Source organism: Dryobates pubescens, chromosome 15 (assembly GCF_014839835.1).
Source record: "Dryobates pubescens isolate bDryPub1 chromosome 15, bDryPub1.pri, whole genome shotgun sequence".
In the NCBI taxonomy this organism is placed as follows: domain Eukaryota; kingdom Metazoa; phylum Chordata; class Aves; order Piciformes; family Picidae; genus Dryobates; species Dryobates pubescens.
The window spans coordinates 15,662,129-15,806,307 of record NC_071626.1 but is presented as its reverse complement, the minus strand read 5'-3'; the positions used below and the strand labels follow the sequence as shown (position 1 = coordinate 15,806,307).

The window sequence follows — 144,179 nt, the reverse complement described above, 5'->3', positions numbered from 1 at the left end:
ACTATAATATGGAGACAAGGACAACTGGGAACACCCATAGCTGGGATTTCCTCTGATGCCCTTATAGTGTGTATTCATGACCTCAGTCTCTGTACAATGACACCTTTAATAACCTCCAAGTAAAAGCAACCTATCACCAGTTTTATCCCACTTATATATATAAAAAAGTATCTCTGTTACAGCTATCTATCTGACTGCATTTTCCTGTACTGACAAACACCTTAGCCTCTGCTGTTGAGTGGGGTAATTAGCATAGTTGGGTTAATTGTGTATTAAATACATTTACACAGTCAGTAGGTTAATTTTTTGTTGTAATATTCTAATATAATCATTTTAATATCAGTTTCTGTTTCAAGGTACCAATACATAATGGATTCAGAGTGGAAAAGAGTGCCTAATCACTTACAGCTTTGAGCCTACAATTTCCATGAATTGTAGGGAAGAAATTTGATATTGTTACAATTGATGTTAGTAACTGAAGTTAACGCCTGTCCTAAATAATTGCCTCATTAACCTTCTCCAGGTTCATAGGGTGGGCAGAGATCTGACTACAACTGACAGAAAATATCTGGTAAGCTGAGGAAAAATGGAAAATCATTTTCAGGCTTGGCCTGAAAAATCTTCTAGCTTCTCAGACATACCAGAACAGGGATGTGTCATCAATAAAGGAGTTTCAAGAAGATTTCATTGCTATTGATTTCCTTATGTCTTAATGTAGGGCTGAAGTGGCCCATTTTGGTGAGTATCAGGAGAAAAAAAAAAAAGGCAACAAATGAAATGTGATAAAGGATGCATTTTAGCTAAGAGCAAAGGGACTTTCAAACAGAATCCAGCTATTTAAAATCATCTATTCATCCTTATGACACATTGTCTTTATATCAGTTACAATTTTTCTCTCTTTTGCTCACTCTTTTCTGCTCTTCCTACCATGGGGAGAATTCCTACAAATCTTTGCAGTTCCCAGAGAAGATAAAACCTGGTATCAACCACACGCTACCATCTCCAAAGGACTTGAGCAAAAGGCATTTCTGGCAAGATGATGTACTGAAGATTTTCTGACCACTGTCCAGGTCTATCTGGAACTCAATTAATCTATAAACCATTAAGAAAATGAAATCTAAAGATGTTTCCCTGATTCTCTGGAGTATCAATACATTAATGCAGTCTGCTTAGGCTCTAAGCCATTAAAATAACAGAGGTGGAAGTGTCCACACACTCATCATTGCTTCTGAACCTGCAGTCAAGCTGCTTATTGCTTCCAGTGCTGAAAGCCCTAAGCTCCAACATGAATCCCTGCTAGTCCCTCCAGGCAGATGTTGCTTCATAGTACATAAATGCTGATGTCTTTGGATAGGCTGCCCTAAGCCTACTGATTCCAAGTCTAGCTCAAGAATTTGTGTCTTTTAGTCATTACATGCTTCTTTGGTTTGATTTTATGATTTCCTGAGGCTGCCACAATATTTCATAAGCTCCCCCCAAGACTTGGGCTCTGGTTTGTGAGCTGTCAGATGACTGGTCAAGCAGTATAGGAAACATAATTTTGGATTCTGTATTGGTAACAGGTAGCTGAAAGGTAGGCACCCTACCAGTAACTATACAGAAATTGAGAAGAATTTACACTTAGGAAAGCAAAAGATCAATAATCAAGGACTCATCAATAATAATGAAAAGAGATTCATGTTATACAGTACAGTTATCCTCCATCTGTGCTTCCTGTCGCTGTCTCCCCAGGGTACTTTTGATAAAGGCTGTTGCTTGGCTCTACCCCAATGGTTGTTTTCTTCTCACTGGCCATTTTAAATTCAGTCAGATACCTGAAACACTGGCTGTGGAAAATATAAACAATCCTCTAGAAAAATAATAGCAATAATTATTAGACCCACCTAGTAAATGTAACAAGGTTGGTAGTTGTCATTTTCTATTTTGAAATTTATGATATTACCTTGAATAGAAACTATTTAGGTACATCAGAACCAAAAACATTGATAACAAGACACATGAAGTTACAGCACATTCACAGCGAGGCTGTTTTTCACTGTTTCCATAGACCAGTAAGGTCTTCTCATTGGGTCACTATAGCTCTATTATATCTAGGGATAGCAGAATCGTCACCTTCCTTCAAAAATAGCCCAGTTCAAATTCTGTGCTCATACCAGCTTAATTACTAAGTGCACACCGAAGGCAATGAGAATATTCCACAGTGAATGAGGAGTGGAAGAGGATTACATTCAAGCAGGTCCTCAGAAGCCTTCAAATAACATTTTCCAGATAACACTAACTTAAAAAAATATAATATTCCCATCCTTGTTTTCAAAACCACAACCACTCAAGATACTTGAATGGTTTTGTGGTTTGGGGTTCATTTTTTTTTTTTACATTTCTTTTCTGCAAATTAATGCAACCCATTGTTACATCTTATTAGTAACCTTTAAAGTGTGTTACAACCATTTTGAGCTTTTATGTATTTATTTATCTTCACTTGAAATGTGAATTAGATCTTTGGTCAGTTCTTTCATCTTTCATGGTACTTTAATTTAGTGTTAATTTTAAAATTCCTTTGGATTAGCAAATGGAGTAGAAATCAACAGCTGAGTTCCCCTTTTAGAGTAGCTGATCTTCCTTCTGGAGCAGAGAGCGTCCAAAGACAGTTTTATAATTCTTTATTACAAAAAAGACTTGCTTTCATTCTATAAACTGAATTTGTCACTGACAGAAACGGTGGCCAACAGCTCTGAATAGTAGATGTACTGTTATCTATAATGTCCCATGAAACACTCTTGGCAGCTGTTCTGTAAGCTTCTAATCTATGTCTAAGAGTATGTGCATCCAGGTGGGAAGGTCAGACCACATTCTGGAGCGCATGGGGAATTCTGCTTCTCTAAAGGTAATGTTTCCATGCATGACTTTATCAGAACACACTTTCTGTAGCTATTTCAGGTGTTCTCCTCACTCTGCCTATCTGGATTTTCAAGTGATTAGCACTCTGAAAAGCAGGTATTGTTAGATCGTGGGGTGACTCTAAGAATAGACACAACAAACCACACTGAAGGCAATAGAAAGACCCCATTGATTTCAGTGGTATTTGACTTAGATCAAGTTGAAACACAAAATCCCTTGAGGGTTTGAAGCAGGTTGATTTTGTTCATTTTCTCCTTAATCTCCCTGTGACTGAAAAAAAAATAAATGCTTAAGGAATAAGCTGGCTTCTGTTGGCAGGTTATACTCACAGAAGCAAAACATGATACGATGCCAAAATACTATAGTGATGTTTTATTTGAAGTGGACACCTGCACACTAGGAGCTGGCTTGCAATCAATAAGTCATTCCTCAATTCAGTTCAATTTAAAAAGATTTAATTGGCATGATAAGCTATGCAAGTGTAGCCAAAAGATTCAGACACACGTTAAGGGGATGAGCCTAATCTACTCATATAGGAGCTATGCACTTTGAAAAGGTTGGTCTCTGACACGCGTTTAGCTACTAGAGTCCATCACAAACATTGTATGAAATTAATATGTTTTTCTCTCTGCAGACTACATAGAGCTTTTTGCTTGATTTGTGTATCTGTCTGTCTTTCTGTCAGCCTATGTATGTATGTATGTATCTGTCTGTCTGTCTGTCTGTCTGTCTGTCTCCCTCCTTCCCTCCCTCTCTCCTGCCTTCCCTCACTTTTTCCCTTCTTCTGTGGACATGAGCATGAAGTTTATTTCTAACTACTACAGTAAAAAGAATTCTTGCAGACCCTTGTGTTTTGGATGTCACAGCAGAACTCACATTTTCATTTTCCCACTGTCACTTTGTTTACAAGGTCAGTAATAGCTGGTTTTGTCCTGTGGGTTTTCCTAACTATTTTGAGAGGTCATAGCCCAACAACATACATTCAGAAGACAGTATATGAAACAAGTGCCTCTGTTTCTTGTTAACTCATTTGATTATATTTGAGATAGTTAATCCTTTCCTAAGGATATGACTATCTAAATTTTAAGAAGTTCCTCACAAAATATTTTTTTCTGAAGAGAATGCTGATTGTGGTGGTAGGGCAGAATCATTTTTCACACGGTGAAAATGCTGAAACACTTTCTGACATTCACCATTCACATATGGCATAATACAGGTGAAATGTCTCTTCATTCTTCTCTTGGTACCAACTGTAATCTTGGAAAAAGATTGAGAAAAAAGAGGAAAGAGCATACCAGGAAAGAGAGGTTACATCTAAGTGTGCCTAATATTTTCCCTAGGTAACTAATCCTTTTCCCTTTTCCCACATTTACTGTCCTATGACTTCAGTAAAGTCTCTCTGAACACATAGTAGGTCAAGTACTTTGGCTGTAGTGCCTGCAAACAGAAGAACTCTTATCTCCAAACTATAACCTTTCCATACTTTTTGTATATATGATCTCTGAAAAGTCTCTCCCAGACATCTTAATTGACCTGAGAAAGAGCATATATTGTGTAAGAAAGAATTTCCTGGAAATAGAAAGAGTCAAGTGCAGAAACTGCATTGAAACTAAATGCTAGAAATGTTGCTGTAGAATTTACTATTAGACATTAAAATCAATCATAATGATCTCTGAGAGATACACTCACAGCAGGAAAATCGCTGTGACTTCCTCATATGAAGTGGCAGAAGTTTAACTAAGCTGTTAGCTTTTGAAACTGGGCCTTTGGCATGATGGAGTGGATGTGAGGGGTGAGGGCAGATGATAGGAAGGAGAACTCTCACAGTGTTTCCAGAAGTACAAGCACAAAGTATATATTACTTCTTATTCAGCTGAATATGTTCCATAGCTTCATTTTGTGAAATTGTAAAAGCAAGGTTTTGATTATTATATCTTGTAAGGAAGGCTACTGAAAGAAGTGTTCCTTGTCTTCAATATTTGCATTTGTATAACAGCTACACCAAATATTTGTTCCTGCATTCTACTTTTAAGATAATTTCTCTTTGAAACATCTCCTCTTCTCCATTTAAATAATTTTTTCTGTCTGTTGAGGTAGTGCCACAACTGCTGTGAAATGCTTCAGTCATGGACTAGTGCCACACACTACTATGCTCTCTCTCTGAAAAAGAGACAAGGGAATTCCTACCCCTATACAGTTAAGCTGTCTATATTTTTGGCCCTCAAAACAGCTTCTGCTTAAAAAGCACATTTGATAGATTGAGGAGAGGGAAATTGCCCTTCAATCTGCTCTTCAATCTCAGGTTATCTGAGTCTGGTTGATACCATCCAGAACTGAGTAGGAAATTATTGTTCAGCCATGAACATTTTAAAACTCTTTCTAGCTCTTTCCTGGAACAAAACTAAGAATATGAAGATTAATTGGGTCATCTTCTTCTTATCTTTTTTTTTTTTTTTCCTTCTTTCTTTTAGAGGAAAAGAAAACAAACTAAACAGACCAAGAGAAAGGCATCCCACAAGAGCCCTATCTCACAACAGTGAAAAGACTTGAGGTCACATCTCTGCAACTTTTTTGGTGAACGCACTGCACATCCTCCCCTCAAGGATTAAAGATGTCAGGGTCTCTCCCACAGTTCAGTATGCTCCAGACAGGACCCTTGTCTCTTCACCTTAGCAGCCACAGCACTCTCCTAATACAGGGAACACTGGGAGATGCTGTGCTCCGCAGCTTGCTGAACAAAAGCATGGATCTGAACTTGGACTGCAAAATATTTATGAGGAAAGTTCTTCCAGAACAGAAAATTCCCTGCCTAAGAAAATGCTGTTTCTATAAAAAAGGTTTGTTTTTGGTTTTTTTTGCCAGCATAGTAAAAAATACATAAATAAATAGGAAAGATTCATTAAAAAGAGCCAGTTAACCTTACCCATTATTTTCATTGCAGAACTCACACTCCCTGCTATATTCCTTAGGCTTTCTATATCAAAAGATATATTACACACGGATTCAGATCTCTCAGCCTTCTAAGCAACAGATAATCTGTCTAACCACACTGGAAAGCAGAAGTCTAAGTAACGTTAGACTCAATGTGACTGGCTGAAATTAATGCAAGTGTATAAATGCTCCATCAAACAAAGCAAAATGCTCAACTACAGTAAGGTATAATGATGATAATTTGGACACATTTGAGAAGGAGACATAATAGACTTTGAGAGTTGCCTCTTAAACTGCTAGATGTGGAAGCTCACTGCTTTATTAACATTCTGATAACAACTCCTACATATGTCTTGGTAAATACTGCAGAGGGAGAGCAGCTACAAGATCCTATTGTATGAGGCTAAAGTGAATGCTAATGAGGCTCCTGAAGCAGCCCTCCTAATTCCAACTGTGGATATTAAAAACAAGAAACCTGCCCTATAAATGGGGAAGAGGAAAAAAAAGAAGAAGAAAAATAAAGAAAAATCAGACAAAGGACTAATTTAACAACTTTTTATTACAAAATGTGAAAATACTGTCTCCCAAGGGGTTTAGTTCTGTCTAGTGCAGTTTCCCAAATACTGGTTCTGTTGGAAGAATCAATGTATGTGGGTGGGGAAAAAAAATTTAGAAAGGCAGTTATCACTAACTCTGTTGATAAACAAATGTTGGAAATTTCCTCCTTGCTGCAAGCACTAGCTTGTTTTCTGCACAAAATAGCTAAGATTTATATGTCAGTTATCCAAGCTTAGAGCACCATGTACTGATCTCACATCATTATTCTACAGACACAGGTATAATTTTCTGACTCTTTCTTTGAAAAAACAATTCATGCCCCTCACCATATCAGGTGAATTGCTTAATCTTGCCATTTCAAAGACCTCTCAGCTCTGATGGCACTCCTCATTTCCCATCACCAGCAGAGAGCACAGGACTGAGGAAGGACAATGAGCTCAACCAGCTTTCCAGACTGAACTGCTGATGTTTCCCTTGTTGTCTGTGCACTTCTTCAATAAGACAAGGGATAGAAAGATCCACAGCTACCACTCATGTGAGGCTGCTGTGAAAACATGAATTAATAAAGAGCAAAAAGTCACTCAGTGGAGGTATGAACACATGAGTCCATGACTGGCACAGATACTGAAATGGTTAAACCCAAAAAGCTTGTTCATGTCTTCTAATGAGTATCTTCTCCCACTTCCTTTTGTGGCTGTTCTGCCTGTGAATCATTAAAAAAATCCATCATTAGAGTGTTTTACTTATTTCCATTGATTTGACTTGCAGTATCCTTAGAAGCCTGTGAATTAATGGATCCTTTGCTCTGATTCAAAGACCCAGTTAAACATTTTAAGTCATTTGACTATTTTTATTTGACCATTAGAGCCACCCACTATATTGCCAGATCTATGCCAACAAAACTCTGTTTAAAATATGCAGTGAGTTTTAACCTACTCTTATAAGTAAGTTTTTAGCTAAAAGATTTTTGTCCTTTGAGTTAGGTGAGATGTCTGACATTCCTACCCTGGAATTCTGAGATCACATTCTCCTTCATTTGTAAACATTACTGTAGGCAAAAAATAATAATGAATGATAATGAAAGAAGGCACCTGACACAATGATCACTCTCATTTTGAGGGCAGGAAGCCATTGCTGCCCTGGAATATGGAACACTTAGGAGGAATATCAAGAGGACTATGCAGCATCACAAACACTGTCACAGACAGAAGACGGTCTTTGGAAAGGAGGAAAGTGAGATATCATACACGCTTGTGGGGTTGCTGACCTCTCCTCATCACTGGCACAGCAATATTTAGTTATACTATCAGCAGAGCTGAGATCAGACCTCTAGTCCCACTACAAAGAAGATTACTATTCAGAATTACAGCCCTGCTATTCTGTGAAGGGTTCTTCAGTACAAGATTTCAAGGCTGGCCTTCCCTTAATAAATCCCCTTTCTTCTTCTCTGATCAGCATTAGCAAGCTCTTTGTGAAGCAAGGATAAACAATATCTCTACAATGATTCTGTACAAGCCTTCTGTGACCATTTAGCCTCTCAAGGCATGCCAGACACTGAACTTCATTGAGGATTTCCCAACACTGGTGATTGTTATTGCTATTGCCTTCGGCCTAGACCAGTAATGATTCATTTTGTACCATTAAATTCCAAACTACCCCTAGGACACACTCTTCAAAACCTGCCCCAGTATTAGATCCCAGTATGGCCATATTCCACTCACCTCCAGCACAGTAACACTGTATAATCTTATGATGAGACACAACAGTTTCAGGACTAAAGAGCCTTCTGAGGACACAACTGCTGAGCATGGACTGGACGAGCCAAAGGGAAGCAAAATGAGTGCGCAGGTGCATTCATCACCCTGTTTGTCTTTCTCAAGATCTCTATCTAAACACAAGTGTTCATGCACTCAAGCAGACTAATTTTGCACTGGCCATAGATCATGGTCTAATGAAAGATTATATTTGTTCTGTGAGTGTTACTAACTTAGAGGATGCTTCATTTTGCACTCACCTTCAAAACCACTGGTAATCAACCTGTCCCAGGTGGCTCTGTGCCAGGGCCAGCAGGTTTTTGGATTTATTTCCCACAACCACCACTTTTCCCAGATTTATCACACCTCACTGTGATTACCTCTTCAGTTTTACTGGTTTGAAACATGAGTTTGATACATAAGCAAGCAAGGACACTTACTCTCCAGTGGCAAAGCTGAACAGTACACAAACAACTGGGAATACCTCATCAGTTTTATTTTCAATGCACAAAGTTTGTGATAAGATTTTCCTTCAAATCTCTGAATTTCAGTATTGAGGGGTTTTCCCTGATGACTATTCTATTCCATCTAGTAGCCATCACTGTATGCCTGTGTTGTGTCCTTCACTTAGGATTTGCCTCAGCAAAAACAGTTAGTGACATTTAGATTCTGTAATGAAAAAAGGAAGAAAATAAAATAAAATCATGGTTTTGTTCTCTCCAGCTGCAGTGCATGAACCAGTTTCAATAGTTCTGTGACATGGATTTTTTTCAGTCAGAGTAATCCAGATCTGGGACAAAAATCTTGAATAATGAACAATCAAGGGAGCAGATGCTTAGAAGCCACAAGATCTCTGTATTAAGTTTTCAGATAAAAATTTTGTCCCACACAGTCCCCTGTGCTTTGGCAGATAGACTCAGAAACAGCTGCAAAGCTCCCCTACAGTTGTTATAGAATCATAGAATTGCTAGGGTTAGAAGGGACCTCAAGGATCATTAGAAGGGTTAGAAGGGACCTCAAAGGACCTCAAGAACCCCTCACACTAGATCAGGTTCCTCAGAGCCACATCCAGTCTGGCCTGAAAAACCTCCAGGGAGGGGGCTTCCACCACCTCCCTGGGCAACCTATTCCAGTGCCTCATCAACCTCATGGTGAAGAACTTCTTCTTAACATCCAATCTGAATCTACCCATTTATATATTTTTTTTTTCATTCTCCCTAGTCCTATCACTACCTGACACCTTAAAAAGTCCCTCACCAGCTTTCTTATAGGCCCCTTTAAGATACTGGAAGGCCACAATAAGGTCTCCTCAGAGCCTTCTCTTCTCCAGTCCTTCTCTTCTCTTGTCCATTATCTCACAAATGAACAACAGCAAAAACCTGAATGACTCTAGAATATTAAGGCTACTGTTGATCCCACTGACACAAGGCTGTTGCGGGTTTTCTTTTTATCTCTTGTCTGCCTGAGTTCACCTGTTGTCTTTGGCTGCAGGCTTCAAAAGTGCTTGGAGCAGAGAAGTGGTGGTTTTGCCCTGTGTTTAGACAACATCCCATTAAAAAATCATGCTGGGTCATAGCCTTGTATCAAATAATAACAGTAATGATGAAGGGTTCTGCAAAGCTTTTTGCAGAATAAAAGGGATTCTTTTACTGAGTTTGTTTTCTCCTCCACTGGACTATATTCCTATTACAGTAGATAGCAAACTTCTTGGGAGAGATCCTGACAGACTGAATACTTCTGCTTCTCTGCCTGGAAGTGATGGGAAATAAGATGTTCCACACAACTCCTACAGGACATTTCTATTCTTGAGGGACGTGATTCATTGCAATGCTATCCAGGAAAAAGCAGCTAAAGGACTATAAACATTGAGAAACTCTTGGGCCTCACAGTACTGGGGCAACACATCACTTCAGTTGACTTGCCTCAAATAACATGCTCTTTTGCCTGGCACACACCACAAAAACAAACAAACAAACATGATAGGTGGTCACTGAACTAGCTGTGACCACAGCTATGTGCAAATGTGGTGTTCATAGAAGCAACGCTGTGGAGGCAGCACATTTCCCACTACTTTGCATTAAATGGTATTCACCACAAGAAGCAGTGGGGATTCCAGGCCAGTAATCCACGTCTGATAAGAAGTAAAACCAGAGGAAACATCACAGCATGAGATCTGATTAATGCTTCCTTCAACCTGCCAACTTCAACTACCTCCTATTCTCTTTGAGCTGTAGAATTCCCTGCCTCTCTCCTGCAATGATGAGTTGGACAGGTTAAAAAGGTATTCTGTGTGAGCAGTACTTCAACCAAACCAGGTGAAGAAGGAAAAAAAGGACACAAAGTATACCATATAGGTCAGAGGTGTTACAGAAAGGGAAACATGGCAGAATAAGCTTCATGTTCACTGAGCACCAGAAAATACAAATACAAAACATGGTGCAGTGACCCTTGGAGTGTTAGTTTCACCATTTGCTTACAGGGAAATCCTTGCACATCTTTCCTTTGTACACTTTACCTCCAGCATCCCAAATAATTTTATTGTCATTCTAGACACCTCTTCTGCTTTTACTTCCTTCCCTCTTTCCTCAACTGGTGATTTCTTAAGTATGTGCCTTCTCCATAACTATAAATAGTCACAGAGAGGAGGGCTGTAATGGCCATTGCCCTGTCAGATGGAATAACGATTACAGCTGATAGATAAGGTAATGAGTCCACCCAGTAGCTTCCATTGTCTTAGTTATTTGCCACTTGGATCCTAACAGCCACCAGACCACCTGCTTTCTGTCACTGCAGCTCAGCTGTTGCTCACCAATTTGAGATGTTTGTGCCAGTAATTAAATTGTGCCAGCAAAGCACTATTAAATTTAGTTATTGCAGAAAGGAGCTAAAACAATTGATCAAATCTGAGTGGATAATCAATGTGTTTTTTTAAATATAATGAAAATGAGAATTAGGTCAGCAGGAGGAAGAGAAGACATCAATTAAAAAATATATCTATACTGGAGTCCCAAAAGCCATTACCATTGATTTCAATCCAGAACACAGGGCCTGGATGGTAAAAAGCATGGAAGGATAATTAAAGGGACATTTTGTTGCCATTGTTGTGGCAAGATACAATAACAGAGCTGCAAGAAGTGGAAGTAAATAGGATGTAATCACTCCAGAGAGCTATAAAGCCTTATGGGAAGATATTGCTGCTACTGCTTTTGTTTAGTCTCTTTTTCTATCTTCATTTGCATTTTTAAGGTTGAGTATTTTGTTTTCATGGACCTGAATATAGGACTGAGCTGGAATTCCTTGAGCTACTCTTTTCAAAGGCTTGTCATTGCCCTGAAATGTTGTGAGAACTCCTGTTGCTGAAGATGATTCAGTCAGGCAGGTTCCTCACAGGTGGGTCCTGTTCAGGTAGGGGTGGTAACACAGACTGGCTTGGATTAGCTGTAGTTTGGTGTTTGCAATATTCTCACTATAAATAGCATAACTATTCCATTCTGAGTCAGCCCACCACAGATGACATAGATTTGCTTCCATATTCTTGCAAGTAAGCTTTATCCCCTGCTCTCACATATATATCTGGTCAGACAAAAATAAATAAATAAATAAATTAGTTACAGAGTTGATAGTTAAAAGAACTTCATTGCATATTAGGGTCTGCTAGCAACAATCCTTCTGCCTGTGCCTGTGAAGGATTTTCAAAATTGGCAGCTGTAGTTTGTTGGTTTGTTGTTGGTGTTTTTTCACTATGCTATGTGAATATGAGTCAGGTTACATGATAAGAAATGAACTAAAATTCAGTCCACAAAAATGGATAGCAATTATTTCTTCCCCCCCTATACTCTTGGATACATGATTATAGCTCTGCTTTTCCATATTTGTTAAGCCTTTTCTGACCTGATTCAACCTACTGATCCTGCAAAAATATCTTCAGGCTCAAGGATTTTGCTTATTTGTTAGTTTGCAAGGGTGTTTTGTTGTTGTTGGGTATTTCTTCACCTAATGAGTTGAGGAAGTTCACAGAGGGGTTCAACAAGTTCCAAGCTCCCATGAAGTAAGCAATGGGGAGAAAGGCAGTACAATGCAGGGGCTGAAGCACAGCCTTCTCTTTTTGGCAGCAGCATACCATTAGTTTGGCCCAGAGATACTGGACAACATCTCTCTGACTATCAGTGATATCTGCATTCCTGAAAACCTTTTTGCAGACAAACCAGTTCCTTGCATAAACATACATAAAGAGCCTGCCTGAAAGGTGGCAAATACCTACCACTTATGCTAGAACTAGTTATTGGAAGACTGTCATATCTTGATCAGTGACAATGTCGATCTGGTGGCCAAACAGCTTCTGGGAATCACTTTACCTTCTTCCATTTATTTTTCCCATTGATTACCAGAATCTAAGCCCAACAGTATTTGAGAAACTTCAAAAGTCATAACCTTTGCCAGATTGCTACCTGTAGGTATGGGAATTTGAGCTAGGTGCTATCTTTGTGTCAAGCTATTTCATGTAAGCAGTGCAGTTTAAAAAGATACATATCTTATAATTAAGGTAATTAAAACACAGTGCAGTGTTTTGAGGAAAACGTTCCCTGACATCTGATATTTGGACCTGTATATCACACAAAGCATTTCTGTGCACATGAATGGATCTTTCATCTCATGCCTACTGCATCAAGTTGGCTTTAAAAAAATCAGAGCGCTTACTGAAGCTATTGCAAAGACATTCTTTCTTCTGTTAGATAAAAATCAAATGTGGTATCACTGCTGTCTTCATTACATTACAAATCATTCAGTAACTGTTGCACACTTTGGGAAGTAAAACTAATTGTCAATAAAATGGACAATTTCAGCATGAGTAGAGGAGGGAGGAAAATAGCAAGATAGAACTTCAAAAGAATGCTACATTTTGGCTGTTACTTTGGAAATTAATTTTACCAGAGTATGACTGCACCTTTTGGTAAAATCACTCAACAAATAGATGTCCCAGGAAATATTGGTTTACTAGAATAGAATAGAATAGAATAGAATAGAATAGAATAGAATAGAATAGAATAGAATAGAATAGAATAGAATAGAATTAACCAGGCTGGAAAAGACCTTTGAGATCATCGAGTCCACAGTTCCGAAACACCTCCAGTGATGGTGACTCCACCACCTCCCTGGGCAGCACATTCCACTGACCAATCATTCTTTCTCTGAAGAACTTCTTCCTAATATCCAGCCTAAACCTCCCCTGGTGCAGCTTGAGACTGTGTCCTCTTGTTCTGGTGCTGGCTGCCTGGGAGAAGAGACCAGCCCCCACCTGGGTACACCCTTCTTTCAGGTAGTTGTAGACAGCAACAAGATCTCTTCTGAGCCTCCTCTTCTCCAGGCTAAGCAATTCCAGCTCCCTCAGCCTCTCCTCATAGGGCTTGTGCTCCAAACCCCTCACCTTTCTCTGGACAAGTTCCAGCAACTCAACATCTTTCCTGAAGAGAGGGGCCCAGAACTGGACACAGTACTCAAGGTGTGGCCTAACCAGTGCTGAGTACAGGGGCACAATGACTTCCCTGCTCCTGCTGGCCACACTGTTCCTGACACAGGCCAGGGTGCCATTGGCCTTCTTGGCCACCTGGGCACACTGCTGGCTCATGTTCAGCCTACTATCAACTGGTACCCCCAGGTCCCTTTCTGCCTGGCCACTCTCCAGCCACTCTGACCCCAGCCTGTAGCACTTCATGGGGTTGTTGTGACCAATGTGTAAAACCCAGAACTTAGATGTGTTAAATCTCAAATTACACCTGAGGTCTCATTAAAGCTGAACTCTCTGGCAAAACAAAGAAGCATTTTGTCCAGATTATGTGTCCCTAATGCTATGGGGGGAGTTCTGCAAATTGGTGAAATTTGACTTCTTTTGTTCACTTGCATCCGCTTACAGCAGATTTTGGCATGATTCCTTGTCTTACTTTTACATCAGTCTGAGAAGAGGAACAGATGAGAGATCTGTGAAACCTCTGGAGAAAAACAAATATGTTGGTTGATTGGTTTTGTTTCATTTTGCTGCCTGAAAATTTAGGAGGTTCAAGCTAGTATTTTATTACCAATTTCCTAAGATTTAGTAGAGTCTTTATCTTTTGATCAAAATCAGAGGCTTAATTTAAAGCCTGTTGACTTCATAGTAACAATGTTTATAGACTTAGTGAGCACCAGACTGGCTCACAGACCAGCTGTTGAAGAAGCCATTCCATTTCTGTAAGTATTTGCTTAGGCAAATCAATTCACTTTTACACCCTTTTCAAGTGTCCTCTTGTACAGAAATGACCTCACGATGAATTCAAGAGTAAGACTGGAATGAAGGAAGAGATACACTACTTCTGGAAGACTAAAATTCCATGAGCCCTCAGACTCAATAGTACAGCATATTGATAACCCATCAGGGCAGAAGCAAGTCAAATGAAATGTGCAACAGCCAGTGTTAGAAGTAAAAAATAAATAAATAGCTTCAAGGGTTATGAGTAATGAAGTAAGGGTTTGTGGGCTGTAAAATGAACTTGCACAACTTCTGACGTCCCTGCTTTTACATGGGCAGAATCAAACATTGAATGGATCAACCCGAGGATACCAGTTGTGTCTGTGAGTACAAGTTCAGTATGCACAGCTAGATTTGTATGTTCAACATATGTTGCCCTCAAAAGTACAAAAGCTAAAAAGAGAGTAATTTCTGAAATGCAAAATGTCATAGAATCATAGAATCATAAGGGCTGGAAAAGACCTTTAGGATCATCAAGTCCAACCATCATCCAACACCACCATGGCCACTAAACCATGTACCGAAGTGCCATTTCTACACATTTTTTTAACACCTCCAGGGATGATGAATTCACCATCTCCCTGAGCAGCCTGACCACTCTTTCAGTAAAGAAGTTTGTTTAGAATAGAATAGAATAGAATAGCATAGACCAGGTTGGAAGAGACCTTCAAGATCATTGCGTCCAACCCATCATCCAACACCATCTAATCAACTAAACCATGGCACCAAGTACCCCATCAAGTCTCCTCCTAAACACCTCCAATGATGGTGACTCCACCACCTCCCTGGGCAGCCCATTCCAACAGGCAATCAACCTCTCTATGAAGAATCGCTTCCTAATATCCAGTCTAAACCTCCCCTGGTGCAGCTTGAGACTATGTCCTCTTGTTCTGGTGCTGGTTGCCTGGGAGAAGAGACCAGCCCCAGCCTGTCTACAACCTCCCTTCAGGTAGTGGAGTGTCCTTAAAGATGTGAGGGGAATTTAGTATTGTTTGGATCTATAGCTATGCAAACTGCACCTGGACTTAATAAATCAGTTATATATGAAGACAGACAATTTATTTCTTTTCTTGTAGAGTTCTAAGTTTCTGATTTAACTATAGAGCCTCCCTCAGACTTTCCTGCTTCTTGCCAACATGAAAAACGCTGTCCACTGTCTGTACCTGTCATGCCAAAACAACCAGTTCATGTCCCTCTGTTGTTGAAAACCCCAAGTCTTTCATTTGTCTCAAGCCCTGGCTGCAAAATGCCTGCCTTGATAATGCACCTCCAGACCTTGTGTTTGTCTAACATGTCTCTTCCCTCCACTCATTTAAAACCAGCTTCCTCTCTATCCTTCCACAAAAATCTCTTGCCACAAAAATCTCTTGCCAACAGGAATAACTTTCCAGTATCTCTTTGCCTCATCAACTCTCCATCATCAACTCTCTATCTCTTTCATATCTCATCTGCAAACATATCTTCATTCCCCTGCCTGACCCTATTAATTTCTTTTACTCTCTTCTCTCTGATATTGGCCTTTATCTCTACTTAATATGTTCTGCAGGCAGCATCCGTCTGCCACTGTTTGCAATTTATATAACATAATATTCATGGTCTTGTATTATTTAAATTTGTAAAGCATTTTGGGATAGAGTTCACCTGAAAGGAGCTTTGAAAAATAAAGTTGCATTACATTATTAATAGACTGTTAAACTGAGTTTATTCTGTAGCCTTTTCTTTTTCTTTTCCTTTTCCTTTTCTTTTTCTTTTTTTTTCTTTCCCTTTTCCTTTTCCTTTTCTTTTCCTTTTCATTTTCTTTTTCATTTTTCTTTTTCCTTTTTCTTTTTCATTTTTCTTTTTCTTTTTCATTTTTTTCTTTTTCTTTTCCTTTTTCTTTTTTCTTTTTCTTTTTCTTTTTCTTTTTCTTTTTCTTTTTCTTTTTCTTTTTCTTTTTCTTTTTCTTTTTCTTTTTCTTTTTCTTTTTCTTTTTCTTTTTCTTTTTCTTTTTCTTTTTCTTTTTCTTTTTCTTTTTCTTTTTCTTTCTCTTTTTCTTTTTCTTTCTCTTTTTCTTTCTCCTTTTCTTTCTCTTTTTCTTTCTCTTTCTGTTTTTCTTTTTCTTTCTCTTTTTCTGAAGTACTGAAGTGCTCAACTATTTTGACCTAGACTTCACTGGCAACATCTTTTCCCACCCTCTTGAGTTGATAGACTGCAAGACAGGGACTAGGGGAGAGAATCCCTTCCACTGTAAGAGATTAGGGTTTTGACCATCTAAGGAACTTTAAAATGTGTAAGACTGTGGGACATGAAACAGATACCTCAACATCATTTTCTGTGAATTGGAAAAATATATATTTGATGAATGCTCTGTTCAGAAGTTGAGGAATTGTTCAAATGGACTGATCCAGAAGTTAATAGTCAATGGCTCAATATCCAGATGGAAATCAGCCGCAAGTGCTGTCCCTCAGGGGTCTGTATTGAGACCATTGATGTTTAACATCTTCATGAATGACAATGGAATTTACTGCACCTTCAACAAGTTGGCAAATGGCACCAAGCTGAGTGGTACAACTGACACACATGAAGGATTGGATGCCATCAAGAAGGGCCTGGAAAATCTTGAGAAGTGCGCTCTTGTGAATCTCATGGGGTTTGACAAGGCCATATGCAAGGTCCTACACATGGGTCAGTGTTTGACAAGGCCATATGCAAGGTCCTACACATGGGTCAGTGTTACAGATGACTTCAGGTAAAAGTTTCTGGTCACAATTTTATTGGCAATAAAAGACCATAAAAAGGCAATAAAAGGCAATCAGAGCAATAAAAACAAGCAAAGCAGCCGGCTGGGCTTGTGAGGGTACCAAACTTCACCCCCACAGCACTTTTACAATAGCTTTCTTTATCTTATATAGCTCCATAATCTTCATAAACAAACTTATGCTAAATAGAAGGCAGGGATATGATAATGAGTTCTCAGAATAGGTGGGCAAATCCCTGCTCATGCTCACTCTGTGTGGTAAGGGTCTTCCCGAGGCTCAGTTGTCCAGGCTCCTTATCTAAAGAAAACAAATTCTCAGTTCTGAATAGAACTGAGTGTTTATCTTAATACAGCTTCTCCTCAGCCTTGGTGTCTCCAATTAGCCAAACACACAGTCTCTGTTCAAGTCTGTAAAATACCCAGCTTTCCCTTTGTCCTCAAAACAGGCTCTTGCAAGCTTCTGACCCTTAATCTTAGTGCACTCTGAATTTATACTTTTAACACAAATCACTAGTATATTCATCACAGTCAGGATATCAGTACAGGTTAGAGGAGGAAGAGGTTGAAAGCATCCCTGAAGGGAAGGCCTTGGGGCTAATGGTTGATGACAACCAGGCATGAACTGGCCAGAAGACCAACCATATCCTGAGCTATAACAAATGAAGTGTAACCAGCAGGTCAAGGGAGGTGATTCTTCCCATCTACTCCACTCTAGTGAGGCTCCAGTTGGAATACTGTGTCCAGTTCTGAAGTCCGTAAATACATGGACCTATTAGAGTGGACCACAAAAACGATCAGAGGGATGGAACATCTCTCCTATGAGGAAAGGCTGAGAGATTTAGGGTTGTTCAGCCTGGAGAAGGGAAGGCTCCAAGGAGAGCTTTTGAAGGTCTTTCAGTACTTGAAGAGAGCTTATAAGAAAGATGGGGACAATCATTTTTAGCAGGGCCTGTTGCAACAGAACAAGGGGTGATGTTTTTAAACTAAAAGAGGGTAGATTTAGTCTAGAAATAAAGAAGAAATGTTTACACTCTGGGTTTTGAAACATTGGAACACATTGCCCAGAGAGGTGGTAGATGTCTCATCCCTGGAAATATTCAAGGTCAGGCTGTACAGTGGTCAGTGCTCTAACCAACCTATTTGAAGACTTCCCTGCTGACTGAAGAGTTGGACTAGATGACCTTTAAAGGTCCCTTCCAACTCAAACTATTCTATGATTCACAGATTCTGTGATTCTTTACTTCAAGAAAACTTGGTTCTTACTGCCCTGTTTCTCTTCTACCTTTGGACTGCTAGAGCCCACCGTGTGCCCCAGAAATGTGTTTTATTTGAGTCCAGAGTATCTGTCTTCTATTATCTTAATATTGATATTAAATAATTGTATGTGATTGGTAGAATCTGAAAGCAGTTGTGTTCAGGTCACTCAAAGAAAGGATGAAATTTTGAAATGGAAGTCACCAGAAGAAGGGTTTATGACCTTGGAAATTGAAATACAAATATATAGTCATACTCCTGGGCACAGAGAAAGAAGAAAGCAGCATCAGACTCTGACAGTAGGATTTGTTAACTTGCAGTTATACCAGCATCACAGAACTAGTATGAATGTGCTAGTGGACAAACATGCACTAAGGAAAGATGAGGCATATGATTGTTCTCCTGCTTCCCGAAGGTTATATTTGGGGAACATGATGGGGGTGCCAGTATTTCCAGAGCACAATGGTCACCTGGTGCATTTCATACCCAGAGTACTGACAAAACTTTGTACAATATGCCCACAGCTGTTCCAGGCCTTTAATAAGTTGGCAAAAGATCTTACAGAAAGGGATAAAGTGCCAGGTGGGAATGAAACTTGGGAATGAATTTTGTCCTTCTGGTCAACTGAACAACCCAGCAGGATAATTACAAAGCAACTGCAAAGGCAGTCAGGCAGAATAATTTAAAAGTATATCTTAAATTTATTCTTTTCCATTTCCTTCCCAATGCTTTCTTCACAAATTGCATAAATATGAATATAAGTCATTAATTAGGGTAGAAGATCTTCAAAGTCATTCATCAAATTCTCACTTTAAGACTCCATTTTCATTTTGCCTTTTTGTTTCTCTCATATGTGTTCTGTCTCTTTTTATTTATTTTTTTTTTACTTTCTTTTCTTTCCATTTTGCTTGCAATTGCCTGCATGAAACTTATTTATATGTTTAATTTACTTTATGATTACAGGTAAATTCTCATACTCTCTGGTAATTATTGCTAAAGCAGGATGTGATTGGCATTAGTAACGATGGCTATTCTCAACAGACATCTACAGTTCTCTCCCTTCCCCAAGAAATGGCACACAGCTTTCCTCAAAGCTTCACAACAAGAAGGGAGTAAGGTCAGTGGCCTCATTAGTCTGAAGCCCATGTTATTGTAGGCTCTATGGAAGGTCCTAAGCTAGGTCAAGTCATTCTAACTTTGGGTTACTGTGAATTACAATATCTGAAGCTCTGCTCCCTTATTTTTATGTACTGCCTTTCCTGCACTGTTAACATTGTAGGATATTTTATGGACACTGATGTTCTGCAGGTAAATGAGATGTTTTAAGATGCTCAGGGAAACTAAAGGATGGACCATTTATAGAAAGGAGACTGTAGGAGCAAAGGCTAAAAAAACCAAAAAAACAAATAGCAGTCAAAGAGAATATCTGAGCAAAACAAGCTCTGAGATTTATTGTCTTATTGTAAAGAAGGTTAAGACTTATGCCACTATGAAAATTCTGTCCTCAGCCAAGAAGTGGAGAAAACAGCATAATAAGCTGTTTGTGGTAGCTGCTAGAGAGCAACATGAAAGGGGGCAGCAGGCAGGAAGACTGGTATTAAGGAGTTCAGTATTTGTCAGTCAAATGCAAACACAGCCAAATGAGAGACATCCCAGTCTCGTGGCCTGTACCAGATCCAGATCTGTTTGAGCTGCCTTGTTTGCTGCAGGAGGCTGGTCTCACTCCAGTTAGTGCTGGACTGCTGCTACAGGAGGGGCTCAACTGAATTTCAATCTAAGAGGACTTCCTTTAGTAAAATCAGGTGAATTTTCTTTCGCAGTTAAGTAATACATTTAATGAAGGGCAAATGAGAGAGTCATTACCCATTGGATTGGGCTGCCCAGGGAGGTGGTGGAGTCACCACCCCTGGAGGTGTTCAAGAGGGGACTGGATGTGGCACTTGGTACCATGGTTTAGTCCTGAGGTCTGTGGTGACAGGTTGAACTCGATGATCTTTGAGGTCTCTTGCAACCTTGGTGATTCTGTGATCTGGTATTTTTATTCAGTGGGGAAAAAAAAGAGTCGGTCTTTGTTTATACCTCCAGACAAGGCACATCCTAATCAGCAATACTTCTACTGAACTCACTTTTGAGGACAAAGATGATTTTTTAAAAATTATTATTTATTTAACAATCATATAACAGAAGTTGTGATGCAATAAATAAGAAATAGGGATACACGATAGCTTGTTAGAGGTGAACTGCTGTGAGGGCAAATTATTAGATGACATTTAACCTATGCTCACATTTTTGTTTGCCCTTAGAACATCACATAATTAAATGTGAATTTATTCTGAAAAGCCACATAGCTCTGTGGTTACTGCAAAGGAGTACAAAGCAAAGCATACCACATCTATTCCTGGCTCTGCCACTTATCTGTTCTATGACCTTTGCAAATCATTTAACCTCTTCACACCTCTGAATTCCATTTGTGATATCAGAAGAATAATGTGAGTTTCACTGCCTTTGTCCAGTCCAGTGCATGAAGACCACTAGCTGCTTTATGGTTAATAAGAGGAAAACAGATTTAAGTTTGTGAACTACATAATCAGCTGACATTAGCTGATCCACTTCTCCTGACTTAAATGGACCCTGACTAATTCATACTGTCTGAGGATTTGCCTTGTTTTGTCCTCTCATTTAATTTTGTAGCCTGAATATTTCGCTAGTTCTATTTTCCCATTAAGATCTCATTCTGTTAAAGGATAATAAATTATTATGAAGTCATACACATCAATGACTTGCTTATTTTCATTGCTAATGGATACCTCACATTTCAGCACTATGTTTCTGAAATATTTTACTTTAAATAGTTATTGTCATGTCAGAATTTAACAGTGGCCTTCAAAATGTTTCAATAAGCACCATGCATGTATTTCATATGTGAATCAGGGCATGAACCTTAGTCCAAATTTCTTATTAAAAATATGATAATATCTCACAGGTAACTATTTTTTTTTAGTAAATATTTTGTATTAAACTTCATATTAAGTATATTGGTAAATACAATGGAGATTTGGGGTTGATCTCACAGGAAAATAATAAAATAGAATAAACCAGGTTGGAAGAGACTTTTGAGATCATCGAGTACAACCTATCATTCAACACTATATAATCAACTAAACCATGGCACCAAGTGCCTCATCAAGTCTCCTCCTAAACACCCCCAGTGATGGTGGCTCCACCACCTCCCTGGGCAGTCCATTCCAATGGCCAATCACTCTTTCTATGAAGAACTTTGTTGCCCTTCTCTGGACACGTTCCAGCAACTCAACATCCTTCCTGAACAGAGGGGCCCAGAACTGGACACAGTACTCAAGGTGTGGACTAACCAGTGCTGAGTACAAGGGCAGAATGATCTGCCTGCTCCTGCTGGCCGCACTGTTCCTGATACAGGCCAGGATGCCATTGGCCTTCTTGGCCACCTGGGTATTTTAAAGTACCCTCTATCTCAACCATGGGAAAAAATAAAACCACAAAACAAACAACAAGGTAATTTGAAAATGAGCAAGAGCTATGTAAAAAAAACTCCAACATATTAACTCTAGTAATATATGGTTTTGACAATGTCTTCTGCCTTGGCATGGATAGCAATCTGACTCTATATAAATCAATGACACTTTTGCAATTCACATTAACAGAGCAAAAGTTTGACCCTCTGACCACAAAGTTGCAAAAGGTTGTTACGAGCTTGTCATATTATTGATGTACAGTAAATTTTCTGCTTGCCTACAAAATAAAAATAAAAGATGGAGGGAGCAGGATGGAGGAAAAAACCAAACCAAACCAAACCAACATTATTATTTTAATATTATTTAATTTTATTTAGTGTATCAAGTCCTATTTTTTTTTCTTGTCCTTGTTTCTCTGAATAGAACACCCTCTCTCCCTTAAGTTTAATTTCTGGGTATGTTTTGAATATGGGCAGGAGTTCTTTCTCTTGCAAATTAGTTTCTACACTGCAGATCCTGTTTCTGTCTCCATATAGAAAGAAATTACATCATGGTGTAGCAGTTTGGGCTGGGTGTCCCCTGCTGTGGCCACGTAAGACACACCTCCAGTGTCCCAAGGGTCCAGCCCAGTGGGTGGACACAGGAAGCTGTGTATTTCATCCCATAATGTCCTGCTCCCTATAAAACCATCATCAAGGTTCTACACTTCCTCTTTCTTCCCTCACCGCTCCTATGGAGATGGTCCCTATCTGGAAATGGAGGGGGACTCATCTCAAGGCCTCTTGGGGCCTGGCCAGGCCAGGCCTGGAGGAGAAGGGGGAAGGGCAATCTCGGATCTGGCCAGCTGAGATTACCCTAACAGTGGGGGTGGGGGTGAAGAAAGAGCCCTGGGGGTTTTGGGCGTACTCTCAGGTGGGGAAGTAGGGGAGTGTTGGGATGCTTCTGGGTGTGTTTTGGGATCTCCTTTTGTCACTGTGTTTGTGGTTCTTTGTAAAATATTCACTGCTTTTCTATTTAAACTTTCCACCACTTCTGCAATCCATTTGTCTGAGCCTCATTTTTTCTGCCCTGGTGGCAAGGAGGGATCGGCCCTTCAACCCACCACACATGGCAAGTGCTAGAAAGAGGAGTCTTCAGTTCTCTGGTGAAAACACACAGAAGTACTCCTACTTCACATATTTTGAAGAATGTTCTAATCTTTCAGCAGCTGATTATTTTCTTCCTTTTTTTCCTTCTCTTTTTTAATATATTAAGTGTTTGAATATCTGTTTTTCTTTCCTTATGGTTTGTGGTCACTTCAAATATACATGTGTTTGAAGGAATTGAAATTCTATCAGGGTGAAAAGTGGAAGAATTATCCAAAGAGTAAAAACAAAGGTCTTGTTTTGCAAACCTGCATGTTAGTTTTTATTTTCATGAACTTTTATAAGATGTTTGGGGGTTGCAAAGATCTCATTGTAAATTGAAACAACAGTGGATACAATTAAGAAGAATCTAAAATGAAACAAAGTGCATCTTAGGAATTTGTTTGAACTTACAGAAAATATCATGTATGGCAAGTATCCAGCTCTTAATAGTCTCCTCTTCTTAGACCAAAGGCCATGATTCTCTTTTCACTTACATCAGCACAAACTGAGAATAATTAACTGAAAATGTATGGAGCTGCTTTAGTGCAAAAGCAGTGTAACTGGTAGAAAAATCAAGCTCCACAGATCTATGTTTGTTTCTTGATAACAAAATTGCTTGATATTATTTTAATTTCTGATTCTGTTTTCAAGGCTAGAAGAAAATGACCCAATGTGTTTCCTCATACACACAGCTACAATCTTCTTAAACTGACCTTCACTTTGGTAGAGGCTTCAGAAGCTTTACTCTCATTCAGAAGAGAATACTCAGCAAGGCCCTGGAACCACTCAGCATCTGCCTCAAACAAATTAATCCCTTGGAAGATAAGTAGCCAACATCTTAGAAGGAATTAAAACTTCCTTAAGTGTTTGTATAAGTTTATTCAACAGGGAGCTGTTCAGAGGCCACTGACACTTTGTGTTTTGTTCAGGTGTTGATGCATTTTCTGGAATTCACAGCAAGTGCTGTAAATTTATAGAAGGATTTGCTCTGGCTTGTGCTTGTCACAGCTGTGTGGGTTCATATCATGAGGAATTAGGCAGGCACTGGAGGCCTGGATATTATCTTTAGTCCTTTTAACCAACAGCCTCTTATCAAAGTCTTTCCTATTGTTTCCTCAGGAAGTGGCATGAATATTTCTAATAGCACATCTAATTTTGTAATGCAGAGATTAGTTAAGATCCTCTAGCTCCTTGAAATTAGAGCATATTCTTCCTACAGAAAAAAATCACAAAACTTTTCCTTGACCATGGCTGCAATTTCTGAGTTGTACAAACCTCCCAAATGCCTTTGGTCCATGTGTACAAAGGCAAAGTTTGCTGGGCTGAGATGAAATGTGAACTGATGGTTGTTGATAGTATTTTGGGAAGTAGTGTCAAAGAAGGGCTTTGCAGAACAGATTTTAGATGTATCCTACATGGACCTGTCAATTTCCTCATACCTGCTCCATGACCTAGTGCTTCTCTGGGAGTCTGGGCAGTAACATTCTTCCCTGGGAGAGTTTTACCCACTCCCCACTGCCAGTGGCCATTTGTCATCAAGGATATGTTACTGGGAGCTGAACTCCTCCATTAGGAATTTATGTCTGGTTGAAGTATTTTTTTTTTATGAGGGCTGACTTTTGGACCTAATAAATCACTGTTTATACTTCAGCATTTTAAAAACACAGAGGGAGAAGGCAATAGGTTGAGAAGTTCCATTTAATGCTGGTTCAGCTTTACCATGGGGAGAGAAATAAAAGTAAAGATGGTACCTCAGAGAAAAAATACTTTCCTCTTCAGTAACCCAATGTTCAGACTTTTCACTCATGATAGAAGGTTATATCCTTTGGGTTTTAGCACAAGGAAGAACAAGACTAGTACTTATTAGATACAATAAAACACTATTTTAGTTTGGATGCTCTCAAATGAGTGATCTACAGCTTATTAGGGTTTTTTACTTCATTTTTCTTTTTTTGGCTTGGGTGGGGTTTTTTTGCTTCTTTTATTTCTGGACCATCCATGAGAGATAAATAATAGATAGTCTAAAACAGTCTAATTCCACAGCTGTTACAGTAAGTGGGATCTTTCTACTAGATAAACATAGACTTCCTTAAGGTTTTCTGAACTAATAAGATAGTAGTGATGACCTTGCTAGTAGATGAGGAAGCATTGCTGTTAACAGATTTTAATCTCTCTCCTTCACTCACTTGAGCTGTTACAATATCTGAAGTGTAAAGCAGCAGGGGTTTAGGAGGGGTGAATACAACACAAAGAAAATGAATCTACACAAATCTAGCACACCTAATGGCATTTACAAACAGGGAGAGCAACTGGTTTGTAAAAGTCAGAGTGTGAGTGTCCTTGCTAGAGCTGCAACAACAATCCACTCACTATGTCTTCACTACTTCTTCCTTTCAAGTTAAGAAGAAAGCTTATACTGTCTACACTATATTACCATGGACATTTTTCATTTCTTAAGAAATTCACAAGGAATATTGAGACGAGGTCCAACCTCAGAAATGTCTACTGAAATGCTAGGAACAATTTGGAACTGGGAAAAATACAGAAGACCTCAGGCCATTTAGTATTAGAAGAAGAAAAGAACCTATCCTTCTTCATGCAGACAACTGAAGTTGCAAATGCATGTGCACATAGAAAGAATATGTCCCTCTGAAGCCATTATTCAATAATCCTGGAATTATGTATCTAAATTTTATTTCAAATATAAATGATAATTGAGTCTTTAAATCACATTTTTTATTTCTGTGGACTTGGAGTTGTATTTAATCTTGGAATGCAAACTCTTTCTGAAAAACAAATGCAAGTGATGAATTTTTATACACAGATATATGCTGAAATACGAGCAGTAAACACTCTGTTTCATAAATCTATTTTCCCCTGGCAAAGAGACAGCTTCTGAGGAAGGCATAATCACTGAATTATTTCTCAGCTGCTGTTGTTACTTGTATCCTATTGAGAAATAAAATCTGAAACAATAAAATGAAAAAAAAAATATGCTACATTAATCAACAAGTGTTAATCTTGTAAACAGTTCAAATACCACACACATTCCTACATGCAAGTTCCATGTATGCCTGGTGTATGCTTAAAGAGCTGAGTCCCAAAAGATGCCCCCTTCACACTCTTCCAATAAAGATGAATTTGATATGTTTTGTTATTGTTCATTCTGTACCTGGAGACACTGAGATCTGCTCCTGCCAGCTTAAGAAAGCCCTGCCATACTCTTTAGTACAAAAACAATTTCTCTCTCTTTTTTTGTTACTTATCAGACTGCATAAACTTTCCTTCACAAGGTATGCTTCCACAGCCTTGCATACATGCTGCCAGAGGATTCCTCTCAAACTCTGCTACTCAGATAATACCCAAAATTTGCTTGACTCTAACCTCAAGATACAGAGAATCCATTTTTTATGTCTGTTTTTCAGCTGCTCGTCCACAACCCCCTGGAGATATTTCTAGGGAAGGCAGAAAGTGCTGCTAAGAAAGCAAATCTGTCCTCACTGGTCTTATATTGTAGCACCTTTAACATTTTTTTAGGATGTATAAGACACAAAAATTTGAAAACTTCTGCTCTTAGGATCTTACAGTCTGGACATTAGGCACTTGGCAGTATATTGGAAGAAGGGTAACTAACATGGGGACTGTGGAAAAAGTGATATGATTGCAGTGAGATCCAGTCATTTCTCACATTGATGATGAACAGTGATCCTCTCAAAAGGGTGGTGATCTGTCTTATGAAAAAAAACACATACATAGCTTACTTGGTGTCTTTTTGAAAACTAACACAGTTCTTTGAAACCATGCTTGGAACTTCTTACTGTTGAGAATCTTTATACCCAAAGTCAAAGTAATCCAGTTCTTTGCAGTTTCAGAAAGGCATGAGAAGCTCTATGCTAATGGTGCCATCAGAAACTTCCGTCAGCAAACCTAGTTAATCAAAGAGAGCCTCAGACCCAAGATGTTCAAATAAAGAATGCACAGATAAAAATACTACTCCTCAAACAGATCTCCCAAATTCAATGCATGGAGGGAAGCAGTAGAATAAATCTTGTAAGAGAAAAGATTTAAAAAAACCAAAACCAAAACCAAAACAACAACAAAAAAACGTTCAGGCCATAAAAAGTACAAATACAGAACATCACACATCCATGTTCATCATACAATATGAGTATCTGAACCTGCTCTGCAACCTTAGAATGAAGGTAGCTTGAAATTAATAGCTTGAAATTAATGGAATGGAATGGAATGGAATGGAATGGAATGGAATGGAATGGAATGGAATGGAATGGAATGGAATGGAATGGAATTAACCAGCTTGGAAAAGACCTTTGAGATCATAGAGTCCAACCTATCACCCAACACCATCTTATCAACTAAACCATGACACTGAATGCCTCACTCAGTCTCCTCTTAAACACCTCCAGTGACGGCTTGAAAGCCACCCATTACTTGATCAATGTAAAAATAATCAGGGCAAGCACACTTCATATTTATCTTGAGTTAATGGATTTCTTCTTTCTTCTGGAAACAAATTATATGAAAATGGCAAGTGCTCTCGATCAATTTGTTTTTTTCTTTCTATTTATTTTGGTTGGTTTTGGTGTGATATTTTTTTGTGTGTTGAATATTATTATATCCTAGGAGCCATGAACAAAGCTAACATATTTTCATTTTGCAGTAATGACTCTGATTATACCATGCAGAGGACCATGCAACAGGCAGTATTTGTATGATTCAGTGAAAACAAATATTTTTCATTCATAGAGGTGCTGTGACTAAGCAGATCATAGGCTCATTACACAAATCACATCTGGGATCTGTTTCTCTGTCTGTCATTTTACCTGTTGCAGAGCCAGAGAGCCAGATTTGAGATGTGCTTTCTTACCTGTAGGAGTCTGGATTACTAACACAGCCAATTTTTTAAACATTGTTTTTATATCTGTATGTGGACAGATAATGATAAGAATAGTTACATCTTCTCAGTTGTTCACCCCTTATTTGTACTCTCCTTGCTCTTAATGGTGAGTGTCTACCATTAGCATCAATTGAAGTATGGAGTGCAGAATGTTTTTTCTATTTTTCAAAGCAAATAGTTATTCATGTGTGTTTTCAAGGAACATTACTTTGAGCACAGAAATCTTCCTGGTCACTACTAGTTATGGAGAAAGACTCTTCCTTCATCCTCCTCCTGAAATGCTGACTTCTTAGATTCACAAACTGATGTTTTAACACAGCTCTCAGAATGAAAAAGTTTTGGTTTGGTTTGGTTGGGTTTTTTTTCTCATCTTTACAGTTCTCATCTTTTCAGTGCAGAACCAAACCAAATTGTGAAACCAAGTATCACCAAATGGAATTCGCATTCTGCTGTTAGCTGCAGTTTCTGCGGCAGGCTGACATGTGACGTTGTCCTTTGTGAAATCGTCTACCTCTGAGTCCCTATGCAGCCATTAATTCATGAGCTGCTACACTCTGCTAGTGTGTTCTCAGATGGTTTCAGTGATGTTTACTTTCGAAGAGTGTCCAATAAAAAAAATAACCAGCATACTATTTTTCCAATCAGAAATCATGGACAAGCAGCACTGCGTGATAACCTGAGTTTTGCTAGTTCTACTGAAACCAACAGTAAGCAAACAGAAACTAATGAATCCTGCTCATGGTCATTTCTAGCCTAAAAACATAAATAATCATGCATCCTAGCCAGAAAGGTAAAAGTGATAAAAACTGAGGGTTAAGATAAACATAGTTTAATAAGTTTTAAAAACAAACAAACAAAACAGAACAAAAAATACACTCAGCCCAGCCCTCAGGTAACAGCAGCCCTGGACGACTTCCCCTGCCCTTGTATGTATTACTGTATAGAATATATATGGATATATATGTGTGTGTGTATACATATGCTGTATTTCAGATGGCATGAAATATCTCTTAGATCAGTTGGGATCAACTGTCCCAGCTGTATCCTCTTCTAGCATCTGACTCATCCCAGCCTACTCACTGGTGGGACAGAGTGAAAAGCAGAAAAGGCCTCTATGCTTCATAAACACTGCTCAGCAGTATCTAAAACATTGGTAGGTTATCAACACCACCATCATCACAAATCCTAAACAAAGCATCATATAAGCTACTATGAAGAAAATTGACTGTATCCTAGCAAAGACCAATGCAGCTAGCTGCCAATGATGTGGACAGAAACTGGCAAAATACCCCAAATCTCCTTATTCATGGACACAGAAGAAGAAAATTGACCTAGTGGTATACAGATCACCAGAAACGCTAAGCTACAGGGTCACTCTTCATCTAGATTCCTATCAGTCAATTCACACAACTATCTTGTATGATTTTCAGGTCACAAACTTCTGCTGGTTTAGGGCCATGAAGTCTACAATTAATGTGGTGCAGATTAGTTAATTTAGCAGGGCTAAATCATAGAATCATAAAATCAACAAGGTTGGAAAAGACCTCAAAGATCATCAAGTCCAACCTGTCACCCAAGACCTCATGACTACTAGACCATGGCACCAAGTGCCATGTCCAGTCCCCTCTTGAACACCTCCAGGGATGGTGACTCCACCGCCTCCCTGAGCAGCACATTCCAATGCCTAACAACTCTCTCAGTGAAGAACTTTCTCCTCACCTCAAACCTAAACTTCCCCTGGCACAGTTTGAAACTATGTCCTCTCATTCTGGTGCTGGTTGCCTGGGAGAAGAAACCAGCTCCCTCCTGGATACAACCACCCTTCAGGTAGCTGTTGACAGCAATAAGGTCTCCCCTGAGCCTCCTCTTTTCCGGGCTAAACAATCCCAGCTCCTTCAGCCTCTCCTCATAGGGCTTGTGCTCAATGCCTCTCACCAGCCTTGTTGCCCTTCTCTGAACACATTCAAGTGTCTCAATGTCCTTCTTAAACTGAGGTCCAGAACTGGACACAGGACTCAAGGTGTGGCCTAACCAGTGCTGAGTACAGGGACACAATGACTTCCCTGCTCCTGCTGGCTACACTATTCTTGATGCATGCCATCTACCTGCTTATCCTTCAAAGGCCCAGAGGATGGCTTGGGATGATAAAAAAAGAGTTTCTGTACTGTATATGTTTCTCTGCATGTTATTTTTTCCTGGAATTGAAGAGATTTTTGTCTTTGTTTAGGGTCAGTTCAGATAGCAGCTTGTACAAAATAAATGGGATTTTTCCAGGTATTTTACTAGGTATTGCTATTTTCTTTTCAGAAAATCATGCTCAATGTAGACCAAAAGTGGAAATCTCTGTCAGAAAGGAGAATCAGAGAATAACATGGAGTCTATAAAATGTGCTAATGTTCACCAATGCATTAATATAGGGAAGATTCTGTGAAGAAAACAAACAAACATAACAATAACAACAAAAAACCTACCAAGGGGGGATGGTGGAGAGGGAACAAACAAACAAAAACCTCAGACCACCAGAGTTTACAAATTAAAGAAATATAGAAAATTTCTGATGCATTTTTTCTTTGATTTTAAAGAAAAATCCCAAACACATTATCCAAGTTTCTGATTACCAGTACAGTAGGTGGGCCCTAAATCACTGAAGCAGCACAGAAATGCAATATGAATCATGTGCTTGAATCTAATGCTATTTCAGAAGTATTTAGGTACATCAATTCCAACTTTGCTGAATCAGAGACATGAGTAGGAGGAAAAAATCACCCATCCATTAAGTGAAACTGATATGCCTGATTGTTATTCTCATTAATTTGTGCTCCAGAAACTTTTCTACATATACCTTTCCGTGTGTTATTTGAAAGACTTCAATTATTAGTATCTCATAACACACCTTTGAGTGATTTTGCAGATTAGAGAAGGAAGCCAAGACAGATTGTAGCCTGTGTTTTTGTTAAGTGCTTCAGGTTGCTATCAGCTAACTTGAAATTCAAAAGCAGTTTCTCAGGGATAGCTCCTCGGCACAACAGCCCTACATGCATCAAACATTCAGCAGTTCAGCCAGAGCAACCTTGTGTTTGGAACACAAGTGCTGTATATCTATATGGAAGAAACTGTTTTGAAAACTGGCACTTAAGTGATTCATTAAAGCAATAATCCTGAGTCCTGAATTTCTTGTTTAGTCCCTGGGGTCCAGTTGAGAGCATAACATCCTTATTCAGGAAAGCAACCAAAGCTCCATTAACCTTTAAACCAATATTTTCATGCTGAACATTGAGCAAGCACTTTGGTATTTTCCTGAACTAATATTCTGATTCCACCACTGGAACTTCATAAAACATTCCCAGGTGTTACAAAAGTCACAGAATCACAGAATCACCAAGGTTGCAAGAGACCTCAAAGATCATCAAGTCCAACTTGTCACCACAGACCTCATGACTAAACCATGGCACCAAGTGCCACATCCAATCCCCTCTTGAACACCTTCAGGGATGGTGACTCCACCACATACCTGCGCAGCCCATTCCAATGCCTAACAACTCTCTCAGTGAAGAACTTTCTTCTAACCTCGAGCCTGAACTTCCCCTGGTGCAGTTCGAGACTGTGTCCTCTTGTTCTGGTACTGGTTGCCTGAGAGAAGAGATCAACCCCCTCCTGGCTACAACCTCCCTTCAGGTAGTTGTTGACAGCAATAAGTTCTCCCCTGAGCCTCCTCCCAGCTAAACAATCCCAGCTCCCTCAGCCTCTTCTTGTAGGGCTTGTGCTTGAGGCCTCTCACCAGCCTTATTACCCTTCTCTGGACACGTTCAAGTGTCTCAATGTCCTTCTTAAATTGATGGGCCCCAAACTGGACACAGGACTCAAGGTGTGACCTAACCAGTGCTGAGTACAGGGGCACAATGACTTCCCTGCTCCTGCTGGCCACAATATTCTTGATGCATGCCAGGATGTCATTGGCCTTCTTGGCCACCTGGGCACATTGCTGGCTCATGTTCAGGTGGCTGTCAATTAGCACCCCCAGGTCCCTTTCTGTTTGGCAGCTCTCCAGCCACTCCTTTCACATGGAAATGGGAATGAAAAAACTCTCTCCCTCATGGTTTACAAAAGTAGCCTTCTTACTTGGGTCAATAGTTGTACACAAATTTAGCTTTAATGGTATCTATAATATTTCAGAATATAATACACTGGGCCCAGCAATTCAGGCAGTCAGCTATGCATGTTTCCCAAAGAGATTAATCAGGAGTAGAATATTAGTAGTCCCAGTATTTTATTGAGTTTGCACCTGTGACTGACTTTTTTTAAAGATTCTAAACCACTTTGAAGTGATTATTCCAAGTGGCTCATAATTAAATGCAGCTAGATTTATTTGAACATGTTTGTCATCAATGTCAAAAAAGGTCTATCTACCTATGCTGGAGGCGGGGGGGGGGGGAACCAAACAACTTTCTTCTTTATAGAGGGCTTATACAAAGTCATACTGCATTTGCTGGCTCTACAAGTGATGCAAGAAGAAATTACTTTTAGCAGAGACAATTAAGCTGTTGAAATGTGTGTGGTACAGTGAGGAAAAGTACAAATTATAGTCATTTGGTTTGACAAAAAGAGACCATTTTGACCTAGCAGGAATCCATGGTGATAGTTTGGAAGGTGGAAGAAGTTATGAAAAGAAGTAGATTTTAGCAACTTCTCATTTTAAAGGTTCATATAAAAATCAGACCCCAGTGCATCCAGATCTCCATTTCTATATAAGCTTAGCATGTGTTGTGACCTGTAGTCTTTCTGGATCACCAAACAATATTAAAAGTGTGCCTGCAAGACACATTTCTAAACTGTTCCAAAGCTCATTTGGTCTACTGTCTGAGCTCGACCACACATGATTTATTGTTCTTAATAATCATGGCAGGGATATAGAACTTCATCTGAGACCTTTTTCATTCTATTTTAGAGGCTTATTAGAAAGGCTGCTTATGCTTGATTTAATACCAGCTTGAGCTACAAAACATTGGCACGTCCCCTCAAGAGAATCCATGCAAAACAGTTTAAGCAAAGTGCTGCTGAAAAGGCATGTGGAAATTGGTAAAGGTGCAAACACTGCCAAAGGGTCCATACATTCTATGTTTGCTGAGTCAAATCACATCAGAAAATTGTATTCTAGTTTTTGTTGGTATTATTAAATATATCCTAGTGAGAGGAAACATAATAATAAAAGGAAGCAAATAATGCCTTCTTACTGTTACATTTCATGGGTATAGTTCACTCTTTCTAGGTGGGGGAAATGCATAGTTTTCAGCAGATCACACAATTAAATTCTCCAGGATGCTTAGGAATTCTTTCTGTGATACTGATGAAGATGAGGAAGGAAAAACACATGGCAAGATTTTTAGCTTTTATGGAAAGATATTGCTGAGTATAGATCAAAACCACACAGGGAAAAAAAAAACACACAAAAACAAACAAACAAACAAAAAACTGACAAACAAAACAAAAAACCACAACTGAGTATTTAAGAGTGAAAAACAAACAAACAAAAAAAGGTGATAGTAACTTATTATCAACTGTTTTATCTTGATTTGCAGAATGAAGGTTGGGAAACTGTAGCTGTACAGCTGGTATGTCACTACAATTTCACTGTCTTTGCTAGAAAGAGGAAAGAGGGAAAGCCTAAACAGCTCCATTTGGTGGATTTATCTTTTATTTTCTTTCAAATAATAAGCAGATGAGAGGAATGATATAAGAAAGGAAGTAAGAGTTAGAATTTAGTACTCACCTATTAGTAATAAAAGAGTCTACAAATTAGTTCTGACAAAGGGGCTCCAGTAGCAGTTCAGAAGAGCATAATGAATTGAGGAGTTTTGTGCTGCACTGGAAGCAATAAAAAATGTTAAGAAAGTTGAATACATGCAGCAAATCTGGTGGCTGAACAACAACAGCACAGTGAATGAAGATCTGTGTTCATAAATACAAAGTAGTAGATGCTGAAAAACAGAAAAACATCTGCTGATTTTTGGTTGGTTTTTTAATGTGGGTTTAACTCCAGAGAGATTAGCAAAGATGAGTTCAGAGTTCAGCTAGGTAAATATTGCAGAAGGATCTTAAGCAGAGAGGTTTACATTAATTTATAAAATAAAATTAGGCAATCATATTAAAATATTATACAGAGCATCTAAGTTATATGATTTAACCTTGAAAAGTACTGCTATAGAATGACCTTGTTGCAAGAAATATGCTGCAGACGGAGATAAGAAAGGGAAAAAAGGAGTGCCATGATGTGTGGAAAAAAAAGGACCAACCCTTGGCTGAACAGAGGGTAAAGGCAAAAAAAAATAATAAAATCCAATGAATAATTCCAAAATGGGAATTTCCTGCCCCAAGACTGAGTGCACCCTCAGCAGGTTTGCTGATGATACCAAGCTGGTGAAGCTGACATGATTGAGGAATGAGATGCCGTCCAGAGGGACCTAGGCAGTCTGTAGAAGTGGGCTCAAGTGAATCCCATGAGGCTCAGGTGAATCTCATAAGGTTCAGTCAGGCAAAGTGCAAGGTCCTGTACTTGGGTGGGAGCAATCCTCAGCACCAATACAGGCTAGGAGTTGATGAGATTGAGAGTAGTCCTGCAAAAAGAGTACTTGGGGGTACTGGAGGATATGAGCCAGCAATTAGAAATGTGCACTTTCAGTTCAGTAGGCAAATTGTATCCTAGGCTGCATCAAAGGAAGCACTCTAGCACATCCAGAGAGTTGAATCTGCCTCTCTGCTTTGATGACACCTAACTTGGAGTACTGTGTCCAGTTCCAGAATCCTCAACACAGGAAGGACATGAACCTGCTGAACTGGGTCCAGAGAAGGGCCACAAAGATGATCAGAGCGATGGAGCACTAGTTGAGAGAGTTAGGGTTGTTCAGCCTGGAGGAGAGAAGGTTCCAGTGAGACCTTGTAGCATCATTTCAATATCTAAAGGGGACCTACAAGAAAGCTGGGGAGAAATTATTTACAAAGGCATGTAGCAATGGGACAAAGGTTAATGGTTTTAAACACACATAAAGCAGTGAAGGGTCTAGATGCCCTGAGAAAAAATTGTATTTGAAATATCTCTTGGTCTTTCCTCAGCTAATTAAAATTAAAAGTGCATGGGTTGCCTGACATCTGATTTTCTATGTCCACACACCATCCCTGTATATAATGCCAGTGAAGTCTGCAGGTTTCTAGTGACTGAGGCTCTCTGCATCAAAGTACCACCACCACTTTTGCAAGAACACAATTTACTTGCAGCCTGTACAGGCTTGAGCTTCAGGTTACTGTGTCCTTCAATGTATGTTAGATCTTCTCTGACATGTTTAAAGGACACGATGAAATCTTCCTCATTTCTAGGCGCAGATTCCAGCTAATAAGTACATGCAATGCACAGAAGCAACCTCCTTCATCTTGCTGCAGGGAGTCATCTTCCAAGGAACACAGCATTCAAAACAACAGATGGGACCTCGAAGAACATCACACCAGATGTGCAGCTGATTATTGGCTCGTCTTTGCCTGAACAGCGAGAAACACACATAGGAGCACGGGTCGTGTGCACAAAAGTGTGCGTGTGTGAACACTCAGACACACGGACGGACACTCGGACGCAGGGATGCGAGCTCCTCAGCGGGACGGCCGCTCTCCAGGGTGCTGCAGGAGGCGGCTATGCGGTCTCCGACAGCTGCCACATCTCTGCTCGGCGCAGGATTTTCTTATTTTCTCCCGATGAGAGACATTTCAGGCTATAAAACTCAGTTGCAGGTCAAGAAGAGTCTGTGCTTCTATGGTCAAGGTCAAGTAAAACTTTTATGCAGTAGATATCCCACTCAACACTCAGGCACACAATTTACAGAGGATTTAATTTAATTCTTGGCCTTTAAAGAGCCTTCTGCCACAGCTATAAAACTCATTCTCTTATAAACACCATTGTACAACTACTCCCTCTCTACTTGTCAATGTTGTGAGGGTTTTTTATTCAGATATCACATAAATTGAGGTTGTACACTTCCTTCTTGTTTTATATCTCCTGAAAGTCACTTTTCTTTCTGTTCTCTTCTGTACCTTGAAGGCATTCTATACTGTCATTTTCAGTAGCTTTTTTCCAAGCCTGTGCAAAGGTGACACTGGTTCTCAGCAAATGTATTTTGCAGATTGTTCTGGAACTGTTGTCAGATCTGCCCACCTGTGTACTTCCTTTCCTGGGATGCCACATCATTTATGAAGAGCAATTTTTTATACACAAAGAAAAAGAAAAAAAAAAAAGAAAGAAAACAAGTGCAGATCTGCAATTTGTAGGACTTAATTGATAGACAAACTGCTTGTATGTTCACATTACAAACTGCCTTCTCCACTTTGCTGTGTCTAGCAGGGTGGTCTTCCAGATACTGTGTTTATCCTCAATAAAACAGTAGATTTGGTTTTCCAGTTCACCACCTAGCTGCTCCACAAGAGAGGGGATCAGTTTGGCTTTGAAAATTAGACTCTGAGCCCTGTCTAAACCTGGTAGGAATTTACATTTCATCAGTGCAGTCTGCTTTGAATAATTCCTAGCATGTCAGGCTTTGATAAGCAAAAGATCTATAAAAACATTGTAGCCATGCAAGGGAGAAAGGAAAGAAAAGCTCAGTGATTTTCTGTTAGTAAGACAGTGCTTCATATTGCTGGTGGGTGAAAGCAACCTCCTTGCTAGCTGTGTTGAAGGACTTAAAGGGTTCAACAGATAAGAAGATGTTCTTTGTTCCCTAGCACTAGGGTGCTAGAGATCCAAGCTGCGATGTGTCAATTTTTCAGTGCCTTCCCCTGGAATATCTAAGTGTGCTTTATAAAACTCCTGTAGAAGCCCTGATGTGGACATAGCTAAGTGATTACATGCTCTTCTCTGCTAAAGGTTTGACTGTAAGTTCATTTAACGAATTTAATTTCAGCTGGTGAGTGCCTATTGGCATAGAGTCCAGCTTGCTGGTGCCTCAATTTGGATTTGTTCCTTCCGTCCTTCTTGTGGTCTGTGCCGTCAGTACGATTTACTGTTCTGTTGCCCCACTCTCACCAGCATTTTTTCTTGAATGCCTGCCTTCCTCATGCACAAAGCCATTAAAATTAGCTGCCCACTGGATTGCTGGAGGTAAACAAGAGTAGAAGCCCCAGGGAGGCCTAAGTAGCAGCAGATCAGAGTGATGGGTGCTGGTAAGCTCAGCCCTCAATGAAAGCCTATGCTGGTCCCTACTGGAGAGCAAGGTATCCAGCTTGGGAAATCTATCTGCCTCCTTTTCTTGCTTTGCAACTTTTTAACAGCTTAGTACTGCTTGTGACAAGTCCCCTGAAAGATTAGGGCTTCTCTGTGCTTCTTCAGTCCCAGTGGACTAAAACTGGTAGCAAAAACCTCCAAGGGAAGAGGTACTCCAAATAAACCTGGCATTCCAAGCTACTTCTTTTCCCTGAGAGGCAATGTGTTGTCCACCAGCAGGGACAGGGAAGATGGTCAGGCCTCCAAAGGAAAATCAAGTGTTTTGGTTTGCAGAGCTGTCTGCTTACCATCTCAGTCCTCTGAGAAATCCATTTCTGGCTGGGAATTCAGTCACCTAAGCTATGACAAATGTGCTCAGATGTAACCAAGCCATCAAGATCCTTTGTGATGGGCATCTGCATGTCTCAATGTGCACCCTCCCTATTTCCCTCCCCATAAGAAACTTGGAAAGTTGGAAACAAGAGAGGGGAGCTGCTCTACTTGGCCATTATTTTCTGTCTGGTCATAGAAAGAGGCTAAAAGGAGAGAAGGTAGATATGGTGCTGAGGGTTATGGTTTCTTGGTGGACTTGGCAATGCTGGGTTGACAGTTGGATTTGATGATCTTAAAAGGTCTTTTGTAACTTCAGTGATTCTGTAATGAACAGAAGAGGACAGTGGAGAAAAGAACCAAACGTGCAGGTAGTCTGGAGGAACTTGTTTCTGAGATCAGATCAGAGAGCACTAAGCAGGGCAGAGCAAGGGCAGAGGAAGGTCTGGGAAGCCTCTTCCTTACACGAATTTCAGCCTCCCCAAGGACAGGGCAAGACTGTTTGGAGAAACAGTGGAATACCAAAGGAGTGTCTACTCAGAGGTTTCTACTGGACTGTGAGACAGCCTCCATTGTCTCTTTGGACATTTTAAACAAGTAAGGGTGGCTCAGTGGCCACAGTAGACAGGATACAAGCACAACTGATGGGCAGACCTTCCTTTCTGCACTCCTTTGGGTTTAGAACAAGGTTCTTCTTGCAGTCCTTCATCTAATTCTGCAAGGCCCCATGAAAGAACCAAAGTGCTGACCCACTTTTGCAAAGGTGTCTTGGTGTTTCTGTTCCCTGCACACAGCCCCTGCCTTGGAACTCATGATGGCAACAACATGCTGCAGCAGAGCACAGTGAGGCACAAGGTGGTGGCTTCCCGCACTGAGAAGTCTGGCCTCTTCCTCAAAGAGGTTTGGAGAGGACCAACTTTTTTAGCATAGTTTTGGACAGTGCAGCTTACTGAACAACTGTGTCTGTAAGGAGGCTTCTATCATTTCTGACAATAAAGTCAAAAGTCCAGTATGGATTGGTGACAAAAAAAATGGAAAGAGAAAGACTTGAAGGAGAATGGTTGAAAGGACAGAGTCACTGAAATGTAGCCCCAGGAGAATGTAAGATGATAAATAAACAAATAGAAATGAGAAAAGGGCCTAAGAAGGAAAATTTCTTAAGCACCAGCAGGAAAATCAAGTTGAAAAGCAAAAGGCAGGATCCTGTATGGAAAATGAGAGACTAGAAGGAGATTGCAGAGGGAGAAGAAACAAGGCTGGAGAATGCTGTGGCAGCATGATCTGCATTTCAGTGCAGGCAGCCTGTCTGGTGTCTCTTCTCTCCTATGTTAGTAGCTATTTGTTTTCAGCCAGTATGAGTTTGGTTTAGCAGATCTGGCATGAGTAGGGTGGCAGGACAAAGGGAGAGGAGACAGTTTCTCAGTGATACAGAAATGTTGGTGAACTGTAGCTGAAAGAGCATGGCCATTTCCACCCTACCCACCTCATTTTCCCCCCAAATCCCATAGCACCTGGTCTCTGTTGAAGTCTCCTCCCATCCCAGGTGTGGCCACTTTCCCTCCTTGCTCCCTCCCCTTTTTAATCCCTCCCCCAGGAAGGCAGAAGCCCCAAGCTGAGCCCATCTGGGCTGGAGGATCCTCCTCTCATCCCTGGTGAGTCCCCATGGTGCGCACTGGGTGATGGTGGTGGTGACAACAAAGGCCGGGGGGCCTGGTGGCCCCCCGGTTAGGTAGGAAGACGTTTGATGACTGCTCCAATATCACCCATGGTTGCTGGCTGGGTCTCCTTACTGGGGCTGAGTTCCTCTGTGTGGTATCTTGGCTGGTTGAGAGTCTTGCTCCAGGCTCTGGGATGGGTGCAATAATAGTGGTGGTAGAGCAGGGTCTGTTTAGGCAGGGTAGAGGACAATGGGGGGGCGGGGGGAGTGTGGAGCTAGTTTGGGAAGATGAAGGCTGGAGGTGTGTGAGCAGGATCTGCTTTAGGAAGATGAAGACTGGTGGTGGGGAAGAAGCAGGAGCTGCTGTGGACATTTCATCATAAGGAATAAATAGAATGATTATAGCTCCAATGGATTCCTGTATCATTGTTATATTAAAGCAGTACATACTTAAGGATGATTGTCCAGAGAGGTGCTTGAGGTGCCATCCCTGAAGATACTCAAAGTGAGGCTCAGCAGGGTTCTGGGCAACCTAATCTAGTTTGAGGATGCCCCTGCTGGCTGCAGAGGGGGTTGGACTAGATGACCTTTTGAGGTCCCTTCCAACCCAGATGATTCTATGATAAGGTCTCATCTAACTGGATGAGCTTTGAGCAACCTGGCCTAGTGGAAGCTATCCCTGCCCATGGCAGGGTGGGGTTGTACCTAGATAATTTAGAAGATGATCTCTAAGGTTTCTTCCAGCTCAAGCCATTCTGTGATCTGCCCTGGCTCCGAATGACATAGGCATCTCCGGGAGTGAGAGGGAAGCCAGTAATTCTGCCTGGGGTCTGCCCTTCTCTCACACCCCCTCTAACATGAACCCTATTGCAAGAGGGTGAAGCAGGCAATGTGGGAGCACAGAAATGACCCACCCAGAGCACTACATGCCCAGCTTCTCTATAGCCTCCCTCATTCTTCTTCTTTGGTCCCAGGTACAAGTGAGAGATGAATCTGATAGGAGTTGCAACCCTGAGTGCAACAACAAAAAGAAATCATATTGGAAGTGGTCCTCGAGGACACTGCTCCTCCTGAACCCCTCAGCCACACAAGATATAAACCCCTTGTTCTGCTGGAGTACATCCCAATGAAGCAGCTCCCCAGCCTGGAGCAAGAAGCCATTTGGGAGACATCTAGCTGAAGGCAGGGACACAGGCTGCAGCGAAGTGTCACTAGAGATCACCCAACATCACTGGATACAGATTTCTTTTGGAAATCTCCTCACTGAAAGTTGCTATCTTTGCCTCCCTGCCCCAGGAGAGCCTCTCGGTCCCTCTGGGGAAGGGAAAGATCATCCTTAGGAAATGTTTTACTCGCTCCCTGAAACACTTCCCTTTATTAATGCAAGCGAAGGGCAAGTGCTTTGTTCTGCGGTTTTATGACAGATTTATCTCTATAGCTGTTTCACACACTGCAAATGACTTGGCTTCCCCGCCCTCCCTCTTCTTGTGTGAGTGTGGGGTGGGAGGACAGCGGGAGGATGCGTTTTTTAAATGTTTTAAGCTCAGGAGCAGTCGTGGTTTTTTTTTCCTCAGGAGGTGTGTCTAGCACGTAGTGCTCTGAAGAGAGGAGCCGGTAGTAACAGATGTTCTGACAAACTTAAGAGACGCTGCTTGCGAGGGAATCACAGGGTGCCATCCTGATGTATCTGCTGAGACTGATGAAGAACAGGGCTCCACAGGCTCAGGATGCGTTTCGGTGGTTTCCACTCTCTTCGGGAAAGCTGTAGACAAGGCAAAGTGAAGGTGAGGGTCACACAGCAGGGTTGCCAGCACCGACCTTTTATTTCCATGCAAGATCACGCAAGTGGGGGGAAGGGACGTATGCAACGAAAGGAGGTCCGCGGCTTGGGTTAGGTTTGCAAGGCAGAGGCAGTCCACTCCAGCAGTCTGAGCTCTGCATCTGTGAAGCCACACGGCCACACAGCGCGGCACTGGGGAGCCCCCTGCAGCTAGGCAGAGCTTCGCCAAGCCCCAGCCCGGAGGTGTTTTCCTGCCTTCCCTCCCATCCTGGGAATCAGCGAGTCCTGCCCAGAGTGTTCTTTTCCTCTTCTGCCGTTAAAGCCAGAGACAGCCCCGAAGACTGCCGTGTACTTCCAGGGTCACCCCGGGGCAGGGCCGCCACACTTTCCTTGCTTCTAGCTTTGGGAAGCGCTGACTCGTGCTTGCGGTGATTGAACTCTAATTAAATCTCCGGAAATCAACGTGCACAATCAAACACTCGCGACTCCGCTTTGTGGAGGGGGGGGGGGGGGGGGGGGGGGGGGGATAAGAGGAAGAGGAGACACGAGTTGTCCCTTTTGAGGCTGCTGATCATCTTGATTAATGAATGTTAAAGTATGTTAAACGCCAAGGTCTCGGAGACAGCCCGTAGCAGGAGCAGGGGTGGCCGGGGCTCAGGCTGGGGCTTCGTCTTGCAAAGGAGTGGCTGTCCCCTGCCCCGCCTACAGTGGAGCAACCTCCCGGGGCCACATTCTGATCCGGGGTTTCTTCTGACCTCCTGGTTCCCAATCTCATCTGAGTTACTCAGACAACTGTCTCCTAACTCTCTAGTGAAGTCCATGAAAAAATTTATGTGAGGGCTAAATAACCAAGGGGCAGACATCAGGTTCCAGTTTCCTTGATGATCCCAAAGATCTACAGGAGATCCAGCCCTTAACTCTGTTAGAGTGCTTTCAGGTAGAGAAACACAGGCTTGTCTAGCAGTGAGGCATGAGTACCTCCGTAATCTCATCTCCAGACTAGCCCTACCACCCATAAAAGGGAAAATACCCATTCCAGGGTGGAGCAGTATTTCCAGTATCCTGTTACCCTGAAGGCACATCATCCACTTGGGGGTAAATCCATGTCTGAGATCCTTCCAGGAGCAATAGACAAATACATGTGGGTAGTGTAGGCATCTCCTCTGCTTGAGGCAAGTCCAGGCCAAAAAAATACATTCTATTAAGTGAAGGGAGATTTGGAACGGAGAGGATGGAAGTGGTTGGGCTGTGGCTTCATTGACCTTTCAAGAAGGGAGATGGAGTGTGGGAGAGATGGCAGGCAGCAGCCAGAATCCAGGGTCACCTTCGTAAGAGGAAATTCTCTATCTTCTTCTCAATTCCCCTCTATTCTTCTTTGGTCAACAGATGAGATGGATTCCTCTCCCCTGTTTTCCACCCCAATAGCTTCTATCTGAAGGGGAAAAGCATCACCCCAGACTGGAAATCAGTTCCAGTCCAGGAGAGAGGCAAAGAAACCCCAAATCTAAAAGTGCATATATCTAGATTGTTTCCACTGAACTGTTAAGTTCCTTTAAGCAACGTAAATATTTCTCAGCCTACAGACTCTTAAGTGGAATGATTTACACCTAAGGAGAATTAACTCTTGATTACAAAATGTATGTTTCACTTAATTCATGCAGGGAAGCAGCTTTTCATTATTTCAGCACCATAATCAGTTTTCAAAGCTGAATTAGATTTAGTGACAACAATAATCTAAAAGCAAGACCTCTTTCTCCTCTTGTCCATCACTTTAGACTTGCAGCTACCAAGGAATAGGGGGTGGGGAATAAAAAATAAAAGTAGCAAGAAACAAAGAGGAGTGCTTTGCAGGGAAAGATGGGGAAGAGGTAAACTGGAAAAGAAAACTGTAGATAAAGACTTTTTATGAGGAAGAGGGGAGTGTCTGAAGAGAGAGGAGAGCGTGTTGAGAGATAACAAGAACCAGTAATTTCTATTCAGCAAAGCCACCAAATCAGAGAGCAGTGCTGATCTTATTGGAGGAGAGCCTTCAACAGCAACTAATCCTGTCATACTGAAAGAAAATTGTAAATGTTCTCTGCAGAAATTGCCTGCCCATTGCAGCTAATCGAGCCCACTTCGCACTCACATATACCACACATCACACCCCTACACACCCCCGCAGACGGGCGGCAAGCAGACCCACAGCTGCAGCATCCCAGCAAGGACATTCACCTGAGATTCTCACCTAGGCTACCCGTTTCCCTCCCTCGCCACTACCACCACAAAGGTTGCCCTCATTTCCTCAGAAGCACTGGGGGAAGTATGAAATATAACCAGCTCACCTATGAGTCCCAGCTTCTGCTATTTTTAATTTCTCTAGTTTTGTCTAAACTATTATGCCAGGTTTGCTAGCGCTGTTTCTCTATTTTTTTAATTTTTTTTTTTTAAAGCTCAGCTTGGCTGAACTGAAGCAGAGACTCCCAAGGGCTAGTCACGGAGGGTGTGCGAGTATATGTGTGTATCTGTGCATGTGGGAGGGAGAAAGCCAGCGAGGCTGAGAGGAAAAACTCCACCACCCCGGACAATGCCACCTCTTTAAAGCTTCCAAACTGTTATTCTTTCCCCCCATTATCACGGTACCAAGTAATCTGTCTTTCCCCCCAACCCCACCCCCCCCTTGAAGATATGGAAGAGAAAGATAAAGCAGGTGCCTGCGGGCTCTGACTGCGCGCAGCCCGCATGCCTCTGTCGCCAGAGCCGGGGCGACTCCACAGCCGTCGCTCACAACGAGCCGTTTGCAGCGGGATGGGATGCAACTTCTGGTAATTGGATCACAGGTAGGAAAGCTTTGGGCTTTACTGGCTTCATTTTTTTATCCATCCCCCACCCCTTATTTCCTTTTTCTTTCCTTCTATTTTGTCTTCTTCCCCCACCCCTCTTTTCTTTCTCGTCTTCTACCCTCCGCCCCTTCCTTGCTGCACCTAGGATTTAATCTACTGCTGTCATAGGAAAGCTCCCGCCAAGAAAATAATGTCCAAGAAATGAGCTTGCGTTTTGCTTCCTGGCAGAGGGAACAGAACAAAGCAGGGAAACTTTTGTGAAAACGGTCCATAGCAGTGTGGGTCACTGGGGAAAGGCAGAGAGGGGGAAGGCAAAGCAATTGCCCCGAGTAGAGAGCCCTTCTCTGATGAGTTACAGTTATGATACTAATCCCAGGATCGAATCTAACATGGTGTACAGGGAAAGGAGACGCAGCAGCCTCATTCATTTTCCAAGCGCTATCTACAGTTCTTTATATAAATGCTGCATTCCTACACAGAGACATCTCACGGACTACCCTTCCCAAATCCCGCTGTGACACGTTGAGGACTGTTGTAAAATGTCACCAGGAGCCGGGAATGGAGCCGTCTCCGGGGAGCGGAGCTTGCTCGCAGAGCTCTCTGGCGGGCAGGAGGGCAGACATGGTGCGAGGGGACATCTCTGCCCTACCGGAGACCACGGAGAGATGCTGGGTGAGAAGGGAGGAGGCTTTCACAATGTTAGTGTGGTCTCTCGCCCCACAACACCTCTCCTGGGAAGCGTGCGCCTGCCGGCGGTCGGTGCCTGTCTCAGCTGCCACAGGTCTCGGGTCCTGTCCCAGGCAGGTCATCGTGGGCTGGGGGCGCCGCCAGAGGCGGAGAGGGTGTGGAGTTTTCCCGGTCGTTTCCGAACTTGCTTCCTTTGCTCTATGCACCCAAGATCCAGTCCCCGTGCATCCAAAGAGCCAGGTGCGGGGGGGGGGGGGGGGGCATTCAAGGACCGAGTCGGACTCACGCCGCTCCCCGACCTGACCCAGTCCCTGGTATGGCTGAGCCGGTCCCGGCCATGCTTTCGGGCTGCTTTTTCTTTCATCCATGCCGGCGCCACCGGCTGCTGGTGGCCAGAAGGAGAGAGCTGGTGCCTTGAGAGGGAGCTCAGGTCAAGCTGTGGGAGGAAAACTGCCTCCCGGAAACAGCTCTGGGACACCGAGGTCCTAGCACCCTCACAGAGTCTAGCTATTCTGGAGGCTCTAGAGCGGCCGCTACTTCCCAGGCCACTTTTCAGGGAAAAGTGGACTCCAGTCACCTCTCCGGATAGGACCATTCTTTGCTTTGCGCCTTCCCACCGCTCCGCACTCTCGCCCGCAGCTATTCGAGTGCTCTGGCAATGTCCGGCTGGGGTAGCAGGCAGACTAGAAGAGGCGAGGTAGGGTTCTCCCTTCCGTTCCTCTCCCCGCAAGGCATCTGAGCCAGAGAGCCCTGTCCCAGCCGCCAAGCAGCACCCGGAGGGCGGCTTCGCCTCCACAGCGCGACCGGCAGCCGGCTCCGAGGGGAAGATGCCAGAGCTGCAACTCCCTCCCGCGGGCCTAGGAGTGATTCGGTACACCTTCGCTGGGTATAGGACATTGCACTGTTCCTTTCTCCATCGTAAAACCGTCTGGTTTCCCTACTATTTTCATGTAACAAACTTCCTTTAGGACACGGAGAGGTATCTTGCTTTTCCAACTAACTAGAGGAGAAGAGAGATGATGGGGTAATTCTTGCTGAAAATCTAGCCAGAATAACATCTCTCTCCATTTTCATGTGTCAAACAGTGTGTTTGCACACATTAGTTCATTTCTATTCTTTAAAGATCTTCCCTTTGTGGAGAAAATGAGGCAAGGGGAGGGGGAAAAGGAGGGGGGGGTGTGGGAGGTAGCCTCTGCCTGACAGACTGATTGTGCATTTTTGGAGGGAAAAAACCACAAACAAACAAAACCCAAAACAAGGAAGGTTAGCATGGGAGATCAGAAGTATATACACTGTCTGCTTTTATGGTATTGCATCGCCTGCAATCACAGCTCCTGTCTAAATACACACCAGCCTTGATTGTATGCTTTATGACACCAACTGCTCTCGATGACTCATCTGTAAACCACTTTAAGATACACAGAGCATTCTCCCTCTCTCTTTTAAGGTTCTTTGGTTATAACTTTGATCAAACTTCCCCTCTTCAGGACCCTTCAACTACAAAAACAGCCCTGTTGGCTTTTGTGTCAGGATAATGGGAAGTGCAATGGGCTTGTTGACTTGGCAAGCACTTGCTTGCCTTGCAATCTCTGTCCCTACCCACAGCACTTTGTGATTTCTGCATTGCAGTTGCTTAGGCAAGGGGCTCTGTACATAAGAAAGGGGGTCTAGGGTGTCCCCAAGTTGCTTTGGATGGAGGGCAAAATAATAGGAAGAACAGGTCATACTCTTCTGCAATCCAAATCCAAGGTTTTAATCACTATCTAAAAGGTTGTAACTCTGTATGTGGGCAGAGTTTGGGGAAATCTGAACCATCTGTGGTCAGGAGTGTCGTGAGAAGGTGGAAAGGACAGAAGCCATGCTGTGCCATACCATGCCTAGGAAGGAGACCAAGACACAGAAAAGAGCCATCAAGTGAAAAAAAAGCACATGTGGGAAAAAAAAAATCTCCTTCCAAACCCCCCCCCCCCCCAATGTTCAGTCCTGTATCCTGCTGCAATTTTGGGTTTTGCCTCTGGGCTGAGTCCTTTTGTGTGTTTCATGGCTCTTAGTTGCTCAAAGTGTTTGTATCTTTAAGCCTATTGGGTGTCTAATTCAATAGTCTTCTGAGGACATCTTCTATGAAACTTCCTACTGTTGTTGATACAGTATTGGGCAGTTACTCTGCCCCACTTCACTCCTGTAACCCACTCACCCATTCACCCAGTCTCTTCTCCACTAATATCATGACCTACATGCAAAAGTCTTATTTGCTGGTCTTGTTTCCATAGCAATGCAGCATGGGGAATGCAGACAAAATGGTAATAATGAAGCGGTTTCTCTTTCTGTGAAATCAAGACTTCTTTGAAAGTTGAATTAAATTTGAGGAAAAATAGGGATCTGCAGAGTTGGATTTCCAACCCAAAACCCAGATCCCCACGCCCTCTAGTGCCAAAGGCAGGTGAGGGAGAGCATTCTCTGGTGCAAGTGATGGAAGCCTTGATAGTGAATTACAGGGAAGAGAGAGAAAAACCAGATATGACATAAGGATATTCCTCCCTGTGTCTGTTTCCAGCTAGTTCTTCCCTCCTCCAAAGCCTAAACTGCTAAAACACTTCAGCCGATCCTGATTCGGTCACCCAGAGGTTAGCACTGCAGGTCCTGTGAGTTGGGTTAAACTACAATAAATAGGTAGGAAGACATTACAGCTGGAAAGCTCAGTTTGTATCTCACCTTTTATTCACTGCTTTTGTATCACTCTAGCTTTGAGCTTCTCAGTTTGCAGCAACTTGCAGTGAATTCTCAGAGGTGTGAAAGCATGGAAGAGGATTACTCACTTGTGAAAGTAATGCCCTGATTTTCCATGGGCTTTTTGGGTGGTTGGGCAAACAATCATAATCAGGCTAAGGAAAACTGAAGGGACTTAGATCAAGCTCAGACAAATAATAGGGATAATTTTTTCCCCCACAAATACTTGTAGCCTTAAATCTTTAAAAGCTTAAATTGTAGGGTAGTATTTCAAGCTCTGTTAAATCTGAGCTTGAATTCCCATCCCTAAGAACCAGACTGCACAAAGGAACAAACACTAAGAACTGCTATAGCTAAATGAGAAAATTGGCACACTCCTCACATGCCACTCTACCCATCTTTTGTAGTTTCTATAGTTTGGCAAAGATAACTTTCAGGGTTTTTTATGGTTGGTTGGTTGGTTGGTTTTTTTCTGGGTCAGAACTACCTACTTACTTTTCCTCATTCCACCAGCTGAACACCAACTGCTTGTGCCAAGCAGACTGCATTCCCTAGTCCTCTGTGTCAAGTAGAGTAGGGATCTCTTGGTGACTTATCCCATTATCTTCATACCTCTCCCTGACACAACCAGGCAGAATTTAAAGATGAGGCCACTTCTGGAACTGTATTAGAAGGCTGCATCCCCTTTCACATGAGACCTGGGCACATTTATGTGTAAAAATGTTCTAAGCTATGGAGATGCCTGGCATTTTGGATGGTCTGATCTACCTTTAAAGCTGTATCATTACTTATATCTAACACTTACTGTTCCCTGTAGAGAGACATACTTATCAGCAGGTGTTCCAGAGACATCTCTTGTATAATGTAATTCTAAATCCCAAGAGGATGGGACAGGGTGAAGTGAGTTTCCACTCATTTCCATCAAACACTTCCTAAAGAATGCTCACAGTGAGACTCAGATATGTTTCAGGGATAAATAGTTAAGAATATGATAAGAAGAAACAGACTATCATTTAAGGCCAGCTGCTTTGCTGAGAGCCTTCTGTGTGTTTTCTTTTTGATGAGATGGTCTTCTGATTCCTGTCTCTCTGGTATCTCTTTTGACTCCGTGGGCTAGATTCTGATCTTAATTACATTCTTTCAAATCAGAGGTGACTCTACTGACTTAATTACTTCTGGTTTATTCTACTGCAATTGAACTCTGAATCTGACCTTCTCAGAATCACAGTAAGTGTTGTAATTAGAATATATCAGTGTTTTGACAACTGTTCATGAAACAGTTATGTTTTGTGAGGCTTTGCTGAAAGGGAAATGCAATGTGATAATGGGCCCTGGGAATAGTATGGGGCACCTCTGACAGGGATGACAATAAAGATCTCTATGAGTGGCCACAACACAAATAGGTGAGAAATTCCGTAAACCAACCCCTCCAAGCTCTTAGAAATGTTCTGAGTAAATTGTGGGAAGGTGCAGGGCTTTTTTTTTTTCTTTTTCTTTTTTTCTTGAGAAAGAGGTGGAACAAGACAAAAAATTATCTTCATAGATCTTTCTTCTGAATCATTGTGAAAATTGGTATTGGACTCCAAGGAGGTAAAATAAATCTTGTGCTATAAGATAATGCTTTGTAATTTCTCTGTAATTTCATGTAGTCTGAACATATTGAGCTCTCTTGATTTCAGTGAAGATAAGATGAGAATTTGACCTCTGTTTTTATAATTAATTCTAGCATGTGAGAAATAAAAATTAGCAAAACCTGTCCATGGGAAATGATAACTTTCTGATGCAGCTCACAGCATTTTCACAGATTCCTGAGAAAATTTGTTTTGGCTTTACAATGTTGCAATGAATTAATGATGTCTATAGTATATTCATCTATCTCATATTTAGTCAATTAGAAAGCAGAGTGGTCATGTATTGAAGAGTATTCACACATTTGCTCATGAGTAATGGCAACAAGCTCATTCCACTATGATTTCTGAGGTCTTTTAGTGCAAGCCAGTGAACAATGATTTATTCATGAAAGTATTCATACATCTCAAAAGTTTCATGAATGTTAGCATGAATAATTAATGGAAATTGTGTTATTTGTTATCGTTATACCTTATTTTCCTATTCAGAAAAGCATCAGTCATCCAGTTAAAGAACATTAGAACACAATGATTGCAACATTGGATCAGGCAGGTGTTTTATCTTGTCCAGTATAGTGTCTCTATTGATGTGCCTTGCCTCATGCTTCAGAGGCAGGTGCAGGGAGTGCTTCCCTAGGTATATACATAGACCTCAAGTAAAATGTTTTAATACCCACCAGATTATGTTTGCCTGCTGCCCAGAGACCATCTCCAAACAAAACCAGATATGTGCCTTCCTCACCAAAAAGGAAACCTCTGGTGATTCTAGACAAACTGCAGATATACTTACTGGCCTGATAAGCAGCTAATCCAATTTTGGATCCCAGTAAGTTCTCTACCTTTGTGATAGCATGTGACAGTGAGTTCAGTAACTTAATTACATATTTTCATGTTAAAAACACACTCAGAGCAGTCACCAATCTATTTAAATTAGTTGTCTTTCAGTGTGATCACTGCCTCTCTGTGTATTATGTGAAAGCCAACAGAAGTACTTAGCTTATTGCATAGGTGCCCTCTTGTTCATTTCTTCCCTCAGTTAGACAGTCATATTTTTACAAATCACTTCACATGTCTCAAAAACTACTAATTCTTCTATCTCATTTGTATTGATGATGGATTGATCAGTGTGGACACTGTTTTCCAGATGAGGACTATTGGCTAATACATCACCTTTTACTTTTACACACTAATGAAAAATAAGTTTTGTTTGCTGGCTTTGGGTTATTTTTTTTCCCACCTGCTTTAACTAAGAAGAATACACAACTGGCTGTCCATAGTGATATCCTGCCCTGAGTGGTCACAGCTGGTTTAGAATCCAGGAAGGTTTCTCAGTATTTCATTCCTTCTGTGATTGTTTTACATCAGCTAATACTTTGCAATCTGAATACTTGGTTCACCTAGCATAATTACTCTGAAATGCTTCAATCCTTATTCTCTTCTTCTAGCACCAGGTATTTCAGTAAAGAAGTTACACATGGTACAAAATCATGGACAACCTAACTGCAATGGTGAAAAATGATCATTCATGTGTGGTTCCTGCTTTTTCTCTCTTAAAACAGTTTCCAAATTGTAATAATAAGCTACTTTTCTATGAAGACTTGAATTCTTCAAAGGAAATTTGTGAAACAAATTAATATATATATATAAATACCTACGTATATACACCCATAGAGTTGTTTTTCTTGGCCTATTAGCTTGATACCTCAAAGACTAGATATAGAAGAGACAGCATTTCTTTGAAAGAAAACACGATGATTTTTTTTTTTTCTCCTATATTAATTCTAGTTTTTGTTTCAGTCAATTTGCCTGGAAGTGAAATAAGACTTTTCAGTATGTAATACCCTTGATCAATCCAGTGCTACTCCCAAAAATAGGTATGCTAGCTTCTACCCTCCAGTCCTTCTGTAGCATATCTGACTTCAGCAATGTTTGTGTATTTTTGCTATCAGCACAGCCACTTCATTTTTAAATGCTTTCCAAACCCTTGTATATATAACCATGAGGTTCTTGTGAGGTGCTGCTATTTACTTTATCAGTTTGTTCCAGTGTTCCCCCCCACCTCCCCCCTTTCAACACTTCACATTTTGACAGCCTTTAAAAAGAATAGGTTTAGTGTGGTCCATGGCACAACACTATTTGCAGGGAGAATTGGCCCAAGTGAGTCATTCAGAACCTCTGCAAAGTCCCTTTGTTCCTTGATTATTCCCATTACCTCCCTGGATGTGCAGGAGATCACATTTTTTCCCTCCTAAACTAGGTCAGTTTTAGACCTTTCAGAAATGTCCTGCAGTTTCCTCCTCTGCACCATTCCCCTCCTCTGCCCAAGCTCTTGTCAGTTAAAGCATTCTTGGCCTCCTTCATTTACAGCTGACGTTTTGTTTATGTTTTATTATAATTTCCCTCTCTCAACCACAGACTTCACCAGTGCTAAGTGTCATGTCCTGAAAGCCGGCTGCTCAGCTCAAGCAACCTCTTGGACCTTAATATTTCACAATACCACTGTGTTTTAGGGTCTTTTTTTGTTTGTTTATTTGGTTGTAATTTTTCCCTGTCTTGCCTTTTAGTTTGCTTTCTGCATCACTTCACTGAATCAGAAACTATCTGTTAATATACCTATCATTTTGAATCTGTTTTATTTCTTTTCTTTCATTCTTTTCCCCCCCCCCCTAATTCTTTCTGATTTTCTTCCTATTTCCAGTATTTTTTTTAAAGCAGTTCACTAATTGTTATCAGTTTTAACCTCTTTTAATTTAGTGGTAAATTCATTAGTATTGAGTGGCTTGACTGTATAATTTATTCAGATACTGAAGTCAAGAACACATGCTATTATGTTCCTCAGTTATTCTAGAAATCAGCTAGTAACTGAGGGGTTTAATCCATTTACACTAGTTGACCAGGTGGTTGAAGTCACCCATGATTACTATTTATTAGGTTTATGTTTCTCTTTGATCTCCTCCCTTATAACCCATTAAATATCCAGGACATTTCCTGGACTAAGCCTGTTAATGCTTTATACAAGCATCAGGATTTAATTAGAGAAGGATATTTTTATGCATAGCATGATGGACTGAGACCACAGATAAGCTCCTGACCATGCCACCAACCTCCTGTCTGGTATCTGACACATTCCTATGGCCTGACACAAAGCCTGCTGAGGTCAGAGACAAACTTGTTAACTTTGGGTAGGCTTTGGTTCAGCATCCTGAGATGGCAAGAGTAACTGCTCCTGGTCTCATGACAGTGTTGTGAGGATTCACTTGATGCATTTTGTCAGGTATTGAAGTTCAGCTGTGGTGCTGCCATGTGAAAACATGAGGAGATAGAATTCATCCACAGGGATTTTCTTTGCACTGGTGTATTGCAAAATTGAGCCTTTAGAAGCTAATCATCAAGAAAGTTTCTGTTCAGAGCAGAGGTTAATCTAAAATGTTCAGCATTCCTTGAGCAAAAAGATGCCAAAGCTCCTAACTGCTATAGATCCTGGTGAGGAGTCAAAAAAATAAAATATTAAAGAGGCCAGTTTGGGATTGAAGATCATATAACCTGGTTTTATTTAAAAGAATGAAAGAAGAGAGAAATAAACTAACTGTAAGGTTTAGTGACTGAATCTAGGTCTGGAACTTTACTTAGTGCTCTGTCTTTTCTGCTTAGCCCATGTTAAGTAGGGGCAACATTGCCAAAATAGCATTTACAATGCCACAACCTTACTCAGATCATATCTTGTGTCAGAGCTGTTCACAACAATTTTAAGTACCTGCTGGTCCTCCTTTGCCCTGCCTCAGCATTAATTTCTGCTGTAAAACAAGGTGGACTCCGGGAGCAAGTCACATGGGTGGAGCAATGTCCACATGTGGAAAGAGATGGTACACTTTTCTCCTCCACCATTACCTAAGGTCCTCAAAGACTTGCATTATCATTACTGTAGTAGATTAAGTGTAGTGCTTTACACTTAATACCAAGCCCAAGTGATGTACTAAAAATAGTTGCCTCTGAGATTCACATTCCAATATGTCCAGAAGCATTGTGCCATGGTGGGAAATTCAGTTTGCTCCATTTTCTATGTCATATTGAATGACATTTAGTTAATATATAGATGGAAAATGAAGTCAGATGAGGACTGGTGGTGGGAACCTTGGGGAGGGGCTTGGTATGAAGCATATGGATGATTTGCTTCTCCCTGAACTTCAGAACTATTGCTCAGTGTGGATGTGGGGGGAAACTGGCTTTTTGGGGAATGGGACTAGCCAGGGAGATGTCTTCACTAATATTGCTTTTCCATGCCTAGGTTAAGCTGGCATCTTTCACCCTCACTAATTTCACTTTTCTAGCAGTGTATTCTCAGCTGACAAAATCTGTCAGAACATGAGTGCCATGAAAGGAGAGGCCATCACCAGACAAAGTGCTATATTTAACCTGGCAATGTCATGCCTTCTCAGGTCTGACCTTGAGCCCTATCAGTGAGAATATAATTAGGGCATTTTGTTTGTAAAGTTTCTTGCTTTAGCCAAACACAGAAGGCTCTTAAATAGAAGGAAAAGCAGGGAAAAGAGAAGGTAATGCAAGTTACCCTTCTGCTTTTGAAATTTGTGATAGCCAGCACACTTATTGGCCACTAGAAGGAAAGCATACATAAAGAGCTCACCATTAAATTTTCATTAAAAATGTCTGTTTGATATTTTCAAGTCTTTTTTTTCCCCCCCACAATCTTATCCACTGGGAGTAACTGTAGGAATCCGTACTGGAATTTTTTAACATCTGAAGCAGTTCTCTGTGAGAAATATCCCACTGTTATTAATCATTTTGTGATATGAATCAGTAAAGGGAAAAATCTCAAAGTGTACAACTGCAAAAAAGTAAAGAAAGAAAAAGAGAAAAACTTGAAGAAACCCATTTGGTCTGTTTTATCCCCAAAATGCTTGTAACTATCTCTCTTCCTTTCTTTAGCAAAGACTGAGATTATACCTTCTCCTTTGAAGCACAGAGGAACATAAAATACCTGGGTTTGGTGTTGCCATTCTTTTGAATGACAAATTTGACAATTAATATTTCTCATTTAATGCTTCTTAAAAATCAGCGTGAGATGTAGAAATGACACATAACTAAGAAAGATGAAGATCAATTTTCTTATTACATTTTCTGGAAAATAATAAAAGGGGCTGAATTCCTAGTTTCACCAGAAGCTGTCAATGTGATCTAGGTCAAACTTAGCAACTTCCTGTACCTCAGCTTCTAAGAGGGAAGTTGTATTAAGTAGCACTTGCACTCTCACATGTTTTGTCTGTCCTTCCTCATTAGATTTTTGGCAGCATTTTTCTAACAGTTTGCACAGAGGAACCTTACCAAAAATTGGGCATCCATAGGAAAAAAATGATGATGTGATATCTTTCAAACACTTAGTTGCTTTTTATTGCATAGGGATAACTGGATCTGATCTTTCTCATCTTTAGAGAATAACAAGCTTTCCATTCACCCTTGGGTGTTGCTGTTACAGGCAGCTATAAATGGGATACTTCTGTAATTCTCGGTAGCCTCTATCTCAAGTGGGTCTGTGATAGATCTCTAAACCCTGAGAGAAGTTCTGCCCATCCTAGTGCTGCAAGGGTACAGAGGAACTGGGAAAGAAACATAAGAAGGTGACAAAGATGGTGAGAATTACCTGCTTTCCAGAAATCAGATGTTCAATAGATTAGGACTCATCATCCCAGGAATGATCCACCTTGTGATGAGTACATTTAGGTCTAAGCATCCTTGAAGAGAGGGAGAAGGTCAGCAGAAGGCCATTTCATTTATTTTTACTTTTTTTTTTTTTTCTTCACAACATCAGACCCAGATATATCACATCACCCAGATATATAACAGGCATAAACTTAAAAAAAATCACTGCGTGCTTGAGTTGTGGCACATAGTGCCATTTGATATATAGATGTAAATGTGCAAAAGTTTATCAAACTAACAGAATACTGCAAGAAAAAAAGAACCTCACCAAATCTTTGTGTTGCAAATAAAGTCACAGGGAAATCCTCACACTGTTGACATCTTCAACCTATGAAGTGTATGTTACTTGGTTCACTTTGCTTGCTTTTTGCTATCAGCCACTCTTGGGAGATGACAATGAGCGAACTGGCTTAAGGAGAGTTGCTTTTGCACTCACAGACTCACTTGGAGCTATCAGGGTAGCCATCTTCTTTGGACAATGCTCAGTCCGTTTTACTTGTCGGGCTCCCCAGAAGTTTGTTGTCCTTCTTAGCTAGAAGCTTATCAAAACAGCCATAAGACATTTTGGGAAGTTGCTTAATTAACCCCTGACTCCCCAGAAAGATCTCATACAAATGAATTCAAATATGTATATATACATATATAAATTTGTCCATTGTAATAGTTAAAGAATTTTAATATAAACATAGTTTCCAGGCAGATCTCAATGCCAGCCACGGAGTATGCTTTCCTACCCAACTGTCTGTAACTCTGATACATAACCTCTTTGCAGACACATTTCTCTTAACTTAATGCTCTTGTAGGTGCTCCTGTTACAGGGAAACAGTGAGTTGAGAGAGGGAAAATGTATTCACAGCTCTGTCTTTAGCCTCTATTCTCATCCAGTCTACTACTTCCAACAAGTAAATGGGAACAAATGTCCTATGAATGCAAAAATGAGGAAGGGTGTCACAGACATTGAGAGAGACCTTTACATCCCTGCAATTGTGACAGTAGAAAGCCTTCCTCTGAAGTTGCATGTATATATGATTTCTTACCTCATGAGTGCAGGCCTGCCCCTCTCAAATGCCAGAAAAGAGGTAATTCCTTCTTTCTGCTTTTCACCTGAATGTTCCAAAATCACAGCCTTCTTAAAGTTCTGTATCATTTTGTGTGCTGTATCATAATTTGGACAACAGCATGTTTAAAGAGTGAGTCCTAGTGAAAAAGTCCCACAGCTTTACAAAATAGAAAACTAAAGTGTAACTTACAATGGAGATACTTCCTAAAGTTGGTCACTGTTTTAATGGTGTGTATTATGTCTGTAAGTGGTGGGACATGGGTTCATTGGAAATTCTCCAGGTCTCCAGGTCCAGAGTTTTCCTGTAATGACTATGGAATCACTGCATCATTCTTTCACTTAAGTAGGTTTGCCCTGTACTGCAACTACATGCCAATTTAAAGGCATGAACTTAGGGATGACTTGTAAAGCATTGAAACAAGCAGAGGCCAAGCTTTCTGTTTATTAAGAAACCCACGAAACAGCAGTGTCAAAATTACATTTCCAAGCTCATAATAGCTGAGGCTCCCACATTGTCTGCTGAATAACTGTTAAAATGATTTCTAGATGTTTTGTTTGCTTAAAAATCAAGCTGTTAGTGCGTGTTCTTGATTGTGACTTTAGAAATCCAAGTTTAGGTACAATATGGTGAGCTGTAAGCCAAAATCTTTAATAAGCAAAGCAAAATAATTCTCAAGGAAAGTGTGGGCTTAGTTCTATTCTATCTGGGACCTAATTTCCTTTCTTGCTACCCACAAGGCTGTAAAAAGCTGTAGCTCTGCTTGGGCTCCACTTCAAAGCTATTTTATATATAGAGAGATGACTGCAAGATACCAGAGGCACAGGAGAGCCAGGTCCATAGCACGCAAATTAGCAATACATTGTTTTTTTCTGGTGGCAGTGTTTGTGGAGTTTAGAAACTAGTGGGCAATTTTGCAGGTCGGTGATATAATGTTATGGCAGGTCCCAGTGAACCAGACTTTTTCTCTTGACTAATCTGTCAATGGCATTCTCCAATTTATTCTGAGAAGAGGACAAAGGAAAGAAGCCAACTCTGGGAATACATTTCCTTGCTCTTGGCTAGGCTGCTCAAAAGTTTTGCACTGCCTTTCACCTGTAAGTTATCAGTTCCCAAGATCTATTTACAGATCTGAATTTTAATTTTTTTTTTTTTTAGATTTCTTAACCTATTTCAGTAATTTGGTGATTTTCTCCACATCTGGTGACACATATACAAACCAAATAAGCAATGTAAACCAATATATGAGTTGTATATGCTAGTGTAATAGACATTCCCTCCCACGTATGCCATATCTGCACAGGCATTGTTGAGACAGGTTCACATGCATAAAGATTTATTAGTGGGATCCATCTCTGCTGGCCTGCATTGTCTCTCACTATGAAAAAGTAGGGGACAAGTAAGCCAGGGAAAAATACAAGAAGACAGTCAGAAGCAAAAAGAAAAGCTCTCTTTGTGGTACTCAGCAGGAAAGATAAGCAACCAGTGTTTCCAGACCTCTCCTGGGCATCCTTTGCTGTTGCAGCAGCTGGTTCCCCCCACAATACCTTTTCACAGTAACTCTAATTTCCACCAGGACTTGAAGACATAGAATAAATAGAATAAACCAGGTTGGAAGAGACCTTCAAGATCATCACGTCCAACCCATCAACCAATTCAACGCCACCTAAACAACTAACCCAGGGCACCAAGCACCCCATCAAGTCTTCTCCTGAAAACCTCCAATGATGGCGACTCCACCACCTCCCCAGGCAGCCCATTCCAATGTGCAATCACTCTTCCTGTATAGAACTTTTTCCTAACATCTAGCCTGAACCTCCCCTGGCACAGCCTGAGACTGTGTCCTCTTGTTCTGGTACTGGCTGCCTGGGAGAAGAGACCAACATCCGTCTGTCTACAACCTCCCTTCAGGTAGTCGTAGAGAGACTCAACCCCTCAGCTGGTTGTCACTGCTTGCTGTTAGCATTGATGGGAGCATGCATTGGGTGGGGCAGCGGCTACCTGGCCAATTGCTTGTGTGCACATGAACATTATTGTGTCCCTTCTATAAACCAACAATGATAACCAAAACATGGTGAAAATATGGAAAAATGGACTGATTCTCTCACTGGTTGCAATCAATGCCCATGAAAATTCACCACAGAAATACAAATAGACTGTTGGGGTGTGCTGATGAAAAGCTATAAGGCTTGCAGCATAAGAACTAAAAGGTGGAATGAGTGAGGGGAAAATAGTGCTCCTAGGGATCTGAAAAGATTCCTCCAGCGGCCTGGATGGGAGGATACAGAGCGGTGAGGGAAAAGCAGGCTGCAAGTTGCAGAGAAAAGGCCCTTAGCCACACAAATCACCAACAGACCTATTTTCCAAGTTAGGAAAGATGTGACAGCATGACATAGTTGCAGGCTACAAGTCAAATATGCCTCTGTTCAGCAAGAGGCATTGCCTCTGGCTGCTTAGGATAAAAGATGAAGTTTCCAAAGACTCCCAGGAGTCTCCCACAGGAGACTGAATCACCTTGCCTTGCGTGATCTGGGGCATAGGCTAGCTGGCCACTTCCACTCTCAAAGGGGATCTTCCTGCTGCTGACTTGAATGAAAATCAGCTTCTTCTCCTCGCCTTCTTTTTCTTCTCTTTGAGCAACATGAACTATGATGTTTCTCCACTGCAGGACAGCAGACAAGACTTGCTGAGGATATGGTGTTTCTGTGCTAAGGATGACAACGTAACACCAGCAGCACAATAGCAAAGGAGAAATGCATCCTCTGCATTTCATTTGCTGATAGACTTTCGATTCTATGTTGAATTTAACTCAAGAGGGAGTAGCAGAGACTCCATATTGTGTGTCTTAGCAAGAGAAAACCACTCAATTTAACTTTTATTCCAGAAAGAACAGATGAGACAAAAAAGGTCTTCAGCCCTTTTCTTCAAGGCTTGAGGAGGCTGTGGTTCAGCTTATTTCTTAACCTTGTGACAGTATTGTTAATGCAACACAGCAGTGAAATCAAGGAGAAAAGCCCAGGAGTGTTCTCTTTTCTGTTTTGGTCAGGGATTTGTTGTTTTAATTCTTTTGGTTTGGTTTGGGGGCATTGGTTGGTTGGTTTTGTTGGGTTTGGGATGGGTTTTTTGTGCTTTGGTCTGGTTTTGGTTGTTTCACTTTGTTTTTATAAAGCTTATTTAGTTTACAGGAAAAGTTCTGTACCAATATTTAATTTGTTATACCTTATATGTTCATAAACCCAGGAAGAACTTTAAAAGTGCAACAGCCAGGAGAGAAGAAACTTTTTGTGACTGAGCAATAGAGAGAGAAAGATAATAACTAAACAAAAAGCAATCATTTACTTGTTTTGAAGGTCTATGAAGGCCTCTTTGATGGGGATCACACCAATTTATTTATTTATTCTGCATGCCAGGCACCCCATCTCTTAAGCCTTCTGTGCTCTGCCATGAAGTCAGCTCCTGCACTACAACATTACGAAGTAATTATTACCCTTTACTGTGTGATGATTATTTATTGCACAGGTCACGTAGAAGAGTTCTGCAGTCGTCATGCCAACTCTCTCCACTCTCCTGATTTAACCCACACTACACTGCTGCAATAATCAACCATGAGGCTATGTGTGGGTGGGGGCATACAGGCTGTGCACACCCCATAGTGATTACACTGCATCCCAGATACTGAAAGAGCACATGGTCTCATCTTGTGTGTACAGGCACAGGGATTTTAGTTATCTCTTGGTTAGCCCGAGCCTCTCTACCGTGATCTGAGGGGATTAATATGTATCCTGAGTGCCAGACCTCTTGCTGCTCTAGCGTAAATGCCTCTGGGTGCCTAAAGTACAGTCTCAGAAGGAGCCTAATCCAGTCCTTGTCAGCTGGCAGTGAGTTTCTACTGATACCAGGGCTTGGCAAGCTGGGGCTTGATGGGAGTTTAGGAGAGATGCATGAAGGGAGGGAGAGAGGTGTTAAAATGAAACAGCATCCTGCAAACAATCTAGATGCACTTATTTTCTCTGCTAGTAGCAAAGACATTTTTCTAGTCACCACTCAGTACTGCTGCTCCTAGGGTCTTAACCTGACTGTTGGCCCCATTTTGGGGGAGAATTGCTTAGCTGGAAAGACACTGCTTTTGCTTTAAACTGATGGGTATGTGCCAATGGCAAAAAGGGAGAAAGGCTGCATGCTGTTTGCTCTCCCACTCTTCCTTGAAGTCTCTTGTGAATTGCACAGCAAGGGAAATGAGAGCTGGTCTTTGCTTAGATAAGCATTCTCCAAGCAAATTTACAAAATAATGACCTAGCTTTTTGCATTCCTATAGGAAATTATGCCATCCCAGGCTCAGTCCTGAAGTTCTGCATGCTGAACAGTGCAGGATCAGACCCTTTGTAGCTAGCTCAGCTCATAAATAGTAGGGATTTGATAGAATACCCATATTTACACATATATTTTTTTCCTTTTACTGCTTGCTGCATTAGTACCTATTGCCCTTAAAATCTTCACATTTTCCACAACAGAGCAGATCATGTCTTACAACTGCCCTTAGGATGATTATGCTATTTGCCAGACAGTGAGGAATGAAGGCCTTAATTGGAAAAAGAAAGTGAAAATCAAATAATTATTTTCTTGGTGTTTCTTTGAAAAGAGTAGATTTTACCAATAGTGCTCCACATTTAAAAGAAAAAAAAATTATAGGCTATAGATTCTGTAATTAAACATCTAGACCAGACTAGACCAGGTTAGAAGAGACCTTCAAGATCATCAAGTCCAACCCATCATCCAACACCATCTAATCAACTAAACCATGGCACCAAACACCCCATCCAGTCTCTTCCTAAATGCCTCCAGCGATGGTGACTCCACCACCTCCCCAGGCAGCCCATTCCAATGGGCAGTCACTCTCTCTATGAAGAATTTCTTCCTAACATCCAGCCTAAACCTCCCCTGGTGCAGCTTGAGACTGTGTCCTCTTCTGGTGCTGGTTGCCTGAAGGGACCGATATTTTTTCTGAAAATAAGTATAAGATTTATTGGTTTATTGAAAATGGCAGTCTGGTAACCAGAGCTGATAGGAGACAGTGAGTAAAAGATGGGAAGAGAATAGAGGAAAATTTCCTTCTTCAGTCTACATCCAGCACGCTGAAAACAGAGGACCCTCCCATAGAGTTTCTTTCTTTCTTACTACTCTCTCTTCCATACAGCTCTCTCTTCTACCACACACTTCTCATCATTCTTCAAAAGAGACAGACCAGTGATCAAATGGCAACATCTGCTATTTAAGTCTCTGAGTGAATGGGTGTGGTGGGTTGAGAGAGGGCTTAGCTCTCCCTCCTCCACAGAGTAAGAAACCACAGCTAACTCAGTCGAAGAGCAAAAAGCTATATATTTACAAGCATATATGGAAAGCAGGTTATATATAACACAATATATACAGGTATTTACAATATATACACAGAAATACACAGCAAAGACAAATAACACAACAAAAATCCCTCCCTCAGGGAGGGATCCCCTCTTTGGAACCCCCTCTCTCCCCCCCTTACCTCCCTTTTTCCCCAAAAAGGGGTTAGAGAGAGAGAAAGGCAAGTTACTAAGGAAAAGAGTTGTTAGCAAGCTTCAAAAGCCCATGCAGGATTAGTGTTTGCTTATCTGAAGGCCAAGTCCAGCAGTTCGCAGAAGAAGCAGGCAGGGAGAACAGGCTGAAACACCAAACTCCCCCAATTCCCAAACCGAACTGAACTGAGGAAAAAAAAAAAATTTTCCAACCGCTTCACAATCTAAAGCTGAATTTTTGTTTATCAACCAATGAAATTCGTTTAGAATATCAGAATGTTTTGGTTCTAGTACCAAAAACATTAGCCAGTGTGTTCCAGCAGTGTTTGTTCTTAAAGGCACAGCCTCAAACGACCACAGTCCACCCCTTTCTAAACAATTTCATTGGCTGTTCGTACTGTCCATCCAATCCAGAACAATATTTACAGTTCGTAAGTTAAGTTCATCGTCCATTCCGGCTATACTCAGATGTAGATGATTCAGAAGTCCAAGAAAATCCAAAATCAAGAAAATGGAAAACAGTTTGTCTCTCCGCAGACGAAGCGAAGAAAAAGGGAAACAGGGACTCAGGGACTCTCAGTTGACTCAGGGCTCTCAGGGTTCTCAGGGTTCGTGCACCGTAGATTCCTCAGGGACTCTTTCCTTTGGACGCGCTGTAGCTGTACAACATTCTGAAATTAAACTCTCTCAGCTAAAGTTAAATCTCTTTGTGGAATACACTGAATTTCACCATTCTCTTGCATTACCCAATATGTGTGACCCGGACCTTCTGCTGAAACCACCCCTCGGACAGGTTTAGCCTCTCCTGAGGGCGAAAATACCCAAACAGTTTTACCTAACAGATTCTTTTCCCTAACAACAGGAACTCTATCACCTTCTACTTTCTGTAGCAGATCAGAATGTGCAGGTCCAGCTCGGTTCACTGAACCTCTACTGTTCACCAGCCAGGTTGCTTGTGCTAAATGTTTCTCCCAGTTTTTCAAAGATCCACCTCCCATGGCTTTGAGAGTGGTCTTCAACAAACCGTTGTAGCGTTCAATCTTCCCTGCAGCTGGTGCATAGTAAGGAATATGGAAAATCCACTCAATACCGTGCTCTTTTGCCCAGCTCTTTACAAGGTTGTTCTTGAAGTGAGTTCCGTTGTCTGACTCAATCCTCTCTGGAGTTCCGTGTCTCCACAGGATCTGTCTCTCCAGACCGAGAATGGTGTTGCGTGCAGTTGCATGTGGGACTGCGTAAGTTTCCAGCCATCCAGTGTTTGCCTCTACCATAGTAAGCACGTACTGCTTACCAGAACGAGAACGTGGTAGAGTGATGTAGTCAATCTGCCAAGCTTCACCATACCTGTACTTGGACCATCTGTCACCATACCACAAGGGCTTAATTCTCTTTGCCTGCTTAATAGCAGCACAAATGTCACAGTCATGGATGACTTGTGTGATGGCATCCATGGAAATGTCTATGGATCTGTCACGAGCCCATTGGTATGTTGCATCTCTGCCTTGATGTCCTGACGAATCGTGAGCCCACCGAGCTAAGAATATCTCACCTTGGTGTTTCCAGTCGAGATCAAGTTCAGAGTCCTTGTCTACTTGAGAAACTCTTGCAGCTAGATCTGCCTGATGGTTGTGCTGCTGTTCCTCAGTAGCTTTGCTCTTGGGAATGTGAGCATCAATGTGTCTCACTTTCACTGGAATTCTCTCGATTCGATCAGCAATGTCTTGCCACAGTTCAGCTGCCCAGATGGGTTTTCCTTTCCTCTGCCAGCCATTCTTTTTCCAGTTCTTTAGCCAACCCCATAGAGCATTGGCTACCATCCATGAGTCGGTGTAGAGATAAAGCTTTGGCCATCTCTCACGTTCAGCCACGTCGAGAGCTAGCTGGACAGCTTTTACCTCTGCAAACTGACTGGATTCTCCTTCTCCATCCTTCGCCTCTGCAACTCGGCGTGTTGGACTCCACACGGCAGACTTCCACCTTCGCTTGTTCCCGACGAGACAACAGGAACCGTCTGTGAACAAAGCATATTTCTTTTCATCATCAGAAAGGTCATTGTAAGGAGGAGCTTCCTCAGCACGAGTTACTCTCTCCTCTGGAGGTTTAGCACAGTTGGTATCTTCAGGCCAACTTGAGATCACCTCCACCAGACCAGGTCTTTCAAGATTTCCCATTCGAGCTCTCTGTGTTATCAGGGCCATCCACTTAGACCAGGTGGAATCTGTGGCATGATGTGGTGTGGAACCTTTGCCTTTGAACATCCAATTCAAAACTGGCAATCTGGGAGCTAAGAGAAGTTGTGACTCAGTTCCAATTACTTCAGAAGCTGCTTTCACTCCTTCATAGGCAGCTAGAATCTCTTTCTCTGTTGGAGTGTAATTAGCCTCTGAACCTCTGTAACCTCGACTCCAGAAACCAAGAGGTCGTCCACGTGTCTCACCTGGAGCTTTTTGCCACAAGCACCAGGTTGGACCATTGTCACCTGCAGCCGTGTACAAAATGTTCTTAATGTCTGGACCATCTCGCACAGGTCCCAGACCCACTGCTTGTACCACTTCTTGCTTTATCTGGTCAAAGGCTGCTTGTTGTTCAGGTCCCCAGTGGAAACTGTTCCTCTTTCGAGTCACATCATACAGAGGTTTCACAATCTGACTGTATCCAGGAATGTGTAGTCTCCAAAATCCCACTATCCCCAAGAAACGTAGAGTTTCTTGCTTGTTCGTGGGGTTTGCCATGGCAGAGACTCTGTTTACCACATCCACTGGAATGTGTCGGCGTCCATCCTGCCACTGCACTCCCAGAAACTGGATCGCTGTGGTAGGACCTTTCACCTTGTCTCTTTTGATGGCAAAACCTGCATTCAGAAGAATGTCCATGATTTTGTTACCTTTCTCGAAGACTTCCTTAGCAGTTTTACCCCAGACGATGATATCATCGATGAACTGGATGTGTTCTGGAGCACCACCTTCCTCCAGAGCATCGTGGATTACTGCATGACAGATGCTGGAGCTGTGGATCCAGCCCATTGGCAGTCTGTTGAAAGTGTACTGGATTCCTCTCCAGGTGAAAGCAAACTGAGGCCTGCATTCCTCTGCTATGGGAATAGAGAAGAAGGCATTAGCAATGTCTATGGTAGCATACCATTTGGCCTCTTTGGATTCCAGCTCATACTGGAGTTCCATCATGTCTGGTACTGCTGCACTCATAGGCGGAGTTACTTCATTCAGGGCTCGGTAGTCCACTGTCAGACGCCAGTCTCCATTCGGCTTTCGCACAGGCCACACTGGACTGTTGAAAGGTGAATGAGTTTTGCTGATGACTTTCTGACTCTCCAACTGACGAATCAGATTCTGAATGGGCAACAAAGAGTCACGGTTGGTTCTGTATTGTCTGTGATGCACAGTCCGAGAAGCAACCGGCAACTTAATGTCCTGAATCTTGTGTTGTCCCACAACTGCAGATTCATCAGAAAGCTCAGGTCTAGCAGACAGCTTCAGTTTTTGTCCATCAATTTCTACAGAAGCTACTCCAAAAGCCCATTTGTAACCTTTAGGGTCTTTGAAACGCCCTTCTCTCAGAAAATCAATTCCCAAAATACAAGGTGCATCAGGTCCGGTCACAACTGTATGCTTTTTCCATTGTTTACCAGTTAAGCTTATATTAACCTCCACTTTACTTAACTCTTGAGATCCACCAGTGACTCCCAGAATAGTTATGGACTCTGATCCCTGATAATTTGATGGCAATATGGTGCACTGAGCTCCTGTGTCAACCAAGGCCCTGTACTTCTGAAAGTGTGAAGTGCCAGGCCACTGGATGTACACATCCCAATAGATTCTGTTATCTGTATTACCCCTCTCCTCCCCCTGGCGGGAGGCAGGGCACCCCTAGTTATGGGGAACATGTCCACAGGTGCAACGAGCACACTGTGCAGTGTTAGAACTGGAGCCACTGTTGGAGCTACTAGAGTTGTCCTGGGGAACTGTAGAAGTAACAGCTACCCTTCTGGTATTGCTACCTCGGGTTCTGCCACTTTGCAGTTCTCTCAGTCTCCTGAAAAGATTAGAAGTTGGTTGACCATCCCACCTGTTCATGTTCTCACCAAACTGATCACGCAGGGTAATCCAAATAGTCCTACGTGACTGCCTTGGTGGTCTGCTTTGGTTTGATCTGTTTTGGAATGACCTCCTTGGAGGATGTCTATTCCTCACAGATGAAACCTGTACCCACCTGGAGGAAGAATTGGAATCATCTCTTTGTGCCAATTGGGAGATGGTGTTTTTAAATTCATCCTTCAGCTCTTTCATGCAATTCTCCAGTTTTCCAGACAGAGTTTCAATGGCTGAAACCAAAGAAACACGTGTCATGCTATCATCCAATTGTCTCAATTGATCAGTGAATTGGCCAACCGTAAGAGGAGCTCCACCATAATTTCTTGCTACAATTCTGCTTGCCAGAATGTTTGCATAATTAGAAGGAGCAAGCTTGATGAGCTTTTTAGCAAGACCATTTCCTACAGGAACATCATCAGGATTCAGAGATTCATGTTCACCATAGAGTACCTCTCTAACAGCAAATTCTCTCAGACGCTTGATTCCCTCATCTATGGTAGTCCAGGGCTTAGGATTCCATGGAAGGTCATCTCGGGAAGGGTATCTCATGAGAACCGCCATCAGAAGGCGTATCCACAGATTAACCTTACCGAGAGCCTTGCCTAGATGTCTATCTATTCCATTATCCTTTGAGAGAGTTCCTAGCTGGGCTGCTGACTTGTCTCCAACCATTAGAGCTGGAGCACCTGTATCATAACATCTACCAAGCCAAGCGAGAACTGGCTCCTTATCTGCTCTGAGATAGTCTTTTCTTACATTTCTAAGCTCCTCCCGGGGTGAAGAGCAGTCGGTTATGTCATCTTGTTCTTGCTCCTCTGCCTCCTGTTCCTCAACTTGTGGTCCCAACAACCTCTCAAAGATCCCTTTAAGCTGAGAAGCACCACCACTAGCTGCTGTCCTACCAAGAGATGCATCTCGATCCTCTGATGATCTCAATAACTCAGCTATATTTTTAAGACAGATTTTCTCTTCCTCCCCAGCAGAAGAACCTTGCTGTGCATCCCCGTCAGCTCCTGAATCAGCTTTAGTCTTACCCTTCCTTGTTGTTAAAACTGCTACTTGCTTTACTGGAGCTGTGTTTGGGTTTCCAGCTGCCTTATTATCAGAAGCTGATAAGCTTTGAGACAGATTAGTTGCTTTGGAGGACGCTTCCGCTCCTGCCATGGAAGAAGGAGGAAATGACTTTGCCTCGTTAATGGTGGCTGCCTGGGACACAGGAGCCGCCATGTTTGGGGCTACTGTAGCCCCTGGCTGCCTGCCAGAATCATCACCATTGCTATTCAGAGCTGCCTTGCCGATTGACTTTTTAGCTTTATCTTTAACTGACACAGATTCTCCATTATCATCCTCACTGGATGTTCCTGAAACAGAGCCAGGGTGGCGTTTTCGTCTCTTAACCCTCCGTTTTATAACAAAACATGCCTTGGACACTTTTTTCTCCCGGTACAGTGCTACCAACAAATACACATTAATTATCATCATCAGCAGGACTACACACATCAAGAAAATCAGCTTTGGATCCCAGCCATCACTTAAAATTACCCTTTCACCGAGCGGAATCTTAAACTCTTTTATCTCAATAGGGAGTGTGCTAGATGTAACATTCCTGTACTTTTTAACATAAAAGAATTCCATGCACTGATCATACAGAAGCCGAATCTTGTACTTAAACCACAAATATAATTTTTGCATTATATATTTACCTATCTTATCGATAATCATACCCAGGCAATACTTGTAGATCAATACACTGAAGACCGAGAAGAGCAGACGCTCAAAAAGCCAAAACACCTTCATGTTTGCTCGTTCGACTTAAGCAAGCAATAAATCAAACTAATTTGTCAGCAAGCCCCACGTTGGGCGCCAATAAATGTGGTGGGTTGAGAGAGGGCTTAGCTCTCCCTCCTCCACAGAGTAAGAAACCACAGCTAACTCAGTCGAAGAGCAAAAAGCTATATATTTACAAGCATATATGGAAAGCAGGTTATATATAACACAATATATACAGGTATTTACAATATATACACAGAAATACACAGCAAAGACAAATAACACAACAAAAATCCCTCCCTCAGGGAGGGATCCCCTCTTTGGAACCCCCTCTCTCCCCCCCTTACCTCCCTTTTTCCCCAAAAAGGGGTTAGAGAGAGAGAAAGGCAAGTTACTAAGGAAAAGAGTTGTTAGCAAGCTTCAAAAGCCCATGCAGGATTAGTGTTTGCTTATCTGAAGGCCAAGTCCAGCAGTTCGCAGAAGAAGCAGGCAGGGAGAACAGGCTGAAACACCAAACTCCCCCAATTCCCAAACCGAACTGAACTGAGGAAAAAAAAAAAAATTTTCCAACCGCTTCACAATCCAGGTCTCCAGGTCCAGAGTTTTCCTGTAATGACTATGGAATCACTGCATCATTCTTTCACTTAAGTAGGTTTGCCCTGTACTGCAACTACATGCCAATTTAAAGGCATGAACTTAGGGATGACTTGTAAAGCATTGAAACAAGCAGAGGCCAAGCTTTCTGTTTATTAAGAAACCCACGAAACAGCAGTGTCAAAATTACATTTCCAAGCTCATAATAGCTGAGGCTCCCACATTGTCTGCTGAATAACTGTTAAAATGATTTCTAGATGTTTTGTTTGCTTAAAAATCAAGCTGTTAGTGCGTGTTCTTGATTGTGACTTTAGAAATCCAAGTTTAGGTACAATATGGTGAGCTGTAAGCCAAAATCTTTAATAAGCAAAGCAAAATAATTCTCAAGGAAAGTGTGGGCTTAGTTCTATTCTATCTGGGACCTAATTTCCTTTCTTGCTACCCACAAGGCTGTAAAAAGCTGTAGCTCTGCTTGGGCTCCACTTCAAAGCTATTTTATATATAGAGAGATGACTGCAAGATACCAGAGGCACAGGAGAGCCAGGTCCATAGCACGCAAATTAGCAATACATTGTTTTTTTCTGGTGGCAGTGTTTGTGGAGTTTAGAAACTAGTGGGCAATTTTGCAGGTCGGTGATATAATGTTATGGCAGGTCCCAGTGAACCAGACTTTTTCTCTTGACTAATCTGTCAATGGCATTCTCCAATTTATTCTGAGAAGAGGACAAAGGAAAGAAGCCAACTCTGGGAATACATTTCCTTGCTCTTGGCTAGGCTGCTCAAAAGTTTTGCACTGCCTTTCACCTGTAAGTTATCAGTTCCCAAGATCTATTTACAGATCTGAATTTTAATTTTTTTTTTTTTTAGATTTCTTAACCTATTTCAGTAATTTGGTGATTTTCTCCACATCTGGTGACACATATACAAACCAAATAAGCAATGTAAACCAATATATGAGTTGTATATGCTAGTGTAATAGACATTCCCTCCCACGTATGCCATATCTGCACAGGCATTGTTGAGACAGGTTCACATGCATAAAGATTTATTAGTGGGATCCATCTCTGCTGGCCTGCATTGTCTCTCACTATGAAAAAGTAGGGGACAAGTAAGCCAGGGAAAAATACAAGAAGACAGTCAGAAGCAAAAAGAAAAGCTCTCTTTGTGGTACTCAGCAGGAAAGATAAGCAACCAGTGTTTCCAGACCTCTCCTGGGCATCCTTTGCTGTTGCAGCAGCTGGTTCCCCCCACAATACCTTTTCACAGTAACTCTAATTTCCACCAGGACTTGAAGACATAGAATAAATAGAATAAACCAGGTTGGAAGAGACCTTCAAGATCATCACGTCCAACCCATCAACCAATTCAACGCCACCTAAACAACTAACCCAGGGCACCAAGCACCCCATCAAGTCTTCTCCTGAAAACCTCCAATGATGGCGACTCCACCACCTCCCCAGGCAGCCCATTCCAATGTGCAATCACTCTTCCTGTATAGAACTTTTTCCTAACATCTAGCCTGAACCTCCCCTGGCACAGCCTGAGACTGTGTCCTCTTGTTCTGGTACTGGCTGCCTGGGAGAAGAGACCAACATCCGTCTGTCTACAACCTCCCTTCAGGTAGTCGTAGAGAGACTCAACCCCTCAGCTGGTTGTCACTGCTTGCTGTTAGCATTGATGGGAGCATGCATTGGGTGGGGCAGCGGCTACCTGGCCAATTGCTTGTGTGCACATGAACATTATTGTGTCCCTTCTATAAACCAACAATGATAACCAAAACATGGTGAAAATATGGAAAAATGGACTGATTCTCTCACTGGTTGCAATCAATGCCCATGAAAATTCACCACAGAAATACAAATAGACTGTTGGGGTGTGCTGATGAAAAGCTATAAGGCTTGCAGCATAAGAACTAAAAGGTGGAATGAGTGAGGGGAAAATAGTGCTCCTAGGGATCTGAAAAGATTCCTCCAGCGGCCTGGATGGGAGGATACAGAGCGGTGAGGGAAAAGCAGGCTGCAAGTTGCAGAGAAAAGGCCCTTAGCCACACAAATCACCAACAGACCTATTTTCCAAGTTAGGAAAGATGTGACAGCATGACATAGTTGCAGGCTACAAGTCAAATATGCCTCTGTTCAGCAAGAGGCATTGCCTCTGGCTGCTTAGGATAAAAGATGAAGTTTCCAAAGACTCCCAGGAGTCTCCCACAGGAGACTGAATCACCTTGCCTTGCGTGATCTGGGGCATAGGCTAGCTGGCCACTTCCACTCTCAAAGGGGATCTTCCTGCTGCTGACTTGAATGAAAATCAGCTTCTTCTCCTCGCCTTCTTTTTCTTCTCTTTGAGCAACATGAACTATGATGTTTCTCCACTGCAGGACAGCAGACAAGACTTGCTGAGGATATGGTGTTTCTGTGCTAAGGATGACAACGTAACACCAGCAGCACAATAGCAAAGGAGAAATGCATCCTCTGCATTTCATTTGCTGATAGACTTTCGATTCTATGTTGAATTTAACTCAAGAGGGAGTAGCAGAGACTCCATATTGTGTGTCTTAGCAAGAGAAAACCACTCAATTTAACTTTTATTCCAGAAAGAACAGATGAGACAAAAAAGGTCTTCAGCCCTTTTCTTCAAGGCTTGAGGAGGCTGTGGTTCAGCTTATTTCTTAACCTTGTGACAGTATTGTTAATGCAACACAGCAGTGAAATCAAGGAGAAAAGCCCAGGAGTGTTCTCTTTTCTGTTTTGGTCAGGGATTTGTTGTTTTAATTCTTTTGGTTTGGTTTGGGGGCATTGGTTGGTTGGTTTTGTTGGGTTTGGGATGGGTTTTTTGTGCTTTGGTCTGGTTTTGGTTGTTTCACTTTGTTTTTATAAAGCTTATTTAGTTTACAGGAAAAGTTCTGTACCAATATTTAATTTGTTATACCTTATATGTTCATAAACCCAGGAAGAACTTTAAAAGTGCAACAGCCAGGAGAGAAGAAACTTTTTGTGACTGAGCAATAGAGAGAGAAAGATAATAACTAAACAAAAAGCAATCATTTACTTGTTTTGAAGGTCTATGAAGGCCTCTTTGATGGGGATCACACCAATTTATTTATTTATTCTGCATGCCAGGCACCCCATCTCTTAAGCCTTCTGTGCTCTGCCATGAAGTCAGCTCCTGCACTACAACATTACGAAGTAATTATTACCCTTTACTGTGTGATGATTATTTATTGCACAGGTCACGTAGAAGAGTTCTGCAGTCGTCATGCCAACTCTCTCCACTCTCCTGATTTAACCCACACTACACTGCTGCAATAATCAACCATGAGGCTATGTGTGGGTGGGGGCATACAGGCTGTGCACACCCCATAGTGATTACACTGCATCCCAGATACTGAAAGAGCACATGGTCTCATCTTGTGTGTACAGGCACAGGGATTTTAGTTATCTCTTGGTTAGCCCGAGCCTCTCTACCGTGATCTGAGGGGATTAATATGTATCCTGAGTGCCAGACCTCTTGCTGCTCTAGCGTAAATGCCTCTGGGTGCCTAAAGTACAGTCTCAGAAGGAGCCTAATCCAGTCCTTGTCAGCTGGCAGTGAGTTTCTACTGATACCAGGGCTTGGCAAGCTGGGGCTTGATGGGAGTTTAGGAGAGATGCATGAAGGGAGGGAGAGAGGTGTTAAAATGAAACAGCATCCTGCAAACAATCTAGATGCACTTATTTTCTCTGCTAGTAGCAAAGACATTTTTCTAGTCACCACTCAGTACTGCTGCTCCTAGGGTCTTAACCTGACTGTTGGCCCCATTTTGGGGGAGAATTGCTTAGCTGGAAAGACACTGCTTTTGCTTTAAACTGATGGGTATGTGCCAATGGCAAAAAGGGAGAAAGGCTGCATGCTGTTTGCTCTCCCACTCTTCCTTGAAGTCTCTTGTGAATTGCACAGCAAGGGAAATGAGAGCTGGTCTTTGCTTAGATAAGCATTCTCCAAGCAAATTTACAAAATAATGACCTAGCTTTTTGCATTCCTATAGGAAATTATGCCATCCCAGGCTCAGTCCTGAAGTTCTGCATGCTGAACAGTGCAGGATCAGACCCTTTGTAGCTAGCTCAGCTCATAAATAGTAGGGATTTGATAGAATACCCATATTTACACATATATTTTTTTCCTTTTACTGCTTGCTGCATTAGTACCTATTGCCCTTAAAATCTTCACATTTTCCACAACAGAGCAGATCATGTCTTACAACTGCCCTTAGGATGATTATGCTATTTGCCAGACAGTGAGGAATGAAGGCCTTAATTGGAAAAAGAAAGTGAAAATCAAATAATTATTTTCTTGGTGTTTCTTTGAAAAGAGTAGATTTTACCAATAGTGCTCCACATTTAAAAGAAAAAAAAATTATAGGCTATAGATTCTGTAATTAAACATCTAGACCAGACTAGACCAGGTTAGAAGAGACCTTCAAGATCATCAAGTCCAACCCATCATCCAACACCATCTAATCAACTAAACCATGGCACCAAACACCCCATCCAGTCTCTTCCTAAATGCCTCCAGCGATGGTGACTCCACCACCTCCCCAGGCAGCCCATTCCAATGGGCAGTCACTCTCTCTATGAAGAATTTCTTCCTAACATCCAGCCTAAACCTCCCCTGGTGCAGCTTGAGACTGTGTCCTCTTCTGGTGCTGGTTGCCTGAAGGGACCGATATTTTTTCTGAAAATAAGTATAAGATTTATTGGTTTATTGAAAATGGCAGTCTGGTAACCAGAGCTGATAGGAGACAGTGAGTAAAAGATGGGAAGAGAATAGAGGAAAATTTCCTTCTTCAGTCTACATCCAGCACGCTGAAAACAGAGGACCCTCCCATAGAGTTTCTTTCTTTCTTACTACTCTCTCTTCCATACAGCTCTCTCTTCTACCACACACTTCTCATCATTCTTCAAAAGAGACAGACCAGTGATCAAATGGCAACATCTGCTATTTAAGTCTCTGAGTGAATGGGTTACATGATAACCTAAGAAGTCCCAGTCACACACAGAGCTACTGTTTTGATTGGTATTGGAAAGCCACTGCTGGACAGCATTACTGTTCTGAACAGCTTGCAGTCTGTTTCTTTTGTGGGTGTTATCTCTGACCACAAGGCACAAAAAGTTGTCAAGCTATAGGTAAAGAATAGATGTGGGACAAACCCTCACAATTCTCTTACTGTCTGGACAGCTGCCCTCCCTGCTCAGCCTTGCTCATGTGTTTGTGACATGCTCCTGCCATTCCCCAGGGTAATGGTGAACACGTTTGTTTGCAAGCAAGCCATCTGATCCGGCTGGTGTGCTGGAGAGAAATGCCAATGCAAACGGTTATTATAGGGATGTAATTGTAGGCTTCAATGCAGGAAAATGGCTGTAAATGATAGACTGTCATTAACCTGAAACATGATACAATTTTTTGGCTTTCCAATAGCCACAAAGAAAGTTGTGTGAAGATGGGGTTTTTTTCTGAGAACAGACATTCCCTTAGTCCTGAGGGACTGGACACTGGTCTTGTGAAACAGCTGATGCTCTCTTTTGCTTTCATAAGCACTGAACATAAAATGACCTATGCTGAACAATCTGCAAATTGTCATTAATTTGTCCACTGGATATTTTCCCCCTGTATTTTGAATTGTCTGTCTGCAAGTGTGCTGGCTAAGCTTAGCAGCTTGATTAATAGTTTCAGTGATCATGTCAAGGCCAAAAGATTCTTCTAAGGTTTTCCTGTTCAGCATTGAGAATTTGTGGGGTTTTTTTTTGCATGTGGCTTTTTACTTAAGTCGTGTGACATAGCTTTCTACCTTTAATTTAATGATTTGATGCTTTTAAGGAAAAGCTGAAGGTGCTCTAGATGGTGGGACAGAATGGCCAGCAGCCATTCATTTTTGCTTTAAGAAGGGCTAAGAGCAGCATAGCTAAGGGGACAGATGCCAAACCAGAAAGATATTGCAGAAAAGACAATACCAGAGGGGTGGGCCATTCAGCAGGGGCTGTATTTATTGCCCCCTTTCCCACATCAGACAATTATTGTGAATCTCTGGTGGCTGACTCCATGCCTCAGCTAGTTCTCAGTGATGGATTGCAGCGGGATCTTTTGGTTCGATACCTCTGAACACAATGCTGCTATGTTACAGTTTAAGACTAGACCAGGCATTATTTTGCATTGTTCACTTGTCTTTTTAAAGGGAAAGGCAAGTATCTTTAAAGAAGCATCAAGGCCAAGTGTGGGTCTGTGGTGTAGCTGTCCTTGGGACAATGGTGGTCAGTACTAGAAAGTACCTTTGGGACATTTACATTGCTTACATTAGGACTGCTGCCACGTGGGATAGAAATTGCATTGCATTTCCTCCACCCTGGCAGCATTACAGAGTTCAGTCCACTGAAAAAGTATAAACCTGTGTGTTTCCCATGGGAAACTCTATAATCCCAAGACAGGTCTGGCTTCCCTGGAAAGTTAATTTTTGTCTTGTCATTTCCTTCACTTTAACATCATCATCTTTCTTGGATTCTTTGGACCTACAAAGCAAGCAAAGATGTTCCAGACTTAAGTGACTTTTATTGGTTTAACACTGCCTTTTTTTATACCACTTCTTGTCTCTTGTTCACTATAGGACAGATGCTACTGCTCTTCAGTCCACTTTGAGTAATACATCACTGTTGAAATGCCCCCAAAATGTTTGTCATATAAAATGCCACATACTGTTAGTGACAGTCCCCAGGTCTGGCACAAAATACTAATAGAATTATACAGTATCTAGTCTGAGTAAAGACTGCAAAATCTTGTATAGTGTCTCATTCACATTTCCTAGCATCTCTTCTTCCACACATGCAACCTCCTCATGCATGCTGAAAATAGAGGGACAGCACATTTAAGATAGAATAGAGTAGAATAGAATATATTAGAATAAATAAGGTTGGGAAAGACCTTTGAGATCATGAAGTCCAACCTATCATCCAACGCTATCTAATCAACTAAACCATGGCACTTAAGCCTCCCATCCAGTCTCTTCCTAAACACCTCCAGTGATGGTGACTCCACCACCTCCCTGGGCAGCCCATTCCAATGGCCAATCACTCTTCCTATGAAGAACTTCTTCCTAACATCCAGCCTAAACCTCCCCTGGTGCAGCTTGAGAATGTGTCCTCTTGTTCTGTTTGGAAAGGATTTCTTACTCTGTGATTTTCACGCTATTAGGTGGCAGACTCTGGACAGTTACTGAGCTAATCAATGTGTCTGACCAATGGGTATTTAAGAAGTATAGGTCAGACACTTGGACATAAGCACTACCTCCAGGTTTACTAATAGTCACGCCACCTACAATCAAAATTATTAGTGGTATTAGTTCTTATTTGATTGGTTTTATGCTGATTACCAAGTCAGAGTTCTAAGAAGTATCCTTCCACTTAAGAAAGGTTGTTGATTGATGAACGAAGTGTATGATTTTCCCATGAAGAATGAAATATCAATGGTTACTGTATGTCAGCATGTATGATTACTGTACTCTTAGGTAGTGGTATCAGTGATGTCTTACATTATGAAAATGTCACAGACACAAAAAGCAATGATGAAAAAGAATATGGAATATGTGAAGGACACCAGGGACCTGTAAATGGACACAGAAGTGTCTTAACTAGCACAGCTAGAGAACACCTCTTTGAGATTTGACATTTAAAGTGTCTATTCTTCATTGGGCACACTTTGTTAGCAAAGCAGAGCTTATAAAAATCCATTTCTCTGCATCAGAGTAAACAAAGGCAGAAGAAAGTGTAAGTGGTTTCTGTCTAGTATCATCTTAATGCCAATGGGACCAGAGTCAGATGTCCTGACTCTGAGTTCAGCACCATTTTCACATGGAGCTTTAATTTTAATTTTTATTTATTTTGGAGAAGGTAGGGTATTTGTTCACATCAGCCAGGACTGAGGGGAAAATATTGTGTGCAATTACAGAGTGAGACAGGCTAAAACATCCATCAGAATCATTTAATTCCTGGTGTTGTTCTCTGTTCTTACTCACTCTCATGTCAGTGCCACCTCTCCCTCCACCTCGAAACCTGAACTTCTCCTTCCTCTGACAGGGTGCACAATAGCCAGAGCAGTATAAATCAAAGCCTAGAATCAGGAAAATTAGAATAGATTGGAAGTGCCAGTTCTTCAAGAAGGAAAAGAAAGAAACAAGACCGCAGGAGATCAGAAGAGTGATTGCAGCTTCATTGCGAGGGCCATTGTACCATTGGAACAGGTTATTGCCTGTCACAAGCTGGTTTTATTTTCCAGCTCCTGACTGATGCAGAGCTTTATCTGAAATAAATGCCATCTATCCACTTACTTTGTAACTCTCCTCACTGTACTCACATTTAATGTTTACAGGTCTTCACATTTTTCAAGTGAAATATAATTTTATACTTGTGATATCTTTATTGTAAAGCAGCAGGAAAGAGGTTGAGGGCTACACAGGAGCTCTTACTGGTCCATGCTGAGCTGTGACTGAGAAGGAATTAACTCTACCATGTCAAAAGGCAGACTGGTGGGACTTCCATGCAGTGCACTCTCAATGTAAACTGCTTCTTTGATATGTGTCAGGTTCAGACATCAACAATAAATCACATAACTGGTCAAAATACTCCAGCACTGAATGTTTAAAGATATCTTTAAGGAATTCACTTAGCAGTTTAGAAAACAAACAAACAAACCCAAGCCCATGCAGTTTTCTTCCCAGGAATTCCATAATATCAACTTTTTACGAACAAAATGGTTTCAACATCATGTTGTTGCAAGAGAGTTGTAGAAAAATATCTGGATCAAAAATTGGTAAAGGGGATTGCTGCCTGAATGCTGTCTCTTTTTCTGGTAAGAGCCTTCACTGGGAGCAGCATACTAAGTTTTGCTCTGGGGAGAAAAAATACCTCTTTAGGATAATTTGGTTTATATTTGGGTTTGTTTGTTTCTTTGTCTTTTTGGGGGTGGTGGTGGTGTCTGTTTTAAATTTAAAACCTTTGTATAAAATAATACCTGATCTTTAGATTAACAATAGCTGTAATTGTTAGACCTACTATCTACAGAGCCAGTGCGGTATACCTGGGCATGTTATTTGGAAGTTGCATTTAATAGTAACTGTAGCAATATTTGCAAGATAGCTCACGAAGTAGTGGGAAGACTTATTCTCCCTGTGCTCTGTAAATAGCAAAGTGCTTCAGGTTATTCTTTTTGAGTAGCTGCAGTCTTTAAAGCAGCCTCAGTGTCCTTAGCCTGAGGTAGAGTGGGTGTTTTTCTCCTGTTGACAGAGTTTTGGAACTGTCACTCTGACAAGCGGTCCCTGGGTAGGAGATCTGCATGACTAACAGTGGTTTGTTTAACTGAGGACTGCAGAATTGGATTCTTTAACTGGGAAGGAGCAGCTTTCTTTGCATGAACAGTGACTGTCACCAAACAGTGAGGGAGCGATCCATCTCTGACTTCCTACCTGTGTTGTAACTCCGCAGAGGACAGCTACTAATGGCATGGCACAGGAATTAGTATTTTTAGAATATGCATAACCTAAGTATGCATATACAAGCAAAGTTTGAGAAAATGTACTAGTATCCAATATTGGCTCACTGTAAAAGCTGGTAGTGAACAAACTGGTTAGTTTTAGTTAGGCATTGGTGTCACTGCATCACTACTGGTCCCATTGATCATAACAGTTTTAGTGCATAGCTAGTCTTGGAAGATGAAATATTCCCTTTGTTTTACAAAAGGCTGTTTGAGACCAAAATAATCTTATTTTGCTAGTTTAATGAAATGTCACAGTGTTGTTCTAGGCTAAAAAGTCATTGATTGTGCTGGACCAGGCTAAATGGAAAGCTCATGGCAACAATGGGAGTAAAAAAAACTAATCGAATTTGTTTCATTTACCTGTTTCTCACCCAAGATATGTTTTCACTTTCTACATGGAAATAAAGAATAATGTTTCATCTCTGTTTACCCCTACTGAACGTTCAGATTTAGGACTGAATATTACCAATATAAGTAAACTTTCAACCCTTTCTGTTGATACCTCCTAAATACTTTTTAAGACGGAGCTGGCACCACAGTGGAACTTTCCATTTCAGACTCAGCCTTTTTTAAAACAGTTTGCTTCTTTCATTTTTCATTATCATATTTCTTTATGCATTGAACTTCCTTATTAGTGTGTGTATTACAGAATTATTGCTGTCTCTAATGAAAGAAAGTGTTTTAGAGCAGTGGGGCTACACAGCTTTTCAGATATAGTAATTTCTGATGTGTAAGCACTAAAAAACTCCTAATAGGAGAGGAAGATAAAAATTAAACAGCTCAAACTGCCATTTATTTGTACTTCAAAAAAATGAATGCCAAAAAAATACAGGAGCTCAAAAAAAAAAAAAGTTATTACTTTAACATACTTATTAAAGATTTCCCTTCAGTAAAATATTTTATTTTCTATTAGCTGACAATTCTATGAGAATATATCTGCCTGGATTCGGAAAAACAAACTAAACCAGTCATGAGGTCTGTGGTGACGGGTTGGACTTGATGATGTTTGAGGTCTCTTCCAACCTTGGTGATACTGTGATACTGTGAAACAAAACTGCAACTAATTGCTTCATTAGAAATTCACAACAATGCATTTTTGGCCTATTCATTGAAGTTTAATATTGTTTCGAGAGAGGACAATGCCAGCTCATCAGGTGTATGAGCAAGGTATATGTGAAGAAACCAAATACAATGCCAAACCAAATTACTGGAGGCAAAAAGAAGATAATAAGGACATAGATACCTCAGGAGATAATGGAAATGAAAAGTTTGGGGGGATTTTTCATTTGGTCAGTGGGAAATAACACACCGTGAAACAAAATGCTTGCTTACAAGAAATATTAGCATATATTAGAAGTATTATCCTGTCCATTGTAAAAGACAGGATAGGCAACAGAGGTAGAGAGAATAACGTTGAGACAACACTTTTTTTGGCTGCATGAAAACCACAGCCATCCCCTTAATGTTGCTGGTTTAGGGTTTCTGCTATCTCACTGGCTCTGGAATATTAGGTAAGAGTGAGATGGAGGGGAGAGACCCTAACACAATCAAATCTGCTTCTTCAAGAAATTTACCAGAGCTTGCCTATAAATGTGCATTCATCTGTAGTGATTTTGCAGAGTGAATGAAGTGGCGTATTTCTGTCCTCTGATTCTTTGCTGTGAGTGTCAGAGAGAATCCTGCAACCAAGTGAAGTAGCAAGAATTTGTTATACAAATCTAGGACTTGTTTTTTATTTTACTTTTAGTGTATGTTCTTGAAAGTACAATACAAACTTCATTTTCATTTTCTGGCTCTCCCATTTTTCTACCAGCACTGAGAGTTTCAGTAATCCAACTCCTGTCACACAGGGTGACTGAAACAGACCTTTCCCAGGATGATCTATATCTTTGTTTCCGGCAAAGTTTCACCAGCTCTGTACATTTTGTACCATGCCTTTATGTCATACCCACAGGCTGACAATGCTAAAGAGAATCCAGCCTCAAACCCATTGACATTACTAACCTCCATAGTACTTGGAGCAGGCTCATTCCACTGTTTATACAACAGAAGTTGTGCTGCTGTTGCAGCTTTTGTCCAAGTGCTTGCACTTGTATTTCTCTCAGAAATATCTGGATGTAAGAAGAAAATAAAAACAATCTGTCTCTGTCACATTGTCATCTACCTGCAACAGCAATTATTTCAGGGGCCCCAGATGCCAGACAGACAACCCAGCACCCTTACACCTAGGAGAAGAACCTACCAGCAGTGGCCACAATTGCAATACTATAATGAACACTAAATTAGACAAACTGGCATTTGCAGGCCAGAGGGATTTCAAAGTTCTCATATAATAAGCACTTCAACATGAACCCTGAAGAGCAGCCAGTGCTGAGAACAGAAGTGGGAGCATACATGTGTCTGTTTCATTTAAGCCAGTACAGAAGAGTTTTTTGGGGTCTGTGGTATTTCTCTGGACTGCACAGATGTATTATATTTACCTGATGTTGCCACTGTGAGTGTTTCTGTGTTAACCTCTTTAGATCAATGACTTGACTACTCAGAATGTGCTGCAGTAGAGCTGGCATTGGGTGATTTCTCTCCAGCCATGGTCCCCTGAGGATGAACAGAAGCATCTTACAGATGCAGAAAAGGGAGAAAAAAAAAAATCTCTAAACCCAGGATTCTCTGGAAATAAAATAGAACAGAGCTTATATTCTTTACATTGTTATCTGTTGTAATCTTAAGGTTCTCTACAGCAAAAGGTTTTTTTTTCTATGTATTTATAAGCAGATTTAAAAACAAAACAAAGGAAAAAATACACCATGAAACCCGTGTTTCATTCTTTTCTATTCTCATTTTTATTCTTCATACATGTATGAATTCTCTTCAAGTTTTACTGAAGAAGCTCCTGGAAGACTTGGAAGTAACAAGATAAATCTTAATGCACTGCTTGCTGTTCACTCAGTGGTGTTCTTCAGAGGAGAATTTTCCTTGTTAATGGTAATGTTTGAATAAAAATCTTTGTGTCACCCATGGCTGCTTGCAGCTAGAATCATTTCATCCAAGAACAGTGGAAACAAGTCTTGCAGTTTACCAGAAGCTACTGAGGAATTAGTTTGGTCTCTTGATTGGAGAAGGAAAATAGTTCACAAGACAATTGAAGTCTGTAGGCAACATAAACACCTACATAGATTTACAGAGAGCTCTCTACCAAGGAGAATGATGTTTTAGTATGCTGGGAAAGTGCCTGGCAGCTGGTAAATGGCACTTCTGTGTAACATGTTATCCTGCTTTTTATAAAAGAAAAAAAAAAAAAAAGGCAGAAAATTACTTAAAGCCTGGGATAGAAAAAGTCCCACAAGAGCCAGGCTGATCAAAATACCTTTAAGGAGTTTCGTGTTCCAGGATATTACCATGAGATCGCATGCTGTCCAAGATGCTTTCTGATGAAACACAAAATATTTCATAGCGCTGATTAACTAACTCTGCAACACAGTTCTTCTAGGAATTAACATGACAGTGGCAGAAGCAATGAACATCTGCTCTGTTTTCTGTGTTAGTACAGACTGAGCTAAGTTGCATTCTGAATGTCATGGTGTTATCCTGTATTCTACCAGGCTGTTCTACTCAGTTTCCACTGATATGCACAGCTGCCTGTTCCAAAGCAGTATTTCTTGGGAGCTTCATTGTTAAGAAAGGAAATCAGACTTCCACCCATTTAACTGGTAAAAATCAGTTCTTTTAAAACAATGTTTCATCTGGTAGGAAGAACAATCATTACTTACTGAAAGAAGAAAGTAATAAACAACTCATCTTCCAAGATTTTGTTCTATTGTAGTTTTCTTTTCCTTTTGTCCTGTAACATATCACAGCCCTTAAATATAATTGTTTTATCCATTTTTTTCTATTTTAATCAGTTTATCTTTTAACTATGACATTTGTCTAGCTGTCTTTTCCTTTTAGACAAAATTGTTATGAATGAAGAAAAACAAAAGAAAAACATTAATGAGAAAAAAGATCATTGTACTCTACGCATCCATTTTTAACTCAATGCATCCTGCAGTAAGCAGCATATGGCTTTTACTGGGTAGGGCTCCTGCCCCTTGGATTGGTCTTTCTGGGATTGTTGTTTATGTGTACCAGACTTAGAGAAAATGGGAAATTTCATACACCAGGAAGGCAGCACACCTCCCTGAAGTTCAACCTAGTTTCCTGAACTTGGCATTACAGCAGAATCACAAGGCTGTGAGACAAGAGAGTGGTATGTGCTCACTTACCTTCTTCCATTACTTGTTTCTTTCTGCCATCATGACTGCGTGCTTAGTTAAACAAATAAGCAAAACCAAAACAAAATTAAAGAAACCCCAAAAAAAGGAACAAAAAACTCTAACATTAAAAGTGGCATAAGAAACAAAACTTCAAAGCCATTAATCAAAACCCTCCTGTTAAAGGGAGGCAAGATCATATTGTTCTACAAAAGAGTCTTAACAGACTATAAAAGATTATAAATAGAGACTTAATAGGTCAGGACCCTTGTGAAAACCCTGGATGTTCTGGGACCATTCTAACATTCCTTTGAAAATTTGTCCTCTACTTGCAAAGAACAATGCCCTACCTAAAACACAGTTATGATTCTGAAGAACAATGCCCTACCTAAACCACAGTTATGATTCTACCAGCTTTTGATAGTGTAAAGGATAGAAGACAGTTTGTAAAAATATCATGTGAATACCTGGTATCTGAAGTTCAGCCTTTTAGTGCAATAAATGGCTTGTGCTCTGCTGGACATTTTCCCCTACATACCTCATTGCATCTCTGGCATTAAGCAAACTACTAACACCGAGGAGTGAGCTGACAAGGAGTTAAAAATCTTAATGTGAAAGATAATTTCTTGAAAATGCAAGGGACAGCAGGGTATTCCTTGTCCCACTTGACCAGGTTTAAACATCCCACATGTCTCACAGCAAAAAGGTAAAGTCATCAAAGAGGCAAGTTTTTATACCGGACCTCCAGCAGGGTTTTGTTTTCAATACATAATGATACCTGTGGTAGGAGTTCTTCTCAAAGAGTTGACTGATTTATGTTCTTAACGGAACTGACCGCTCGTGGGCTGGGGTAGGATTGTCTCTTAGGCACAAGCAGGTAGTCCCCTACTTTGCAAACATATTCCTCTTATGGCTGAAACCTCTGAATTTTCTGTGCTATCAGGGTAGTAATGCTTTAGAATACTGCCCTGTGTAAAACTTTTCAGGATTCAAATTCTCTTGTCTCATTTCACAGATATATCTAATGAAACTTTGTTTCATGATGATGATGTCTTCAACTACACATCCCAGTATGGACTTAATTATTTCAGACCTCTCTTTTCTCTTGGTTTCTGTCACAATGTTGCCACATAGCTGCTTGGTTTCATAAGACAATTAAAGCAATTGCAGAAAACCATTCATCATTTCAGTATGGGCTATAACTGTTTGATAGAAAAGGGTGCTTGGCAGTATTTGAGGACAGGCAGTTTGCGTGGTCAGTTGCAAAGATATTGGATAATGTCAAAATCATGTAAGAATTGATGGATTGTGCTGTCCCTTAGAAAGATTTTAGCTGCATGTTGGTCTTTATTTGTCCTCAGAAATTTCTGGCCCTTAGAAGAATCATTTCATTTTTGACATACTGCAAAAAACTATATGACTCAGCATAGTGCAATGCCCTCTAGATACAATATCCATCAGCAGCTATTCATTAGTTCAATAGTGTACAGTACACAGTTCACATCAAATAAATTCTGCCTAGCTTTACCCATTAGGTGGGAATCTCAAGTCACAAGCAGCTGTCATGGGTGAAATCTTGTTTCCACAGAGGTCAGAGCAGATCCACTTTCACCTCTGGTTGTCGCAACCTTCATCTTATGCCTTTGTGGACAGGCAGTATTAGACAACACCTTGCTCCAACTTAAAACAAACCTGCAGAGACACATCCCCAGAGCTCCTTAGAGACAAGGGAATTTTTTAATCTTGTGTGAAGGCTGGATCTAGGAAACAAGCCTTTGTCAAGCTGATCAAGTTCTACACAGAAATCAGTGCAAATTTTTAACTCAAGTTCTTTAAGCTAAGGTTCTACCTTGATAAAAAATTTAAACAGATACTAATGATTTCTCTGGCATGTCCCTTTAAGTAGTAACTTTGCGTAGGCAGGAAAGCCTTGTCTCGGCAGGATTTTCATCTTATATGCATAACTTCCACCCAGGAACTTTCACTTTTACAGTGATTATAAAAATTGCCACCTAACCAGAACTTTCATCTTGTCTGTGCTGAATTCCCTCCTGTTACTAGTAATAATTACAGAAGGGTCTTCAGTAGCATTTTAGGGAAGCCTTTGAGGCTGGTTTTCTGAGATTTTATATCCTGCAGTTGGATCTGTTAAGGCTCAACACTTCCAAAAACCATGTTAGATTCTCCATTATGTTTAGTCATATGCTACTACTGCTACTAGAAATGGTTTACATTTTCATATTATTTATCATATTAAGGGAGTAATAAAATATATCAGTGATTGAATCAACTTCGGTGCACTGAACACTCCCCACTCCACTGCATCCAGTACACTTCTGGGCTGAAACATGCCATCTGGTTCAGAGTATTTAGCAGAGTTACATATTATCAATGGATAGAAACTAGAGTATGGTATTCATTGCAATGCCAGGTAGAATTTTAAATATTGAAATTTAATTACCCAAGTCATATGAGTGTAGCAGTCCTCTATCTCCTTTAATCCAGCTCATTAGCATTTGAGAGAAGAGACTCCTGAGTCCAGCACAATTAATGGTAATTAACTGTTGGTGATACCAGTGGTCTCTGGAGGCGGATTTAGCCAGACCTTGTAATGTTAGAAGACAAAAACCCCAAATCAGAACCGTTTAAAGGAACAACTGAGGAGTAAAAGAACATCTATTTTGAGGAAAGTCTTTCATGTAACTTCAAATCAATCAGTGAAATATGTTGCAGTAACATATAGCTGAGGTCTAATATTTTGAAGACAATAACAATTTGCATCATTATAACAGTAAATCTAAACTCTCTACTCTAAACCAAAAACCACTAACAGAATTCTTAGGGTTTGGAAGGAATAGACTCTTAAAATTTCTCTTTGCCTTATGAAGAGAGAGAACAGCACAGAGACTAGATTACCATTTGAGATCTGCAAAAGATCTCTGTACCCTTCTCCATAGCAGCAAATTCTTCTTAACAGTGGACAGTGCTCAGTCAGACAGCAGTAACTGTGTATAATTAAGCATGCAAAAGAAAACTTGGAGCAGATCCCCAGTCCCAATGTTTGATACAAACAAACAAAGTCTAAATATTTTCTGTATTCCATTCCCAAGAAAGAACATTTCAAGATTTTTATTGATACATTTATCAGTCTGCTGTGTGGCTGACAGTCAGGAAGTTCTTATGAAACAATCTCTTGTGGTGCACTGGAATTTTTGTTGTAGTGATAATATCATGAGGGACAGTAACTAAATGCAGCATCAATTACCTTTCCACAGAACTGTGGTATCTTGCTGTCAGTCAGCACTTCAGCATATTTGATGCATAGGTTTACCATCCTACAAGAGCAATGAAAGTGGCGGAAGAGGTAAGAGAAAATGAAAAGAGCACAGGAGGATGAGACAAAACATTTAATCTTGATCTGTCTTTCACTTTCCTTAGTACTTTATGGTAGCTACCTATCCCCATTCTTTAAAGAGCTTCTCATACCTATGACATTAGCAAAATTTTGTTCAGATTCATGCTTGGAAATGAAGCAGAAAACAATGAATCTGCAGTGCTATTGCACAGTAAAGTGATCAAAGGTCTGCTGATGGCTTGTAAGAAGCTTTCCGATACACAAGGTTTTATAATTTAGTCAATCTATCAGATCCTTTTTCCTTTTTCTTTTCCTTTTTATTATTTTTTTCTTGAAGTTAGAGTGAACTGAAGCAGAGTGGCTTCTTCCCTGTGACAGCTTGGTAGGGCATGCATGAAGAATTTTGTACAGAATACAGAATTAACCAGGCTGGAAGAGACCTTCGAGATCATCAAGTCCAACCTATCACCCAACACCATCTTGTCCCTGCCCACCAGGAAATGCTGTCATGCATTGTCATTATATATCAGTAGTGAATGATTACTGTTTTCTTCCCACAATAAAAACAGAACAAAACAACAACAACAACAAAACCCCAAAATTCAAAAGATTATTTGGGCCACTTAAAAATGAATGACCAACCTACCTGCCAACTTACAGGCAGCAAGACTTTTCTACGGACTGCTTTTCTATGTGTAGTTGACTTGTTTGTGTACAGCTGCACAATTTATCCTAAATCTACCTCTCAAGGTTTGCCTCTCCACTCATGTATCCATAATGTCAAAAGATAGCTACAAGGCATGAAGTCTTCAGCAATTATCCCTTGGGGTACTGTGTTTTTGTGGGTCGCTTTGTTTGTGCATTACTTCCTCTTATTAAAAACAAAACAAAGAAATTAAAAATGAAACAACAAGCAAGCAAGAGCTGCTGAAAAATTAAGAAACCTAGGCTGCAAATCAGTAGGGAAGAGGAGTTCCAAAATAAATGCCTATTTGTTCAAAGTATCCTGCTATCACTCCCCAGTGGAGCAAGATAAAGGCTCTTGCAAAAGATGTATCGCCACACACCTTAGTCATTACACTGTTCAGGTGCTTGCATAAAATAGTAATGTGACATTTAGTCTTTCTATGGAACTCAGCACACCCAGCTGTAAAATGCATACTTTGTTGTAAAATTTATATAATACCTTCCAGGCATTTTGTAAAGCCAAACTAATTAATGTCAAGCAGTCAGCTGAAATTTGTTCTTTAAGTTAAATCAATTTATCTAAACCTTCACAGGAAGAAGATTTCCTAACACTATTTTTTTTCATAAAGCTCCTATATCCTTCATGCTGACCACTTATTATTTATACATCAAAACCAAACCATAGGAGAGAAATGGATGAGCCAGAAAGCTTGAAAATAATAGCCATAGGTTGTAAGAGAGATTTCACTGGGGGCCTAAAAGTGACGTATAGAGTAAAAGGAAACAAAGAACAGTTCATGGCATTGTACTTGCATATTTGGCAATGGTAGGAAATGATACTAGAATATCATCATCATTCTGCTATAACATCTAATCTTCCTTAGGCATAAGTATTAAGCTTTGGCTTGGAGAGAATTGTTTACCATGTGGAAAGACAGTCCAGAATCTGTCCATTTTTGAGAAATACTGGGAAATCTGATTTTATAAAGCTTTCTTGGCCTCCCAAAACTGCCTGTTGTAATAATTTCTTCCTTCACCATCCCTGCAAAACAGAGCAGTTGCCCAACAAACTCATTCAATCATGGTTAGGACAAGAAAGGAATCAGAAACTTTGCAGCTCCTGCTGAGACTCTCCACCTTAGTATTCTAATCAATGCAGAAGCTACTGAGCATGGAAGGTATAGAGTGACTGCTACCTATCAAATGCTGAAATGAAAGGTGCGCGTCACTTCTCATCCTTGTGTTTAACCTGTACAATGGTGGAAAAGGGGTAGAAACAAGTACACTTGTCTGTCATAGAAGAAATGGTATAAGATTCAGAAGTTCCTGGACTGTTCAACGCTATAAGGATGAAGAGGAACTCCCCTACCCACTGGAGGCAATGTTGTCTTCATAAGTTCATGGTTCGACACCATGGATCTCCAGGTGGGTCAAGATTATAGAGATACACCAACCTGGAGGACTCCATGCTGTTGAGCTGTTCATAAGCAGCGGAAGCCAATAAACTCTTCTCAGCTACCAGGTTATTTTCCCTGTCTGCCTCTGGAGCTCTTCTGACTGCATTGTTTGCACTCACTTTGGAGGAAGCTACCCATGGAGAAAACCAAAAACCTTCCACAACTGAAGAGAAAATCATCTCTCCTTTGGGAACTAAAGCACAAGAACTACTGGTATATAGCTAAGGAGATTTCCAGGTTGTTACTAAGTGTGTGCACTTGTGTATACTTACCTCTGCAGTGGATTTTCTCAAACCTTTCTGTGAATGCTATAGATTTCCATTCATTGTCAAAGGGAGAGGCTGAATGGGAAAATTATACCTTCTATGAAACACTTAAAATACCAAGTGGATAGCTATCTAAAGCAAAGAAATCAGACATGTTCTGAAAGGGTATGCCTACACTATCAAAAATTTATGGGGATGAGGCCATTCTCAAACCTTCCTTTCATCCACAGTGATTACCTGCAGGGGTGTTAACAGCTCTGATTTTAGGTTATTCTCTGATTTTTTCTAGCCTGAGCCCAGTCTCAGCCTCCATGTAAACCCAAACACTTATTTAAGTGAAAGGCTGTGGTGGGGCAAAACATGGTATGCTCCAACAGCATCAGTGGATATGTGAATTATGGCTTTTTCCATGTATAGTGTGGATATTTGAGCTGTAAATATTAGTGTGGATGGAGAGCTATGAGGTCATGGCCCTACACACACTTCTGAGCCTTCTTTTCATCTGGAAGTGTAGACATACCTCTGCAGGATCATGTTGTCTGCATAATAGTAAATATTATATCCTTGGTGTAATTCCATATTGAGTCCTCTGTTGTTCATTTGGGTAAAGGCACTCTTGTCGTATTGGGAAGAGGGAATCATTTCAGAGCAGAAGACAGCTGCTCTAATCAAAGACCTTGGTGATGCTGGATCAATCACTTATTGAACCTGAGAGCACTAAGGCTCGTCAAGCGTGCTGAAAATGAAATATTTCAAATCAATTTTGCTCTTGGGAATCACCAGTAGTAAAGCTTAGGCCATTGTTTACCAGATTTTCTTACAGTTTGTATTTACTATACAGGATTTCTATTTGAAGATTGAGTAGGAGGTTGGAAGAGAATAGACATGATCAAGAACTCTACAAACCACTATGTATCCTCATTCCTGATGCACTGAACTGTAATTTAAATATATCCAGGCTGCCACTGATGAGCAATTTAAAAGTGATGGAGTTTTCATAGACCTCTTTTGCTTTTCATAAGGCTTCTATTTGTTCTTTAGATCAGGAAAAAAAAAAGGGGGGGGGTTTAAAAAAAAAGATAAAAATATGAAGAGAATGAAATAATTCTTTGGGGGACAAAATTAATTTTGGAGATGAACAATGAATCTATATTATACAGTATTGATCGTGACATAGCTGTGAGTTACATACAAGGAATTACAAGGTACTTTACTCTCTGTTTCACTAGGGCCATTCTATGTGTTATGAACTGATATTGGGCCCCTAGCTAAGTGACCATTTTTCTTTTGCCCATGCCCTTAAATCTGGGAAGAAAGGGGAGTTGATAACCAGGGATGGGTGGACACCGTGTATCACCGACTTTCAAGTGACCTGTTAGAACACTGCTGAGCTGACACAGAGGTAACAACCCCCTCCAAAGCAATCTGCAGTAGAGCCGCTTGCCAGCAGACAGAGAGCAAGAGAGCACACAGGATGCCACGTTTATTCATTTTAATACTTTTTGCTGGTGATCTAGCATCATAAAATAAACCTTTTCTATTCCAAAGCAGCCAGAAATCATCAAATCATTGCTACTAAGCAAAAGTATTATAATCAGGAACAAATGAATGCTCCACATTATTCAAAAGAGCTTTGTGGTGTAATGTGTTAAATTGTGGATGTGTGAGTGGCTTGTGCTCAAGCATATCCCTAACATTTCTAAAAATAATGTTCACTCAAGTTGTGAGTCTTTCATTAACGACTCCTGGAACAGAGTGGGACTTTGCAGGGGCAGGGAGTTCAGATCTCTCTGTACCCATCTGTCTAGACATGCCTCGAAAGAGTAGGATGTAATCATTGTCTCTGTTTTCCCCTTGACTTCTGAAGAAGAAAATTTATTCCTATCCTACACTAATTTTTATGGCATTAGAAATGTTTACTCTTATTTATGGCTTTTTTGTTTGTTTGTTTCTTTTGTTAGGCTGTGATTAGTGCTGAATTACAATACATCGTGACAGCTGATTATTCACGTTCTAGCTATAGCTTTAACTCAAGTTGCTCTCTGCCTCATAGCAAGAGTCTCTTTAAAATGTAAACACACTTTAAAAGTGGATTACTTTTTGAGCCAAAGGGGGAAAAAATGACCATTTTCCTTGTTTATGAAATGTTATGGTGTGTGGGTATTTGTTAGCAGGCTGAATAGTTCCAGTTGATGTGTTTATTTTGCAAAGTGTAAGGCATACTGCAGACTGGTTAATCAAGTTGCCCGTTTCAACCTGCTAATTTTAAAAGGGTTATAAATCCTACTGTTCTATTCTGGTATGGCTGGATAAACACTGTTGCAACTGTTTGAAACTGGTGTATATGAAACTGAGTACAACTGACTGCAAAACTGATCCATCAGACTAATCTGGTTTATTACAGCAAAGGGGAATTTGCTTTTCCCCTTCCCTCCTTTTATCATACACACATGAAAGGAGAAGGAGTAGAGACAAGTGAAGGAAGTCTCAGACTCTAATATGTAAGGTAATAGAGCATAGGTTTTAAGTTATGCCATCATCACCATAGTAAGGGTTGCTGGTTTTCCTCACTGGAAGCACAAACCATTTAGTATATAAGATACTAGACAGCAACACAGAAACTTTACACAGTGTTAAGGTTTCAGCTAGCGTTAGGTGGCTCCTTTGTGATACCTTTCTGCAAACATCCAATTTGGACTCAGCCTGACCTGAGCCCCAGGAGTCACATATAGAGAATCACATATCCTCTTAACTATACAGGCCTTGGGAATAGAGTAGAATAGAATAGAATAGAATAGAATAGAATAGAATAGGATAGGATAGGATAGGATAGGATAGGATAGGATAGGATAGGATAGGATAGGATAGGATAGGATAGGATAGGATAGGATAGGATAGAATTAACCAGGCTGGAAGAGACCTTTGAGATCATGGAGTCCAACCTATCGTCCAACACTATCTATTCAACTAAACCATGGCACCAAGCACCCCATCAAGTCTCTTCCTAAACACCTCCAGTGATGGTGACTCCACCACCTCCCTGGGAATCCCATTTCAATGGCCAAAAACTCCTTCTATGAAGAACTTCTTCCTAACATCCAGCCTAACATCCATCCCCAGATCAGCCTTGTTGAAGATAGTCCCTCACCAAATATCTTTTTTAAATGACAATTTTTTGATTGTTCTTGATTCCTTGCAGATGTTGGAATGTTTTGATAGAGCAGAATGAGGAGTGGAAACTCACTTTCTTTCAACATATTAGATGCTGTCATTACCTGATTCATAGAACTGGGATGTTAAGGGCAGGGCGGGGGATAGAACAACAGCAGCAAAAAGAACAAACATATGACTCATGGTAAAATTACAGGATCTGGTAGTACTAGATTTTGCATCTGATCTGTAGAGATTTTTTTCCCCCTACTGGGTTATTATCCTCCTTTTAAGAAAAAAAAAAGTAACAACAGAACAAAACCATGCCAAACAACCAAACCCATAAATAAAGATGAGTTCCCAGCAACGACTTCCCCCAGCTGGAGCTGCTGAGATTAAAATTCTGTTTGTTGTTCAATATTACTTTATTGGATAAGGAAATTAACACTCTTTTGAAGGACTGCACGAAGATGAAAGACAGTTTTAAATAGGAACAGAATCTATTCATAAGTTGGATTATTGCTCACCCTTTCTTTCTGTAGTTGCATGAGGGATGTAGCCATCTCACTGCTGTGTTTTCTACTCAGATTAGAAAATGGGCATTGTGTATGTTCCTTCCTCATCCTTATTGCACCATCTGTGATGAAGATTGCTTCTTTGAGGGCTAAGTGGTAGGAAAGATCTGGCATTAAATTTGTAGCCTAGGCTAGTATCAGGCAACTCATGCTTGTATTTCTTGCTACCTTCCTGAAGATGTACAGGAGGAGCTTTCATGCTCCTCTGCATCAAGGATCTTCATTGTTGGTCCTCCTCAGTAGACACTTATGGTGCAGTGTGATGGAGCCATACTGTTATCAATGCCATGAAAAAAATAGCAGAACATAAGTCCACACAGTTAATAAAGATTTACTGACCAAACTAAGGTTCTCTGTTGTTAGCAATACAGAGCTATTACAATCTGAAAGAATGAGCTGTGTCCTGTTTCAATATATGTAGCATCAGCAAAATTGTCAGCTGTCTTAGTCACTGCACTTTTATTATAGGAGATTTTAGACATAAGTCTGGGTTTGTAGGGTTTGTAGACACTCATTGTCTTTTTACTTGTGCACGGAGATATTACAACTTGCCTACTCAAAGGACATAGCAAACTGCTTTGCTAGGACTGAAATATGGCTTATAAGGGTGCTCTTCACAAGCAGCTGTGAGGAATTATTTTTGTCTGGATATTAACATGAAGGCATACCCTTTTAGATGGCAAGTGTGATGCCTAAGGAAGTCTTGTCTTTTCTAATTGCTTAGATGCTGAGCAGGAACTGGGTAGGCAGAAGCTGAGGATGGTTAGCTGAAGCTACTCTATCTTCAAATAGATTTGAATGCTCCCATAGGACATTGTCAAGGAGACAGATATGTTGTGGCAGTGTACAGGATGTGCGTCTTTCTCTTGGTATTTGAAAGAAGAGATTGTGTTTGTTCTCCCTTGCCACATGGTTTGTTGAGACTTTAGATTGTTCTGTGAAAGTTATTGGGAGCTGAATCGTTGATTTCCACAGGAGTTTTACTGACAGAGCAAAGTGAAGAACTTGTTATGCATTTGTACTAGGTCAAGAATTTCAGTAGCCTTGGCTTTTGAAAAAGAAAATGTTCTGGAACCCTGAGGCTGGAGCATATCCTAATCCCCAGCATAATTTAGATGTGAGATATGGAACAAACTATTTCTCTATTACAGGTTTTTGCTAAAAAATAAAGCTATGCCCCAAATTGCCAAACCCAATTGCTGTTTGATTAATGTCCCTTGTACTAGATGCTGGATTAACAGTTGGTTCCAACTAAGATTCTGACAGCTCCACAAATATTTTCATAAACTAAACAGATAACCACTGTCCCACTGAGATACTGCTGTTAATGATCTTAGTCCCTTTGTCTAACAACGTTCTCTGTGTCTCTGAGATGTTTAATTGTTTTTTGCACTTTTTATTCCTACCTAATTTTATGAAACTAAGACATGCTGCAGTTAGATTTGCCCTGTTTATCAATTACACTTGTATTTACCTATATGTAAATCTCTTTGATGTGTCAAAGGATTTATTTTTCCAGCAAGATTTCTAATTACAAAATGTCATATGAGAATTGTAGTTTGGTTGCATATTAATTATACGCTAAAACCATCCAAGCAAGATTTGGGGCAAAGATGTTTGTATTTCTAACTTAATTTTTCGTGTCAGGTACAAAACCAGTGAGTAATTTTCACCTTTTTGTAACATACACATTTCAAAAAATGACTTTGAATTGGACCAGCAGTCTGTGCAGTTCCATTTCTATCTGTACTCTCTCTTGAATTAGCTAAAGTCTGCCTCAGTGCCTCAAGCTGCCTTTTGTCCGTGTGGTTTTAGGTTATCCCAAAATTAAATTGCTTTAATATAAATTACTGAAGAATTACTAAAACCTGAAAAATACCTTATTCTGTATCCTCCACAATAGATGAGTTGCATGTTACAAAGTCAGACAGATTCAAATGTACAATATAGTTAAGTTCCTTGCAGTATCTTTATGCATACTGACAGTTTCTGGAGTGTACAGTTTTTCTCCTGCCTTCAAGTCCTAATTCTTCTGATAGCCTTTCCAGACTTGATATATGTTTGAATGTAATGCTCAACTGAGTAAGTTTTTAGCTGTTATGTCAGCTAACAACTGAATCTTAAAAAATAAAAGTACTAGGGGCTCTTGTTTCACTCTGAGGTCACTCATGCCCTGTCACACTGTATGATTATTAGAACTGGCATTAGGTTTCAGATTCCAAAGATCTGTGCAGGAAGTTTTACATTATTTACTTTTAATCTTTGACCCATTTAATTCTTTATTCAATCTTGGCAAAAATATTAAAGGACCTCAGTAGAAGTGCAAAGTGACTGATTTAGAAAACAGAAATAGATAAATACTTGTATTTTTAGATTGCATCTAAAGATAAATGGCTTTGAGTCAAAATCACATTAAGTCAGAAGGGATTATATCTTTATGCAGTCCTAATGTTACTCTCAGCAATTGCTATATGATACAGCTCCATTACAGCCATTAGGACAATTTGCTGTAGCCAGGAAACTATCCTATAATATTTCCAGCAGCTCAGGGAGCCCTGTCCAGAGAATTCTTCTTCCAATGACTGCAAGTCATTTAAGTTACCTTTTAGAAGATGCATATAAATACATTCCACAAGTTAAGTCAATAGGAATAAGAAACTTGATCACACTTCTATCAGAAATACTTTTTCTCTGTTGTGTTCTCCTCCCTTTTCCTGCCATCATCACCACATCTATAGGTCTTCTACCACTGATTACTGAATTTTATCTATCCTGAGCTCATTCCAAGATTTTCTAGGAAAAGAGGTGCATGCAGATGGTGTTACATAGCTGCACTGACATTGTGAGAAAGAACTCTTTGCTTCTTCCCATGTTCAAGTTATGTGAGAGAATCCCCTTCTTCATATAGAATTACTACCATATTTCATATCCTTTAGACCACCCTGATGTAGGACTGTGTTGTTGCTTTGTGCACTTATAGACCTTACATTATGCTAAAATCATGTGTAAATTTGCTAGTTGTCCTTAATAATTCCAGACAAACTCAATAAGGTAAAACTGAAAATCACTGTGAGTGAAAATGGAAAATTGATATTCAGGCACTCACCGATGTATGCTTCTTCTCTTTCAGGGCTTTACTGAAAGTATTTTAATGGTGTCATGATTAGACCTTGTACAAATTGTATCAGTAGATAAGTAGATGCTAGAAGAGGACTCATGATGCTTTTACTCTTCCTCCCTGGAAGCAGTATCAACGATCTCTCGTTTATCCTTGATGGATGTTTGTATAGCCTAGTATTAAATATCTCCATGGTTGGAGGTGCTACAGAACTCTTAGTACACTGATCTAGTGCTGAATTCTCCTTTTTCTTAGAACATTTTCCTAATTAGGAACCAAAAACTCTTTTGCTGCAGGTCAAAGTAATTACTTTTTTGCACTATTGCTTATGAGTCTAGAGAAAAGTTTTTCACCCTTTGAAACAGCCTTTTGATGTTCAAACTTCTCTAGAATAAAAAAATGCAGTTCTCCCCACTTTCCCTCTATTGTGTGATTTCTTGACCTCTGATCAGTTTAATTCTGCTGTCCTGGATGCCTGATAATACACCACCAGTGCATTTCAGAAAGTGATCACATAGTATCACAGAATGTTATAAGCTGAAAGGAGCCTTGAAAGATCACCTAGTCCAACTCCCTTGCCAGAGCAGGATCACCTATACCAGCTCATACAGGAACACATCCAGGTGAGTTTTAAATATCTCCTGAGAGGGAGACTTCACAATTCTCCTGGGCAGCCTATTCCCAGTGCTTCATCAAGTGATGTACTAAATAAAATGCAGTATTGCAACCAAGTACTCATTACTACAAGGTACTGTAATATTTTCCTCAACTTGCAGATTTATGTATTCTGTAATCAAATTTATCCTTTCATAGCAACATTGCATCTTAGCTAGCAATATCCATATCCAGATCTTCTCTACAAGCACTTCATTCTCCATGTTGTGTTTGCTCACCTAATTTTTCAAGTACTTTATGTAAGACTTCATTTTTGCCTTTATTTTATTCCCCCCAACAGTGTACTAAATAAGTTGAAATTCTGATTAATGTGCCCAGAATTTTAGGGAAGAATGTTTGTCATCTTTGTGGAGCCCTTTATAGTTTGTCTCCACTGTTGCTTTTCACTTGGTAAATGACTTTTCCAAGGAAAGTGGTAAATCACACTGTTCCTTGGCATCTATACTACAGTGCAATACACTATCATCTCAGTAACATTTCCTCTTGCTCAGGCCTATCAGTATATATGTTTTTCTTGTTCCATTTCATATGTGTATTCTGGCTATTTTACTACAAACCTGACAACTGATAGAACTTTTCTTCTTCCCTTGGTTCCCAATCTTTTGAGAACCCAATTCATGAAAATATCTCCTTGAAGAAAGCATTTTAAAAGACGTTTAGTACTAATCCTGAGTTTTAAGTCATAACTGTAGCATCAGATTTTACAGCTAAGGGGGAAAATATCTTCTCTCCTCCTCTCATTCCTGTGCCAAAGCTCACTCTCATACAACAAAAAGAGGTGTCATCATGCCATATATTCAATCAATATCCAGGCCACTGCCAGCTCTAGAGATACATTCCTAAAATTTGAGGGGTTATTTTAAGCATTTTCCTGAATAAGCAACTGCTTAAATGTTTTCTCTAATCAAAGCTCAAGTCCATTTGCATTGTTTTTCTGTTTATTTTCTCAAAATATACTCACATTACTTCATTTCTAAGCTGTATATGTTCTTGTATAAATGAATATGTTAAATAAAAGTAAACCAAACAGCTCTCTCAGTAGCCACGTTAGCGGATATCACTCCCCAGATGAGAAATATCACAGAGCAGTTATCTTTATTTGCAGTCTTTTGGTTTTCCTTAGTTCATGGGTAGTTGTGTTCCAGGTTAAATCAGGTGGGGTTTCTGAGGTGAGCAACATTTCATGGAAATCTACAGTAGCTATTTTAATATAATATACTTTCATTTTGGAAAACTATTTGATACTCTGTCTCCCAGAGCATTATGTGCAAAATTAATACACAGATAGGGCATGTGATATGAATGCAAAGTGGAAAATCCATCCCTCATTTTTCTTTCAGTACTTATAGATATTGAACTAAGGGTTCTGGTACTCGTGAAACACACCATGTACTTTCAGTGAAACCATGTTGGATTGGTGCACTTAGTTCAGAGCTGACTTGCAGCTTCTCAGTGAAGACCAAAACTTGCTTCCTTTGGCATAGAGACCAGGACCAAGAAGAGAAAAAAGATGTAACTAGGAGAAGGATCCAGAGGGTGAAAGCCTTGGGAATATGGTCAGCAGCTATGGACACTGAGGTGCTATCACTGCAGCAGTATCTGCTTTTAGGTGCTTTCTACTCTTCAGCAGCAGCAGCAAACAGGGATTTCCAGAGTTGCAGCATTTGTAAAGCAGTCAGGAAGACATGATCTGTGTTACTGCTCTGGTTATGTTATACTGCACACGGTAGGTGGTTCTGCCCATTACAAGATCCATGCCTAACAGAGCTGGTTAAAACAATACTGCTCTCTAGTACAGACAGGGTCTATCACAGATTCCAGCACATGAAACAACCAGCTGTCAGAGCACCAGTGGCACTGCTCTGATGTGCTCTAGCAGGCTGGGAACATGCAATCAGTCTCATTTTATTGTGAGCACAAAATGCTACCCCTCAGCTGTGGCTGTGGAGGTGATAAGGCAGTGTACCAGATCTATTTATAATTGTAACCTTCAGAGAGTTTGTAATCAGGACTGAGCTCAACAACAGGATAACACTATGGGGCTGCATCTCCATGTGGTGTTGGTGCAACACATTGTCACAGTGGCATGGTATAATGCAGGGTTCTCATGTCATATAGTGGCTCATATCACTTACAGAGAGAAAGCACAATACCACTAAGTGCTCTGGGGGAAGGATGCAGCCTCCTCTTAGAGTTCCTGTCTGACATTATTATGGTACTACACTAAATTGTACTTAAAAGCATCAGGATGAGCAGAAATATCCTGAAGCACAGTGAGAAAGCATGTTTTTAATGATATTTCATTCTTCCATCAATATCCTCTATCAAGATTTACTGTATACCTTTCACAGATTCACAGATTGCATTGGGTTGGAAGGAACCCTCAAAAGTCATCTTGTCTAAGGTATAATCTATAGTGATCTGATAAAAGTAGAGAGTGTGACTGAATTCTGTTATTTAATGATGTGCTTGCAACAGCAATTTTTGTCTTTAATTCTCGTTAGCTTGAAAAAATGGCAAAGGGAAAAAACCCACCAGTCTTCCTCTGTCAACAGGCTTGAGCCTTTCTTCCTATACCTAGAAAAAGCAAGCAAGCACCTTCACTAATCTTAGGCTGCTCCCAGCTATTGCATGTCCAATAACCCAATGAAACTTTTGAAGCTTTAAACATGGAGTAATTCACCCACTACAACTACTGGACAAAACCTTGAGGGAAAAACCTATACTGTGTCTGTAAAAGCTTTAGAACATCTCATTTTTCTTTCTTCCTTGTTTTCATTTTTTCTCTGCCCATAATCATGCCTTTTATCCACCCCCATTTTTTTCCTTTTATTCCTTGATCTTCCTTCCTCTCTCCCTCTTTTCGCTCCTTTATCATTATATACTTCCCCTTGCCTTCACTCTTTTATATGAAGCCTTCAGATGCTCTTACAGAAGGCAGAGATATTCATCATGCCATAAGGGAAAGTCTCTGATTACTGTATTCATCCAAGACTGGGGGGGCTGCACATTGCAGTTCAGTTTCTGAGACCCCAGAAATTGCTAGTGACTTCAGTGACTGCATCTGGGTGGGGACACAACAGGGTGCAACCAGTGACCACAGGAAATTGCTGAGAGGTTTTGTTAATTGATATACACAGAAACTTCCAGAGATATAACAGCAGAATTAAATTCTACTTATCACAGGAGAGCAAACCGGTCTTCAAGTGCACCAGAGGCTGCAGAAGGCTTTCAAAAGGAATGTTTTTACATTGCAAGGAGATTTGTATTCATTAGGTAGCCTCTAGGACCACTGGTTCACTCTAATAAGCATTTTGATAAAAGAGGTCATGTCCCCCAAGGATGTCTGACTGGGACATGTCATTTCTCCTGTAAAAGATGATTACAATAGGCAGACACTGACTGACTTCTAACAGTCTTAAGGTGACAATCTTTTGTTTAAAAACTAAACAAATGACACATCTCCTTCAAGGTTGCTCAGTGCTGATGAAAGTTATTAAACTGATGACTCTGAGAACCAAAGTCCTCTGCCTCACAGCATAGGTACTGTCAGTGTGACAAAATGTTGCATATTTAGCAGCACTGTATGACCCTCAGAGTTCAAATCCTCATCCAAGGACAATCCTAAAAGTTGATGATATTATGTCTTTCAGTTCTTCTGTTACAGGTAGTGCTTCAGTCCACAATCTCCATATAGCCATTAGGCAGGGCATGACCATTAGAGTAGATAACCCAGCTTACAATTTAGTTTTAAGAGATTTCAGAAGTGAGAGTGAAGTGAGACAGGAGGTATCTAAATTATTTCTGGGAGTCTCCTTTTTACTGAGTTTTCTCCCTACCTGACTAGAAGTGGACTCCTTAGTCTCCTGCCTGGATGTTGTGTATGTCATGCAATCAAGATATCATAGGATCAAGCATGAGCCTGGAACATGAGGATGTTGCCCATATCATGGGTCTCAGGAGGAAAGACCAGGACACCCAATCTGCACATGCTTTCATTAGAGACAGGGGTGCTTCCATACTGCCTTTACAAGATGAAGGGTTTTTTAGACATGCTCTCAGAAATAACAAGATGAAGCTAACTAGACAAAAGAGAGTTTGAAGAGAAATTTGGAAAGCAGAGGAGGCAAATTCTCTGTTGATGCCCCTACAGAAGACTGAATTCAGTAAAATACAGGCCAATAGAAAATATCAAGTGTAAATAAAACAAAACTTGCCCCAACTTGTCCTCCTCATCCCGCTGTTAAAGTGTGCATACACTTTAAATGTCAAAATTTAACTAATTTGTCTTGTGGTGAGGTTGTGAAGTGTTCGGGTAATAGTGGCACAAAACACAGACATTCATCTCTCTTCAGCTTCTTCCTTCTCATTTGCAACTTTCTCACATTCCCAAATAATTAACTTTTCAATGCTGGAATCCTCAGCTCTCATTTACCTTCACTGGTCAGTCTCTTGATTTTAGTATTTCAGTACACCTTTCTAAACCTACAGGCGTTTTACTACACCACACTCTTAGTACAAATACAAGAAACAAACCAGAGTTTGATGGTCTATGGAATCATTTTCCTTTCATTCTTCTGCGATGTTTTTATTTCTTCCCTAATACTGTATTGTCTTGACATTTACATCCATATGCTAACCTGTATGATGGATGATAATAGACAACTGTTTACACAACACGTTTGTCTGCTTGGTTTTGTTTTTGTAGTGGTGTGATGCTTTAGCCCACACGCACCAACAATAAAAGCACAGCTAACCCAGTCAGAGAAGTGAATGGAAGGCTGTATTTTACAAGCAATAATGAAATGCAGTGAATTAATACAAAATATACAGTATTTGCAATATTATACAAGGATTTACAGGAAAGAACACAAACACAGATCCTCCCAAGGAGAATTCCCTCTTCGGATTCCCCCCAAACCTCTCTCTCCCTCCTCCCCTTTCCCCTAGTGGTTAATTAGGTGAAAAAGGAGAAAGGCTGAAAAAGGAGAAAGAGAGAAAAAAGAATATTAAGGGAAATTCGTTAGCTCAAAGCAGTTGTTAATAAAGTTAGTTATTCTTATCTTATCAGTTTGCAGTTCAGGGTCGACATGCATGCAATCTGACCAAGGACGTAAGTCAGAACAGACTGAAACTGAAGTGCATGAGAGAAAGAATGTTAGTGATATTTGCTATGGTACATCTCACATTTGACCAATGAAATTAGTTTAGAATTAATCTTTGTTTTCCTTTTTACACCTAAGCATTCAGCTAGAGAATTCTGCAGCTGTCCTTTTCTTAAAGGCTCAGCCTAACCACTGTCACAGTTGGTTTTTTTCTTGTTGTTGTTGTTTGGTTTTTTAACTGGAGAATAAAAATACATGGTCTCTCCAAGTATGTTTTTACTGGGAGTCATCAGGGTGGTGCAAATTGCTGCACTGTCTAGTGACACTAGGAGTAGACCATTGTAGTCCTGCTGCTGGAGCTTTCAAGACACCATTGCATAGAAGTTGAAAGTCCCATACAACAAAACCTTGATTTGCAAACATAGTTAAAATGCAAACTGTCATTCCCACAGCTCTCATTTCAGACAACATTAAAGATTAAAAGGACAGTGGAAGAACCTGGAACATATTTTGCTTTTTGTTGTCTCATCAGAATTACAGATGCTCAACATATTCCTTATTGATGTTTAAGACTGAAAAAGGTTATACAAGTTGCATTTTTGTTCTTAAGAGAGGTAATGTCTAATTCTCTGAACAATAGCTGACATCTCCCTCCTTCTCCCTCCAGAAAGGTGTCCTTGTGAATTGTCTTGTGCATTAAAAGGATTGTTTGGTGGGGGTTTTGTTTGGTTGGTTTGTTTTTCCCTTGCTTTAAAATATTTCTTTATCCATACTTTTTTATTCCCATTATATTTGAATGGACAAACGATACCAAAACTCCTATCTAGAAAAGCAGCATTAGTTCTAGTCCTGCACTTTGATAAGCTCCCTCATGTTGGGCACACCTTGGAAACTGCAATTATAGTTGTTTACACCTGGAGATTATGAGCCAAGCTTTCTGTTCATATAACCAATGGATTTCTCCAGTTGTGTAGTGGAATTTTGCCAAAAGGGGATTTGGCAGAGTCAGGTTGACACAACTAGAAGGAAAACATAATGACATTGAACAGAATTTCCTTACATTCACTGTTAGAGGGGAGGAGGAAAATGGCCAGCTATATGATCTAATTTAATTTCACTCGCAATCTCTCAGATAAAAACACAAACTTCTTTTTTAATGAGATTCAGCTGGTCAGAAAAAAGATCATTCAAGGTCCACAACTGACTCTTCATAGTGACCTTTTCCCTTGAATTTCAGGTAGCCTTGAAACACTGGCATTGATGGCGCAGAGGGTTTGCAACATACTTGTTACTGATAAGATTTTGTCCCCTGTGCTTCCATAGTAGGAAGCACCCACCTCAATCTTAGACTAGAACCAGCAATCAAGTTGTCACTTACATGACATTTACCTGCTTCTGGCAATAGGAGAGAAGTGATGTTTACTCTTAAAACTTTCTGCAGCAGTGTTTCCAAATATAAATTAGCCGGAACAGACATCTTTCATTTGATTAAATAAATTAGACTTCTAATGTCAGGTCAGGCCATGCAGACTAAGTATAGAGAAAACAATATAATTAGATCTTTAATCACGCAGATTTCCTGAGAAAGGGGTCTGAGACTAGAAAGGCTAACCTCAGGTATGATGCAATACCACACACCTCTTATGTGAGGGCTAAGAGCTGCCTCTTCCAGGCATCACTGCTCATTGAAAAGAACATTTTGAGCCTTCTGTAGAGCTAGTGTTCATTGCAGCTACTTTTTCTTTGATGACTTTTGGAAACACATAAAGGGACAAAGGAATTGATTTTTTGCTTATAATGAAGCATTATCTTCTTAAGGCCAATTCCTTAGCTTTATGTAAAGTATGATCCCTGATGTACAAATAATGTCTTCTCTGAGTCCTAGGGCTTTGGGTAGTGATAGCCTTCAGCCTCATATATGTAGGTAGGAAGGTTTCGTACTCTGGATGATGCCCCTCTCCATAACTCAATGAGAATGAAAAAGTCCAAATTATGCTAGAAAGTGCAAGAAGAAACTTCCTTTGATGTATGCCAACCATACCACCCATCATAACTTAAGGGACAATTTAGTAACTGAGAGAAATGCCAAAATTGAAGTGTGTGGGACCGGCCCTCCACTACTAAAAGCAAATTGAGTAAGGTTCAGATGTGACTCATTCTGTATGTTGTATAGCCAAGGATCCTTGACTGTTAAACATCCCCAGATTCATGCATGCTTTATCACCCTCTGTAGCAAAAGGCTGAAAGAACAAATCAGTCCCAAGTGCTTCCTTGTAGTTTCTTCCTGGCTGACCACCACATGTGTATTTAAGATGTGATAGTTGATAGTTATTTCTATGGGAAAAACAAATTCCACAGGGAACAAGATATTTTCTCACAATTCACAATTATCCAGATATTGTCTGGAAGGGGACTTTGGATGCTTTGGTCGAACATAATAAACAAACACCATCATCTGCATTATCAAAATCCTAAGTTCTGCACATTGGTGAAGATTTTAAAAGCACCAGCAATAAAAGGGGTTTCACTACACATCAAATTCAGTGGGGAATTTTCCTCCAAAGTTTTGCTTTGTATGATCAAATTATTTTTTTTTCAAACAAAACAATTTATTTTTTTAAACAAAAAAAAGATTTTTTACCCTTTTAAACAAGGAATGTGCACTACAATCCTGTAAATTCTTATACAAACCTAAACTCTTCAGTAACTCCTAACTGAAAGTTACTTTGAAATATTTTCTAAATGCTTAAGGTAATCCTCTCAGAGCAATATCCAAGGTCCTTGTCCCTCCTTACGTTCTTCTCTTCCTTGGTTGCTCAAGTTCAATGAATATTTTGAAGGCAGACCTTTATTGCAAGATAACAGTTATTCTAATATGAATATTAATTATGCAGAAATGTGAATAGTAAAATTCATTTTCCTGAAGACGAGATAGTATGCCAAATGCATTTTAACTAGTTACAGCTGCTTAATTAACTACAAACACTTAAACCTTCATAAAGCAGAACTGAATTTGACAATTGCTGTAAACAGTGGGATTAACATGGGCTTTGTGAAACTTACATTTTTCTAACACTGTCAAGAATCTAAACAATGTATTTTCCCTTTTAGACCAGATGCAGTGTCTGGAATTGCACTGGATTTTACAATTCAAGGATTTTTCACCAGTATTAATCATATTTTCCCTATAAACATTAAACCGGCCATAAATTGTGATGTCAAATTGGCTTCAAGAAAACAGAAGGCTACCTCTGCCTTCTGTATCTGTAAAGATCAGTACATAGTAGAGAGACATTTGACTAACAAAGCACCTTTTAGTTTGGTTCTACAAAGACTCTTACATGTAAAGATATGTCTTAGGGCACCTTGAAGTGCAAACTTCTTGTAGGAGATGATGTGCTGTTCTCCTCAAGCTTTCTTAGCATCAAAACTGGGTTCCAAACCATACTCTATCATTGATTTCCTGAGTTCTTTTTTGGAAAAATATTCAGAGCACTAACATAAATTCACGCTGTCTATGAAAAAGATTGGTGTCCCTGATGATCAGACCCATAGAGGGAGTTTCTCAGACCAGATTAATTGTAACTGGAGACTGATGTGTCACTTGCCTTCTTCACTTCAAGGAGGAACCACAGACAAGAAGTCTCTTTTATATCATACTTCCAGACATATAAAGTCCATATTCTAAGATATCAAAGATATCTATGACTGGCCATGTGAATTAGTGTGCTGTGTTCCTGATGTCTTCCCCAGATCTGCTGCAGAAACTTCTTGGCGAAGATGAAAATGTAGCTCTCTGTGACTTTGTCCCTTAATTATTTGCCTGTAATAAGAAAGTTTTATCACAAACAGTAAGGTTTCTTTTCTTCCATCTTAGCAATATATAAGCTCATTGATAAGCTCATTGAGAAGGAAGAGTTTCCTTCCTCAAATATTAAAGGGCAAGATGTTCAGGCACTGACATAATTGAATTAAAGCCACAATGGAGTTATGTTGATTTATCTGAGCCCAGTGGGTTTTGCCTTGAAAATTTGGCTTATCCCTGCAAGGTCTGTGATCCCAAAGTGAGGAAGAAATCTGTTCTGCACTGAAACAGACATAACTAATGGCATCAGTTCTGACAAGCAGCACATTGAAAATCTTTACTCTCCAGGCCTTTGATATGTTTAATATTATCTTCTGCATTCACCCTGCGCCTCCTCACCTTGTTGATTTCTATTAGATTCTGAGAAGTTAATAACACTGTCAAGACAATCATGCAGTTACTAGACAGTGTCAGTTCCTATGTCTTTGCCTTACCCAGCTTTACTTTTGGAGCAAGTGCACTGTCTATATACATTGGAGACTTAGATTAATCTCTCTATTACGATCACTGTTTGGCCATGAACTGTGTTACCCAAAAGTAATTGAAACTTGGAGAAAGCTGTGGTTGTGAATACATGAGAATGTTAATGAACTCCAGCTCCTTCTCCATCCATAAGCTCCCAGAAAGTAATTCTTGTTGAGGGAAAAGCTCACATCAGATTAGGTTTTGGCTTCAAGTTAAAACTGGTGTTTGATTAGTGGAAGTAAATGGTTTATCTAAAATGAGAAATGACCTTAATATTAACCTACAACTCAAAATAAATCCATTTTCAATTATGAAAAGATGTGGTTCATGTGTACATTTGTCCTTTTGTTATTATTATGCCAACAGAGAAAAATAAAGACTGTTCTCATCAATTTAGTTCAGAGAATAAGAAACAAGAACTCCTAGAAACATCAGGGAAAGAAGTGATTAAAATTTCAAGAAATGAGGCCATCAACATTTCAAATTCTGGTAAAGAAAGTGGAGATCTATTCAGTAAAACAATTTCTACTGTATTTTGATTTGTTGTGACAAAAATAAGTGATGTTCATGAGATTTTCAATAGGATTTGTTTAGCAAGGTTCAAAGAAAGTCAATTTCTCTTCAGGTAAAATTCTGAATTCTTGGATGCTTATCTAAATTCACTTAAGCACTTTAAAGGTTACCTACTGCAAATTCAACTCCAAACCTAGGGGGGGGGCGGGGGGGGGGGGGAGGAGAAAGAAAGAAAATGAAGTTGATAAAAAGGTCAAACAGATCACCCATTCTGTGTTATCTTACTTCAGTGGAAGGTAAGACAAGATTACCTCCAGAAGTCTCTTACAACCTCAACCATTCTGTGATTCTGTGATTATTCTTTTTGATTCTAGTATCCTAATGATACAGAGAGCAAGGGATCCTGATGTTTTAAAAAAGTACATTTTTTTTTCTTTTTTTTTTTTATTCTGATATTGGCACTGAAAATTAAAGAGACTGTAATCCATCTGTGTGGCATGTTCACTGGTGATACAATGTGTCTTGTGATTTTGAAGGTTGTTAGTATGTACATTTTGGCTCTACTGCCCCCCTTCTCCCAACAGCCTTTCCAGATAATGCAGCTATACAAGCAGTGTGTGGGCTGCCATCCCAGCCCTGGCAGTATTTGGCAGTCATTGGTAATTCAGAAGGACTTCAGAGACCAAAACTATAATGAATAGGGAATAAGTGTTTCAACACACTTCTGTCTCCTCTTTTCAATCATTTTTGGCTACAGCCCTGGTATTTCTGGGTCCAGAAACCTCTCTTCCTAACTACACATCACAAATGCTTTTCAAGTAGGAGCAAAACCCCACTAGTCATTTAGGCTCACTGTGAGTTTGAGTCCAGCTGTATTCACCAGTAGAGCTGAGGAAATGTCCCAAACACAGCAATGATGAATACTTGAAGACTTGTGCTTATGATATCCCTCAGAATAGGCTTAAATATTCCATGTTTGCATCTTGAGTTGGGAATTATTGACAGTTTAAACTCTTCAACTGCTTTGTCTTTGCATATCATAAACCCCAGGCTCTGTAGACAAAAGGTATCTTAGATGGGTCTCAGCAGGCATGAAACAAGGTGCAGTGGATGTCTTTGAAGTGGAATATAAAAATCTTCACTGTTGTGATATAGGCAAACAGAGCAAAGAATGTAGATATTAAGTGCTCTTCTCCACAGATATAAATTAGAATAGCACATCGTACCCTCTTCTCATGCCTGCATGTGGTAATAGCATAGAGATAACCCTGAAAGTATTTACAGTGATTCACTACATCTCAATAGGACCAGTTGTGACTGTGCACCCTTCCACTGTTAGAGAACTATCAACAATGACTAATTGAAACATAGAAACAGAAAGATTTCAGCAGTCAAAGCATTAGCAGCAAGCATGCAAGAATTCTTCATTACAATGCATTTGCAGAGACACAATGATTTGCAGAGGATAATGTAGATGACACCTACCCGAACTATGCTGTTAAATGTTTTCTGGAGTTTGTGTCCATAAATTTTATTGTACCTGACAGCCACTACTACTGTTATTTAGTTCTTGTTTTAAGAGTTCCTTCAAACTGTCATATATGAGCAAAATGCCTCTCATCTTAAGACAGAGGAAAAGGAGGTGAAAGGATTATGGGCCCAACTTAAACAGGTGGACACATAGAAGAATCAAAATATTTCTATTTTGTAATGAGGCTGTCTTACCTTTAACTTCAGTATGTTTTTTCCTGATAAAGTATTCAAATTAGAAAAACACATAATTATTTATAGGCAGAGTCATATGCACAAACATGCACTATATACTTGTATAGATGCATAAATATGTGCATACAGACATAATTGGCAGGTGTGAGTAAATTGAGTTATGAGTTATGAAGCCTGACTCATCACTGCTTTTCTTCAGTGTTATGCTGGTGTAATATAATATATTTTCATGTAGGCATACCAATATAAAAGTAGATTAATACAGAAAGCATCTATGTAAATCTATATACACAGTACAGGGAAAGGCCACAGTGGTAGTAGTGTTCACTTCTGGAGTCCAAATATCTTTATATTGGTCCTGGGTTTCTTCTAGGAATTCACTATCATGATTCTTATGAGAACAATCATGGCATTGACAGGTACTTGCAACACATAGCAAAGGAATACTGCTAAGAGGCTCTGCCTCTTACCAGTAACTTAATGTTGCAATACTGTAGTCATAGGCTCTAGACCATGGGAGCATCAGACATGCATTTTCGTTATCATCTCTGACAGAAGATAATTCAGGTGTCAAAGTCTGTTGGTCAGAAAAAGGATTCTGCATTGCTCTCTGTATCAGCTAGTTGGGGCAAGGAAGCTGTTCCTTGGGGGCTACAGGCCTTTTCCCTTCCCTCAACATCCCCTACAGTTTACACAGATGAAAACTACAGAGTTTAATGGAAGAGAATTTTAATCAAAGTCCTTAATCCAAATAGCTGCAGACGAGAAACTGCAATAATAGAGAATAGAATTGCTGCCAGGAAAATGAAAACAGGTCTTAAAAAGAAAAGCTCTAAGAGTGGAAAAACAGCCTTGGGGGGAACTGTGTTGCATTGACCAGCCCTCCCTTGCGCGATTTTAGCAATTCAATTAGAATTCTTCACAGGTTTAGCAGATCATTGTTGAAAGTACAGCTCTATACTACAATGCCTGTAGTTGACACATAATATCTAGTTCTGTATAATCAGGATTTCTCTGAGGCTCAACGGGCAAGGAAGCCTAAGGCTTTTAAAAGTAGAGCAAGGATAACCTGTTGAAAGAAACAATGAACACTAGCATCTGGTCCCAGTATGGAAGAAGAGGAAAAACAAGTGTGGACAGGAATTAGGACTAGAGACACTCACCCCTTCAGAGAACACTGTTGAGTTTTTGGGGTAAAGAAGTTTCAGTGTTGCTTTTTTTGCCTTTGAATTGTGCTGCATGAAACCGCAGGGATATGAGTACAAAGGAAGGAAGGAGTAGGGGGGGCTGAGGTCTTGAATGAAGTGTTTGTCTAATCCAACATATGATCAATTTACAATGTTTTTCCTCAAGCAAATTCCCATGGAGGACAATTCAGCTTGAGTTTGAACCATAACTTGAATTGTGAGAGTATAGTTTGAACCATAACTTCAATTGTGAGAGCATATGAGTTTTCCCTCTTGTTAACTATGACAGACTTCTCCATTTCTCTTTACAATTACTTTCATTTTGAGTGTAAGAAACAAATGTCCCAGAACATCAAAACAGAACCTTATATTTCACCCAGCCTTTACTCAGAATTCAAATTTATCTCAAAAAGGCTCCATATTTGCAAAAACAGGGTATGAGAGATGGTAAGTAAGAACCAGGCTTTGAATATGATGTGAAACATAAAATCAAAAGCATGCTGTGTGAGCAGAGCTTTGCCAAGAACTGCTCCTGCTGCTGTTAAAATTCCTCTTATCCACCCCTGGTTACCATAACCTTCACCAGTTCCATTAACTTAGCTGCAAAATGTGCAAATTTAAACCTATCTGCTTCATGTAGTTACAGAAGAGCTTTCAGAATTGATATTTGTGAATGGTCTTTGTATACTTTCTACAGTGTAATATTCTGCAATATCTGCAATATTCTACACAGTTGCCAGTAAGAGCAACTAAATCCAAACCACAAAAGTACAGTTCTACTCACTCATTCCAATCACACAAACAATGAAGGGGGATACAAACAAGGCAGACAACCACTTCTAAAATGGGGTTGGGTAACCCAGGAGGATGGGAGGGTTAATGAAAGGTCAGTGCTAATTTAAAAAATAAAAGGGTTTCTTGATGTTATTTCACTGTGTAGTTTAATATGTCTGAAAGTACAGTAGCTGTAGCCTGCAGCTGGAGGAAATAAAACCCAAAATGCTAATTATAGTTTACTCTTGTCAAACTCATCAGTCACATCTGATCTGGTTTCCTTCATTGTCATCCTTATATTTTGTTACTGAAAAATGCAAAATTCCTTTATGTTGTCTCAGATGGCTCTGATGGAGGGCAGGAACACCTCACACTAGATCAGGTTGCCCAGAGCCACACCCAGCCTGGCCTTAAAAACCTCCAGGAATGGGGCTTCCACCACCTTCCTGGGCAACTTGTTCCAGTGTTTCATCACCCTCATGGTGAAAAATGTCTAGCATCCAATCTGAATCTACCCATTTCTATTTTTTTCCCCATTGCCCCTAGTCCTATCATTACCTGACACCCTAAGAAGTCCCTCACCAGATTTCTTGTAGGCCCCCTTAAGATATTGGAATGCCTTCAGAGAGAGACTCTGAGGAAGTGCCTAATTTATGTGCTCAAAGCCACCTTGCAGAGGGTCCTCTCTCCTTTAGCTCTAGAGAAGACCACAAAGACAAGCCAGAAAGTGGGACTAATGAATCCATTCCACCTCTTTTCCATTTATCTTGCTATTGCTCATATATAATAGTGGTTTCTCAGGGAATGTCACTAGTACAGGGTTCACTCAGCTTATAAAAGATGAAGACATGCAATTGGAACCAAAAACATCTCAGTACCTTATTAAGTTGCAGCTCATCAGCTGAGCAGTGGTAATTTGTTAAGCCTCAGTATCTCAGTTGCTTCTACTTATGTATATGTACCCTGACAGGCAGCTTGATTCCTCAGGAGCTAGCTTTCCTTGGGCAAGCCATGGTTGAGTTGCAAACACTGAAGCTGCAGGGAGAGACTGTATAGTGGTACACTCTATGCAGAGATTAGCAGCAAGTGGTTCAATTTGCCCTTGCTGGTTTGAAAACAAGCATTACTCCACCTTTAGGTTAGGCCTGTGACAAACCAGCTAATCAGATCTGTTGCAGTATCACAGGCTGCACACCAGATGTTAGCAAGCCTCCGCACCCAGGTAAGCAAGACCCCAAGCACTTTAATTCATCCACCAGCACAAATGCAAAACACAACAAAGGTGTCTAAATCATTGTTTAACTCAAGTTAGTGACCACTCCATATGTGCAGGAGTTCAGCCAGGAGCAGTGCTGCAGTTATATCTTACACTAACGCTTCACTGAGGACAAGCCCTCCTCAGAGAAAGATTAAGCTGCAGCGGCACACAGCCTCTTATCACTTGAAAGAACACCCGCAGGATTTTTAATGCATTTTAATTCACACCATTAACTAATTTCGTTTACCTTTGCTGCACGTCCCCAGGTAGCCTGAAATGAGGGTTAGCACATCATGAGCTACCTGCCCACAGTGGCAGAAGAGAGACGAAGCCTCCTTGAAATCTGAAAGGTGGAATTTATTGTGCTTCAGAACTTTCTCATCCAAATAAGCCGAGGTAATTCAAACAAATCAAGTAACTGGAACATTTAATTTCATCAATTTTAGCTTTTTTGTCATTGTTGCTCAAATAAGAATTTCCAGTTCCACAGATGTTCACCTGCAATCAAACCCAAGATTTTAGTCCCTATTACCAGGCTATTAGGCTTCATTTCCACACTGAAACAAGATTTTCCCTTCCTTTATTTCCCACAGTGTTAAATTAACAACTGTGAATAAAGACAGCACTACTGTGATTTATCTGAAGTGTTTTAAAGAAAATGAAATCTAGGCACAGTGAAGAAAATATGTTGACCAGGGTGTCAACAGTAATCCCTAGTCCAATATTTTTAAGTTAAAACAAGTGAATTTCTGAGTTCATGCACAAAAGATGTGACATCTTTCTAAAATGCACATTTACCAAAACAGCCCTTCCCTGGCACACTGCAGGAAGAGCTCTTGCATGAATGTGCCTGCATAGGAGACTGGACGGGGTGCTTGGTGCCATGGGTTAGTTGATTAGATGGTGTTGGATGATGAGTTGGACGCGATGAGCTCGAAGGTCTCTTCCAACCTGGTTTGTTCTATTCTATTCTATTCTATTCTATTCTATTCTATTCTATTCTATTCTATTCTATTCTATTCTATTCATCTTCAGTGAACCAAGTGAGAGTGCAAGAGAAGAAGGAAATCTAAAATAATCTAATTTAATCTTTTCCTTACAGTTGTAGAACAGCAAATAAAGAAAAGAAAAATAATAAAGGTGCTTTTCCTAGAACAGCCTTACAGAATTTTCAAGTAGAACATTAAAAAATCCTTTTTTTCTAATCTAACCCCCCCTAACACTGATATTTCCATTTGTCAGAGTACTGTAGAAATCTTTGAATATCAAATGTATCAGCCTTTCAAGGTTAATAATGTTCTCTTTAATCAAGAGAATAAACATTTTGCAGTCCAGTATTTCCAAATGGAGATTATTTTCCACTCTCTTGTATGTGAAAAGCATTAAGATGTCAAAATTTTATCAGTGTCTGGGTTGAAAGCAAATTATTAATATTTCCTACAGGAAAATAATTAATATTCCACATTCTTCTGACTGAAAAGCTATTCAGACCAATGTGTGTTTTTGTAGCATGCAGGCTTTGAAGTACTTGAATATCCTCCTGGCCTATTAAGATTTGGTTTATGTTCTGTGTAAGCGAAGGCTCTTGACCTCCATTCTTCAGCTCTCCTCAGAACCCACACTCTCAAGGGAAAAACTTTCTCCAAGAGATAATAAGCCAACAGAAATAATATAATGTTAAACCTGAGCATAAAACTGGACAGATAAATGGACTACTACCTGCATTAGTTGGTCTTAATTAGTTGCAGTTGTCAACAACCTAGAGAAGACAATAAAGGGAAACATTGAGATGGCAAAACTAGTTTATGGCAGTGGTCAGGTTAGTAAAGATAGAAAAAGTGTAGTTCCAAAGTACTCCTAAAGAATTACATTGCATACCAAGATAGTACATATGGACACAACTGAGACTATCCATGTAGGCAAGGGAGAAAACGATAAAATCAAAGTAACATTTCTACAGAAATAAAATAACAATTAAGAATCAATAATTAAACAGAAACAAAACACCAAAGAGGGAGGATGTGAATAAAGTGGAATATGAAGTGTGTCATCTACAGTGGTTTCAACCCTCTTCACTTTTAGATGCTTTGTCTTTCAGAAAGAAAAGACAGAATCGGGGAGGTGTAAAGGTACTGAGTAAACACATCAGTGTAAGAAGGAAGTGAAGAGGCTGGGAGAATCTACTCTGAAAAGAGCTATACCAGTTATAACAAAGTTATAAAAACAAACAAATTGCATAGAGAATGCCAAAACCAGGTTTTACTGTTTGCCTTGAGTTCAGTAATAGAGGTTGCATTAATATGAAGTAAATGTGGAACAGGAGAAAAGAAATGCAGTTTCATTTAATTAAATTGGAGCAGGAAAATTTTACTGACACTGAAAGATTTGCAAGATTTACCTGAATAATCACAGAATCACAGAATCACCAAGGTTAGAAGAGACCTCAAAGATCATCAAGTCCATCCTGTCACCACAGACCTCATGACTAAACCAAGGCACCAAGTGCCATGTCCAATCCCCTCTTGAGCACCTTCAGGGATGGTGACTCCACCACCTCCCTGGGCAGCCCATTCCAATGGCTAATGACTCTCTCAGTGAAGAACTTTCTTCTCACCTGGAGCCTAATCCATTCTTATGTTTTGGAAACTGGCTGATTACAGAAGATACATTGTTGCTGAACAAGCTGCACAGCTGGAAATCAGGGGATTGATCCCATTATCAGTGAAAGTATGTGTAGAGCTTTTCGGATAGGAACAATTTCAAGCTCTGTCCTGCTATGAGCATACCAGTAGAAATGTCTAGAGTACTCTGTTATTGACTTTAAATGGTTACAGAATAAAGAAAATTCTGGGCACTTTGTGGAAATCTCTTCTTCATATCACTCTGAGACACTCAGTGGCAACCCAGGCGGCAGACAAACTACTGACCTTTTCTAACACACACCAAAGGCCAGCTAAATACTTCTCATTTCTATTCCTTCAGTACAATCCCCCTCAGCAGCATGAGGACTCTGCAGTCTAGAACACTGACAAGAAAGAAAATAGAATTGTTTATATGGTTTACCCCAGTTTGTTACTGCTGATTCTCTGGCACGTCTCCCACTGTGACACTGTTGGAAGATAAGCCACCAGTAACAAATCAACAGTCACACATAAAAGGTTTGTACTGGAAACAAAACAATTTTAACAGCTCTTATCAAGGGCTGTTTTATACAGTACAGAAATGCTAATGCCCACTGAAGCAGAAATTGAGCAGTATAATGATTAACAGCACTATTTTGCAATATGCCCTCTTTTATCTCGCATAATTTCACAAGACCTCAGTCCCAAAACTATTGAAACAGAGTGGAGCAAATCTCTTTGATTTCAGTAAGCTAGGATTCATCTCCAGAGATAAATTTAATTCATGACATAGCCTTTTTATTTCATCAAAAAGCCAGTTTTCTGTGTTCCTCATTAATGCCAGGTGCTGTGCACATGTATTTCTAGATACTTATACTTTATAAATAGAGTTTGAGGAAGCTAGGGAGAAAAGCTTGGAAAATAGATACTAGTCTGGAAAATATCTACTGACGGGAAGTTTTGCTACAATGGGTTAACCTCAATGATATGTGTCCAGTGGTGCTGCATAGTATCATCCCATTTTCATAATTTTTCATAAAACAAAGAATTAATGAAACATGAGATTCGTCCAATCCTCTTTTTCATAATATTCACTGTTTTCTAGGAAGCTTTTTCTTTTCTATGTCTGACATGGAGTGAGAAATTGATCTAAAAGTCTATGGTGTTCTTCTGCTCTTCATTCTTATGCTTGATTTTGTCTTGTTTCTCTGTCTTCTTAGCTTCTGGAAATCCAGTCTTTGGACTCTAATGCCATTTTTAGCACCAAATAAATTTAGACTTGGATAAATTTCCCAAATGAAACTGGTGAAGGAAGAACACTTTTGTCTTCTGTGATACACTTCTGACAAAGTATAATTAAAATATTTTCATGCTGTCTTGCCTGCTCTGTCTGCCTTTCATGAATGATGAAATCTATCAAGCTATTATTTGTCTACATGTTGTGTGAGAAAGGATTAAGCTAGTGAAGTGTTCAATATCAGTAAATGATCTGGAACTCCATAAAAACATCAATTATTATACTGCTGAAGATGTCTTCATGCTCCTTTAGGAAGCTGGCATTTTGTCTTCATTCCTCTGGTGATGGAGTGTGGGGATGACAGCCTCCAGAGACACAGCACGTACAACTAAAATGCGAACTGTGACGTGCCAAAGAGAAGGGAGTTTCTCAGTTATTAATTTGGATATACTACAACAAAATAGGGAATCTATGTCAGTACAGGAAAAGGTGCCCTCCTTACATCTCTGAAAAAATGGGTATGTCTGCCTAAGCCCCTGCATTTTGGGCTGACACAGTATAATGGGACCATATCCCAGGGTCATATAATCTTTGAGATTTTTTTCTTGGAGAATCCAAGAAGAACTGTAATTAATTTGAATGCAGTGGGGTTTGAGTGATAGGCACATTGGAAACCTGCTGGGTGAACCCCTGCTCAAAGCCATGTTGTCTTTTTTTTCATGTGATAAGATTCTGCCAGCTTCAATACAACTCAGCCTACTTAGAGGCCAAGAGGATTTGAAACATCAAATAAGCAGGTGTACCATTAACTTCTCTTTACAACCTCTGATGTTTCAGCAGCATGGCTGTAAGTCTTGGTAGCCCAGAAATTGCACTTATACAACTAGGGAGATATCACAGAGTTTGCCTTTCAGACCCTCAACTATTCCTAAAGTCTTTTCCCTAAGTACAAAGAGTTTTAACAAAGGCAAATAATATATTTGTGCTTTATGGGAATTGCATTTGAGCTTCAATGTCATCATAAAATATTTTTTTTAAAAGTTGGTGATCTTAAATTACACAACAAAGTAACAGAGGACATATTAAAATTAATTCAAACTAATTAAAAGCATTAGTCAGATAATGAATGATTCATATTCCTCAAGTTGCCAGACGTTACCTCGAATTACAGATTGGGTACATCCTTTTACCACTATTAATTATTGCATTTGTGTCAGTCCAAGTACCTTGAGTTACAAAAGACAGTATGCTATCCCCTCCAAGCCTTCCTGCCTCATTTTCAGAGCAGGTCTCTAGAGCACATAAGTGCACAGAGAAGGAGGTGGGTTTTTTTTCCCAAGAAAACAGCATCTTTGGAAAATCTAATTGTCTAACAAGCACTGAAAGATGTGCATGGTCAGAGATTATCTCAATGCAATCAGCATCGGACCACAGGAACACAGAACTTGCCCACTGAGTTTCTAATTCTTTGTCAGATAGTGTTTCAAATAATCTTATCAGAAAATAGAATAGAATAGAATAGAATAGAATAGAATAGAATAGAATAGAATAGAATAGAATAGAATAGAATAGAATAGAATTAACCAGGTTGGAAAAGACCTTAGAGATCATCAAGTCCACCCTATCACCCAACACCATCTAATCAATTAAATCATGGCACTAAGTGCCCCATCCAGTCTCTTCCTAAACACCTCCAGTGATGGTGACTCCACCACCTCCCTGGGCAGCACATTCAAATGGCCAGTCACACTTTCTGGGAAGAACTTTTTCCTAACATCCAGCCTAAACCTCCCCTGGCACAGCTTGAGACTGTGTCCTCTTGTTCTGGTGCTGGTTGCCTGGGAAGAGAGACCAACCCCCACCAGGCTACAACCTCCCTTCAGGTAGCTGTAGACAGCAATAAGGTCTCCCGTGAGCCTCTTCTTCTCCAGGCTAAGCAACCCCAGCTCCCTCAGACTCCCCTCATAAGGCTTGTGCTCCAAACCTCTCACCAATTTTGTTGCCCTTCTCTGGACATGGTCCAGCAACAAAATATCCTTCCTAAACTGAGGGGCCCAGAACTGCAGAACCTCCTAAACAAACGCCAGAGTATGTAGCTGTTACTGAAAAAATATAAAATCAAACCTGTGCATAAGTCAGCCTTAGAATTTGTCCTAGCCCAAAATTCAGACACAGATGAGTTAGGAGTCCAGCATATCATTTCCCCCTGCATCATGCAATGTTCTATTATGAACATTTGTCAGCCCATACTTTGAGTCCTTTTCTAAGTGCTGCTGTGGCAGTGAGCTCTGCAGCTACATGTGCACTCTTTGAACAACCATCTTGTTATACTAGATCAATATCTGTGGAGTTCCAAACTTATCTGAAGTCTACCTGTTTGAGAGGGATGGGGCAAAGTGTCTTTTTCCTCCCTGGTTAATGTTACCTCACTTAGTGCAGTACTGGAAAATTCTCAATGCTCAGTTTACTGGTAGATAAACTCCATTTTGCTGTACCTACCTTCAACTATGTCACAACTGCATACTGCTTAGATTATACCATAGCCTTTATTCCCCATCATGAATCCATCTGCTATTGCTCTGGCATCTCAAATAAATGATGCATAGCCACCTGACATACCAAGACAATGCATTTGAGGAATGTCCACTTGCAGTTGTCTACTGCACAGCAATAAAACAAAAAGGCAGGAGAAGAAAAATATGGGAGAACCCTTGCAGTTTTATGATCCAGTTTATTTGCCATGAGCTGGCCACTGATGGATATCTCCAGTCCCAAGAGAGGATGAGTGCATGCAGATTTGACTTGTAACCTAGCACAAGATGAATGGGCAGCATTAGTGAAATGACACTTGCAGCTGTATATAATAAAAAGTATCTGGCAAGGGAGAGTGGCTGGTCAGCTTTATTACCATGCTGTCTACTCCACTCATTTCAAGGTGTTCATAACATACTTGAATGACTGTCATTTTTCTCTAGATGAGGTTCAACAATAAGTTTTGAAGGGAAGCCAAGACAAAGAGATTGAAACACTTCTTAATGTGTTAAAGTGGATAACAGAAACTGAATGGCTCTGAAGTCGCCCTCTGGCATGAAAGAGATTCAGTCTCTACATCCCTAGGCACCCAGCTGAGATGCTTGAGTTAGAGGCTTAAGAGAGAATAGAGAAAGAGTCTTCAGGAGGCTAAATCAGAGCTCTGAAGAGCCAAATCACTGTGAAAGAATCTATCATCATTCATTGCAAAGCTGAAGACAAGGCTGCTAATTTAGGTACCACAATTAAGCATCAATAGCTATGGATATGAAAACTCTCTTCTCTATCTTTCTTTTGCTCTACAGTAATTAACCAGTAAACCAATCATCATTCCCAACAGCCCAGTATTGGTCTGCACACTGGCACAGTGAGGCTGTTATCCATTTCTCATGATACCATCCCACCTGCATGGTTTTTATTCCTATCCATGGACAAGGACTTTTTCTTATTTATACCCCTTTGACTTTTGCATTTTCTCACTCTTTCTCCACTTCCTACAACTCACTTGCATAATCCTGGAGTGGAGAACCCTGAGTATGCTCACAAAACTTCAGAAAAGGGAGCTGCTCATTTCTCACCACTTACAAGGCTGAAAATGTCAGTAAATGTTGTTATCATAACCATTGCAATCAATACAGAATTTACTTTAAAGCTTGAAGGTAGGAGGCTCAGTCCTGCCTGCCAAAAGACATGAAATCTCCTCTAAGCTGATGTCTGTCAAGCATATCACTTGCAATATCCTGCCCTGTACATTCCTTTTTATTTCTAAATAGGTTTGCAAGTAATTTTAACTGCAGTTTGTAAGACTTTGTGCACAGTTCTGATAAATAAAAAAAAGGAAATCAGAAGAGTTAGGTAAGCTGACCAGATCAAGCCAGGGTTCAGAAGTTTTAGATGCTTCTCAGCTGTTTTTCAAAGTCAGTTCCCCTACTAGATATGTTTCCATTCTCAATCTATTCCCAGTTTTATCCTGAAAATTTCTCATAAACCAAAGCATGCCATTGACAGTAATAGTGAACCTGTATTATCAGTCATTGGGTTTTCTGAAGACAAAATCAGAGCTAAAGATTAACAGGGAAAATAAATATCAGGCAAAATGTATTTCAGAAGTTTCTTCCAGGAGGAAAGATACTTTGTCTGAGTAGAATAAAATCACCATGAAATAAAATTTAAACCAAACAAACAATAAAAAAAAAAATCCCATAATGCTTTGAAACAGCCCTGTAGAGTCATCAAAACCTAAATAATTTATCTGTACTAATCTCCAGGGAGGATGGCAAAAGATAGGAGAGAGAGAGACACCGTGCACAGCTCAAGTGGATACAAAAGATGGAACACACTGCAGTGTGCATCAAACAATCTTTAGGGAAGCAAATGTGTTCGGAATATTTTCAGCGGTTTTATTTCAAATGGCATCCAAGGTCCAGTTATGGAAACTGGTGAATTAATGATTAAGAATGGGAGATATTCATGGGAGTTTCTCTTGAACTGGATTCACTGGTAGAGCATTTAAAGCAAAAGAGATGGCACAATCTAGCTGGTATCCATGCTCAAGACTACAAAAACCAGTGCTGTCAAAACATATTATAATTGATCAAGAAAGGTAGTAATCCCTTGAAATGTTTCTCATCTTATTCTTCAATGTTGTGCATTATGATTTCCAATATCTTTTCTAAAGGACAGCAAATATGAGGAAAATTTAGGTGTTGCAAGCATCATCCTAGGTATAAAGATAGAGCTTTGCTGCATGAGTACCACATGCTCTCCCAACACCAGTTTCTGTACACTTATGTCTTGACCTCCCAGGGCTACTCTGGTTCTCAGCATAAATATATAGGACACTTGCATAAACCAGTACCTGTGTGTCTGTTTTAAAAGATGCTGTGCTTTATGTAGACATTACATCCTGAGAATAATAACACAAAGTAAGAGTTTGGGATACAAATGTGTTTTGTTTTGTTTAATTTTTTAAGAGAGGGAATTAAGAATTTGTTCACCTGTGCAACTGCTACTTACCAAGCTTCTTATAATCCTCTTCTAGCTTTCAGCTCTGCTTTTCCTTGGCCTCCTGTCTTTTTTCTTCTTTTATTTCTTTATCTTCTGATAGGTTCCTACTTCTGTTATTTTACTGTCTAGTATATCTCTCCTCATCTTTTCTTTCATCTTCATCCTACTATTACTACTCTTTACCATACCTGTGCTCCCCTCCTGTGAACATATGCTGTGCCAGGGGAGGTTTAGGGTAGATGTTAGGAAGAAGTTCTTCATAGAAAGAGTGATTGGCCATTGGAATGGGCTGCCTGGAGAGGTGATGGAGTCACCATCACTGGAGGTGTTTAGGAAGAGACTGGATGGGGCACTTGGTGCCATGATTTAATTGATTAGATAGTGTTGGATGGTAGGTTGGACTTGATGATCTCAAAGGTCTCTTCCAGCCTGCTTAATTCTAATTCTATTCTATTCTATTCTATTCTATTCTATTCTATTCTATTCTATTCTATTCTATTCTATTCTATTCTATTTTCAGCTCCTTGCTGCAGTTTCATATCTTGCAATGAATTGTCTCCAATCCTTTCTACACTGTGTCTATAAGTAAATCAGGAAAGGTGATTACATGATTCTATAGGAAAGAGTCACCAATGCAAATTGTAGGAAGTCACTTTTTCCACAATAGCTGCCCTGTAAAAGAAATAATTTTCTCAAAATCAGTGAGATCTGGCAAATCTAAGACCCTTCAGCAAACAGCAGCAGTTATTTTCAAAGATGCTAAGCCTGTAAGTCCCCTCTTGGAGGAGGGCCTGTATGGCATGGTTTGCTCACACTGTGGTTGTGACACAACCTTTCAGGGTTGCTTTCCACCTTTGGAAGGATGCAGCTCTTCAGGAAGAAATGATCTTTACTATTCTGTAAGAATAGTGATACATTAAGATGTCTTAATTTTAACATTCAAATTGACATTTGTACAATATCTACACATGACCTCAGTACTTTTCTTTTCTTCCTCTTCACATGAAAATCTTGAGCAAGCTCAAAACTCTTCACTAAAATGTAAGATTAAGCTAAAAGTGTGTTAACAGATTTGACAAGGGCTGAAAACACAATGTAAAAGCATTAAGTAACTGTTTTAAAACATCCATATACCACACAGAATAACCTGTGAATACACAATAAAACAGAAAATATTTAAAACCTTGTTCTCCTTAGATATCTTATGAAGCACTCATGAAAACTGCAGGAAGCAATGAGGTAGAGTGTCTCCTGGATGAATCATGAGCTGACCTCCTAAAACAGCACCTAAGATGTGCTGTCACCAGGAATTAAAACATTGCCTGGGTTTTTCAGTCTTTGTCATTACAACAATATTCAAATAGCTCCTCAACATGAAACTTCAATAATTAACTAGTCTAAGTCTGCAAATACACACAAGTAATCATTATTCAGAAAAAAGCAGATGCTAATATTGGGTGCTAGATCCACAGTTTAAATATGAATTAAGACACTAAAAAGAAACTGCAGTTAATAAAACATTTATGTGGCAATATTCCTCACTCAGAATGCAGTTAGAGAAAGGAGGACTCCCCCCCACCATAGAATCTTTCCTCTAATATTCCCCAGTACTTTTTGACTAGGTGAAAACGTCCCAGAATACTTCCAGCTTGTGCTTTTAGAGCTCCTATACTTTACACAGATTCCATGGGGCTGACTGGGATTATTTTCACACTTGAAGCCAAGTATTATTAACTTATTCATGTAAATAGAGAGGTAGATAGTCATTTAAAAGGACTTACAAAAATGCCTAAGCAGGTGAGAACCTAAGACATAGAAAAGCTAAGAGATGTTAGAATATGGCTCTGGGACATGATGGAAGTTCATCCTTAAAATTAGGGCTTGCTAAGTCTCTGTCTTCCAGTAGATTGATCACCTTGTGCCCAACACAATGCATTTAGCAGCAAGCACTCCAGTTTGTTAGACACAAACACTACTGGACAAATTTTGCCCTAAAAGAGGAGAGACACCACCTCCCAGTGACTCTCTCTGCAGTAGGCTGAATTCTCCTTGCAGTGGTTCACTGGGAATTAAATTGCTGCAGTTACACAGCTGCATATTGGCTGAGGATACAGGAGTGTACAGGAAGCTACAGTGAATAACAGCAGCTTTACAGTCCATTTATCAAAGCGCCAATAGCTCCCATTTCAAGGCATGTGAGGCAATAATATATAAAGATTGAAGATATTATCTGTTTCCAGAGTAGTTTAATAAAGAAAGTGATGGCAGTTGAGTGTGTTTGGGTTCTAGTGTTTCTTGCTGTTTTTAGGGAAAATACTGAAAACCTGTCAGGTTCTTGCCAGTTCTTTTTATTACAGCTCGAGCTCAACACTTGATTTTTTACTATTTCACTGAATACAATAATATGGAATAAGGGCTAGCTTACCTCCAGCACATAAAGATGGAGGAGAAAGGGAATGATAAGCACGAATCACTTACTGTTATTATCAGTCTTGGGCCAGTTCTGCCAGGCTCACACAAAATTTATGGTATCATTTCAAGGCTTTGATCCAGGTTTTCACTCTGCATTAAACAAATCCTCTTATCTTCTCTTACTCCTTTCTCAGACTCTACCTACTCCTTTATCTTTAAGCATTGTTCTTGCTCTCCTTTAGCAAAAGCTCTGTGTGTACATGGAAATGCTGCCATCAGTGATGTGCCCTAAAATCCCACCACTTCCCAGAAAGTGCAGGTTCTGTGTAAAAACAGAGAGGCACAGAGCTAAAAATAAACTCACTCTTTGCCCATTTCACTGCATGCCATGCCTGAAAACAAACAAGCAAGTGAAGAAGTGAACAAACCTGTGTGTGTCTCTTGTACCTTGAGCTGTGGTATGTCAGTTATGCACTAGCTCTGCCTTGAAGACCTGTTGTGCCTGGCATTGCTCAAATGTGAACAAGAGATCACCCATGCCCTGTGGATCTTTCAGCTCTGAGTTGTAAGACAAATTGGGACTAGGGGAAAGAGACAAAATAGACAGAGGATTGACATGAAGAAACAGATTGCTATAACCCATAATACTTGGGTGCCTGAGGTGCCTTTGAGTTCAAGGATGTGCGCCATAATTTTTCAAAGATGGGCACTGATTCCAGGCAAGTTTAATATAAATGATTGTTTATTACAGCAAAACCTTTATTCCTTCCAAGTGATGTGTCACTATATGCAATATCATCATCACTTCTAGTGTAATAGTCCTGCCTTGACACATCCACCAAGTTCTTTCATTCTGAAGTATTTGGTAAAGTATATGTCTGATGTTATTAGGAGAGCCAAACATGATAATGTTAATCTGACTGTGTTGTAATTAGAGATGGACTAATTATGGGTATGCAATTTTGGGACTATTCTTCACATAGAATGAATATGTATGTCCTCATCCTCTTCAATGATGGACAAAAATCAAGACCACCATGTTAATAGCTGAAATGATAATGCAATGAGGTTGGCTACTTTCCTGCAAGCCTTTGTGGTTGAACTGTATGTGGTTAATCTTGATGTTTCTGTGCTGAGCCTTACTGCTGGAAAATTAATCTAAACCAAATCATCATTGTAGGCCACATTCACATCAAGACTACTACACTCAGAGAGGAAACATCTGCTCCTTCAAGGCCTGCTTGCTTTGGACTAGAAATGGGTAGCTGTCTGTTGCTGGCGAAAGAAACTTAGAGGGGAGGGAAAAGATTCACAGCATGTAATAGAGATGGAAAGGCTTACCTCTGTGTGATCCTGTTCACTAGTGTTCTGTGGGTCTGCTAGGGACTGCAAACCCAGTAATTTCTCTAGCTGGTGTAAGATAGCACTTGTTTGAAAGACAGTACAGAGCAAAGGATATTCTAATTTTCTTAATTCCAACATGTGTGTGAACTTGTGGTAGGACAAGAAAAAAATCAGGGTGAAGAGCAAACATGGGGCCCGACTCACCTGCGTTTTAAAGGCTTTTTACTGATATGAGCTGAGGCATGTATTTGAGAAGACAGTGTTGTAGCTGTGATGAGATATCCAAAACCATTGCCCATTGGATAACAGCCACTCCCATCACAGTGGTAACAGTGGAGTTCTATGGAGAATCAGGGCAGAAGGCAAACACCACTTCTCTCTCGAGGGTGATTCTTAGTCTTGCAGGCAGAGTGCATTTTTCCCTGGCAATTGTGAATCATGCCTGTCACTCTGTATGAGTTCAGCAACTTAACTGAAAGAACCAATCTTCCACCCAACGGTTCTCTTAGAAGTTTCCTGTAGTTTCCATTGATCCCTTTTGTTGAGGGAAACATATATAGCATAGCCTTTTGCCTTTCCCTTCGCATGGAAAGCACTTTAATTAGTGCCTTTTGTGTTAAACCATTAGATAGGGCCACCTGTGGTATCTTGAAGTTATTCACATTTTGAAATGGTTTTAAATGTTGGGTCTAAGCCACCCAGAGATTTTCCAGCAGGGGGAAAATATTTAGTGGCTTGGAAGCTTTTCCATTACTTTACACCACAGGAGTGGCATAGAGGAGCTAAAGAAAAGTCTGAATCTAGTGCTGATGTTTCTACTACAGGGAACAGTTTTTATTTTTTAGGAGGTGAGAGTGCACTGCAGGGGAGTTCACTTTGGTTTGCTGATATTTATTTACTATTTTGTCTTATTCAGTCAATGACAAGACTTGAGTTTAAATGGTGATGATTTAGATCTCTTTTAGAGAAAAAATAAGAACCAACACAACCTTGTCCATGGCAGTCATATAATTTATTTTCCATCCTTCAGTTTGAAGTACCTGAAAAAATGAAGTGAGGTGGCTGTTGGTCTCTTCTTCTTAGTAACAAGTGGTAAGATGAGAGAAAATAGCCTCAAGTTGCACCAGGGGAGGCTTAGATTGGATAGTAGAAGAAATATCTTCACTGAAAGTCCTTAAAACATTTAAATAGGCTCCCCATGGAGGTGGTTGAATCCCCATCCCTGGAGGTGTTTAAAAAACATGTAGATGTGGAACGTGGTTTAGCACCAGACTTGGTACTTACATAATGGTCGGACTTAATGGTCTTAAATGTCTTTTCCAACCAAAACAATTCTATGATTCTAAGTACAAAGACCTCGTCTTTAACAGGACTTCCCCCAGCCCATGTCATCCCACACCATCTCATCAAACCATTGAAGCTTTTCTCCCTGCATTTATTTCCACTTTTAATTTCCAGTTTATAAAGGAATGTCTGTTATCCACATCTTCTCCAAAGAACAGAAGAATGGCCAAAAACTGGGATTTTATTCCTCAGTCTGCTGCTTATTGTTCAGAACAATACTACTATGCTCTCTGTTACAATGCTTTTACTAGCCTCTGTCATTTGCAAAGTGCTTTTAGCAGTTAAGGATTCCACATTACTTTATGAACTCTAGATGGTTATATATGTAGAGATTCATCTGGTCATAACCAAAATGTGTTGTGTGAAATGCAGTGGGTGCCTAAAAGGGGGGGAAGCACTGTCCAGTAAAAAAAATGAAAAAGAAGTCTGCAAACAATTAAATCTATAGTTCTGGGATACTTAGAAGTCCATTAGACTTCAATCCTGAACACAATGTTATACTTTGCAGATTTGTTTCACAAAAAAATTATGTGCACCAACAGCCTGGCAACAGTTATAGCCCTAGGTACTTTTGCATGACCCTATGCGAAAGGGAGGAAAAAGGAAGTGGTCCCTTTCCTTCTCTGGGCAGTCTGAATGTTACAAAAAGGTACTGAAGACTTTTTTCCTCAAAGAAGAACAGCAAGCATGATTCCAGGACAGTTTACATCAGGGAACAGAAGAATATAAATGTGGATCTAATAAAACAATGAAATGGGACTAGTCCCCTGTGCTGGTGTGGGGGTTTGTTTGGGGTTTATGGGGGGAGTTGTTTGTTGGTTGTTTTGGTTTGTGGTTTGTTTGTTTGGGTTTTTTGGGGGGTGTGGTGGGTTTTATTGGAGTTTTTTGGGGGTTTTTTTGTTGGTTGGGTTTTGTTTTGGTTTTTAGATGGTTGGTCGGTTTTGTTTGGGTTGTTTTATTTGTTTTGTTGGTCTTTTTGGTTTTGGGTTTGTGTTATTTTTAGAGTCCTGAGTTTACCAAAAGTGATGGAAGTTTTGCCATTGGCATACACAGGGCTTTTGGGCTATTGATTTTTTTCAGAGCAATTTGCCGTGGGATTTCAAGGCTCTGAAATTGGAGTTTGGATGAGTAATGTAGCCTATATTTCAGACTCCTGGTCTCAGCGCTCTCCAAGTCAAGCTTCTACTGCCAAAGCTGATGTGTGTAACTTCTTAACTCACTTCATAAAAATTCTGTATTATCCTCCCTGTGGCTGCTGTTTTCATGAGCAGGCTGATATTTCATTCATTCTTAAGAACATAAAATTGCACAAGAATAGCACGTTAGCAGAGCACATGAAGTTAAGCTAACACAAGCAAACATTATCTGTGCATTTGTTGACTAGCCTATATTATTTCTTTGTCTAATGTTCCCACTTCTGTTCAAAACCCTTGTGTGCACCATGACAAGAGGAGAGATAAATAGGAAAATGTGTAATACAAATCAACTATATCAAGAAGTATATCAGTAAAGAACAAAAAGGATGGGAAATAACAAAACTACAATAGGACATAAATATGTGCTCTGTGCATAGAAACAAAGACAAAGAAAGATTGTGCTTTTCAGGCATTATGGGATTTTGATTTTCTATCTCTTGTAGAATAGATTCCTTTTAAGGAACCAGGAAAAATAATTATGTGGACGGAAATGAGCCCTAACCAAATTTTGTCTTTTCTGGAGCTGCTGTCAGTTGCTGCTGATGATATAACATGTCCTTGAATGAAGATAGGACAAAACAGCTAAGACACTGCAATAGAAATAAAGCATCAGGGTCCAGGCTGTAAGAGGGAGGAGTAAAGGAAAATGTTCAACTCCCTTCATTTAACAGGAGAAAGCAATACTGAATTAAGATGATGTCAGCTGACCTGAGTAGGATCAGATATACAACTTACAAGAGAATTTTCCTGCTCTGTGAAAGATCAGATGCTAGAGATATCTGACACTGAGATGGATCACTGTTTGCTGCAGTGAAAATCAGAAGTGAGGGAAAACTTGGAGGGTAAATGTTACCCAATACTAGTAATAATTAACTGAAACAGTACAAATGAGAGTACTCAACATATAGGTAAAGGACGCTTTCAGGCTGCAATTAAACTTACTTTTGCTTTGAAAAAAAAAAGTATTCTTGCAGCTCTTGTGGAGAACAAGACATCTCTTGATATACCTTTGTTATGCTTTTATGATTTGCCTGTTATGAGCACACTTATTCCCTAATCAATACTTTGGTTACAGCACATTGCTATATTGGACACTGTCCAGCTGCCCCAGAAACAATCCCAGGTGAAACACATTTTAAAATTCAGTGAAACTGTACAGGGCTCACCTGTGCTTAGTTCAAATTAAAGTAAACAAAAGCTAACAGTTCCTAAAGGAAGCTATGAGCCAGTAGATGTCTATTGTTTCTGAAGACAACAACATGGTAATTCCAAGAGGGATGGGACACAATCTTTTAAGCTCAATGGATGGGACACAGCAACCTATTTGGCCTGTGAAGTTATTCCCCAAGGCCCCCAGCTGCAGAGTATACAGGGGGGAAACACACAATGTGAGACACTTCCTCAGCTGCAGTCTCAAGGATTGAGCTGGTGATGGAAAACTGTGTCTAACCTGGAAATGGAAGATATAGACGTCACTTTCAATATGATTTTGGTGGAAATCAAGGAGAGGGTTTCTGGGGCAGAGAGGCTCCTTCATGCTGTCTACCAGGGATAGTCTTAGTGCTCAGCCGTGGTGGAGGAAACAGAAATAACTCCTCTAAACAGGGAAATTTCAATAGCAGGCAGCTGCCTTGTGTTACCAGTTTCCCACTGTAAAGGAAACAGTTGTATCAGACTCAGAGCAGTGCAAACCATTCAAGCTGGTGAGACAAAATTATGTGGGCTGATTCTCTTATACCTGACAAAAGCATTTAGGGAAAAACCTTACAAGAATTAACCTGCCTCTGTAGGGGCCTTACTCATGGGAATCTCTTATTCAAGGTGTTCTTTTGAGGATTGAGAGAGAATCCAGGAGTCTCCCAGGATACTTTCCATGGTCCTCTTCCTTGGTTCCAAGCTGATAAAAGAGAGGAAACCCTTAAAGGTGTGTCTTGGCTGCTTGGGAACAAGAAATGTCACACTCTTATAAGCAGACACAAATTCACAGGCTTAATAAAGCATTCTAAGAATTAAATGTTTATCTCAAGAGAAGCACTAAACTTCTTATCACTCACCAGTGTTAATACTGCTACCTTCATCAGTTTTCTTCTAAGTCTCAGAATAACTTCATGGAATAACTTCAGCAAGAGAAAAATCTCAAACACCTTTTGTCACCTCCTGTGACAAAACCAAAGGTTTTGACTCATTTATCCAAATTTACTACAGAAGCTTTATTCTTATGCTGACTGTAACAAACAGAGGTAGATTGAATCACTTTCTGACCACAGAAACACTGTATGTATCGCAGATTGAAAAAGAGAAACTGTGAACTCAATGACTTTTTCCTTTTTTTTCACTACCTTATCTTTGTTCTCAGATGAATGTCAGTACATTATTTACATCAGAATAGATTGGATCGCTATTTACTCTTTCTCAAACATCACCCTGCTTCCCAGTATTGAAAGAACAGGAGGTATCACAAGATACATGCAGCAGGTTCATGGCAAATTTTCTAGAATGCCTGAAACTCAGATTTCTATTTGTGTTTGAAGTCCATGTGTATTTGCACGTGAGTTTAAGGCATAGTGGCTCTGCTTGGTTCAAGGTAAATTGCATCAGTTTCTCAGTATTTGGAATGCTAAACCAGTCCATTGATGTAAAGCAACAAACCACCATTGTCCGTGAAGGCTACAAGGCAGCAAGAAGAGATTCTGCCAGAAAAAGTGTAAGAGTTCGGCTCTTTTAATGTATAGTTGAAAATAAATATGAAGTCTGTTACTATGTTCAGTTATAAACAAATTGTGTAGAAGAACAGGGTATGTATTAAGTAAACCACAAGACCCAGCAGGAGTAGCTAGAAAAGACACTTGTCTTATTAACAGAGATAATTATGTTGTTTGGAAATGCCATCTTTTGGATGCTTGATCAACTTGGCACAGATGATGCAATTCAAATTTATTACCTTTGATCTAAGTGGATTACCCAAGTGCAATACCTACCTTGGAGCAAGGTAAGCAATTCTTGCATGACAGCAAGAATTAATATTCTATGTGAAATGTAAGTAAGGAATTTTCCTGTATTCTTCCACACTGCTAACTTTATTTTGTCCCTTACCTGTTTCCAGCCTGTATGGATAATTGAGTTATATCTTGTGTCATGTATTAGAAACACAAGCAATGCCACTGGTGGAAATGAAGCTGTGTAACTCATCATTTTCCTTTCTGTCTCAGTAGAGAGTTCTTTATCCCCCAAGTGGGAAGATATTCAGTTAGTTATTTTTATTTACTTAATTGTGCTGTCGTTCTCCATTGACTGCTGAAGACAGTGGTGAGCCCAGATGGTGGTAGCTGAGATTATGAGGCAGAGCATTGGATGCAATTGGACACTGTTGATAAATATTTCCATGCCACCTGTTTCTACAGGGTCCATCATTATCACATAGTTAAAACTCCACTATTTTCAGTTTTCTGTGGCACCTGACTGGCACAATGATGGTTTTCAAAAACAGCAGACTCACAGTACCCTCAGTGAAAACAAAAACTTGTTGCCTGCTCTTCTAAACATTTGAGAAATTGGTATCAAAGGATGGATAATGTACTAACATTGTTTGCATCTTATGTAGAATCCTTACTAAGATACTTCCTAAGATTTCTTTTCTAATTTTCAAATTATATTAATAATTTAGACTCTTTTCTGGAATAAGTTGCTTCTCAGGACACTGCCACCCATTCCAAATTAGTTACTGAGATTTATTTGCTATCTGCATTGCTAAAAGGGTGTTAATTTAATCTATTAAGATTTGCAAGGCTTCTAATATATGGTGGGGTAAAGGAGAAAGTACACCATCTCTTGAATTACACCATCTGAGGTATGAAAACCGCAGACAATTAAGCGGAGAATAAATTATGCCGCGGTGGGTTGGGTGGCATTTGCTTAGGATCACCAGCATGATTGTGAGTGGCTACAAAATCATAATAGATCTCTGTAAAAAGAAATGACTGACATTTTAAAATGCTCATTTGTGAAGCAGCAAATGTAAAGAAGCAGATAATCAAATTTAAAGGGCATTTTCCAACCATAACATTAGAAAGATTAAGAGGTTAAACATTAACCTGATGGTAAATCCCTCCATTATATCCTTCTACAAACAAATGTCTGCATTTTAACTATTCAGAGTCATCCAGTGCAGTAAACATTCAATGGGATTGCATTGCACATCACAGACATAAATAAATAAATCCAAATTAAGTTATTAAACATGTAAAAATAAAAAGAAAAAAGTAATTAAATCTAAATCTACTTTACATAGAGTTACACCCCCCCCCCTACAAAAGATACACTTCAAAAACTTCATGTAAACCATTCAGGACTTCATATATGTGAAGAACATTAATGTTGTGGATAACATGTTTATAGGACTGAATTTAGAGCTGAACTTCATTTACAATCAGACACAAGAGAAATTGTCACTCTAAGTGATGTTACCCGCAGCCTGAAATGACACTATCGGCCCTCAGAGGTTTTTATGCAGGAGCAGGGAGGTGATTCTCCACCTGTACGCTGCACTGGTTAGGCCACACCTTGAGTACTGTGTCCAGTTCCGGGCCCCTCAGTTTAGGAAGGATGTTGACTTGCTGGAACATTTCCAGAGAAGGGCAACGAAGTTGATGAGGGGTTTGGAACCAAGCCCTATGAGGAGAGGCTGAGGGAGCTGGGGTTGCTTAGCCTGGAGAAGAGAAGACTCAGGGGTGACCTTATTGCTCTCTACAACTGCCTGAAGGGAGGTTGTAAACAGGTATAGGTTGGTCTCTTCTCCCAGGCAGCCAGCACCAGAACAAGAGGACACAGTTTCAGGCTGCAACAGGGGAGGTTTAGGCTGGAGATTAGGAAGAAATTCTACACAGAGAGAGTGATTGCCCATTGGAATGGGCTGCCTGGGAAGGTGGTGAAGTCACCATCACTGGAGGTGTTCAGGAGGAGACTTGATAGGGTGCTTGGTGCCATGGGTTAGTTGATCAGGTGGGTTGGATTAGTTGATAGGTTGGACGCGATGATCTTGAAGGTCTCTTCCAACCTGGTTTATTCTATTCTATTCTATTTATAACTGAATCTGCAGCATGGAGCAGTATATGCTGTTGAGTATGCCACTACTGTAAGTCCTAATATGAGAAAGTCTTAAAGTCACTATATTGGACATCACATCAGCTCGACCCAAAGATCTGACTTAGAGATAGTAAGGTCTTTGCTTGCTTGCTCTTTGAAAAGCCCACTTTAAGATGACAGCATCTGGACTGGGATCACACAGCTGTTTTCTTCCTCACTGCTAATTTCGTTCTGTGGTCTTTGTAAAATAAGAGGGAAAAAATAACCCACGGAGAAGCAGTTATACCAAAATATCTTAAGCCTGTTATATCATGAGGAGGAAAAAAGGGGACAAGCACACAATCTTTCTCTCTTTCCCCTCCCCCCCACCCCCCTTTTTTTTTTAACCTCCAAACATTTCCTTTCAGTTGTCCCTTTGAAGTCAGAGGCTTATAGTGTGAGTGACTGAGAGCAAGGAGTTGTGAAATGTGCCCTTGAGCCATGGATTTTTCAAAGAGCATCACAATGCATATATTACTGGGGTGCATGACATCTGCAAATCAGCATGGTGTTATCAAGGCTTTGTTCAGCCTCAAACTCTGGGTGCTGCAGAGACCCTAAAACTTCAGCAAGGGAAAACAATGTCTTCCATCCTGATTATATCTTCCAAGTTGGATGATCTTGCCACTACTGTATGTAGTGACTGTGTTAGCATAATTTGCTTTTAATGAAATAATTGAACATGCATATACATTCTATACATAACATAATTGTTTATTGTATGTTCATAAATTAAATATAATTACCAGCTTGTGTTTTACCCTGGCCTGGTATTGCTCTGTTACTAATGGAATCTTTTCCATTCTTAAAAATATCCTACTGCTTCTCTGATGTTGTCTCTTCAAATTTCCTTCACAATACACAACCCTTCATACTTACTAAAACCAATTCCTCTCAGATGGATCTGATTCACTTTGTAATCAAACACATAGACTGAAGGAAGACCTCAGTCCTGACTGGTTATACCCCCTGACTCCCCAGTCACATGTCTTCTGCATTTCATCAGTTCCCTTACATAAAGGATATTATATAAAGGGTGACCCTCCTCACAGAGCAGAACTGGCTCTCATGATCTTGGAACAGTCAGTACTGATGTATCAGTTTCCTACCAACTTTAGAGTAAAGCTCATGAAGATTAGGATTATTTCTGCAAGTTGTCTGGTAGAGCCACTGATCAGCCTCACACAGTATTCATCTTAAGGAGGAGGGCACCACCATAGTGGTTCATTACAGCATTGCTTCCTGCTAGACCTGCTATGAGGTTTCTATGACACTGCATGAATCTTTTTTTTTTTTCTTTTCTTGCTTTTCTGAAGTTTTAAAGTGCTCAGAGAAATGTGAACTGAGCATTGCCAGCAAAGTAACTGTTAGACCAGTTGAGAAAACCTTCACAATATAGCTTAAAGAAAATGATAGCCAGAACACTGATCTAATCATCAGAAGGGTGGAGAACACGATGAGAAAGGTCAGAGAAGATGAAGGGTAACCAGATGCTGCACTAGGCAGCAAGGGAAAAAGAACAGCGAATGAGCAAGGATAGTTATATGGGTCTGGCCCAGAACCACAGGTTACAGATCAGATCCTGCTTCTCTCTAAAGCAGAGCCACTGCAAAGATCTGATGGAGAAGAGTCCACAAAAATTTGCTTTACCATCAAGTCTCAATTTAAAGAGTTGTTAACTAAAGATGGAATTAGAATAGAATAAACCAGGTTGGAAGAGCCCTTGGAGATCATCTCATCCAATCCATCATCCAACACAATCTAATTAACTAAACCATGGCACCATGCACCCTATCAAGTCTCCTCCTAAAGACCTCCAGTGATGGCGATGCCACCACCACCTCCCTGGGCAGCTCATTCCAAGGGACAATCTCTCTTTATGAAGAATTTCTTCCTAACATCCAGTCTAAACCTCCCTGGCACTGCTTGAGACTGTGTCCTCTTGTTCTGGTGCTGGTTGCCTGGGAGAAGAGACCAACCCCCACCTGCCTACAGCCTCCCTTCAGGTAGTTGTAGAGACCAATAAGGTCTCCCCTGAAATTAGATCAAGAGAACTGGACCATGGATATGACCCTGCAGAGAATGAGGATAAAGTAAAGCCTTTGGAAAGAAAAATCTATTACTTAGTACACTTTTTTCCTCAGACATGTTTTCTGTGGAAGGGTGATCTGAGATGAGGAAACAGAGATGGCAAACATCTGAACACTAACAGGTAAGCCTGCAAAAGGAAGGGAAAGAGTAATCTGCATCTTAATTATGGAATTTCAGGTATTAAAACAGTTTACAAACATTTTCTTACATATTGTTATCGTCTTTCCATCTTTCACAAACTTCTCCCAAACAGCAGAATGGGCTTGGAAGCATGGATTCTCATCTGGAAATTTAGGTACCGCCTCTTTCTGGTAAGGTAAAGAAATAATCAGGTTCTTTCATTCTTTCACTCTCACTGCCTTAAATGAGATCTGCAGAAATATAGGCATTTAAAAATACAAAAAATTAGCTAGCCTCTCAGAAACAAGTTTGAACTTGAGTTCAGTATATTCTTACAAAGAATTTGAGTCAAAACTTTTCTGCACTGAGTCAGCTTTCCTCTCAGTGCTTTCAATCTTAAGCAAGCTGTTAAGTAAGATGGAAAAAATGTAATCATCCTCCAAATTAATGGGCACAGAAGCAGAACAGACTAGATTGTCAAGCTCTTCAGAACTTTGTGTAAGAGTGACCATGATGGACCTAACAGGAATTTTAAAAGCATTTGCCAAGCAAAGATATTAGCTACTTTTCCAAAGCAAGTTCAAGGATCATCTAGAGGTGTCATAAATGAGTGTACTAGATCATAGGTGAGTGAAAAAGGAAATCACTGATAAAAGAAATGTACTAACACCATTTCCAACCAAGGGAAAAGAAATTATTTTCTTCCACTTCATGTCAGAGATACTATTGAAGGTTGTAAAATCTCTGGAGAACAGTGAGAATCTCCATGGCTTAGAACGGACCTCCATGACTAGAAGGGATTTGCAGAGATTCACTGGAAAATCACAACATCTTTGCCAGACTCACAGACAGGTTGAGGGGTTTAATCAGCAATTAATTGAGAGAAGCCCTTGTACTATATTATAGTTCCCAGTTATTATTTCATCACCAATGTTCCATCTGCCTTTGGTAGAAAAAAAATCATTTTCACTGACCAAAAAAAAACCAGAAATAGTGTGATTTGGAGAGAATAGTGTGATTTGGGGGGGATGTTTGTTTGACTTGGTTGGGGTTTTTTGTTTGGTTTTGGTGGGAGGGGGTGTATTTTGGTTGGTTGGGTTGGTTTGGGTTTTTTATAATATTGTTTTCATTTTAGATCTATCTGTACATGTTTTAAGTAGGAAATGCATTTCTATTATGCACTAGCTCCACATATTCAGAACAAGTTGTGATCTGCTTTCAATCAGCCTTCTGAACCCTCCCCTCTTTCACTAGTTTTGTCACTTGTCACCCAGGGACTTTGAGTAGCTCTCATAATGTTTTCCCATTTAATAGCACAGGCATGATAGCCAGTACAAGGATAATGAAGTACTGTGCCTCCAATTTGTGCTAAGCTGCAGAGGGAGCTTTTACCTATCATGGTAATGTTCCTTCAAAGAACATATCCAGGAATTTAATGAACTTCAATCTTAATGGAAGCTTAAATATTTCTTCTACTGCGGGAATCTTTCTCATGGCTGAGAATAGGTTCACTTTTCATCTCAGTTCCAGTGTATTTTATCATAGTGCTTGAAAACAATGTTTTTAGTCAGGTAACATTTGGTTTGCTGGGATTGACTGGTGTGGGAAACTTCATTCAATTTCCCGCAACAATGCAGCAGTGCAAGGAGGAAAAGAGAAGTGAGTTCCTGAAATGTGTCAATTTGATTTCCTTTTCCAGCTAGCCTATAACCTTTGCAAGTGGAAATCAGCATAGGCCCACTGGTGAAATATGTGTGGCATGAGCTAGTCCTAGTTTTGTCACCTCTTGATGAATCCAGCCTCTCTTCTGATCCATTTATGAACTAATCTGAAACAAGACTTTGACCTGGATTACTCTCAAGTTGATGACTAAGTAATACTTGTTGTAGATAAGCTCAGGCTTCAGTATGTGTCTATGTGAGGTGGCTACCCCAGTCTAATTATACCTCAATATTCACACTGTTTGCTACAAGAAAATCTACCTTAATGGTGCCAGAATTTAATCAAATTATATCTCTGCTCCTTAATTAGAATAGAAAGTAATTGGTGATGAAATGTGGGGCTCCTATACCTGAGAGAGAAGTAAATATCTACATTATCAACACATATTAAAGCCATTTGTGTGATAGATGCCTTTCTGTGCCTCTAGAGGGAGGCTCTATCCATTTAACTAAACGCTTTAGAGAGAACTATGAGATGCTTCAAGAGGTCCATTAGGCTTTTTATACTTCATAGACGAAAAATTACTTTGTTCTCTGATTTCTGAATTAGAAAGTTCTTTTGATCTTAGTAACTGGATTTTCAGATCCCCACCACTTCACAATTTACCTGAAAACAGGAGGGAAAAAAAAAAACAAAACAGTTTTGTTTATCTTTCCATGGCAAGTGACCTGACTGCCTGAAATGTCATGGTGAAAACCTCTGTCTCTCTGGTTGCTCCCCAGCATGTGAGGGGAGGTTTAGGCTAGATGTTAGGAAGAAGTTCTTCATAGAAAGAGTGATTGGCCATTAGAATGGGCTGCTCAAGGAGGTGGTGGAGTCACCATCACTGGAGGTGTTTAGGAAGAGACTGGATGGGGTGCTTGGTGCCATGGTTTAGTTGATTAGATGGTGTTGGGTGATAGGTTGGACTTGATGATCTCAGAGGTCTTTTCCAACCTGATCTATTCTATTCTATTCTATTCTATTCTATTCTATTCTATTCTATTCTATTCTATTCTCATGCATTCTCATGCTCCAAACCCCTCACCAGCTTTGTTGCCCTTCTCTGCAGCTCAACGTCTTTCCTAAAGTGAGGGGCCCAGAACCGGACACAGTACTCAAGGTGTGGCCTAACCAGAGCTGAGTACAAGTGTGGAATGATGTCCCTGCTCCTGCTGGCCACACTATTCCTGATCCAGGCCAGGATGCCATCGGCATTTTTTGGCTACCTGGGCACACTGCTGGCTCATGTTCAGCCTACTGTCAACCAGTACCCCCAGGTCCCTTTCTGCCTGGCCACTCTCCAGCCACTCTGACCCCAGCCTGTAGCACTGCATGGGGTTGCTGTGGCCAACATGCAGAACCCAGCACTTAGATGTGTTAAACCTCATGCTGTTGGACTCTGATCATCTGTCCAGCATGTCAAGGTCCTTCCGTAGAGCTCTCCTACCCTCTAACAGATCAACAGCTGCTCCCAGCTTGGTGTCATCTGCAAACTTGCTGATGATGGACTCAGTCCCCTCAGCCAGATCATCAATAAGGATATTGAAGAGGATACAGACACATCTGCAGCCAAAATGATATGTATAGAAAAGTAATGGATTAAGTGCACTATCATCAGTGGGTGACAATCAGCATAGCAGTAGTAACAGTAACAACAGTACCAATATAGTAGAACTACATCATTATCCAGACCATCGAGGAAAAAGTGATTATTTGTTGTTATTTCCTGAAATGAGAGCAATTATTGTATTTTTATATTTTTCCTATATTTTTTCTTATGTGATTTTGAGTACAAACCACTTGGGTTCATGGCACTATATTTACCAGGTTTGAAACAGAACAACAGCAGTGAGTAATTTGCAATTAATAGTTGCACAAATCCTCAGACCTAACAATAGCACTGAGGCAGCAATGTTGATGTCAGCACTGCCATTTATTCATGTACAGTTCCCTGCTGCTTTGGGGGAAGCGTTTTCATTTTTGCTTTATTTCAATTGTTGTGAGTGGCACAGTGTTAATTTGCTTTTGTTAATGCTCTAAGATTCAGATCTACTTGTTTCTTTCAAGATGCATGCAGAAATTGTTTATTTTGCCCTTAGGTATTCTTCACAATGAGATGGGGAAAAGTAGACTGAGACAGGTCCACAGAATATTTTTGTTCATAGGACATGTCTTTATTGAGGAAAAACAAAAGTGTATGAAAATCAGAAGAATGGACCACACTGAAGCAGAAACTTTGTGCAAGAGTTTCTAATTTCAAATGGCTTGCAGAAGGTAACCCAAGTAGTGAAGTCTTCTGATATTTGGGAATTTTCTGAAATGTGTTTCTACCAAAAGCCCAGATTAGATCTATCACATATTTTAAGGTCTGTAATAAATTACAGCTAAGGTGCCTAGTATATTTGTTACAGATATAAAGGGTTTGTTTGCCTATTTTTTTCTTACCCCCCCTCCACACACTCTAGCTTTAAATTGTGCCAGGGAGAAATTTAGTATCAAAAACAGTGCAGTTCAGGATCACAATCAGTTCAGGAAAGGAAAAATAAATAATATTCTATTATTACTACAGCAAAACCCAAATCTGTTTTGCATAGGTTTGGACTGAAGAGGAATTGGATCAAAGAGGAGAAGTTAAAAAAAAGTGTAACTTACTTTTGTTTGAGAGTTTAATGCTGAAAAGTGCTCAGAGTAGCAATGCACATATGTTCCTGAGTAATCCCATTTAAATCACAAATATAACTTTCAGGTACAGATCATTTGTTTCCTCTTTCATGTGTTGACTTTTATATGGTTTCAGAGGATTCAAAGAAGCCATTAAATCCTTAGGTATTTAACTTGGCAATATGCACAATACAGAGGAAGGATTTGTTTAACAGACTTTGACAGGCATGGGATATCAGCCATTTTTCCAGTATACACAACATTGCTATAGTCTCTTTTGCAACAGATGCTGGAGATAAATTCTCAATTTAAAACTATGATTGCTACAATATTCATCTGCACCAAAAGGATGGGATCCTGTCAGGGCAAGTGGAAAGTATAGTCAACAGGATATAATAAAATAGGTACCTCCTGTTTGAGGACCATGATCCTAAGGGTGACAAGCAGTCCTTGTCCATTCTACTTGCCCCCCCACTTCTGTAGGACTCCTTCTCAAGGTCTGAAACAGAATAGGATGAATATTTTTAATGGCATTATTTTGTTTTGTCACACTCGCTTACAATGGACCACGTTACAGACTTGTTCCATTAGACCTCTGGTTTGCTGTTCCAAGCAATTGCTAGGGAAGTAAATGAAGGAAAGCAAAGCAGACTGTGACTACCAGCATGCTCTGTGAAAGTTTATTCCAGGCTGTGCCAGCCTGTCTCTCTTTGTGAATGATAATGTAGCTCCAGGTGAACCCACTCATGTCCTTCTTCTCCTTGTCTACTACTCACTGCAAAAAGACCTGGCATAACACCAGGCCAAAAGTGCAGGTGCTACATCCCCCAGTTCTGACCCAAACACTTATCTAGTCAAAAGAAAGGAAAGGGAGGGGTTTCATCGCTACAAGTTCTTTAGAGGGGTTAAACTGCTATACTGACAATGTTTCCAAGCTACATATCAAGTATCAAACAATGAATTATTTTATCTGTGAATGTCTTGGCTTTGGATATTTTCCATGCATTGATTATGGTGTTTTCATTGCATAAAATCATACATATTTTAAAATACATTTCAGAAAATGAACTTGATTGGGGTTTAGGTCACAAGAGAAATTTCTTGCCTTTTCTGGGTATCCTGTTTAGCAAGAATGCACTTAGCATAGAAAGATAAATTATGGTAGCCCCTGGGAGTCAGTGTCCTATTGTGCAACTCACAGAAACACCCATGGGTTTGCAGATGAGAGTTCTGTTCAAGAATAAGATCTGGTACTTCTCACAATGGGAGGTCATATTACCTTAAAATGCCTCTGCCTTGTAGGTCTGCCTGATGAACAACATCTGTTCCCATAACAATTGCCACTCCAGCATGAGAGATGGGCTTTGTGGCATGACAAAAACAATAAGCAGTCCACACAGAGTCCTGTACCAAAGGAGCAAGTGGCCGCAATTAGAAATAGAAACCTCAGTATGGATCTGATTCAAATCTACTGGATCCAGCAGGGAAAAGTTCATCAGATTTCAGGGTGCCTTGGGTTAGGAAGGATGCACACCCTGTCTCTGCTCATATAATGGCAGTGCTATCAGCAACAATAATATGTGTCCAGCACTATACCTTCTCATCAAAACACAGAGCAAAACATGGTTCACTTTACAATCATATCATGAAAAGCAAAGGAAGATTTTACTAGATTGAATGATAGTAAGTATATTTCTTCATAGAAAGCCAAAACTCTCAATTTAATTTGCAGTCCAAAATTACCAGCCTCCACATGGCAGGAAGGTTGTGTGCAGACAGATCACTGGAAAAGAAACTCATCTACTTTTCTTCCATACGAAAGAACATAGAGAAATCCAGTTCCTAACAAGTAAAGTTAGCTTTTAGCATTCATCCATGTCCTCTTGTCTCAGTGAATAACTTCAGCAGAATTTATACTGAATTACCAGTATTTCCACTGGAAGGGGGTGAAAAATTCAACTAAAGAGACTTAGGAATAAAGTTAGCTGGGAGGAGATGGTAATTTGGTTTCACAAGAGTCAATGTTTTCAAAATAATTTTAGTTCTTCAGTGGGATGAAAACAAAGCCTCTGAAAATGTTGTTAACATGAAATTATAGAGAAACACTTCTTATCATAAAGCATTTTTTTTTCATCTCTGATCCTCTCTCACTCTCTTCCATTCTTGCTTCCCTTCTCACTCACTGTCACCAGAGACAGATGTGGAGCTCTGGATCACAAACATTCCTCAGATGAAATTGGATTGAAATCAATAAATCGCTGTGCATTATTTTATCTTTTCATCAAAAGTGCATCCTGCTAAGAATGTTCATAAACAACCCTGCTTGGAAGCAGTTCTTAACTTGTCCCCAAATACTGATATCTTACACATCTAACTGGATCAGTTGTTAGGCTTTGGGTGAAGAGCACACAACAAATTTCTGAAATGACAGTATTATATATTAAAGATATCTGGGCTATTTTCCTGTTTTTTTTTCACAGAGTATAAATTCTGTTCTATTTACTCAGCCTATTCTCACTGCACAAAGCACATATTTAACTGAAGCTTCCCTCCTCACAATATCATTCTCTTGAACCTGATCACAAAATAATTTTGTCTGGGCAAAAAAATCATAGCTCTTTTTAAAAGGGAAGGCAAACACATGAGCCCCACTTTCTGCTCATTATATTTCTTTAAGTATGAACTACAAGACTACAAAAATGCCTCAGAAAACCTTTACCATGGCATAGCATTTTCACTTTTCCACAGAGACAGAGTTGCTTATTTTTCTTAGAGGTCAGAAGGGTTTTTGCTGTTGTGATGACATTTTTCATCATCTTCCTTTTGCATCTGAGCAAGAAAAATGCAGTGCTGCAATGGCAATGAAAATACCTTGCTCTCTTTCAGTGACATAGATCATATACATCCGTGCATCAGTAGGTTAGTAGCATGGGCTAGAGGTGGATTCTTTAATCCCTGATGTATAGAATAGAGAAACATAACTCTGGAGGCTTTCAAAACCCGTCTGGATGTGTTCCTGTGTGGCATGCCCTAGGTGATCCTGCTTTGGCATGGGGGTTGGACTTAATCTCTGGAGGTCCCTTCCAGCCCCTAGCATTCTGTGTTTCTGGGTGATAACTGAATTTCTGTCTTCCTTTGATTGCACTACAGTTTTTAGAGGCTCTGTCTTAAGGAAGTGATGCTTTATGGGTGGGGAATAAAAGGAGAATATTCCAGTTGAAGACAACATAACTTCTCTGTAACATCTGGCCTTTGTGCCCCAGTAATCGCTTGAGCACAGTTTATAAATAATGAGATTGGCTGTACAATTCCATTGCATTCTATTGACTTCCCAAGGATGCACAAAAGGATAGTACATACCCTGCAGGTAAAGGCATGTGCTGCTTTCTTGGGTTTCCATCAAATGTGTATTGCTGGTAGTTTAATTACTATTTATTGAGTACTGCCGGTGGGCTATACGGAGCACAGAAAGTGTGTTGTGTACAAACAGAACTGTTTCCTTTTTTATCATTATCCTGCTATCCATTTCAGCCCTTTTGTCATAGCTTTATAAGATGCAGATTAAAAATACTGTGATTTTTATTCTTTTTTAATGTTATAAGTACGAGCAACCAAGCATCAAGAGATAACCTCACCATGTTAAAAGGCTCCAAACAAACAACAACTCCCTTTTAAGGTACAAATAGTCAAAAGAATGTAAAAAATCACTTTAATCTTGCTAAAATGGAAAAAAAAAAAATCAAAATTGTACCCACCTAATTAGATTGCCAGATGCTCAGCTGAAGTGAGTTTACTAATTCCATTGCCTTCAACAGACCTGCTCTCTCTTTTTTGGTGTTGTTTATTGGCAGACTAATAGCTTTAGCTTAATGCAGTGTCAAAAAAATTTGCAAGTGTTGACAAAAGAAGTAACTGCAGTGTAAGAAATTGAGAGGGAGACCTGGCACAGACTTGTTCCATAATCCTCACAGAAACATACCCAGATGGAAATGAAGGAAAGATGGAAACATAATTCAGCATCACGGCTCCTGGTAAATCACATCTTCACCTCCCGTTATAAGAATGGCTTACCCTCAGGACTGGGTTTTTTAGTTTGAAATAAGGATTTGAAATGTGCAAAGTGAACTATTTTGCTGGTAGGAAAGAAGTAATTATGCAGATTTGTTTTCAATTTAAAAAAATATTTAAGAGGACAAAGAGAGAAAGGCATCTGAGAGCTTAAAAATCTGGGCCTTTGTCACATATTAGAGATATCCTATTGGTATGTTATTCATAAGAGGCTATTATACGTTATAAAGTGTTTTCATTAACCAAAGTTAGCTGGTCCTTCTGCACACATCTTCTACCTTTCAAGTCTTTCCAGGAAGTCATTTCCTAAAGGCAAAGGGACTAATTGCATCATGGTATTTGTTTTGTTTTCTTTCCTCTGCAGGCTTAAGTGATAATTGAGTGTCTTGTTAGCAGAACAGAAATGAATAATTCAACATACATAAACTCTTCTGCTGAAAATGTCATGGCTTTGGAGAGTCCCTATAAAACTGTTGAGGTGGTCTTCATCGTCCTGGTAGCAGGGTCTCTCAGTCTAGTCACCATAATTGGGAACATCCTTGTGATGGTGTCAATCAAAGTCAACAGGCACCTACAGACTGTCAACAACTATTTCCTGTTCAGCTTGGCCTGTGCTGACTTGATCATCGGCATCTTTTCAATGAACCTATACACCCTCTACACTGTGATAGGCTACTGGCCACTAGGGCCTGTGGTGTGTGATCTCTGGCTGGCTCTGGACTACGTGGTCAGCAATGCCTCTGTAATGAACCTCCTCATTATCAGCTTTGACAGATACTTTTGTGTCACCAAGCCTCTGACCTATCCTGTAAAGAGGACCACAAAGATGGCAGGCATAATGATTGCAGCTGCATGGGTGTTGTCCTTCATTCTGTGGGCCCCTGCAATTCTCTTCTGGCAGTTCATTGTGGGAGGAAGGACTGTCCCAGATGGAGATTGCTACATCCAGTTTTTTTCCAACCCTGCTGTCACTTTTGGCACTGCCATTGCAGCCTTCTATTTGCCTGTTATCATCATGACTGTCCTTTACTGGCAAATCTCTCGAGCCAGTAAAAGTCGGATAAAGAAAGGGAAAAAGGAAGCTGCCCAAAACCAAGACACAGTTTCCCCCAGTCTTGTCCAAGGTAAAATAGTGAAACCAAATAATAATAACATCCCAGCTAGTGGGGATGGGTTGGAGCACAGCAAAATTCAGAATGGAAAAACCGCCAGCGAGACTGTGACAGAGAATTGTGTTCCAGGGGAGGAGAAGGAGAGCTCCAATGACTCCACCTCCGTCAGTGTGGTCGCTTCCAATGTGAAAGAGGATGAAGCTACCAAAGATGCCAGACAAACTTCTGACTCCCAAGACCACCTCAAAGTTGAGAACTCCAAGCTGACATGCATCAAGATAGTCACCAAGTCACAAAAGGGTGACTGCTGTGCCCCCACCAACACTACCGTAGAGATTGTAGGCACCAACGGGGAGGAGAAGCAGAATAGTGTCGCCCGGAAAATTGTGAAGATGACAAAGCAGCCAGCCAAAAAGAAACCACCTCCTTCTAGAGAAAGAAAGGTGACAAGGACTATTTTGGCCATACTCCTGGCCTTCATCATCACCTGGACCCCATACAACGTCATGGTGCTCATCAACAGCTTCTGCACATCCTGCATCCCCGGCACTGTATGGACCATAGGTTATTGGCTCTGTTACATCAACAGCACCATCAACCCTGCTTGTTATGCGCTCTGCAATGCTACTTTCAAGAAGACTTTTAAGCACCTTCTTATGTGTCATTACAAGAATATAGGAGCTACAAGGTAAAAATAATAATGAGAATAATATTCATAATGGAATTAATAATGGAAAGGGTGAAGAAGTTCAAAATTAAAACAAACGAACACACACACACAAAATCCCCACAAACAATGCCATAGCACTTTATGCTCTTCTATGGAATGTGCAATCCAGGATGATAGTGGAAATACTGACAAGAGGCACCAGCTCCATCCTCAGAACTACAGTTCAAAAACATTATTTTATTTTTTTTTAATTATTGAAAATGAATCTTGAGGCCATGGGGATGTTGGAGGAATTATCCAGCACATGGCCTGGAGGCACAGTTCCTTGCTTTCTGAGACTGTTCTGTAGAAGGGCTTTAGAGTCTAGGAATTTTTTGTCTTTGCCTGTAAAATATGTGTCCTTCATTTTTCTTTTCTCTTGTTTTGGTTTGTTTTTTTTTTTAATTTTGGTTCGGTTTGTTGTTTGTTTTTTTTCCCTTTTCTGTGTCTGTTTAATATATCATCTAGGAAAACAAAACAAAACAAAACCCCAACACCCAAGCAAAACAACAAAACGGCAACTTCAATAGTAATTGTGTGGAAGAGGCACAGGAGTTAGGAAGATCCTTACATAATCCGAATGAATTACAATAGATGGTTCCTAGTGTTTGTCTAATGCTTTTTGTTAGTCATGTAAGAAACTTAATGTGAGGTTATTTTATGTTGTTTATGCCACTACCATTTCCAAAACTGTATCAGCTCTGAAAGTGTACTTACACTCAACACACAACCATTGCCTCAGCTGTAGATCATTCAAAGTCTGCCACTTGCCCCCTTCTCAGGGCTTTTGTTCTGTGATTCCTTCATCATGTCCAGATAAAAGTGAAAAAAAGGTGGTCTTTTCCAGGTTGCTACATGCCGAGACTATTTCAGCATCCATGTAGACCAAAGCTTTTGAGACAATTTTGTTCACTTTGTCACCTCCATCAGCTGTTTCTTCCTTTTTGTACCTTACCTGTTTAGGGCACAGCATTGGCTATCAAAAGAAATTTTAAATTCAGAGCTCTCATACAGTAAGCCACCATGATGGTCAAAGGGTCTCAGCTGAAGAATAGAAACAAGGTTATTACAAGGAAAATGAAGGTTACATCATTTTCAGATTGGATGTACAGAGGAAGAGGTATGCTGAGGCTCCACAGAATGAAGAGGTAATATTAGATGACTGTGCTCTTGACCGGTCAAAAAATTATTCTCACTCATTTATTAAGGGAAAGAGTAAGATGGAATGACATGCCTACATAGATCAAGCTCTAAGCCTTTAGTATGATACCAAGGTCCTTCCTAGGTGTATCCTGGACAAACTGTTTACTCAGTGGAAAAGATATTGGTTACATTGTCTTTTGCATCAGCTGGGAGCAATATTTTCATTGTAAGTCAAGGGATAATGCTAATAAACAGGCATAGAGGGAGATTACACAAAACCAGATACTGAAATGATCTAGATAGGGGGCTGCCAGGGATCATGTTCAGATATTTTTCTGCTACTCCACACCAGTTCAAATTCAGATTCTTTCTGCCTGGCAAAGACTTTACTAGTTCAACAATTGATATTTATTGTAGCACAGGTGAGAATTGTGTGAATAGGATAAACAGCAATTGTCTATATGGTATGCATACTCTAGTTATCTCCTTCTTAGTAACTCTAACTTCCAGACACTAGTGAAGGTACCCTGAACTGAACAACCCCGACTCTCTCTGCCTGTCTTCATAGGAGATGTCCTAAGAAACTGCCTTCTGGAGTGAAAGCCACCTACCAAACTATTCTATTATTTCATGCTACCATATTAGAGTCTTCCAAAATGCACTTCAAAATAGCAGC

The 144,179-nt window shown here is 40.2% G+C and overlaps 1 protein-coding gene across 1 annotated transcript; it reads left to right on the top strand.

Annotated features, from left to right (window-relative positions):
* Nucleotides 1-43,407: 43,407 nt before the first annotated feature.
* CHRM2 (cholinergic receptor muscarinic 2) lies at nucleotides 43,408-142,519 on the top strand. The gene is made up of 2 exons (XM_054168087.1): nucleotides 43,408-43,769; nucleotides 140,904-142,519. The coding sequence occupies exon 2, from the start codon at nucleotides 140,943-140,945 to the stop codon at nucleotides 142,341-142,343; it is 1,401 nt and encodes a 466-aa protein (XP_054024062.1). The 5' UTR covers nucleotides 43,408-43,769; nucleotides 140,904-140,942; the 3' UTR covers nucleotides 142,344-142,519.
* The last annotated feature ends 1,660 nt before the right edge of the window (nucleotides 142,520-144,179 follow it).

Excerpts from the sequence above, each read along its gene's own strand:
- CHRM2 (XM_054168087.1), top strand. The coding sequence starts at position 140,943 with ATGAATAATTCAACATACATAAACTCTTCTGCTGAAAATGTCATGGCT.